This window comes from Pelophylax lessonae (genome assembly GCF_965119305.1).
Source record: "Pelophylax lessonae genome assembly, chromosome: 4".
Taxonomy (NCBI): Eukaryota; Metazoa; Chordata; class Amphibia; order Anura; family Ranidae; genus Pelophylax; species Pelophylax lessonae.
In genome coordinates this window covers 564299671-564443849 of record NC_138771.1, presented here as the reverse complement: position 1 = coordinate 564443849, position 144179 = coordinate 564299671, and the positions used below count along the sequence as shown (strand labels likewise).

Below are 144179 nucleotides of genomic sequence, written 5' to 3'. Positions count from 1 at the left end.
TCACGCACCTAGGCTTATACGAAGGTTTCACTCTAAATACCCGGAGAAACCAGTGCTATAGGCCTTCCGGAGCCGGCCTTAAGGGGGGGGTACTGTAAGATTCTGGTACCTTTGGTACCCTTATTGCCCATTTTCCTTTTCATATTGCGTCCCACCTTTTTAGTTAGATGGAACGCATATACCTTTAAGCCGTATGACATCATCACTGAGCGCCGCTCTGAGCGGCTATTTCAATCGCCGGCTTTCTCTCTCAGGTTGTTCGTTCAAACCGCATGCTTACAAGCCTTGTCTTATGCTGCCGGAGCCTCCAGCTACTCTCTTTACCTGGAACAGACCGGAACCTCGATACTGATCCCGTATCTCGCTACCGGATCACTCCCTCACTACCGGACCCCTCTACTTACTAACCTTAGTAGTGATAAGTACCCCACAGGGGATTCCTCCATAACAACCTTACACTATCTACTTCTGCACATTAAGGACTGTTACTATCTATGCATTACTAATTCTATCATCTGCACTGTTACATAGATTGCTAGCTCTTGAGTCTACTACCATCTATCCTTGCACTGGGTTAGTCTCTCCTGTATATCATCTGCTGTCCTTACCACCTATTACCATACATGATTACTAACCTATCTGCATCCTACCTATTACTGTCTATTACTCTCCTGAACATTTCTATCAAGTGCTTATCATTGCTATCACTGCTCACCCCGTCCCTTCAGCACATCACCTCTATACTGTCATATACATCCTATCACTCCAGGAACATCTTATTGAGTGTGTGTATATCTGTATGCTGAAGCAGGCGGGTCCACAGTGATGAGTCTGGAGAGTTGGATCTGGTAATTCAACACATCTCTACATGACTACTGAGTGGAGATTCTGCAGCTGCAAATCCAGCTTACTATAAAAAACGCAGGAGCGTTACAGATACTTGATTTCATCATAATACCCTGAGTGCGGTCTCGAACTTGGATTTCTTCTACTCTTGGATGACGGATCTGACCTGCACCGGGTTTGGAACATACACCTGAGCGGCTCCCCCCCCCCCCCATTGTCTCAGAGTGGGGTCACCCTGGCATGGCAGAGTCAGCTAAACTACACTATGGTCCCCCTGACATGGCAGAGTTCGGTCACCCTGGCATGGCAGAGTCAGCTAAACTACACTACGGTCACCCTGACATGACAGAGTTCGGTCACCCTGGTATGGCAGAGTCAGCTAAACTACAGTACGGTCACACTGACATGGAAGAGTTTGGTCACCCTGGTATGGCAGAGTCAGCTAAACTGCACTACGGTCACCCTGACATGGCAGAGTTCGGTCGCCCTGGTATGGCAGAGTCAGCTAAACTACACTACGGTCACCCTGACATGGCAGAGTTCGGTCACCCTGGTATGGCAGAGTCAGCTAAACTACACTACGGTCACCCTTGTATGGCAGAGTCAGCTAAACTACACTATGGTCACCCTGACATGGCAGAGTCAGGTCACCCAGGCATGGCAGAGTCAGGTCACCCTAAACTCCGGTCACCCTGACACTTAAAAGTATCCCTACAAAAACTAGATTATTGAATCTAACTATAGTGGTATAGAGTACCCCAACTACACTGCATATCCCTTTCCTCACACTAAAAGAACAGCTCCATACAGCAGAAGATAATTGCAAAATGACACTGGAGCTTTATAAGCAGCAGGAGAAACACAAATGCTTCCACTCTCTTCAAAAGCCTCTGTATTACAGTGCTAGAGGTTAGGCGGGGCTATATTATATACTGGGGGTCTTATTCACTCATGATTGGCCTCTGGTCCCCGTAGTCACTCCAATCATGTTCCTAGCAGACTTCTTCCCCTCTCATTGGCTTTTACTGACGTTTCTGGCCCAATCACGGGCTTTTAAAGCCCAATTCCTGTCCCATTGCATTTTGGGCGGTTCTGGTGACCGAATTCCGATCTTTTACCGCAAAAAGTTTGAAATTTGGCCGAATTTCGAACACCGAATGTTCAGGTCGAACCGATGGTCGACCTGAACCGTTCGATCATCCCTAATTAAGAAGAATGTGTGGCTGCACAAGGGTCCTCTGGAACTTGAAGGGAAGGCATGCTCATTGTCTGACACCAGGGTTGCATTTTATGTACTGTGGTATAGTGCAAGCTATCAAAAAGACTTACCTCTATCTACATGTATAAAGATCTATCTATCTATCTATCTATCTATCTATCTATCTATCTATCTATCTATCTATCTATCTATCTATCTATCTATCTATCTATCTATCTATCTATCGTAAACAAGTGGTTTTACATGGGGGGTAGTTGACCTTTGTCTACCACTATTAGTAGAGGCACTAGAATTGGATTGAACTACTAATCAGTAAGCTGTGTGTGTTGGATGCCCTCTTGGGAGTTGTTCTGCATTGTTCTATGTTTGGTAGCAAAAATCCTTCAGTAAAGTAACATCTGTCATATAGGATTCCTGGAAAAGTGGGCAACATTGATTCCAACCATGTTGGCAGGGGCACAGCTCTCTGGGTTCATTAGACTGGCACATCAATTTTCTGACTACCATTGGATCATGTATGACAGTTCCCATTCAGTTCTATGCTAAATAGAGGTAGGTGAAAACACACTGCAGGTCAAACAGACATGCAAGCAGATAAACTGAACCATTCCATTTTGGATTGCTGACTGTGGGTCCAGGTCTAGTGAAAACTGTCCAAGAAGGGATTTTCCTGCACTTTGTAGAGATTTCCTCTCACTTGTGCAAGGAAAACAAAAAGCCTCATTTTGGCTTTCATAACCAGGGGACAAAGTATATGTACTACTTGACATATACTGTCACATGCTCCTATGTACTATCTAAAGTTAGCCATAAATGCTAGCCAGTTGGCTTTAAAAAAACAAAACAGATTCAGCCATCCACACATTCATGGTGGATGGGGCAATTCCCACATTGTGCTATTGTATTCTGCTAGAATACACTGATCAACCATGCAGCCAAGTGACTGCATACGCTGATACAGTGAACATACATGGACAGTCCCATTCAGAGGGAGTTGATCACTAGATTAGATTAATTCTCTCTTTATGGGAACAAAAATTATCTTTATGGACCTTTAAGATCTTTATAGATCAAAATTTGTCAGGTTCCTGCTGAACCAACCGAGTTTCAATCCATGTATGGCTAGCTTAAGATAAGGTGATCAGATTTTTTAAATTAAATCCGGGGACATGTTTTTTTTTATTGGCAATGGCACAGGACTGCATAATACACAGAGCGCTAAGCACAGGACTGCATAATACATAGAGCACTGGGTACAGGACTACATAATACGCAGAGCTTTGGGCACAGGACAGAATAATACACAAAGCTTTGGGTACAGGACTGCATAATACACAGAGCACTGGGCAAAAGACTACATAATACACAGAGCATTGGGCACAGGACTACATAATGCACAGAGCGCTGGGCACAGGACTGCATAATACACAGTGCGCTGGGCACAGGACTGCATAATACACAGGGCATGGGCACAGGACTACATAATACATAGAGCGCTAAGTACAGGACTGCATAATACACAGAGTGCTGGGTACATGACTGCATAATACAAAGAGTGCTGGACACAGGACTGCATAATACACAGAGCACTGGGCACAGGACTGTATAATACGCAGAGCACTGGGCACAAGACTTAATAATACACAGAGCACTGGGCACAGGACTTAATAATACACAGAGCACTGGGCACAGGACTACATAATATACAAGAGGGTGTTAGGCATAGTGCAGGATTCAGAGGTCTGCTATGCACAGAGGTCACTTCTGCACCCACATCCATAGCTCACCTCTGCACCCTTCTCACAGATTATCTCTGCAGCCACCTCTTAGACCTTCCCCCACAACAGCTAAACTCTCCATCTCTCAATGCATCAGCTCCGACCCCCCCCCCCATCCCCCCCATTTGCTCAACTCCTGGTCTCAGCCCACACGGTCAGTTTTTGGCTCTGCCTCGCCTCCATTGAACAGCAGCTGGAGTGGCAGTGAAATCGTCCAGGATGGGGTGTCGGCACCTGAGCCACGAGGCTGTTTCTCAGCCAGCATGGGATGCCCAGTCTTCGTTATTCCAGCCCTGAATCTGGGGGCAAAACCGGGGACAGACTTGGTCCTCAGTCCAGGGACTGCCCCCTGAAACTGGGGACGTCTGGTCACCCTAGCTTAAGACCAGCTGCAAAGTCAGACAAGGCAACAACACAGACAGCAAGGAGCAGGGATGCTGTTAGAAATCACGGGGCCCCGTACAGACTACCTGGCAGGGCCCCCCCCCCCAAGAAAATATTAAAGATATATTTAGCTAAAATTACAACAAAATCACTATTAGCAGACACAAATATAACATAACTCGCATAATTCCTGCTAAATCTAAAAAATAAAAACTATGTTAAATAAAAATGAAGATGAGCTAAGGAAAATATACAGGCTGGGCAGTTGGAGCTCAGTGATCAGAGAGACAGAGAGAGAGAAACAAAGTTACAAATAAACTCCTGAGCAGAGATAACATTAGAGCCATTGCTGGGAGGGGGGCCCACACAGGGAGGGGGATTAGTGAGGGACCACTGTCTCTTTCTCAGCAGATAAAAGCTGATAGCAGAGAGAGGGACAGAGATCAGATTCAGGTGCTGGAGGAAGATTTCTGTATTTGTTGTCCATCATTAATCCCCCTCCCTGTGTGGGCCCCCCTGTGTGCTGGGGCCCCCTACAAGAGGGCTGGTGGTCCCCCCCTATCAGCGGCCCTGGCAAGGAGACTTCTGCTTTGACAGACTGCATTTTTCTTTGACTTTTTACCTGACAGGTCCCCCTCCCATTGCATTCCTCATCAGATGTTTTTCTCTGGCAAGTGTTTAGAAATGGAGAAAAGTGTGTTTTGTCAAAGCAGCCCTCTCCTTGCTAGCTGCGTTGTCAGACACTGTGGATGGAGGGGAGAGAGGGGGGGGGGGCTATGTCTAACCTCACAGCTATATGCGAAGAAATGAAGAAATTGGTCGCACACCACCAAAGGATACGATGAAGAAAAAGTTATTTTTTCACATATGTGGTGCAAGGTACAGCAGGGTAAGATATAGTACATCTTCTTGTATCTTCTAGTATCTTCTTTACATTTAACCCTCACAGCTAGCTTTAGACAACACATAGGAAGATGGGACTAAGTACTACATGATTTGCATGATTTGTTACCCCCTTGGGAAGAGAACATAATATTAAAGATTAAAGTGAAGCTTTTTTCTAAACTTTTTGCCACTAATCCAAAAAAAAAAAAATATATATTAGCTATACATACTTGTTAAGGCAGTCCTACTAAAAAAAAAATCATGCCACTACTGACAGATATCACGGCATACCCACATAATCGTTCACTGCTTCGAGAGAGCTACAGTACAGTATGTGTATAAAGCTTTAAAGAGTCATTTATTCAGCTTGTACAATATAAAACAACATGGATTTACATGTAAAAACTATATAACGCTCACACTTGGATATAGACCTCGGAAGGGCTGTATAGATCTGTACATACTGTAGCTGTATGCTGCATATACATAGTACAGTTCTGTGATCAGTGTACAGCCTGTGCTCTGTTTCTATCAGCCCACACATGACAGATGAAGATGCTAATGAACTATAATTGTTCTTCACAGAGAAATTCTCACTGAGCTGATTACTGGGAGAAGGGAGAGGGGTAAAGCTCAGGAATAGAACACTGATAAATAAGTACACCTAGACCCCGTCCCTTCTCAGGAACCTGTGTGTCAGGCATCCTCCATAGCAGGCCCCAGAGGTATGGCTTCTGTCTAACACTTCTCACAAGAGGCTCTCATTAAAGTTAAATGTGATCCAATTGTCATCTGTATTTATCTTTCTTGCAGATAGTCAACACAAAATAGTGCAATGCCCTTCGGCACTTAATGCTGAATAACAAGCTATTTCTGCACAGAGACCAAGACGCAGTAGCACTACTAACCTTATAATGAGGGGATGGCATCTTTACTGTCATAAGCCATGAGGCTGATGTTTATCGAGTTACCAACTGTCCTTAATTAATAGGAATGTTTATTTATTCTTAATACACTTAAGTCGGCCATAGTACCACGTATGGGCAGGCTCTATGTACCCAAGCTGATCTAGATTTGAGTAAGGGACATGCCCAAAAACATGGCACCCTGGTAACCCGACTGAGTGCACTGTTCCTTGGTGTCCCTTCAGTTTGTCTTGGGTCAGCAGCTGATGACTTCTTGGTAGTGGTGATATCACTTCCTGGTAAGAGTCCCTTGGCGCTTCCCTATCGTGACTGGCAGCCATCTATCTCCCTGTCCTTGCTGGATTATTGACTGGAGATCAGCATACTACATCTGCTCTCAGCCTGGTAACTTTCCATCATTGCCTGGGAGTACTGCTCGGCACCATGTAAGATTTATTTGATCATTTTAATAAACTTGGCATCTTTCTTGGACATTATTGTGTTATGTGGAACTTCCTTTAGCCCAAGACTGGGTGCACATGCTTTGAGTCCAGCTAATATATTCCCTATACATACAACATTTTTCTGGTTTTCTTTTTACACTGGAGCACCTGTTTAGTGTTCTTTCTTGGCATTCGTCTGTTCCACTACCCTAGTGGCCACATTCAAGGCTGCCCAAAGCTACCTATGCACTTGGCTTTGCACCTGGTTGTGATTACAATTTACATGCTTGTATTGGGGTTCAGCGCCCAGCCTTCTTATTGTCTGTAAACTATTGATGTTAGCCTAACTGGTCTGTAGTTTCCAGGTATGTATCTCAGCCCATTCTTGATTCATCAGGCCTTAATAATTAGCAAAGAATGTGAACTGCATAGAAGGTAAAACATATGGTACATTGACCATTGTGTGACTTAGCACAGTATTCATCAGCAATTGGTTCTGGTAGAAGCATGCAAGACGTATACAAACCAAGGTTCCTGACTTTACTGATCTGCATGCTTATCCCACTTCAATAAAACATTTAGACAACATTTCCCTTGCAAACTTCCTAGAGAATTCCAAGCAGTTTGAGCTACAAAGTCAGAAGAATGAGTTTGCTCATACAGAAAAGCTCTCCACACCTCTTTTCAAGTGATTTTAGGAGGAGGATAGGATTGTCAGTCCCAAGATTCCTCTCAGCACAGGTTTCCTTTAAAGCACCGTGTCCCTGACAGGAAATACATTCTGCCAAAAAGTAATTTTGCACCTCAGGGTTGCTCATTCCTTTATCCATAACATTAAATAAACCAAGTTTTAGTAAATCTGTGTAAACCTAGATAGGTTAGATGAGCAACTAGGTAACCCTTTACAGGATATATATAGGCCAAACATTTGACAACCATTGTGCTATATTATATTGAAACCATATTAATATGTGTAGCACTACTCCCTGGGGAGCTGCTTGAAGCGGGTTCCCCTGGGTTACCCATAGCATCAACTTAGCAATTCAAAGTACCTCGGCTCAGTCAGAGAACAGTCCAGGGGATGTTTTTTTTTGTTGGTTTTATTTTAGAATTTGGATAGGAGAGGGGATGAGTGGGATACTCCATCTGGATGAACTATGCACAATTTTAGGACTTCTAACTATGTTTATGCTTCACCTTGCCACTGTAGTGAAGTATTTGATAAGCAAACTGTATAGTGAATTACTCTTCAGGGCCCCCCCTTTACCCCTACTCTTCAGGTTTCTACTTGGCACCCCCTTTACTCTTGCATATTGTGTGAGCTGACCTTCTATCCTCTGACTTCTCTGGAGTGGTCCCCATTCCTGGGCGGACCCCTTGGCAAGCCCCCTGGTACTCATGGACACTGTTTTTCCCAGGTGGCTCTGCCAGCAGCTCCACCGTCAGCTTTCCAGGATCCTTCAGGCTCAGCTTCACACCTGGCTCACTAGGCCGACTGCCCGTGACCACCTTCCTCAGACAGCAGGAAGAGAGACAGCCGTCACCCTCCTCCTGGGACTCTGCTTCCGAACAAAGACGCCCTGTCACATGTGCCCTTGGCTTTTATGATCAGTCCCAGGATACAATGCGGTAGTGCCCTCCCACTGGAACTGCCACAAAAGCCTGTTTGCCACTGGCCAGGTTTCCTCCACTGTCCAACAGGCTCCCCTATTGGATACAGTGGGGACACTCCCTCAGACCAAGTGACTCACACCTGGACACATGCGACAGTCATGACTAACAGATCAGGCTCCCCTGATAAGCAGATGGAGCATAATAATGCTTTTTCCTAGCACCAATCTAGGAGGGTGCTACATATGTTTTTAAATACACCTATCAGTACCATGATACAAACCAGTTCTACAACTACAATGAGGGCAACAAGCAGTTCCTGCACACATCCTATCTGAAATCCCAAAGGTGTAACAATTAGCAAGCTTTGATTTTAAGCTTAAAAGAGCCAGCCTGCTCCTTCTTGTCTCCTTTATATTCCCATTGGCCCATTATATTGTTGGAGGCCTAACTGGCCAACAAGGATGTGAAGTAGGCAGAAGGTTGCAGGCCAACACTTGACACAACCAGGAGATGCTGGAGAGTGTTTGTTATAGACCCTTTGGATTTGCTGTGATTGATGTGCTGACGAACCCATGTAAAATAAAAGAAGGCATTGTTAAGTGCCTGCTTTGTAGTTCTGGGACAATTTAGTACCAATAGCCCTCCCAAAACGCCCATACCTTTACCCCCTCAGATGCATACTTCCCTCCATCTCAAGGCTAGAGGCTGGGCCTGCCACAATGTTGACAGCCTTTCCTTAAATTTTTCTTTGTACGCGATACCCATAAACCTTATAGGATAGTCTCCTGAGCTTCGCCTACATCTGGTTTGAGAGAATGGGGAACTTTAGGCCAGTGACCTGATAGTGCACTTAGTCCAAAGTAGATAAACACATTCGTGAAGTATAGTTATTCACCTAATAATCACTAAAAATACAGCAAAAGCAGTACACAATCCATATAGACAGGATAATGCATTTCAACTGCACAAGATGACATCTCTATTTTCATAACCACTGCATCTTAAAGAAATTTGGGTAAGTGAGCAGAAAAATTGATTTGACAAAGATGTGTGGTCAAAACACATTATCCTGTTTATATGGATTGCATACTGGCTTTGCAGTGCTTTTACTTCATGGGTGCGCTGATCAACTTGGAATTTGTGGTTTTCTTGTGGTAGAGCACACAGAACATGTGCCCCAACAAAAGTTTTGGATGAGCATAGAGAGAGTGAGTTGGTCATATTTCTACAAGTCTGAAAGTGCATTTACCCTTTACTAGAAGACTGAATGCAGCCTTTCAGCCCACCATGCTACTCTCCATCCCTTCCACACACACCGGTTCTTCTGGCTGATATCAAAGTTGCTAGAGTGCCAGACTAGCATGGGCATCCGCAGGTAGGGCGGGGGGGTGGGGGGCAAATGCCCCCCCTTAGAATCTCAACTTCCCCTTTTAAGTGGTTGTTAATCCACTTTATACCATCCTGTCTGTTCTGTTTAATAATCATGTGTGCCTGTGTGTCTGTGTTTTAAAAAATAAGCTGTTCTTTACCAATTTTCAGGCTCTCTCCTCTCTCCGGCTGACAGCTGACAGCTGCCTGCAGCGGGCGGGGCCAAGGATTCCCCACTGATGTCAGTTGGGAGGGGAGGAGGAGGGGAAGAGGAGAGGGGTGGCGGGTCACGTGAGCGGCGAGTGGCACTCTATACTTGTAAAGAATGGCTTTTTTTTTATAAAAAAACTGACACAGGGGCACACAGGATTATTAAAAAGACTGTAGACAGGATACGAAATTTTAAATTAAACTACAGCAGCAGGAGAGGAGGGGGGGGGGGGGGGTGGGCACTGACACAGGAGCAGACAGGCAGGGAGGGAGGGGGGAGAGAGGACAGAGGAGGACAGGAGGGCTGCGGATGATGGAGGCACGTAAACTGACCACGGTGTCAGGGCTCAGCAGCCATGGTATACCGTGGTCAGTTTACAGAGGGGAGGACATAGCCAGGTAGGATCAGCCAGGTATTTTAGGTGATAGAATGGGCCAAATTACACAGCAAAGCACTATGCTGTATAACATGCTTTAAGGGAATATACTCAAAATAAGTATAATGACTAAGCCCCTCCCCTTCATGACATTGTTGAAAAGGGGCGGAGCATGGGTGACCTTAAAATGATGCCCCCCCTGAAAAAAGTTCTGCGGACGCCCATGCAGACTAGGCCTCCTTTTGATATAGAATACTGAATTATGTTTGGTAAAATCAAGAAGATGTTTATATGATTAGCAGATTACTTGTAGCAGGTCAAATAAACAATTGAAAGTGTTTTCTATCTTTCTGTTACCAATACGTCTGGAATTGTACACCACAGCATACATAGCACTATATTATCCTTCCACACATTTATCAACACTTACGTATTCATGTTCTGACTGTTCTTATCTCACCAGAGGATAATTAGTCCAATTTCCACCTCTTTTCGTTAATCAGTTCCTTAAATGCTTCCAATGTTTTTTTAGGTGCAGGAATAACTGTAGCAATTAAACTGTCGCTTCCCCTAGGTGTGTAGATAGGTGACAAAGATTACTAGAGCTCCGCTTGTCTCCTTCTGGAATCCTATGAACGCCACTTTCTCCTGGGCACTTTGAGATGCAGAGGTTTTATTTTACATAAAGGTGTCATCTTTATTTAACAAACCTCCCAACTTTCTGTGATGGGAAAAAAGCATACAGTATGTTGAAAATATATCCCCAATCGCTAACAATCAAAAAATGAAAAATAAATAAATAAATAAAACAAGATTAGCCGCAGGCAGGGCTTTTTTCAGCTGGAACTTGGTGAAACTCAGTTCCACCACCTCTGGCTCAGACCCTCTGCTCCCTATTCATCACTTTCACTTGTAAACAGAGAAGTCCGGATTCAGTGTTTACAAGTGACAGCTTGTCTCCCAATGGCTCCCCCCAGATCTGATATCCTGAGTGGCTCCCACTGAGTGCAAGATGGGGACAGGGGCAGGGCCATCTTACCGAATAGGCACGCTGGGCAGTTGCCCGGGGGCCCCACCTGCCCAGCGACCCACCCCCAGCCAAGCGTTAGTCCCGATTCCTGTGTGCGTCCCGCCGCCAAACTTAGCAGGTGGCAAGCGCCTGTCGGCCCTGCGCTGCTGTCAGGCCACTTGGGCCGTGGAGGGGGAGCCCACAACTGCAGAAATGCCTGTCTGCCTCCACGGGAACAGGCACACCCAGGATAGTCGAGTCTGACTCCCGTCCGTGTATGTGTTCACCGGACCCAGCCGCCGAACTTGGAAGCTGTCATTACCCTGGCACTGCTGTACCAATAAATATAGACTTATCGATAATTTGCATTTTTATTGTCGTGGGTGATTGTGTAGGCGGGGCCCCAGTGCACTGCATTGCCCGGGGCCCTTTAATGCCCTTAAGATGGCACTGGACAGGGGAGATGCAGTGTAGATGCTTACACCCTCACTGGATGATCTCTCCGAGTGCGAGAGAAGTGGAGCCAAATACAGTGTGCAGGAGTACTAGAGCCAACTGAGTGCTTCAGCTTAATACAGCAACAAAAGTAAGACACGTGGAAGATAGTGGGGCTTTTAAAGAGGAGTAGATGGGGCAGTGGAGAGGGGGTTGCATGCAGAGGTCAGAGCTGAAGAGGGGTGAAAATGAGATGTGGATGGAAATGCAGAGGTAAGCAGCTGTGGAAGAAGGCTGAACTCTGTATTGTGTGTGCAGCGCACCCCTAAACTCTTTTGTTAAGGATAAAATACTTTTCCAGGTTGTTTGCTGAAATCTATACAAGTGCCAAAGCAGCATATTCTGCTTTTATTCCTGTCACTAGATACATGGCATGAGGGTATAATGTCCTGCAAGCACAGTTTGTGTATTTACTTCTATCAGGGTGTGATTGGTAAACTCAGTATATACAGAGAGGGATCAAATTGTGTGTCATTTCTGGCCATATGGACACAGCAGAGTAAATCTGTATTCCCATGATATTTATGTCAAGTGAAAATAAAACAGTATACCAAATTGAGAAATCATTACTGTAGAAAAGTGGCCAGGGTATAAGCATTTAAATATTTACTGTAAATATTCCTAACACGCAGGAACCCATTTACATTTGTGCAGTATATTATGTTGCACGATAATGTGTTGCGTTAAGGCAGCCCATTGAAATCAATGGGCTGACAATGCACCAAAATGTCCCACAAATTGGACATGCCCCAAATATTTAACACAACACATTTGTACTACAACACATGTGCACTGCCTTGTGGGTGGTATTTAAAATTAAGGGCACCATATGCATCAGTGTGTGTTTTGCTAACCTGCACATTCCCACAATGCACCAGTCCTCAATGATTTCTGTAGCTGACACTGGAGTAACTTTAGCGGACAATGTGTGGGTGTAGCACTACCCCTGTAGGAGTTGCTGAAGTCAAGGTTCCCCACTGCTCCCGAGCCAGTCGCTCAGCATTTCCTTGTTGCATCCAAACTCTGTGGCTTGTACGGGGTAAGGGATTATGGGATGCCCAACTTAACAGCAATGACAAAACCAGGGACAACTTCCTCCCTATTTACAGCTTCAACTTCTTCCTCCTGCACCAATCTTGGTCCTTTGCACATCTCTGCTGGGTTCACTCCTAAGAAGCTAACAGTCTTTTTGTTAACTTAGCAACAGCACCTTACAGGCTAGAAACTCCCAGTCCTTTTGGAAAGGTGGCACACATGCTCCTGCTGCCTCTCTGGATAGCTTTCCTCCAACTGCCTCTCGTGGTAGGATCCTTCCAGGCCAGCCACCCGAGCTCTGGCCAGAGGTAAAAGCCCTCCCCGGCAGGGGTCCCTCAAGGTCCACCCACAGACTCCCCCTGCACTGCTTCTCCATCTTCCACCGGACTCCCCTGCTGGCATGGCTCATCCAATATTTAAAGGCTCCTTGGTTCCCTGCCAGGCCCACTTTCTGGAGATTAGGCAAGGACTAATATGCAGCCCCTCCTAGCATCTGCCCACTAATTTCCAGAACATTCTCCAATATTCTAGAACCAGGGGGAGGCACCAGAGAGCTGCCTGGATGAGTCATCAAGCCTTAACCTCCAAAAACCCAGATTCACTGATTTAGGTTTATCTCTGGGCCAGACTATGGTTTGCCTGGGCTACCAATAGTAGCAAACTAGAGGGTGCTACAGGAGTAATTCATCTTCAAAGTTTGCAACTAAGGCTGACCATGGACTGAGCAAATTTCTTTCCTGCAACCACAGACAGTGTTGACAGGGAAATCGCTCCCACTGAGCCATTGTGTTCTCCCAGAAGGGGAGCAGGGGAAGCCGTCCCCACTGGGGGAACACAGTGATTATTGCTAGTGGCTAGAACAGCCGCTTGCAATAATCACACGTAAAATCCAGCAGGGTGGTTGTACCCAAGTTAATAGATCGATCAACATGGGTGCATTCAGACTGCCCATAGATGGTTAGAATCTTGGACAGTTCCTGCTTAACCTTGTGAATACCAGGGCTTTCCCTCATTTCCTGTTGTGGCTATGGGACATGAAGTGAAGGGAAATATCCCTAAAAGGGACACAGATAGCATTAAAAAAATCTGACAGGGGTAACCCTCCCTTACTTTATCCAAAATGAAAAAAAAAAGGTTTTGCCTATAGTTTCACTTTATTCTTTACTGCAACCACAGAGCAGGTGCTTAGGAGGAGGACGAGTCCAATTTTTCACTTTTCCTCCTTCTCTCTCTTCCACACTTCCCCTGAAAAAGCTTTCAGGCCAGTCCAGTGTCCTTGGGCAATAAAGGCTAAGTTCAGCTTAAAATAAAAAAATAAATAAATGCACATTTTTTTTGCAGGTAAAAAAATGTGCATTTATTTATGTATTTTTTTTTTTGGGGAGCCTGTAAAACATTGCACCAGTGATCTGCTGGTCTTCTGCAGATCTGTCAGTGTATCTGTATACCTGTACATCCCATACGGGAAAGCAGATACACTAACAGGAAGAACCAATGAGCTACCACAGCGCTCCACAGCACCATAGTAGTTCATTGAGAACTACAAGCTGACAGCCGCAAAGAATGTCGGGGCTTGTAGTTCATTTACACACAGAGCTGTGTGAATGAATGATGCCGCCGTGTGGGCGGAGCAAGGCATGACCATGCTGATTTAAAAAAGTGACAGCTAGTAAAGGGAACTTCTCCCGGAACTGCTGTTACAGGTAGGGAGGAATCGGACAGTGGCTGCAGCATTTGGAACATTTTACATGTTCCAGCCTAAAAACGGGTGGAACATGTAACATGTTTTCAAAGGTGAACGTATCCTTTAAAAACTCAACTTCAGGTTGGAAAAACAGAATTTAAATTTAAGTTTGAGAGTTAAGAAAATGTTCAAGAAAACATATTGTAAATCGTAAAAGTACACTGTCACCTTGACCATGCTGGGCCCCCCAGACCAACTTACATTTACCTTACCAGCATGTCCCTGCCACTCCTTCCTCAGCCAGCACTTAAATGCCCAGTGTGGCAAACAAGGGATTGGGGGGTTGGGAGCAGGGACATCAATTACTTTGTGACAGTGCTTGTGACATCTTAGTGATTGGCCACTAGACCCAAGCACCTGTTTCTCCATTTCCAATAGAGATAGGTACTGTCACCTCATTGGGTGGGGGTTGGGGACTTGACAAAAACACTTTAACTTTGGCCTGCAAGTTAACAGTATCTTTACACAGCTGAAACTGTCCCTGAAAATCAGACAGATAGGAGCTATTCTCTTATACAATGCTCAAAACAATTAAAAGAACACTGAAAACACATCAGATCTCAATGGGGAACATATCATGCTGGATATCTATACTGATATGGACTGGGTAATGTGTTAAAATTATCAACCTACAGAAGGCTGAATTCAAAGACACCCCAAAAATCAAAGTGAAAAAATGATGCGGCAGACTAGTCCATTTTGCTGAAATTGCATTGCAGCAACTCAAGTTGGTACTAATAATAAGTAGTTTGCAGTGTTGGTAGTAACTGCGTTTAAGTAAACGGCGTTACTTAACGCAGTTACTTTTGAGGGTAACGAGTAATCTATCAGATTACTCGTTCTCTCATTGTAACGCCGCTGCCGGTACTTTCGGCTGCGTTACCGCAATTACATCTACCGCCACTAGATGGCAGTAGATGTAATTGTAATTCCCCCTCTCCTCTATGACCGAGGACGAGAGAGGAGGAGGAGGAGGAGACTGTGAGTGAGCAGAGAGGACGAGCGCGGACTCCGGACTGAGTGAGTACAGCACGCCAAGCCCAGCAGCAGCCAGCCAGCCAGCCAGCCACCCAGCCACCACCATCATCCCCAGCCAGCCACCACCACCATCATCCCCAGCCAGCCACCACCATCATCCCCAGCCATCCACCACCACCATCATCCCCAGCAACCACCATCATCCCCAGCCACCACCATCATCCCCAGCCACCACCATCATCCCCTGCCACCACCATCATCCCCAGCCACCACCATCATCCCCAGCCACCACCCCCATCATCCCCAGCCACCGCCACCATCATCCCCAGCAACCACCACCATCATCCCCAGCAACCACCACCATCATCCCCAGCCACCACCACCATCATCCACAGCCACCACCACCATCATCCACAGCCACCACCACCATCATCCCTAGCCACCATCATCCCCAGCCAGCCACCACCACCATCATCCCCAGCCAGCCACCACCACCACCATCATCCCCAGCCAGCCACCACCACCATCATCCCCAGCCACCACCACCATCATCCCCAGCCAGCCACCACCACCATCATCCCCAGCCAGCCACCATCACCATCATCCCCAGCCAGCAACCACCATCATCATCCCCAGCCACCACCACCATCATCCCCAGCCAGCCACCACCACCATCATCCCCAGCCAGCCACCACCACCATCATCCCCAGCCAGCCACCACCACCATCATCCCCAGCCAGCCACCACCATCATCATCCCCAGCCAGCCACCACCATCATCATCCCCAGCCAGCCACCGCCATCATCCCCAGCCAGCCACCGCCATCATCCCCAGCCAGCCACCACCATCATCCCCAGCCAGCCACCACCATCACCAGCATCCCCAGCCAGCCACCACCATCACCAGCAGCCGCCAGCCACCACCATCACCAGCAGCAGCAGCCAGCCACCACCATCACCAGCAGCAGCAGCAGCCGCCAGCCACCACCATCACCAGCAGCAGCAGCCAGCCACCACCATCACCAGCAGCAGCAGCCAGCCACCACCATCACCAGCAGCAGCAGCCAGCCACCACCACCAGCAGCTGCAGCCACCAGCAGCAGCAGCCAGCCACCGCCACCTCCAGCAGCAGCCACCAGCAGCAGCCAGCCACCAGCAGCCAGCCAGGCAGCACTGCAGCAGCAGCACAGGTACAAAAAAAAAATGGATTTTTGTAAAATCTTACCGTAAAATCCTTTTCTCTTAGCTCATCGACAGACGTAGTCCTCGGTGATACACCACCTTCGGGTTATGTTACCTCCGCAGGAGCAGGACTAGACAGGAAATTAAAAAGCTCTGGCCACACCCTAGGGGCAGTCCCAGAGGGTATATCCTCTCTCTCTCTGCCTCAGCAAATCAGTTATGTGAAAAAGCAGTGCTTAGAGAATTTAACCCAACCCAACTCCAAAACAGAGGGGCGGGGACTACGTCTGTCGATGAGCTAAGAGAAAAGGATTTTACGGTAAGATTTTACAAAAATCCATTTTTCTCTAGCGCTCATCGACAGACGTAGTCCTCGGTGATACACCACCTTCGGGACGTCCCAGAGCAGTATCACAACTGAGGGGTGGGAAAATGGAAATCAAATCCCAATCTAGAAGGCCCAACCGGTGCCAACTAGAAGTTTACAATGCTCATCCTTAATGATGAGACTCAACAAAAAAATTTTCAAACAGAAAAAAACCCTCGAGGTAGACCACCGGTCTCCTCAAATTGCGGCCTGCAAAACCTTGCGGCCAAATGAGGCATCCGCCGATGCCGTCACATCAATTTTATAGAATTTAGTAAAGGTATGTACCGACGACCAAGTGGCCGCCTTACATACCTGGACCACTGACGCCTGATGGCGAAAGGCCCAGGAAGTACTGAGCGCTCGAGTGGAGTGCGCCCTAACAGGGAACGGAGGACTCTGACCCTTAATAGAATAAGCCTGTACCACCGTTTGTCTAATCCATTTGGCAATGGTCGCGGCAGATGCAGGCAAACCCTTTCTGGGGCCATCCGTGATCACAAAAAGTGAATCCGTCTTACGGAATGATTCCGTAGCTTTCAGGTATACCCTGATTGCCCGAACCACATCCAAGGAATGCAACGCATGTTCCCGATGATGCTTGGGCTGAGGACACAAGGAAGGTAGTACAATATCTTCATTCAGATGAAAATCTGAAACCACCTTAGGAAGAAAAGATGGCTTAGGATGAAGTACTACCTTATCCCTATGAATCACTAGGTATGGGGACTGGCATGATAATGCAGCCAGTTCTGACACCCTGCGAGCAGAAGTAATAGCCACCAAGAAGACCACCTTCTGGGATAAAGTAAGCAAGGGAATCTCCCTGATGTTTTCAAAGGGAGGTTTCTGTAGAACCGACAAAACCAAATTAAGATCCCAGGGCGGTAAGGGCGCGCGGACTGGAGGAGCCAGGTGCCGCACCCCCTGGATGAAATTCCGCACCAAGGATTTGGTAGCTAAAGGTTTCTGAAAGAAGATTGCTAATGCTGAAACTTGACCCTTGATGGTGCTCAAGGCTAGCTTCTGCTTAACCCCTTGTTGCAAAAAGGCCAATATTCGAGACACCGAATAGGTACGTGGAGGAAATCCTAAAGATTCGCACCACGCAATATAAGTCTTCCATGTGTGATAATAGACTTTGCTGGAAGTCGCTTTCCTTGCTTTAATAAGGGTAGGAATGACTGAAGTAGACAAACCTCTGTCCTTCAGTACTTGGGTCTCAATGGCCAGGCCATTAAAACCAGCGACTGTAAAGCACGAAGGTAAATAGGTCCTTGAGACTACAGACACTCCCTGAGACGAAGTTCCCACGGAACGTCTGCGACTAACATGTTCAAGTCGGCCAGGCCGGCTTGAAGAGGCCAGCCTAGAATTTCTAGGACCACTGGCGCTGATTGGATCTGAACCAGGCGTCCCTAGAGCTATCTGGCCCCGACCATCCGAGAAAGTCTGGTCGTTTTCTGTTCCCACACATTTATCAGATACCTGATAGTTATTAGGAAAGGTGATCTTTTCTGGTTGAACCTCAGGAACCGAAGTCACCCGACTAGAGGCTACTTGGCCTATCTGGTCAATCAGATCCGATTCCTGTGAGGTATCGGGACTAATCTTAGGAAAAGGTAAAGGAAAAGATCTATACAGGGAACGGTAACTACCGCTTCCTGTACTTAAATGTTGGAAGGGAAGAATCGCACCGGTAGTAGTGGTTGATGCTCGATCTAATGTCCTGAATACCGGTGAAAACGTCCCCCCACCCTGAAATCGGGTGGGGGCGCACCTTCAGGCTGTGTACTCCTTTACTTCGGGTTTGGCTGGGTTGGTCCTCTGCTTGTCCGACCAGCCCTTCTTGAACCCTCCTGGAGGAGTCTTGCCTTTCCCGGAAGTACCAGCCGGGCGCCCTTTATGGGCGGTAAAGAAAGGTCCTCGCTTGTTGCGAGGTTCCTTAGCTTTTGCAGCCTGTGGCAAAAAAGTACTCTTGCCCCCGGTGGCATCCTTAATGATTTCATCTAGGTTGGCTCCAAATAGACGATTCCCCTGGAAAGGGAGATTGGTCAAAGTCTTTTTGGAACCTAGGTCAGCTGACCAGCATTTTAACCACAGCACACGTCTGAGGATCACTGCTAACTTAGATGCATGCCCTAACAAGGGAGTAGTGTCCAAGGCTGCGTCACAGATAAACCGTAGCCCTTGTATGATCTGTTCCATCAAATCAGATGTCTCCTGGGGAATATCTTTTCCCCTAAGATCTTGGCGTACCATTTTCGCCCATTCCGTAAGTGTCTGGGAAACTAGACCAATAACAATTACTGGTCTAAATGCTGACCCTATCAGAGAAAAGATAGTGCGGGACTCCGCTTCTATCTTTCGATCCACCGGATCCTTAAAGGACGAAGTGTCCTCCACTGGAATAACCGTGGCTTTATTCAGCCTGGAAATAGGCGGATCCACGACTGGTGGTACCGTCCATTTCTTAATGATGGATTCCTCAAACGGATAGCGTCTAGCAATACGCTTGGAAATAGTAAAGGTACGTTTAGAATGTTCCCATTCTCCTTTAATCTGATTTCCAAAACATTTAGGTACAGGAAAAGCCTTCGCCGTCTTGATGGGCTTATTAGTCCCAAAAGGCCTCTCTGTTTCAGTTGCCTCTGCCGGTAAAGCCTCAAGTTTTAAGGTTTCTTGCACTGCCACAACTAGTGCGTCCACCAATGCTTCTTCCTGAATTATAGCAGGAGAAGAAGCGTCCTCCTCACTGTCTGAGGGGGCTTTACCTGGGATAGCAGCCCTTGCAGAGGAACCTGCAACTGCAGTGACCATCTCTGAATCAGAGTCAGAGGTGTCAGATAGTATAGGGGTAGGCGGGGGTCGCTTCCTTGACCCCCGTCCCTGACAGGCCGCCTCCACCCGAGCCACCATAGACTCCAAAATTGCTGTAAATGACTCTATACTCTGTACACCGGCGGGTCCCGAGGCCCCCTCGAGGGAAACAGGTGGGGGAATCTGTGTGGCAGGGTCCATAATAACTCCAGTTACTTCCTGGATGATATAATTCAAAGTAAAGAAAAAACTTTTTTTTTTTTTTTTTTTTTTGACCCTCAGCGCCACAAAAAAAAACCCCTTAGTGTTACCTGCTAGGGATCCCTATCGATCGAGAGAGAGAGAGATAGACCCCCAGGCTCACCACTTGATGTTCAGAGTTGAACTGCAACAGCTTACAGCGCTGTCTTAGACAAACAGGAAGTCTTTTGGCTGGCTGCCCAGGAAGAAAGGAGGCGGCTCCGCCCCTCTGCACGCCTTCCGGCGCCTCCCCCAAGCTCCACGAGGTGTAGAATCACCTAAAACATGGCCGCCCCCATGCTGGAGACACGAGGCTACGCCAAAATGGCGGCTCGTGCGATCCAGCAAAAAAAATGGCGGCGGCCTGTGCTGACTAGCGGTGTGCTGCAGGTACACAACACTCTCTCTGCATGGGGATATGGCGTGGTTGGCGGTACCGGCCCTGGCGGACCGCATGGCCATTCGGGAGGCCTGCTATTAGCTGGAGATCTGACTTGGAAGGCAGTCTACATGTCCATGGCTTCTGACTGGTAGGTAGCTTATACTTAACCCATAAGATTCCCAGAATGCCACAGATTACATCTTTAAAAACATGTATACAATAGATTGTTAGCTCCCAAACCAAGCCTCCTGGCTTTTTGCACACATAAAATCACACTCAAAGTAGGAGGATTTGTGACATGTTATAGGATAGAAAGAACTCTTTCTTACCATACAGAGAGGGGCCCGCGTTCACCACAAAACCCGTCAGGGAAAAAGGGGGAACATACTACTCACCATACCGGAACCAGGCGGGCACCAACTCCTGACAGTACCCCTCTCCACCGGGGCGGGAGGGCTGTCGACCGATACGGACGCCGTGACTCATGGTCTTTGGCGTTTCAGCGAGACGTTTAACTCGCGGGTTCAGTCCTTTTAATGGGACTTTGTCGCGGCCGACCCAGCGCGGAGCTATGGCCTGCACGCGCTCGTAGGCTGAACTGGGGTGACCACCGGATCTCAACATCCAGCCCGTCGCCCAGTTCAGCTTTCTTGCTTGAAGATCTCACAGGAACACTGGAGAAAAAAAGCTGTCCAAAAATCCTTTTAGAAAAAAATTCTTGCCAGGACCTAAGATCCCAGCAAGGTATCTAGGTCCTTACTCCTAACTAGACAGAAAATAACTGATTTGCTGAGGCAGAGAGAGAGAGGATATACCCTCTGGGACTGCCCCTAGGGTGTGGCCAGAGCTTTTTAATTTCCTGTCTAGTCCTGCTCCTGCGGAGGTAACATAACCCGAAGGTGGTGTATCACCGAGGACTACGTCTGTCGATGAGCGCTAGAGAAATACGGTTACTCACAGTCAGGACAGGAGGGCTCGGGACTCAGACCCCCACCACCAGTGTGCCACACCACCACCAGCCACTACCAGCAGCCATACACTCCAGGCAGCAGACGCAGGTACCACTCAGCAAATACCACTCAGGTACCAGTGTACCACGCAGCCAGCCAGTACCACTCAGCAAATACCACTCAGGTACCGTACCAGTGTACCACGCAGTTACCACTAAGAAAATACCACGCAGGTACCACTCAGCAAATACCATGCAGGTACCACTAAGCAAATACCACACATACAAGGGGCATACAAGTTATTTGACATATTTGATTATTTTTATAAAGTAACGCGATAGTTACTTTCCCTGGTAATTGAGTTACATCAGTAAAAAAGTAACTCAGTCACTAACTCAGTTACTTTTTGGGAGAAGTAACTAGTAACTATAACTAATTACTTTTTTTAAGTTACATGACCAACACTGGTAGTTTGTATGGCCCCCACATGCTTGTATGCCTGCCTGACAACATTGGGGCATGGATGGTGCCCTGGAGTATTTCCTCCCAGATTTGGACCAGGGCATCACTGAGCTCCTGAACAGAGGTGTACCTGGCAGTGTCGGATGGACCGAAATATAATGTCCCAGAGGTGTTCTGTTGGATTCAGGTCAGGCGAGCATGGGGGCCTTTCAATGGTATCAACTCCTTCATCCTCCAGGAACTGGCTATATTCTCTCACCACATGAGGCTGGGCATTGTCATGCACCAGGATGAACCCAGGACTCACTGCACCAGCGTAGGGTCTGACAATAGGTCCAAGGATTTCATCCTGATAACTAATGGCAGTCAAGGTGACATTGTTTAGCCTGTAGAGGTCTGTGCACCCCTCCATGGATATGTTTTTCCAGACCATCACTGATCCACCACCAAACTGGTTATGCAAACAGGCAACATAACATTTTCCATGGCTTCTCCAGATCCTTTCACAACTGTCACATGTACTCAGGTTAACCTGCTCTCACCTGTGAAAAGCACAGGGCGCCAGTGGCAGACCTGGCAATTCTGGTGTGCAATGGCAAATGCCAATCAAGCTCCACGGTGCCGTGCATTGAGCACAGGGCCCACTAGAAGACATCAGGCCCTCAGGCCACCCCCATGAAGTCTGTTTCTGATTGTTTGGTCAGAGATATTCACACCAGTGGCCTGCTAAAGGGAATTTTGTAGGGCTCTGACAATGGTCATCCAGTTCCTCCTTGCACAAAGGAGCAGATACTGGTCCTTCTGATGGTTTAAGGACCTTCTATGACCCTGTCCAGCTCTCCTAGAGTAATTGACTATCTTCTGGAATCTCCTCCATGCTCTTGAGACTGTGCTGGGATACACAGCAAACCTTCTGGCAATGACATGTATTGATGTGCCATCCTGGAGGAGTTAGACTGCCTTTGCAACCTCTATAGGATCCAGGTATCGCCTAATGCTACCAGCAGTGACTCAGACCCTAGACAAATGAACAATTAGTGAAAACCAGTCAGAAAAGATGAGTGGGGAAAAAAATGTCAGTGGCCTCCACCTGTAAAACCATTCCTGTTTTGGAGGTCGCCTCATTTTTGCCCATCTGGTGCACCTTTTTATTCATTTCATTACCACCAAAGCAACTGAAACTGATTAACAGCCCCTCTGCTACTTAACTGACCAGATATATATCCTAGGAGTTTGACTTGATGCTATACTCTGATTAAAAAGTGTTCCTTTAATTTATTTAAGCAGTGTATTTAATGATCTGTCTAAACCAAGGTTATTATTATACAGGATTAATATAGTGCCAACAGTTTGCGCAGTGCTTTACAATATAAAGGGAGACAATACAACAACAATTCAATACAAGAGGGTTAGGCGGGCCCTGCTCCTGTAAGCTTACAATCTAGACAACCAAGTTCAGAGGGCTTAAAATTAGCCCTTAAAGTGGAACTAAAGTCACCCCCTCTCTAACGGTCACAAGCCCTTAAGGGTTCCCAGACTGGTACTGGCAACTTCTCTCCCTCTCTATCCGAGTGCCAGTCTTCGCCTGTTTTGAATGGCCAGCTCAGGATAACAGGACTCCTGCACATGTAAAGGAGTCAGTCATCCTGAGACACAGGGTCCGCGCCAGCACATGCAGCCCATTGTACATGCCAGGGAAGACTCTGAGCAGGCAGGTACATTTTATTGCAGAAGAAACATTGGATGTCTCTCCTGAGATAAATAGCCTGCCTGCTTGTAAGTTTTTCGATATTATCTTTAGTTCTGCTTTATTACCTCTAAAGGCTGCATATTTAATAGAATTATAATGATAATTAAAGGAAATAAAGAGAGTACTGTTCTAGCCATAATATAGGCTATCAGCTAATATGAAGTTACCTTTAAGGCACCACAGCATTTTATACAATACGGATACTACCGGCACCAGCGCTATGTTTCTGACTTAGCAGACAGTTCCCGTTATACCAAATAACAAATTCCAGCCAGCTGCAATAACCAATGATATGTACAATATTTTAAAGTGTATGACATCCCCAAGGACCGTTCTTCTAAATCACTACTGCATAATTGCAATACTTGGCTGGCATCTAAGACGTTATAATAAAATCTATCATAAATTATTCATTTTGCAGTTAGTGTTAAGAACAATCAGGCAGACAAACGGGAGCCTGCAATTAATTGGCATTTTTAATTTATCTTTAATTATATGAGATCTTGTATACATTGCACTGAAGACTCCATATTTTATTATTGACAGGACAGATAAGTCAAAAATGAAAAACCTAGCACACGGGTGCAAATTAAACTGTATGCTTGCACTTGCAGACCTATGATCTTTTCACACCTGAACAATGTAATGCTTCTGCAGAATGCTTCAATGCTTGACACTAGGATTACATTCAGTGGTGCCCATTTACACCTGAGTGTAGTGTTGCTTGAAACTCCAAAAAAGTACACAAACTTTTTTTTGGCGCACGTTAAGCATTTTGGCCCTAGCAGGCTTCAATGGGAAGGACAGGTTTTAACCCGTCCATGCTCTATCCAAAACTAATTTAGCAAAAATTTGTTTGACTGCTAGAAAACTGGGACTATGCAACATGTACATACAATATTTCCTCGTGCTTGGGCTTCCTTTCTCGGTAACCCTAAATTCCTTCTGGGGATGGATAGTCCCAGTTTTTTTAAATGACAGGCCAAACTCTTCCCACCCCAGCGAGTGCCTCGGACACTTCTATACACACCTTTTTTGGGGACGCTTTCTAGGGACCAGACATCTCTGCATAAACAACCTGGACAGCTTGCATGTCATCTCTTCCCTTTATATTTTACTTACCAATGCCATCTCAAAACAGTATTATTACAACAGGGACTGAGAACAGGAACTGGGACATCCAATTTTGAATGCAGACAGAGAAAAATCCTTCCTTCTGAGTCTTAAACTTAGCATAGTCATCCATGCCCAGGATAGAAACTTTAAGATACTGGCTGGGCGGTCCTGCTGCCCTAGTACATTGCATACCAGAACTGGTGGTTAGGCTGCCTTATTCAACCTTTCTGGCCAACTATATTTGACCTCAATGCATAAATCTCATGGGTGTGAAATGCCTGGAGTCTGGAGACCCCAGGTCCCTTACTCCCTATCATCCCAGGAACCCTTAAAGCAGAGCTTCACCCCAGCATTATTCCTCAACCATGGTCAGCGCCACCATCTTTAAAGTTCAGTGTGAGCGCAGGGCTCTGCCATGTACTTGGGACCTGGTATAGAGACTGTGTGTATGTCTGCCCATGCACAGGGAATCCCACCACGTGCAAATATCCTGCTAGTTTTTGGATGTCGGGCACTCTAGAGACCTAAGGCATCTGTGCATGCGATGAGGTGCCCTGCAATTGCACAGACATGCTAAAAAAGGTGTTGTGCCTACGCATGCACCGGATCTTCCGGTGCACATGTCCCCTCACACATTTCACATGTGAAATACTGCCTCAGAGGGAGTGATGGCTTGCAGCATAAAAGGTACTGTACTATACAAAAAAAAAAAAAAGATTCAACTATTTACCAGTTCTGTAAGGGGGGGGGGGGCATGAGGAACACAGGGTATTGTGGTTAAAGTAAAAAAAAAACTATCAATAAATGGTGTATTACATGCTGTTCGTACTCAGTCACTATGAGATTCATTTTCTGTATTCTGAAAAAAACCTGGTTGATCCTGCTGCTCTCTATCTCCACCTTCCGTCCATGTCCCAAATTCAGCTAGGGATTTTGCAGCTGTGGTGGCAACTCTGCACATGCTCAGTTTTCAGTGAGTTTCTATGCTGAGCATTTCCTCCCCATCACATCTGAGCAGCCTATGTGAGACACGCATGTGGGCGTATACACAGTGGTAAATGACCGCCCTCTCCCTCCCTCCGCCTACATGCCCACTAACCAGCTAAACAAAATGGGGGTGGGATATTACATGTAGATTAATGGTGGCTTCTCCTCCCCCTTATTCTAGGACACAGGCTGGAGGGGCGTAACACAGAAATCTGACACCCCATGTTATTTCCACAACATAATAAAGATTTGATTTCAAATATATATTTGTATGGCCATTCAAAACCATTTATTGAAAATTATTAATTTTTACTCTGTATTTCAAAGGCTGTTTTTTTTATTTTGAACATATGATCAGCAGCAGAGGACTAGAAGCTCCTCCTGCTTGTGTTTCCCTGCAGACAGGATGGGAAAGAGCTGGGTCATGTGACAGCTGTATACTGATTAGAAAAAAGTACTTTTTTGGAAAAGTAAAATAATTACATTGCCATCATCCACATACAGAAATAAAAAGGACAATGTAAATTAAACAGTGTGAGTTTAGTATCACTTTAAGTTTCGCTTTAGCCCCCGGTCACACCGGTAGGACTTCAGGTATGACATGCATTTACAAATTGTACCTGAAGTAGCCTCTAATGTGTTTCTATGGCAGTGTCTTAATAGGTACAATTTCAAGTAGTGTGATTTGAGAAGTAGTTCATGTATTACTTTTTCAGGACTTCAGTACGATTTCACTGCCATAGACTACAATGTAAATTGTGCTGTATATGGTACCTGTGTCTATATAAGCACTACTTGAACATGAAAGAAGTTAAATATTAAGCCTTTGCTAGTCAAACTTTTGTTCATAACATCACTGTTCCTCCCTGTGACATGGACAGCAGCTCTCTAAAGTAACACTGAAGTCATATCAAATGGGTAACTTACAAATCTCGCTAAAGTAATGCTGAAGTAGTATTTACCGTGGTTGAAGTCGGGTTTAAAATCACACTATTTTAAATCATACCTGGTGTGGCTGCAGGCTTAAGGTGGCAAAGAAAGGCCTCCTAAGTTTTCTTTTTTCTACTGGTGAAATATTAATCCCCAAGCACTGGAGGTCCACATCTGCCCCCATATATGGAAATGGGCTGCCAAACTGAACCTTATTTATAAGCATAAGAAGAATTGACAGCTAATTTAAGTTTCATTGAAACATGGGGAACCTGGATCCCATTCTGTCTACCTCTGTCCATTTTTAAACCCACACATATCCTAACACCAATGTAATCTAACACATGGATATACATTCTTAGACCTGTCTAGGCTGCTCTTCTCTCCCGCTAATTGTACATCATCCCCTCTAAGAGTGGTGTGGGAGTACTAAGACCCCCATGGCCATTATAAATCACAATTGTTTGGTTCACATCATATTCACAGTCAATACTATTGTACTTTGTTTTTAAAATGGTGGAAACAATTTCCAGAAGTAAACCTATCCTTTAAGGTGATTACTCTCAAGCAATGTTCCCTCTAATTTTTTACTGTGCTGAGCAAATAAAAAAATTTCTGAGCGCAAACCTTTAGATTGAGCAATGGGGGGGGGGGGGGGACGTCAATGCAGAGTGACCAGCTTGCCCCAATCAACTGCAGAGTGCCACAGCAATGCCCCCAATAAACTGCAGAGTGCCACAGCAATGCCCCCAATAAATTGCAGAGTGTCACAGCAATGCCCCCAATAAATTGCAGAGTGTCACAGCAATGCCCCCAATAAATTGCAGAGTGTCACAGCAATGCCCCCAATAAATTGCAGAGTGTCACAGCAATGCCCCCAATAAACTGCAGAGTGCCACAGCAATGCCCCCAATACATTGCAGAGTGCCACAGCAATGCCCCCAATACATTGCAGAGTGCCACAGCAATGCCCCCAATAAACTGCAGAGTGCCACAGCAATGCCCCCAATAAATTGCAGAGTGTCACAGCAATGCCCCCAATAAACTGCAGAGTGCCACAGCAATGCCCCCAATAAACTGCAGAGTGCCACAGCAATGCCCCCAATAAATTGCAGAGTGTCACAGCAATGCCCCCAATAAAATGCAGAGTGCCACAGCAATGCCCCCAATAAACTGCAGAGTGCCACAGCAATGCCCCCAATAAATTGCAGAGTGCCACAGCAATGCCCCCAATAAAATGCAGAGTGCCACAGCAATGCCCCCAATAAATTGCAGAGTGCCACAGCAATGCCCCCAATAAATTGCAGAGTGCCACAGCATTGCCCCCAATAAATTGCAGAGTGCCACAGCAATGCCCCCAATAAAATGCAGAGTGCCACAGCATTGCCCCCAATAAAATGCAGAGTGCCACAGCATTGCCCCCAATAAACTGCAGAGTGCCACAGCAATGCCCCCAATAAATTGCAGAGTGCCACAGCAATGCCCCCAATAAACTGCAGAGTGCCACAGCATTGCCCCCAATAAACTGCAGAGTGCCACAGCAATGCCCCCAATAAATTGCAGAGTGCCACAGCATTGCCCCCAATACATTGCAGAGTGCCACAGCAATGCCCCCAATAAACTGCAGAGTGCCACAGCAATGCCCCCAATAAATTGCAGAGTGCCACAGCAATGCCCCCAATAAACTGCAGAGTGCCACAGCAATGCCCCCAATAAACTGCAGAGTGCCACAGCAATGCCCCCAATACATTGCAGAGTGCCACAGCAATGCCCCCAATAAAATGCAGAGTGCCACAGCATTGCCCCCAATACATTGCAGAGTGCCACAGCAATGCCCCCAATAAATTGCAGAGTGCCACAGCAATGCCCCCCCGCGACCCCGTGCACTTACCTCACGGACGGTCACGGCACTCTGTCTTCAGTCCCCGGCTTCCAGCTTCCCGCGTCTCCATCCTCCCGAGTCCCGGCGCCTCCTCCTCGGCCAATGGCATGAAGTTGGCCTTTCGGCCAATCAGGAAGCGGGAGGACCCGCTCCCTGATTGGCCAGGAGGAGGACCCGTATGACAATAGCGAATTTTCATTCGCTATTGTCACACGATGGGCGTGCTCTCGGGGTGCACGCTCTGCTCCCTGGCCGCTCCGTCTGCGGCTGCGCCGTCTAACTAGGTGCTTGCGCGGGACGTAATTTCCACTGCGCGTCCGCGCACGCGCGCACCTTAAAGGGAACACTGCTCTCAAGACCACCTTGCCCTTGTGCAAAACAAGAAAAGAGCTACCAAATCAGAATCAAACCTAATAGGCGTTAAGGTGACCAGGAAGGAGACCTTACAAGTGAGGTTTTCCAAATGTCTTTAATTGGCTCAAAGGGAGGGGTCTCTGAAGAACAAAGATCACAAGTTGCAATCCCAAGTTAACACAGGAGGTTAAAGTAGGGGAATTATACGAGCAAGTCCCTAAAGAAAGGTTTTGTTTAGGAATTGCAAGGCAAGAGGATTCTGTAAAGACAATGGATATGTCAACAACCTATCCTTAAAGAGGTTGTAAACCACCCTTCATGACTTTTGCCTATAGGTAAGCCTACAATAGGACTTGCCTATAGGTACTGTAAATATTTCCTAAACTTGCACCTTTTAGGAGATATTTACATTGGATGCAGCCGATGACGTCATTGGTGTATGCGCCCTGAAGGAATGGCCACCTGCAACGTGAACATTGGCTCCCGCGCGCATGCCAATCAGATGGCCAGAGGATGCGAACCAGGAAGAAGGACGGCCGAACATGTCGGCCATCTCAGCGGGGAGCGGGCGGCACTGCGGGGCTTCGTTATTAGGTATTTCATAATGAGCTAGTATGTGATGCATACTAGCTCAATATGCCTTTGTCTTTCAGGTTTTTCTTTTTTTAACTTCTTTTTTTTCTGAGGTTTACAACCTCTTTAAGGGTCAAGACCTGCCTGAAGAAAAGCGAAAGTACGAATGAGATTATTCCCTAGAGTTCAGCCATCTGTCTTTGCACCATGCGAAGTAAGCCTTCCATTTACGATAGTAAATATTGCAGGATTTGATATTTCTTTCTTGGAGTAAGGTGGGAATAACAAAATCAGAAATACCCTTGTCCTTCAAGACTTTGATTTCAACAGCAATTTCAATAAAGTCAGCAACTGGGAAGCAGGATAGAATAGGCCTTTGATTAGGAAGTCTGTTTGAAAAATGTTAATCTTACACCAGAAATATATATATATATATATTTATACTGTATCTCTGTGTACCACAATCCTCCAGGTTCGTTTAGCATGAGACGAAACCAACAGAACCCTTTTTTCCCCTATCTTTTCCAGCAGTCAATCTGATGGAAGGCATAAACCAGTTTGAATAGAGTCCAAGAGCATCTACTGCTAAGGATAGCGAATCCCTGGTCTTTGTTACAAATTTGCTCAGCTGTTGAACCTGGAAGCCAAGATGGTCACATCAGGTTTTTCCCACCTTTGACAGTTTTTGAAAGATCTCAGGGTGTAAAGACCACTGCCCTAGGTCAAAGTATTAATGGCCTAGAAAGTCTTCTTGCCAATTGTCCACTCCAGATTTGGATGGCTGGGAGAACTGAAATGTAAGTTACCACTAAGTTTAAGTAGCAGATTTGTTTCTCTTAGGACAGCTTGACTTCTGGTATCCCCCAATGGTTTATGTAGCCCAGTGCAGTGGTATTGTCCAACTGCACCCTGACTTGGTGACCTTGCAGTAGGAAGGTCCAGTGTTGTAGAGATAATCTGCCCTTAGTTCCAGAATGTTGATTGAGATGTTTCAAATCTTCTGGGGAATATGTACCATGAGTTTTAAATTGTCCCAGCCTGTAAGGTTGACATCTGTTGTTGCCACCACCTTCAAGGGCATGTGAAGGAGTGACTTTGTCCAATTCCAGGGCAGGATTGGAGATCCACCATCATGCAAGGGTGAGCATATTCTGGCTGGATAGAAGCATCGCGTGATCTAAGAATTGGATTTGCTTGTTCCACATTATGCTGCATTGAAGAGGTTTGGAGTAAAATTGGGCAAAGGAAACTGGAGCAAGCTACCATTAGGTCCAAAACCCTCATACAGAAACAAACTGAGGTGCTGACCTGAGGGTCCACATGTGGTATATTAGGAAAGCAACATTCCCCTGAGGAAGGAATATGCTACTGTGGGCTGTATCCAAGATTAGACCCAAGTACTTCAGACAGTGTGAGGGCTGGAGAGCAGAAACTGGAAAGCTGATTAGCCAGCAAATGGTTTGATCACACAAAGTTATGGCCGGGGAGTCCTTCAGTAAGAGGGCATTGTTCGTAACCTTTCTTTTTTTTTTTTATTCTTGCGGGGTAGGCGGACCACTACCTTAATGAATTCCTTGATTAATTTAACAAGGGATTCTCCACATAGGTATTCATCGTCAAAAGAACATCTAGGTTCAGCAGATGAAACTTAAGGCACAAAATAATGCACATTTGCAGAGATCAGGCACATTCTAGAGACTTGACAAATTACATTCTCTTGTCCAGAGCATCACCACAACACGATAAGGCTGAGTTCATCAGCTGAACTTGTTCTAGAAGGGCAGGGTAATTAAAGACAAGTTTTCGGTCTCTGTTTGACTTGCCCAGTTAGCAATAGTCTGACAAATAGACATGGCTGCAATTGCTAACAGCAAATGAGGGACTTTAAAAGTGCTTCAAAAACCTATTAAGGGGGCACATCCTTCAAAAAAATTGTAAGGTGTTTAGTGACAGCTGAAACCACAGGTTTCACTACCAAATAGCCCATTTCTTCCTAAAATCCATTTCCACAGGAGAAATCTCAGCAAATAGCTTATAAGGGGATATCCTCCCAGGGTTGAGCCAGTCCTCAAATGCCCAATGTGTGTGTAAGGTGGAAAAGTATTTGCCTTAGCTAGGCTCGTAGGGGGTTGTTTTTGTTTTAGTAGGCAAAAGCTAATGTGCACTGCGCCAATTGGTGTCCCTACAGTAGAAAGCATTTGGTGTGAAGCCATAGCTTGCACCTTGTAAAAAGCAAGAATAAGAAAATCCTGTTGTTATCTCTGCTACAAAATCATCATCCTCAATACTTTCCTTTATAAAAGCCTCAAGATTCTGGAACAGTGTCAGGGGAGTGGAGGATGTGTAGCATTCCTAGTTCTTAGAAACCAAAGGTTCTAAAAGTACTGAAAGTTTTCCAAACAATTTAGACATAGCAGCAAATAAATGGCCACTGCCCCCCACCTATAACTGGCCTTCTCAGCAAGGAGCACATGGAAGGGCAAAGCATGTAAAACAAAATCAAAAGAAAATTCCCAGTTCTACCTGCCAACGAGCCAGCAACCAATCAAATTACCCTAACAGTTTGCATTACAAACAAGGGTTTAGTTTGCACACATTTGCAAATAGATAGGCAGAGGGAAGCTTATACATATAATTGCAAATGTGTGCAAACTAAACCTCTAATTTTAACGCAAACTGTTTGACAGGTAATTCAGTTGGTTGCAGGCTGGCTGGAAAGTTGAACTGGAAATTTTCTTTGGTTTTGTTTTTTCAGAAGCTGCATATAAACATACGCTCCCTCTCTGGCTGCATGGCGTGTTCCTAAGAGGGAGTAGAGTCATAACAGGAGATTGCTCCACGAAAAGGGTGTAGCTATACCTCTGAACAGTGCTTTGAGTTTCCTGTAGGTTGTCTGCAGAATGCCTACGACATTCAGCCCTCATGTCCCAGCCCTCATGCTAAATGATTGGATCCCCAGTAGGGTACTCATGGAATGCAGTTCATAATGAAGGGGGTTTTGCAAGTCTGATTAAAGGAGACACTATAACCCAGAACCTGCCTGTTCTTGCAGCTGTCTCTCTATTGTAGAAGATAACAGGAGGGCAGCAAAGTGCTGTGTGTGTTTTTAACAGAAAAGGCAGGAATGCAGCAGCTGCGAGGTGTGATGCATCTACCTCATCCTCATGAGACCAAGTCCAAATATGAAGGTGAGAACCGCCAAATTTAAACTGCTCACATCGAAAAACCTTAGAGACAAAAATGGGTAGCGGGTACCATAATAAAAAAACACCCAAATCCCCTACCTAAAACTACATAGTATGTTAAGCATTGTGGTCTAATAAACATTAACCTGTATATAATAGAGGGCAACCTGGTCTTACCATATACATGATGCTGGGCCCACTAGAGGTCCTGTCTTTATATGTCACAGTAGGAAAAAGCCTGAAGGGATATTCAGGGTCTGGGAACCATAGAAATGAACTACAACACTGTACCTGTATAGCACCCAGCAGTTAACCACACACGTTACATTTTTGTGCCAAGGTAAGTGCCCAACTCAGGATCTCATTCTGAAAACAAAGGTTTACCCACATAAAGGGGGTTACAGGTGCGGTAAACCAAGGTACACACCATGGCTACAATCCCAAAAACAACTAGATAGTCCAAAGCAATAAGCAGTTAGACCTTAAAAGTCTCTAAAGAAAAAAAAGGGGTTTACAAACAAACACTTTTCCAGAGGAAAACCGTTCCATCACCCGAGGACACTAGCAAAAAACATGAGTCATAACTGTACACACTAGGTGGGCTGTATAACACATGGACTAGGAGGACAAATCCTGCATAATGTATTGTAGATTAAAATTTTAGTATTTTTGGTTTACCTGTAAAATCCTTCTACTTGGGAGTACATCACAAAACACTGGGATACCCTCCTTAGTCTGTTCCTTGCTACAAAAGTCTTAGCTGAGCTAGGAGGCATTACTCCTGGGGAGAGAATTATTGCCTTTTTTGGCCAATGTCCATTCAACTGCAACTGGCAGCATACCCCAAGTAGTCATGAATAGGAAGAGCCCCGTAATGTACTCCCAAGAAAATAATTTTCAGTTTCAAACAATTTTATTGGAGAATTCAAATGCAAAACAACGTTTGACATACAGAGTATAATGAAGAAAATGCAGCCAAAAATTAGCAACAGAGTGCAACAAACAACTGTAACTTCAGATAAACCGTGATAGTTGGTAGACAAAAGGGGCAATAAAATAGGCGGTCAAGAGAGAATGACAACGGGCGCAGCCAACCGACAGGCACCCCATAAAGGGAGCTCGCTGTGCCCGGGTGGGGAGGCGCAACCAATCAACTGTATTACAGGGAAGGAGCAGTACCAAAGTTCTCAGTACCGTGTGGGAAGGGATATGGGGGAAGAGAGGAACTTCACGGGCATAAACCAAAATAGGAGAGGCAAAGGTTACAGGCGGCTAGTATGAGGGGGTACATTTAACTCATTACCCTCAAGCTGTAGATAAAGCCTTAAGGGCAGATCTGGACTGAGACATTGCGGGTGCTACAGTATTTGTATGCAGAAGGAAAGAAGTGAGGTTAGGAGAAAGAGGATGAAGGAAGGGGGGTACGGAGAGGGGAGGAGTAGAAAGAGGGAGAGGGATAGATGAAGGGGGGGGGTGAGTCGCCGGGGGGGGGGAGCGGATAAACAAGGAGTGGAGGTATTCAAACCACAGTAATAATTTAGGGCAGTGGTCACTAAATGGCGGCCCGCACGATGCTTCCGCCAGGACCGCTTGCGGCTTCCGGCTCACTCGCAGCCGGTGTCCTGTCGGGCCGCGAGTAGGGGAGTGACGTCCCGCGCGCCCCGCCCCCTGCAACTGACGGACATCGCGGTGTCCTGTCGGGCCGCGAGTAGGGGCGTGACGTCACTCGCACGCCCCACCCCCTGCTCCTGACTGCGGCTCCCTCTCAGCCGGGCAGCGAGCTAGGGCGTGACACTATGTGCACGCCCCGCCCCCCTGTTCGCGGCTTTTGGCTCAGCTCCTGTCCTGGCTCCAGGTATGTGGAGCACATTTTTAGGGGAGAATAGCTCAATTTAAAAAAAAAAAAACCTCTCAAGCTTTACCAAATGTGCAGACTGGCATGTTTTGTTGTGCTCTTTAGAGTGCCCCATAAAAGAAACAAAATGTGCCCATCAGATTGCTCCCTAGACATAAAATGTGCCCATCAGCGTGCCTCTTATTTTATGCTAAGGGACACGCTGATGGGCATATTTTATGTTAAGGGGCACGCTGATGGGCACATTTTATGTTAGGGGGCACGCTGATGGGCACATTTTGTTAGGGGGCACGCTGATGGGCACATTTTGTTAGGGGGCACGCTGATGGGCACATTTTAGGTTAGGGGGCACTCTAATGGGCATATTTTATGTTAAGGGCAACGCTGATGGACACGTGTTTGTTTTGCCCATCTTTCTGAGTCATAGCACAGACTTAAGATTCGGACCTCGGGCCAAAGAAAATTTTGGCGACCCGGACCTCCTTGAATTTTAATTAATTACCCCTGATTTAGGGCATTAACAGTGAGCTATCAAAATTGGGGGGGGGGAGAAAGTTATCCACCCAAGGTTGCCAGAGTCAATTTCTCGATCGTATCTGTCCGGACAGCATCAATTTTGGCGTGAATCATAGCATTGGTGATTTGATGTTTTACTTCGGGTAAAGGCAAGTGCTGGGATTTCCACGCCTTCGCAATGGTTTGTTTAGCTGCTGTCGTGACCTGTACCAAGAAAATTATTTTACAGATAAATCCATACGGTGCATCCGGAAAGTATTCACAGTGCTTCACTTTTTCCACATTTTATGTTACAGCCTTATTCCAAAATAGATTATTTTCCTCAAAGTTCTACAATCAATACCCCATAATGACAACGTGAAAGAAATTGTTTGAAATCTTTGCAAATTTATTAAAAATAAAAACGAAATAAATCACATGTGCATAAGTATTCACAGCCTTTGTTCAATACTTTGTTGAAGCACCTTTGGCACCAATTACAGCTTCAAGTCTTTTTGAGTATGATGCTACAAGCTTAGCAACTATTTTCGGGCATTTTCTCCCATTCTTCTTTGCAGGACCTCTCAAGCTTCATCAGGTTTGATGGGGGAACGTCGGTGCAGAGATGTTCAATCGGGTTCAAGCCTGGGCTACTCAAGGACATTCACAGAGTTGTCCCGTACTCACTCCTTTGATATCTTGGCTGTGTGCTTAGGGTCATTGTCTTGTTGGAAGATGAACCTTCACCCCAATCTGAGGTCCAGGGCGCTCTGAAGCAGGTTTTCATCAAGAATGTCTCCGTACATTGCTGAATTCATCTTTCCCTTGACCTAAACTAGTCTCCCAGTTCCTGCCGCTGAAAAACATCCCCACAGCATGATGAACACCATACACTTCACAGTAGGATGGTATTGGCCAGGTGATGAACGATGTCTGGTTACCTCCAGATAGGACTTTTGCCATTCAGGCCAAAGAGTTCAATCATTGTTTCATCAGACCAGAGAATTTTGTTTCTCATGGTCTGAGAATCCTTCAGGTACCTTTTGGCAAACTCCAGGTGGGCTGTGATGTGCCTTTTTACTGAGGAGTGGCTTCCATCTGGTCACCTTACCATACAGGCCTGATTAGTGCAGTGCTGCATAGATGGTTGTTCTTCTGGAAGGTTCTCCTCTCTCCACAGAGAAACACTGGAGCCTTGTCAGAGTGACAATCAGATTCTAGGTCACCTCCCTAACTAGGACCCTCCTGCCCTGATCGCTCAGTTTGGCCCAGCGGCCCGCTCCAGGATCTGAAATCCACAGACAATTCTATGAACTTCATGGCTTGGTTTGTGCTCTGACATGCACTGTACATCACCACACCTTTAGCGCTCCCCATAAGAATGGACACTCACCAGAAAACACTTCTTTTTAAGCCTGTATGCAGTGGCTACATAAGCCCTTTTCCCCAGACATCAAGCAATCCTAGGCGCTTCAGATCAGGATATCCAGTGTGCTTCCTCCCAGTGATAGGATCAACAGAGCTTTTAAAAGAAGGGACCGAGAGTACCGCTGCTCGCCGCCCACGAGTGAGACGTAGATCAATCCTGACCGCGGCAAGTCCCGGAACTGCAGGAGTAGCGTCTGCGGTCTCATAGGAAACGACGTATGTGTGTTATGATGCCTTTCGTCACGTGGACTTCAACTGAGGTCCTCAGTTGAAGTTCACGTGATGAAACGCATTAAGACGCACATACGTGGTTTCCTAGGAGACCCCAGATGCTACTGCTGCAGTTCTGGGACTCGCCGCGGTCAGGATTGATCTAAGTCTCACTCGCGGGCGGCGAGCAGCGGTACTCTCGGTCCCTTCTTTTAAAAGCTCTGTTGTTTTACATGAATGTAAGCAGATTGGAATAGGGGTTTTGGGGATTGAGTGTACTTTATGAGAATAAAGGTAAAACAGTATTACACTATCCCTGTGCCTTTGTTTTGCTTGCATTTCATTGGTGGCTTATGGTCCTTGATCCTATCACTGGGAGGAAGCACACTGGATATCCTGATCTGAAGCGCCTAGGATTGCTGGATGTCTGGGGAAAAGGGCTCATGCAGCCACTGCATAGAAGGCTTAAAAAAAGAAGTGTTTTCTGGTGAGTGTACATTCTTATGGGGAGCACTGAAGGTGTGGTGATATAAAGATACGCCCAAGGAACACCAGTATGATCTACTGCAGTTTTGAAAAGTTTCTGTTTATAACAGTAATTTTATCACCGTTTATTTATATATGGACATTTATATTTATGGACTATTTATTCATGACACTTTAGATTTAAGCGCTGCTGAATGTAATTGAATTCTGCTACAATTTAGTGCAGGAAAGATTACATTTGTACAATTCTGTGTTACCTACTTACAGCGGCTGCTAGTGCAAAACTGAAGTGTTTTATTGATTGCTATTTTGCACAATTAAAGTATTTTAATTAATTTTAGGTTCACTTACCGTTTTAAATATTTTTTATAATTTCTGAGACCACTAGCGCTGGGCGGGTGCTTGAGGATTTTTCAATCTCCAGACACTTTGTTTACATACCTTTTATAGACAGGTGTGCACTGTAAACTGTGGGATCTTTTATAGACAGGTGTGTGCTTTTCCAAACCAAGTCCAATCAAATCAACTGAATTTACCACAGGTGAACTCCAATCAAGTTGTAGAAACATCTCAAGGTTGATCAGTGAAAACAGGATGCACCTAAGCTCAATTTGGAGTGTCATGGCAAAGGCTGTGAATACACGTGTACATGTGATTTTTTTATTTATTTTTAATAAGTTTGCAAAGATTTCAAAACAAACTTATTTTGCATGTTCAATATGGAGTATTGTTTGTAGGGATACACCAATCCGATATCGGCGCCGATACTGCCACAATAGCTGGATCGGGGGGAATCTGTAAAATTAACCAATTCACGGGTCGATCCGGTTTTGCTGAGTCCCGGCTCCGCCTTCCCTTACTTGGTGCAGTAGTAGTATGGGATGGGAGCCGCTACTTCCTCCATAGGTCCAGCTCACAGGCGGAGTGATGTCAGATGCACTCCGCCTGTGAATGGAGGAGCCATACACCTGAAGCAGCGGCTTTGCTCTGTACTGCAGCCGCATGCATATTGTGTGTGTAGTTCCAGATCGGTTTCGGTATCGGCAGATACACAATGCCAGATATCGGGACAAGAAAAGTCGGAGCGGTGCAACCCTAATTGTTTGTAGATTTTTGCGTAAATAATTTATTTAATCCATTTTGGAATAAGGCTGTAACATAACAAAATGTGGAAAAGTGAAGCGCTGTGAATACTTTCTGGATGCACTGTACATACATGCCTCATTTCAGGATAGTGGATGAAGCTATGACAATGAATCCTATTGCCCAGCTCACTATTCAGAAGGAAGAAACAAAACAATTATTTGGATGAGGTTTTACACACAGATCCCTTCTCATAAATTGTATTAAATTCAGCTTTGGATCTTTGCCTTTTTTAAAGTTTGCAAATGGAAACTTTGTATTTTGAAATCTGTAGTTTGGGACATTTTCAGGTCAGCTCCAGCTGATAACGTCACCCGTGCATGGGCACTTCATTCTGCATTGAGGACACTGCCTGTGCTGTGACTGCAGTGAGCTGCGTGCCTGCAATGGTGGCATCATTGTGATGAGAACCCAAAAGGTGCACCAGGAGAAGATGGAAGTGCCGAGAATAGGGACAGCTTAGCAATGGAGGGCTTTGCTTCACAGGTCGGTCATATTGTGCTGATATGCAGTGTATAGTAGCACGTTATTGCACCAACCACCAGGGCCCAGTTAAAAATAAAAAAACAGCTTTAAGAAGCTCTGTTGCTTTAGTGGCACTTTTTTTTGGTTCCTTTCATCACACCACACCATTACCTGCCTTATTACATTTACCATAGATGGAAACAGTGTTTTCATCTGTGGTTTCTCAACCTTTTTTCAGTCAAGGCAACCTTTAAAATTACTATGGACACTCTCAAAGGAACCCCATTCTAAAATATAAAAAACTATTCTAATAAATTTACATAATACAACATCAACAACGGCAGAACACCCAACATTTATTCTCCCAAATCAACCACACTTTTGCACACTGGTACTGACCAGTATTGCAATTCTCCATCACTCAGCTATTGTGACCCCCAGCGCTGACAGAGAAGGGCAGGGGCGGGACAAAGAAGGATGCTGTGCAGATGACCAATATCCTCATTAACTAATTATATCATGGTTGTTAGGACACCGGCGTCTAGCAGGTCATAAGGGTGCACAATGAAAACCTGTAACTTTAACTAAAAGGCAGGCTTAATCCATCTGCTGGCTTGTATACAATCTTGAGCAATTTTTAGGCATTTTGCCAAGGTGCCCCTAAAGAAACATCAAGGCACCCTGGTTGAAAAAGGCTGGGCTGGGGTATGTGCAAATGCTTCCTACAAAACCACAATGACATTATAAAAAGGAGTTGCTTCAATTTAAATCCCCACTTCCTCCACAATCAGAAATTAGTTTGTATGTGTTTTATAAAAATAAACAAAAATTCCTCAGGCCCCACCTCCATTGTGGCATAGAATGATGTATGCCTGGTCCAGCAGCCTCCTGGGATACTTGCATCACATCTCCCAGGAGGCTGAATGATAAGGAACAAAGAATGACCAGAGGGTGGACTCGAAGTACAATTGTTAGCGGGCTGCCTGAGTGCAGAAGAGTCAGCCAAGATGGCAGCGCGTGACCTAGGCTACGTACACTGAACACCGGATTGTGTAAAATTGTGTTTGTTAAAGAGAATGCAGTAATATATGTAAGAAGGGGAAACAAGAAAAACCTTGCAATGAACTCATGACACATTGTTCTATCATATTTATTTAGATATGCTGTTCTTCAATAAATGTATACATCGTTTACAGATGGAATGGACCAACTATTGCACCAAAATTCACAAACATCAAAATGTACCCCACAGCAGAAGACGAGCCGCCTGGGAATATGTGGGGCACGGGCTAAATAGAGCAAAGGAAGAGACGCTATCAGAAGGTGGGCAAAGGAGTTCGACAATCGCAGATCAAACCAATCACAAGAGCCAGAATGAATGGGCAGCAACCCCCCCCTACTGGAAAACCGAAACATGTTCAATGAAACTTAAAGCGGTAGTATACTTAAAAAAAAAAAAAAAAAAAAACCCCTGCAAGACAAAGGCATAATGAGCTAGTATGCATCGCATACTAGCTCACTGTGAAATACTTACCTTAGAACGAAGCCCCGACACGGACCCCCAGACACCGCTGTGGGAGCTGACATGATCCCTCGGCGTCTCTTCCAGGTTCGGCGGCACCGGCGCTGAGTGGCCGGAGCCACGATAACGTCACTCCCGTGCGTGCGCGCGGGAGTCATTTTCCGGCAAGGAACTCTGAAGGTCCGCCAGACCTTCAGAGCGCATGCGCCACTCACGTCAGTGCAAATATCTCCTAAACCGTGCAGGTTTAGGAGATATTAATTGTACCTACAGGTAAGCCTTATTATAGGCTTACCTGTAGTTAAGTCACAAAAAAGCAGTATACTACCGCTTTAAGAACCTGCATAGACAGACTGTGGCAGCCCATCAGCTGTGGGACTACAAGTCCCAGAATACTCTAGGAAAGCCAGGGCCATTTAATTCCACAACAGAAAGCCACAAGTGACTTACTGACTTATATGGACCGACAACTTTAAAACACGTGTTACCTTACATAAAACAGCTATCAGACCTCGAAAGCTTTCAATCAACAGCCGAATTCTGGGCATTTCCACTAACATTTCAGACAGCCTCTTCTCAGCTTAAAATGGATGAAAACATTGACAGCTGTTCAGTTACACCACATAAAAGCAATAAGAAGGGGCTGATTTGGTAAAGGAACAGAGGCTATTTACTTATATTAGGAAATAAGTTGAAGCCGTGTTCACTTAGCAATTAACAGGATGGGAAGCATTTTCTCTGTAACCATCTGTGCAAGGCAGCAGGTGTTTTAGTTCTGTTCACAGGGTCAGTTTATGGTTACTTCTGGTGAGAAGTAATGCATTAAGACATCTAAAGCGTTATGAAAAAATACAATAAAACTATGTGCACATCACTGCACAATAAATAACTTTAGTGCCTGAAAGCGCCAGTCGCTGCTTCACTGCATGAAACCGAGGCGATCAATACAAGTCATTCTGTAACCTCTCCTATGTATTTATACTTAAAGCATGCCGCTCCCAGTGCTGGAATATTACACAGAACAGTAAGCAGCTTGATGAAAGGTAAATGAATTGCTTTGAGGCCCAACTCCAGCATAGAATACCCCTCTGATTTATGCCCACACCCTTGGAGTACCAGCACCACCTTTATTCCTGCAGTCTTGAGTCTGGCCACATGACATCACAGGTACTCTGCCTCCTCGGGCATTGGGTGGGCCCTGAACACCGCAGACTGAAAATAATGGCTTGGCGCTCTCAGCAGAGTTCTCCTGTGAAACCAAGGCGGTTTGGGGACAAACTTCAGGGGGCGTGTCCTTGACACCCTGGGCTCACAGGAGATGGGTTTAATAATGCTGTAAATCATCCAACCTGGCAGATAACTGACACTATCACAGAGTGGACCGTATAAGGGGAGCAGCACTGAGGATAGGTTGAGTATTCCAGCAAGAGCAGATTTGTTTTTTTTTTTAATTGCAGTGCATTTTTTTTTTATGTAAGCTGGAGTTGGGCTCTAAGGTTATATTAAACTGAGTGTGCTGCATTTTCATAAAGAAAAAAAAAAAATGAAATACAGAATATAATGTTAAATAACATTTCCACTTTACAAACGCATGTTGTGTACCTGGCACCCATGTTGGCAGCCATTCTGGGGATTTTTCAAAGAACACAGCCATTCAGTATGCTAGAAACTAGCAGCATATTGGTTTATCCACAAATGACTGTTTCCACAATAAATGGGTGACAGGTGCACTTTGAGAGACCATTTCTGCCCTTCTCATTCAAGGGGGTCCACAAAAGACTGTAAACTGTGGGGTGTGGGGCGGCTGCAGAATGATGGAGGGGAGGGAAAGAGTGGATCTCAGTGCTTGGCGGAGGAGTCTCGGGGGTAGAATTCTGCCAAGGTGCTTGCAGGGATTCTCTTGAGCATTTCTTTGGGGAAGATTCGAAGGAGCTGCCAGCCGATGTCCAGCGTCTCGTACACCGTGCGGTTATCATATGGACCTGAGGAAGCAAGGAAGTGGTGTGAAAAGCATGCTGAAAAACTGTCAGAATGTCAAGATCATCACCGGAAGTCAGCGGCAGACAGGACAGAACCATTAGTCTATGAAGTCAACTGTACGTTAATTGCTTGGTTATTCTCCTGCATGAAATGTCACTTATTGAATCAGACTGTGGCTAAAGATTAAAGCGTACACGACTGTTGTGTAACATTCTTAAACTGCCATTTACTGCCACCATGTGGCAGCTGGTTAGGACATTGCTCTCCTACTCTATTAAAATACCTATCAATTGTGTGCCATAACTTAGGATGTATGGGGTTAATAGTGGTCCACGTCAGACCCCCCTGGTGCCCTTGCTGCTCCCATCCATGTGTACCAAAGCTGCTATTATCCCTTAACGAGCCACTCGTTGCCTTGGCAACTGACTGCCACCCACGCGCATACACATCCCCCATGTGACAGTCCTTTGCAAGCTATTTAAAGGAGGGCTGAACAGCAGGATCTGCAGTGATAACGGGTGACGGCTCAGGACCACCCGGAGCCACCCCGCTGCCAAACTCCATTTAACTCCTTCTGTGTTGCATAGAATGTCTTGCTATATTACCACACACATAAATAGCCTTGATAAATGTGGTTTCAGATACAGATTTACATCATTCACTGTCATCGGTGCTTACCGTATTACAATAGAGAATTCTTACACAATCTGGCATATAAGAATTTCTCCTCAAACATGCCCATTTGTTTGAAGATTGCAGATCCAATGGTTTAATACCTCATTGATGACTGACCAAACACAAAGTAAATTAGGACTTCTGACTTCCTTTGCTGCATGCTTGTTTTGAATCAGGAAATAAAAGTACTGAAGACAGCTAGGCAGACAGCATTTTTAGGTTTTGTGGCAGCTTACACAGACTTGTCACAAATCTGGACAATAAAAAAGATTTTAAACAGAGTCACACACAGAAGAGGTCAATTATAAAGTTGTGTTCAACCAGCACAGAGCTCTAGAGTAGGTGGGGAAGAACAAAGCTTTATAAATGATGATATCAGTGTGCAACCCTATGGTCAGATAGTGACAGCGAGATGAAATGGTCTGCACCGGAGATGCATGGAGACCAAAACTGAATCTGCAAACTGAAGAAATATGTTCCTTAACTGTATTGTGGTTATGTGATGGCAATTGTAATGCAAGTTGTACTCAACAGGCCTACTGCTGTAAGGTAAACCTTACACCTGGGCAATACAGATTAACCACTTGCCTACAGGGCACTTTTACCCCATTTCTGCCCAGACCAATTCTTTTAGTTTTCAGCTCGGTCACATTTTGAATGACAAATGCACGGTCATGCTACTCTGTACCCATATTACATTTTTATCTGTTTTCACACAAAGAGCTTTCTTTAGGTCAGGCTTGTCCAACCTGCGGCCCAGAACCACAGGCAATGCGGCCCACTGACCCCTGACAATTTTTGTTGCTGGGGAGGAAGGAAGTCAGGTCGGGAGCACAGCCACAGCAGCTTCCAACTAACGTGGAAGCAGGGGGCAGGGGGGGGGGGGGTCTGCGAGCATGTGCAGTGTTTCTGACTCCTACCACCATTAACACTTCAAATCACTGACATGGTCATGGTGGTTAGAGCGTTCCTTTATTATCTCTCAGAAGAAGTAAACCTCTGTATACCGATTCCATTTCATTTGATAATCCTCTAGTTGTGCTAAATTAGTACGGGGGGCGCGGCGACGCTGGAAGGGCGCGGCGGCGCGGGAAGGGCGCAGCGGCATTTTATTACTTATATACCTTAACTATAGTATATATTTTTATATGCGGCCCGAGAAAATTTCTTTACACTCAATGTGGCCCCAAGAAGCCAAAAGGTTGGACACCCATGCTTTAGGTGGTATTTAATCAACACTGGGTTTATTTTTTGCTAAATGAAAAAAAGATTGAAAATGTTTAAATAAACGTTATTCATAGTTTGTTGAAAAATTTTGTAAACCGGTAATTTTTCTCTCTCACTAATGGGCACTGTTGAGGCGGCAGCACAGATAATCAGTGCCCTGATTATCAGTGTACATTAGGGATCGACCAATATAGTTTTTTCATTGCCGATACCGATATTTTGGTCATTGCATATCGGTATTTGCCTACATTTAAAAAAACTATTTTTTTTTTACTTGACAGGTACTCTTGTGGAGGGATCTGGGGGGGGTCTAAAAACCCCCAACCCTGCACTTGAAGTTGTAAACCTCCGAATTCTTTTTTTGAAAAAAAAAAAAAACACTTGAAAGACAAACACATAATGAGCTAGTATGCATCGCATACTAGCTCATTATGAAATACTTACCTTAAAACGAAGCCCCGAAGTGCCGACCGCTCACCTCTCTCATAGGTGACATGTTATGTCGCCCTTCTTCCGGGTTTGCAGCATCCGGCCATCTGACTGGCTGGAGCCGCGATTACGCATGCGCGCGGGAGCAGACAGTCAGGGCACGGGGCTTTGAAGGAACGGCACCAGCGGCCGTTCCTTCAGAGCGCATGCGCCAGTTATGTCACTGGCTGCATTTAAGGTAAATATCTCCTAACCGGTACATGTTTAGGAGATATTTACAGTACCTATAGGTAAGCCTTATCGTAGGCTTACCTACAGGTACAACGTGCAGAGGGTTTACTTCCTCTTTAAAAGCATTCAAAATGCCAAGTTTGGCTGTCTTGAATGCTGTCATTTTTTAAATCTGGCGCCAGTACCCGGAAGTGATGTCATGACATCACTTTCGGGTTTTTGCATGGAGACCCAATCGGAGCAGAATGCGGCTTTGATCTGGTCTTTGGCGGCCATGCAGGCTGGTTGCCCGAGTCTTCTCAGCCGCATCAGTTGTCATTACAAGACAGCCGACCGTTGGCTATGGACGCCGGTACCTGGGTGATGCCTCTAGCTGCAGGCATCACTCTGGTACATGCACTTTCTGTAGTATGAGTAATATCAGCCACCTTGGTGGCCGATTCCGATATATTGGGGAACGTGCATATCGGCCCTCGATATATCGGCTTTGCCGATAATCAGTCGATACCTAGTATAGATGTCCTTTTCACACAAACGGCTGATAACTGGCTTGTGTTTAGATTGTGATCAGCTGTGACTGGACACAGCTGATCACATGGTAAAGGTTCGCTGTGACTGGCCCTTTACCGTGATCAGCTGTGTCCTAAGGACACCGCAATCGCAAAGCCCACTGCCCGTGTGCTGCAGCGAGCATAAGCAATGGAGGATGTCATAACACCCTCCTAGAACTGACCGGCCACGCTGTAGCCGCCATTCAGCTATAATGCGGTTGGCAAGTGGTTTTGCATATGAAAAAAGCACAGGCTGAAAATTACCTAAAGTGGAACTTAACCTAAAATGTAGAAAACTACAAGTAGGTGGCTCTTTTATTTCAGAAGAATCGTGCTATTTCAGAATAGTAATGCTAAGTCTCTTCAACAATGCATGCTGAAAAAAGCGTAGATGTGAACGTTTCCCATAGGAAACCATGTTAAATGGACTGTAGCGCGTTTCTGCAAAAAGCAGCACTAAAAAATGCATGGATGTGAACAAAGCCTTACAAGCTGTTTAAGTTCTATTGACTCCACCCGTTCATTTTTCAAGCCTTGCTACTGGTCATTTAATGCGACAAGGAATTGTCCAATAGGAGGGATTAGGGCCAAACTAGACTTTTACAGGGGAAAAAAAAAAATTAAGATCTGCATAGAAACTTTAGTTGTTTACAACACTGGATCTACTAATGTAGCTTTTACCATTGGTAACCTCTGCATATGCAACAGTCATCAGATTATTAATCATGTTGGCCGGGGTATGTTGGATTTACTTTGACACTACCATGTAACCCTTTTGCAGATAAAAGCAAAACTATAAAATCTCTATCAGCAGCATCTGTGAGTTCCCCTTCTATTGCCAGCTTCTTTGCACCGTTTTTAGGTTTGAGACCTTCTATCAGGCTGCACCAGAATGATGTAACTTAAGAGGTCATTCATCCCGGCATATGCTGGGATTGATTGCCGAGCTGCGCAACTCCGTGTACAATGCCACATTGTGAACGGGTAATGACCCTAAAAAGCAGGGTCAGCATAGAAAATTCTGGCTGTCTGCTTTAGGACACTCAGGTTAACCCAGTCATTCAAAACTATCTGATATTCTAAAATATCTGATCTTCTAAAAACGTAGTCAGCAATTCAAGGTTAAAAATGTAGACACCTTTATAGCCCTGCCATTAGAATCCACAGACAATTTGTTTACTCTGGTCCGATGTACAGTCCCCTCCCTGACATTCTAGAAAAGTTGTGCACACTTCATCTGTGATTGTGGAAAGTCACACCTAAACATTTTACATTAGTCAGTGCAGATACAAATGCCATCAGTCAACCAAAATGAGAATCACCAGCAAACTCACTGCGCTTTATTCATCATTTGCACTCAGTAAAGAGTGACGAAAAAAAAGGGTGAATCTGTACCCAACTGAAGAGATCAGGAAAATAAAAGGATAACTGGATAATTTTCTAGCTCGTGCCTGGAGGATGACAGCTTGCTATATATATGCACTACACACTTTTCCCCAGAAATAGTCCCCCCCCCCCCCTAAAAGTCTTACTACTTGTGTGTGGAATCTTGTGTCTACCTGACTACAGGAATGGCAATGTACGTATTATAAAACTACCACAAACCTCTGCATTTTTTTAGCTAGTAAATGTATTCTTCCACTGGCAGTGTAAAATGTGTTGTGTATGTAAGCCACGTTTAAAAAAGTACTCAGTTACACAGCAAATGATACAAAAAAAAGACTGGATAAGAAAGATTCATGTAACCCCGTATACAAGTATACAGTCTATATGCATTTTATAAAACAAAAAATGATTATATGCTTTGCAAATGAGTAAATACAAAATGCATAAATGCTGTCAGGTTCTTATAACAAGTTCGCTTGCTAGAATGGATTTGCAGAAAAATGTTTTTACAGATGGCTGTTCTTGTGGAACAGTGATGGTCTTCTTGTTCTACAATATTTGGGAATCTGGAGTTTGTTCAAACTGATAGGGTGTGCTCGAGATAACAAATGAATGGCTCTTGTAAAAAAAAAAAAAAAAATGTGAAGAGGAGCTCCAGTCTGGGAAAGAAAATTAACACTGTTAGCTGCTGACTTAATATAAGGACTCACCTGTCCAGGGATCCAGCCATGTCAGCACCCCGAGCCAATTCTTCAATCAGCTTTGGGTGTAGGTGTCAGCATCTTCACAAAGAGGAATCGGCAGTTAAGCCAGCTGGTTTCCTACTGCGCAGGTCGCGCTTCGCTTTCTGAATGGTCCTGCCATCTTCTGGGACCTGTGTGTCCCAGAAGGCAGAGGGAACACAATATTCCCCACGCATCCATTCAAGATAACCGGCTGTTCAATGATGCTGGGTGCTGTAATGACCATAGGTTGGAGACTGTGGATGCTCAAAGTGAAGAAATGTCATCAGCACACCAAGGATCCCTCAAAAGGGTCCAAAAACTTTTTCCCATGGTCACATAATACACAGCAACATATTGGAGCCAGACAGGGCCCCTTCGTCAGGCAAGTGACACTTGCCTGACGAAGGGGCCCTGCAACATTACTATATATTATGTGACCACGGCTTAAAGTTTTTGGACCCTTTTGAGGAATCCTTGGTGTGCTGATGACATTTCTTCACTTCCAGAAGGGGAAGGAGGGACAGGTACCTGCTTCCCCCCTAAAAAGTGCTAAATGCGGCATTTGGGGGAGGGGGGGGGGGCGTGAGAACAATTTGAGCTTTCACTTATGAGTGGAGCTCTGCTTTAATGTGCAGTTTGTGCATTTTTGCAAAATGTTTGTTTGGGATGGTTCTATATGGCAACTGTCCAGGACTGGGGTGTAAAATCCTCCTGTTTGATCAAGAGGTCAGATCCTCAGTACACTTGCCATGTATAAGGATTGGCTAATCGGTATACTTCCTAAACTTTTTTTTTTTCAAATAAAACTTTCACCATGGGCAGAGGTTGTCTATTTCCTTATCAGTGAACACCACAAATATAACTAGCAAGTTTGTCTACATAATAGTAACATCTCTTGAAGAGAACACTGTTGACTCTTCTTTCCCATGCCACCCGGTGGCCAAATCAGGAAAACCAGCTTAGCTAGCTGCAAAAGAAACTAATCTGTACTACAAGACCCAGCACAACTAATCTTGGACGTCCACACTTACCTTGGGCTATGAAGTTCCTCTCAAACTTCTGTAAGAACTCTAGGTACAGAAGATCATCAGAGGTCAAAGCTTCTTCACCTACTACTGCCTTCATGGCTTGGACATCTTTCCCGATCGCATAACAGGCATACTAAGGAGACAAAAAAAGTGACCACTCAGTTCTCTGTACAAAGTATAAACAAAGTGGGGATGCAGAAAAGTGACTGAATTTCTACCAATACTTCTACACATTGTACGATCTACAAGATCTCCCAGACTGCTATGTGCTGGGATAATGCTGTAAGATACAACTCCGTATGGTTTCAGCTTTTCTTAAGCTTTTGTTCTCAAGCAAATAGACAGTTTATCTGATCATCATATATGAGGAGGAAAATTGTGCATTTTACTTGCTTGCAGGGTACAAATGTGTATGGGTCATACCCGAAGCCAGATAAGATGAGCCCAATAAAGCCTTGGCACAAGAAACCTGGGATGTTTGTCTTACCGTAAAATCCATTTCTCTAATGTTCATGGACAGACAGCTCCTGATCTTCCTAACCATTGGGTTATATTGTCCCCTACAGGAGGGAGACACTAGGCAGAAAAAAAAAAAAAAAGACTGACAACCCCTTTGGGCAGTCCCAGGGGGTATACTCCCCTCCCCTCTCTGCTATAGGCACTCTGTTTTGTTACAAGCAGTGTCAGAAGAATTACATGAGGGAGCTAGAAGGCCCACAGGGACCAGCAGGCACAGAAGGGGGGGGGGGTGCCGAACAGGAAGGAGGGGAACCCAGGGGTCCGACCATTCCATGGAGGGGTCCACATCCACCCCAAAACCTTTCAGGAGGTGGGGGGGGGGCAGCTACATATCAGGAAACAGGCAGGCACTGCTCCAGACAGAAACTCCTCTCCATCTTTAATAAATGAAGAGGCTGTCAGGCCAGGAGGTACACTGCGACACAGGCCAAAAACCCAGTCGCATGTGACCTCGCAAGGCCTTTAACTCGCAGGCCAGCCCCTGTCAGGTGGGGCTATGTCACGGCTGACCTAGTGCGGAGCTGAGGTCTGCACGCGCTCGCTGGCCAGACTAGGGGTACCGCTGGATCTAGATGATCCAGCCCATTGCCCAGTCCGGCAGTTGATTGTAGATCTTGCAGGAAAAATTAGAAAAAAATCTATCTAAAAAGAAAAAAAAAAAAAAATGCCAGGACCAAAGATCCCAGCAAGGAACTGGGTCCTTACTCCTGGGACTAGACAGAAAAAAAGAAAAAGAAAAGGAAACTTGTCGGCACAGTCTGCAGCAAACTAGCAGCTCAAAATTTTGAAAATAAAGCCATTCTACTGTAAACAGATCTGCATGGCAGCTTAGCTCCCACGTATATGGGGTGGCAGCAGGGTCTCCAACATACCATATAGCCAGTGGGAAGTAGGTCAGGCATTGCTTCAGCAATTGTAAACACAAAGCTTAAGTGAACCTAAAGTTAAAAACCTCTTTAGTCTTGAGTAAGAAATAGGTAAAACCACCTCAAGTATTTTTTGTTGTGTGTCCTAATTTCGGAGATTTTCCCTCAACGTTAAAAGGTCAGACAGAAGTGGAGAAATCTCTCTAAAGAGAAATTCTCAGACAGTTGTCACTTGATTACCTAAAATTCCTGTTCCTGAGAGGACTAAAAATTTAGAGAATTCCACACTTACAGTTCCAATGATAATAGTTATCAGGACATAGACTGAACTTTCCCAGTGGGAATACAGACAGCATTAAAAAAGGTGATGGGGGTTCTAACCGTCCCTTATTTTATCCACAACTAGAACTTAAAACGGAACGAAACTCATTGATTTAAAAGTGGAGATAAACCCTTACATATACCCATAAAGGGAATAGCCTCAGGTGATACACTTAAATTAAACCGATCCTCCTACACAAGTTGTACCCGTTCTGCAGTTCAAAGTTCAGAATTTGCACGCCTTGTCTGCTCAGTGAGGAGAGATCCATGTAGCCTCAGATGATTGGAGGGAAGGGACACCCTTGTGGCTGTAAGGCCCCTTTCACACTTATGCGACGCAATTTTACCACGATTTTGACACGATTTTGAAAGCAATGGCAAGGCTATATGCCTCAAAACGTATTAAAATCGTGGCAAAGTAGTGCAGGAACTACTTTGAAGTCGGTGCCACTTCAAAACGCATTGATATGAATGGAGCTCATTGAAAATAATGGAAAAACGACTTGTCATGTGATTTTGCGGTCCAAAATGGCAGGACAAGTCGCACTAGTGTGAATGGGGCCTTAACCACATGCGGTGTGCAGGAGTGCTCCACCCTCGTCCCCCTGTATCCTCCTGAAGTCGGGAAAACCAGCCTTTAAAATTTAAGCAGGGAGTCTTTCAGAGAGAAGAGGAACTAGACTGCAGAATTACACTCAGTGCTCTGGATAGAGGAAAGTAAAAATACTAAAGAAATATGTGCTTTATTAATTGTTCATGTCAGAGGAGGACAACACTAACGATTTTCAAAACCGTTACATTTAGGCCTCATTCACACCATGTTTTAGGCTCGGTTTCCACTGCTGCAGCTACAGAGTCGCGCTACTTCTAGCGCGACTCTGTAGTGTTCACTTGTTCGCGGCTTTCAGTGAGACTTGTCCCTCATTATAGAAGGAAGTCGCACTGAAGTCGGCCCAAAAGTAGTGCACGAACTACTTTTCAAGTCGCCGCAACTCAAGTCGCGGCAGTGAGAACGGGCCAAATAGAAATGAATGACTTGCTGTGCGACTTGACATGTGTCAAGTCGCACAGCAAGTCGCAACAGTGGAAACCGAGCCTCAGAGAGGTCAGTTTCTCTGCACGCGTTTTGCAAGGGCACAAAACCACAACACTGGTATCACATGCAGATTTTTTTCTGCACGGAAAAAAACTGACGACATCAACATTGGTGTGAATAGGGCACATAACTGATGCGCATGAAAACTGATTTGAAATAGATGATGATTTTACCATCAGTTTTCATGCATGTATGGTGTGAACGAGCCTTTAAAGTGGAACTAAACCCATGAATTTAACGGTTTCAAAAAACAGTTACATTCCCAGCATGCCAGAAATGCTAATAGACACATTCTTTTACTCCCAACAAAACTGTCAAACGGCTGATGTCATAACTGAGCGCACGTGTGCAGCACTATGGTAGTTGCTGATCAAACCGAGGCCAGGTTTCAGCTTCCTTGGCTGAAAAGGAGAAGAGGTTTTAGTTCTGCTAAAGCACCCCTTGGATAATGGTCACAGTTCTTTGAGCTCTCAACCAAACTGTCAAGCTATCAAATGGCTGGTGAAATGCATAGCACCATGACAACTGTAATTCAAAAATTCAAACAGAAGCCAAGATGGTAGCTTTCTCAGCTGTAATGGATAGGAGGATTTAGAGCCGCTTTAAAGCAGAACTAAAATAATCAATAAAATCCATTTCCCAAAGAGTAATATTTGGGGCATGCCTCTGGTGATATTTTGTCAAGTTGACCATGTACTTATGTCAGCTCTCAAGCAACTTTCAAATAGCTGGTGTCATAGCTGATCACATGTACAGCACTATGGCAAGCTGCAGATCTAAACGGAGGGCAAGATGGCATCATCTACAGTTGTAAAAGGATAGGAGGGTTTAGTGACACTTTAAATACATTCTTTTGATTCAGCAACAAAGCACCACTTGCAGGTCAAAAACTACACAAAGGGATACCCGGTTCAAAATTGTGGTTAGATTTTTTTCAGCATGACAGCTCTGTAACCATATTGCTTTCAATTAAGCTTTGAATTCAGCATTCCAGAAAACGTCTAACCTTTGAAATACCTTAGGACAAAATGGCTTGCGTTGCATTTTTGGGGCGTGTGTATGCCTTCCGGTTCATTTACATGCATTTTGCTGCATTCCATAAAAAATGGAGCAGGTTCTGCATTTGTTGACTGCACTGGAACACACTGCCCCTGGAATACATGGAAAATGCTGTACATACATTTTTGATGCAGAATAAAAACAGTGGACTGCATCTGTGTAAACCAGCCCTGAGTGTATCTTCAGATTTGCTTTCTTCCAAACAACACGTTTGCAAGAGAGGTGAACCTTGCTGCTTATCATAGGTCTCAAATACATAAAGAGGAAAATCCCTTAGAATCTATTACTGACCATTACACAGGTTAAATCATTTTAGGTGTTCAGCTTGAAATATTTTATACAGATTCTCCCCATAAATGGCACGTGCCACATGCTGCACAGTGAGGACAAACTAGTACATTAAGAGGCATGAGGATCACTCACCAGCTGGTTGGACACATCTGAATGGTCCTTTCTGGTCATCCCTTCACCAATGGCGGACTTCATCAGACGGGAGAGTGAGGGCAGTACATTGATCGGTGGATAAATCTAACAATGAGAGTTTGTTAACAACTACTCTGTAGGAATAGACACAGATCAAGAGACATTACCACTTCCCCGCTTACCTGTCTGTTGTGTAGTTGCCGGTCTACATAGATCTGTCCTTCTGTGATGTATCCTGTCAAATCAGGGATGGGATGGGTGATGTCTGCAAAAATCAAAACATTCAATGTCAGATATTCAGTAGCTCCAATATTCTTTCGTGTATTCTGTCTCCAATATTCTGAAAACTAGTCCAAGCTCTAATATGCATAGCACACACTGACCATCATTAGGCATAGTAAGGATGGGGATTTGTGTAATAGAGCCATTCCTGCCCTCCACACGTCCAGCTCTTTCATAGATTGTGGCCAAGTCAGTGTACATGTAACCTGGAAAACCTCTTCTACCAGGGACCTCTTCTCGTGCTGCTGACACCTGGTGGATAGAGCGAAAACAGCAGATTTTCAATACAAACTTCCAATCTCAGAGTGGCTAATATTAGTTAAGATGCAATACCCTTCTGTTGTTGCCAGAAACGGCTCCTGCTGAATTGCCATTTAGTAAAATTAAGTCAATAAGTGAATGGTGCTTAAATTTCTAATTATACCTGTCTGGAGAAACTCATGGACCCCATGCTGCATCCTTCTGACAGAGTAAATGTGACTTGGGGATTTTTGCCAACACCGTATTAAAAGCATGCTATACTGGCATGATTTAATTACAATACGGTGGATGTCGGATATATAATGTCAGAACTCCACAGCATTTGAGAACGCAAATTGTTTTTGGTTGCTCTAGTGACATCCGGGATCCCATGTTAGGACTAGGATGAGACAAATCACTTCACACTGGTAATCTTAAAGGATATTAATTACAATCAAATAATTCTCTCAATAGAAAAACGTGTACATTTCAGTTTACAACTGACCCCCCGGCACCAGGCTACAACTGAAAGGGAACAGTGAGGGAGATATGCTTGCTTCACTTAATTTTACTAGTCAGATGTCTAGTCAAAAAGCTGCAATGTGTTAAACCCTCCCTTGCAACTAATGGCCCGTACACACGTACCGATTGTGGGCCGTAAATATTCGGCCAACGTCCAATCAGCCGATTGTCAGCTTGTTAGTATGATGCTTCCGACAACCGACTGCGACTTTTCGGCCGACAAAATCTGGTGTGCATGCTATAAAATTTTTGTAGGCCAACAAAGAACGGCCGATTGTTCGTCAGTCAGTACAGATTTCAGCTGACAAACAGCAGATGAGCAAGACTGGGCATGCTCAGAGAAGAAAAAACACACGGAAAGTTAACCATCACATGACATCACTTCTGAAGTTGGTTGTTGTTGGCCGACAAAATTCATGTGCAGCCTTGAGCACTTTTCAACCAACACAATAACACTGGACAAAAGACGGCCAATCGTTCGGCCGACAATCGGTACGTGTGTACAGGGCTTAAGTCATCATTTTATGCTGCTGTATTGTGGGAGGATAAACCTCGCCCTGAATATACTGACTTCAGATCCAAAAATAAAACCTTCATATATTGGCTAGCTTTATTTACCATCCCAACCAAACACCACTGGACCAATAACAGGAGCCATGCAAAGAATGCATTAAGGTAAAAAACCTGCTCCCTTTACAACTTTACACTTGTGGGATACAAGTACAATTCTTTTGAAAAGCTTACCTCTCTCAGGGCTTCAGCATAAGAGCTCATGTCAGTCAGAATGACCAGCACATGCTTCTCGCATTGATATGCCAGGAACTCCGCAGTGGTGAGAGCAAGACGAGGGGTGATGATACGTTCAATGCTGTGGGCAACACACAATATGAACTGCATGACCTTTTCCTATTAACCTCAGTACATCAGCAAACACTACGGCCAACAATGAGGCCTACTTTCTCACCCATTCCCTGCCAGCAGCACTGGGTAGCACACTTACGTAGGATCATTGGCCAAGTTCAAGAAGAGACACACGTTGTCCATTGATCCGTTCTCCTCGAAATCTGACTTAAAGAAGCGAGCTGTCTCCATGTTTACCTTAGATAAAAAATACATAAATGTGACTATAGAAGACGTACATAAATAAAATAAATCATTAAGAAATGGGAAATTGGCAAAAAGCATGCTGGAACATCAAGGATATGGGAGTGCCACAAACCAGCAGATTTAGAAGCTTTATTCATCTGCTGGTAGGAAAGACTATCAGTTTTAAGACCAATTTTAAATTCACTACGAATTTACTTATGATCCTATCACTTCAACAATCTTAATGTTGCTGGTTGTATACAGATGCAGCATAGGATAGAATAAACTACTGTGAAAGGGGCTTCAGATTACTGTCGGGATAATACATAAACCTTAAAAACTACACCCGAACCTACTCAAGTCTTCCACCTATGCTTCAGATGTAAGGAAAAGGCTACCATTCTAAACAATCCTTTGGGAATGTCCATCCCTTAAAAACAACCAGGACAATTATTTTTTAACTCAGGAGCTGTCCCAATAAATATGACAAGGTGTGGGATGTCAGGTTAACCTCCACCTTCACCACTACTTACATGTAAGGAAAGTACTATTTGTTGTTCTTTGTTTGCATAGGGGAATATATCCATGTATTGGTTGTAGCCGTCATCTTATTGGATTATGGACTATGGACTTTCATATGGACTATTCCTGACACTGGAGCAATCGAGCCTGTTATGATCATTTTTACATCGGTGTTTGTGAGTAGCCATTTTTTACATGTTGCATAAATAAAGCCTATTATTGAGGATAATGCGCTAGGTCGATGCGCCCTTTCTTTGTTTCTTTTTGTCTTGCTATATATTCAGATGGGTTTTACTGAATTCAAAGTGGGATTTGTCACTGATCTTTGTTACGATTGGTAGCTTAAATTCATACAAATATAACTAACCATTATGTCTGTGTACCAAACTCTGTACCTTTTCGCTATTTTTTTTTTTTTTTTATGCTAATGTTGAGCATGTTGGATGCTTTACTGATTTTTCTCTTGCTTCTTTGTCAAAAAGTCTTAAAAAAAAAAAAATACTGGAACTTAGAAAAGGTAACAAAAGAATTAAAAATGCGGACCAATGCATCTGTTATCCGACGCCTAGACAGCAACAGTAAACTGAGCAATCAAAGACCGCTGATCGCTCAGTTCTCAGTGAGCCAATGACTGTTAGTCACCGACCCTCTGCTCTGCCCCTCACTGGAGTGCTGGGCTGTGACTGACTCAGGCTCTCATTGGCATGCCAGCTGCTGGTCGGGAATCTGGGTGGATCCCATCATTAAAGTCGGGATCAATACAGAGCCTGGACGGGCACAGTGATGTCAGCCGACAGTGGAATTTAGCTGAAACCGGGTACAGGTGTGCTGAACAGAGAGCACTCCTGTGACCCACAGGAGAAATAAGGTCAAAATAGCTCTGGCCATACTTCTCCTTTAACCAAACTAACTAACTTGAAGACACTCAAATTATAAAAACCCCATAACTACCACCTACCTATGACCACTTCAGCGGTTTGGATGTAGTATATCCAGAGGGTGAAGAGTTAAGCACAAACTTATGGCTGCAGTAGCAGATACACGAACATGCCTGTGCTTGTTTCCTTCAGCTGGGAGTAAAGTGCAGGCAGTGAGGGGCAGTCACTATTCAGACAGTTGTAGGATGTTAGAACACAATAGCTGGAAAGATCTGCTCCTGTGTGACCAATTCCTGGCTACTGCATGCTGCTCGAAAACTGCAGGGAGGTGGTGGGGCAAGGCATCATACACTAGAGATGTACCGAAATTTCGGCAGCCAAAACATATTGTTCGAAAATGGTGTTCTCTGCATTTTACCAAGAGAAAAAAAAAGGTGCAGATAATGGTGCCGAAAACACACATTTTTCTGTGCTTATGGTGTGTTTTTAATAGGTCAAGTGACTCAAAAACCAATTGAAGCATGTAACATGGGTGCTGCATTTTTTAATGCATTTCAATGGGGAGGTGCGGTTTTTTTTAACTGACCAAAAATGCAGCAAGTAGGAATTTTAACACAATGGAAGCGTGAAGACATAGAATTTAAAGGGATACATTTTTCTTGAGCTTTGCTTGCACTAAAGGTGCCAATACATTCATATTCATTTAAATTCAGGATACTAAAAAGGTCAAATAGATTTATATAAAAATATATATATATATATATATACACACACACACACACACACACACACACATATAAAAATATATATACACATACACAGACACACACACACACACACATTATCTCACAAAAGTGAGTACACTGCTCACATTTTTGTAACTATCTTTTCATGTGACAACACTGAAAAAATGACACTTTGCTACAATGTAAAGTAGTGAGTGTACAGCTTGTATAAATGCAAATTTGCTGCCCCCTCAAAATAACTCAACACAGCCATTAATGTCTACACTACTGGCAACAAAAGTGAGTACACCACTAAGTGAAATTGTCCAAATTGGGCCCAATATGTCATTTTCCCTCCCCGGTGTCATGTGACTCGTTAGTGTTACAAGGTCTCAGGTGTGAATGGGGAGCAGGTGTGTTCAATTTATTATCTCTCTCATTCTCTCATACTGGTCACTGGAAGTTCAACATGGCACCTCATGGAAAAGAACTGAGGATCTGAAAAAAAAAAAAAAGAAATGTTGCGCTACATAAAGATGGCCTAGGCTTTAAGATTGCCAAGACCCTGAAACAGCTGCAGCATGGTGGCCAAGACCATACAGCGGATTAACAGGACAGGTTCCACTCAGAACAGGCCTCGCCATGGTCGACAAAAGTTGAGTGCACGTGCTCAGCATCATATCCAGAGGTTGTCTTTGGGAAATAGATGTATGAGTGCTGCCAGCATTGCTGCAGAGGTTGAAGGCATGGGGGGGGGGGGGGGGGGTCAGCCTGTCAGTGCTCAGACCATATGCAGCACACTGAATCAAATTGGTCAGCATGGCTGTCGGCCCAGAAGGAAGATTCTAAAGATGATGCACAAGAAAGCCTGCAACCAGTTTGCTGAATACAAGCAAACCAGGCGAGTACAAAGACAAGTATCTTGCCTAAAGTCAAGCATGGTGGTGGGAGTGTCATTGTCTGGGGCGCTATAGTTCATTGAGGTTACCATGAATGCCAACATGTACTGTACTGTGACATACTGAAGCAGACCATGATCCCTTCACTTCGGAGACAGGGCCGCAGGCCAGTATTCAAACATTATAATGACCCCAAACACACCTCCAAGACGACCACTGCCTTGCTAAAGAAGCTGAGGGTACAGGTGGATTGGCCAAGCAGGTCTCCAGACCTAAACCCTATTGAGCATCTGTGGGGCATCCTCAAACGGAGGGTGGAGGAGCGCAAGGTCTTCAACATCCGTCATGATGTCATTGAGTGGAAGAGGACTCCAGTGGCAACCTGTGAAGCTCTGGTGAACTCCATTGCCCAAGAGGGTTAAGGCAGTGCTGGAAAATAATGCTGACCACACAAGATTTTGACACTTGGGGCCCAGTTTTGACATTTTCACTTAGGGGTGTACTCACATTTGTTGCCAGCGTTTAAGACATTAATGGCTGTTTGTTGGGTTATTTTGAGGGGACAGCAAATTTACACTGTTATACAAGCTGTACACTCACTACTATACATTGTAGCAAAGTGTCATTTCTTCAGTGTTGTCACATGAAAAGATAATAAAAACATTTACCAAAATGTGTGGGGTGTACTCACTTTTGTGAGATACTGCATAATATATATATATTTTTTAAACTGTCATTTTCGGTTTTTGGCCAAGTGCATCCTGCATTTTCGGTTTCTGTATCAAAAAATGCACCTCTAATAGATACGCCCAAATTAGATTAATTTCTTTTTAACATTTGAAGCATGCCCATGTCCTCAAGTTGTTAATGCTAAAATTCAGGCAAACCACTTAATATATACTTGGGAGCGGTCTCAACCACCAAGTGTTTGTAGTGTTCTTCAGCCAATCCTAATATCTTAAGGATAAGTTCACTTTCGGACAAAAAAATGCACTTTTTTGCAGTTAAAAAATGTGCATTAATAATTGTATTTTTAGGAGCCTGTAAAGCATTGCATCAGTAGATCATGGGTGCAAAGTCAGGCTCTTGTATTCTGTCGGTACACTGTCTGCCCGTACCTCAAGATACAGGCAGGCAGTTACTGAAGTCCAGGAAGCTCAACTGAGAGCGCTCACCCAGCATCCTCGCAGTTCATAGAGAACTACAAGCCATCAGGCTGCAATGACTGAAAGTACTTATAGGCATTTTTTTTTCACAGTAGCCCCACATGCTCACGATTTTTTCAAATTGTGACAGTGACTCAGGGAAGGGGGGAGAGGCTGCACCTGCTGGAAACGTATCCTTTAAATCAGACAGCACAACTAAGCTGACAGTCCCCCTTTTATTCTACCGCAGCTATAGCTTAGGTCATCAATTTGCCTTCAGCATGTGACCGCACAATGAGTAAGCACAGCAGCAGACTGAGGAAGCTCTCTGTCCTCCTGTAAGTATTCTGTTGGCAAATGCTCACAACAGATCCCGGCTGGCTACTATTTCTGCCTTCTCCCAGTCTAAGTGCTGCTGTACAGAGGATTACAGAAGGCTGATAGATTCAGGGCACCTGAACTTGCAACATTTAAAATACACTTGATTTTTTATTTAATACATAACTGCCTTAAATGTTTTTTTTTTTTTTGCATCTGCCTCGAATAATCACTAACATCTCTTTTTTAATGGATAGTGTAGGACCCACTGATAATGGGGTACTTTGACGCAGTAGTGGGCTTGAGCACGATATGGCCATATGGTGGGACCAAACCCCCATTTTTATTTATGGACTCTCTTCAGATTTGGTAGTAATTTCTTTTGCATTTGCGCGCTATTCTTTTTTAATAATCACTAACAATTAACACTATAATCTAGAAAGACGCTTATTCTCTTTCCTAAAGTTGTAAAAGAGGAAGTAAAAAACAAAAAACAAAACCTGTAAAGACAAAAGGCATAATAGGCTAGTATGCGTCGCATACTAGCTCATTATGAAGTACTTCCCTAAAAATGAAGGCCCCGCAGTGCCGACAGGACGGCAGAAATGTACGGCAGTCCTGCTTCCTGGATTGCGTCCTCCGGTCATCCGATTGGCCGGAGGCGCGATTACATCACTCCCCTGCATGCGCGAGGAAGCCGCCGTTCACGGCACTGGGCTCTGAAGAAACGGCACGGGTGGCCGTTCCTTCAGAGTGCATGCGCCAATGACGTCATCGGCTGCATGCACTGTAAATATCTCCTAAACCGTGCATGTTTAGGAGATATTTATAGCACCTATAGGTAAGCCTTAATATAGGCTTACCTATAGGTAAAAGTCTTTAAAGTGTGTTTACAACCATTGAAAGCAAAAATTTGTGTGAGGTTAAAAAAAAAACAAAAAACAAACACAATCTGGTGAAACGTTTTAACTCATGTGAATATGTTCACTTGTTTTAAACTGGTTCTCTACAATTTATTGCACCAAGTTTAGTGTAAATAGTCTGCGCAGCATTCATTTCATCTAAAAATTAACTTAACAGTGGTCGACAACAATGAAGTTTTACACAAGTGTTCTCTGCACTAACAGACTACACTATTAAACACTACAGACCCTTTACTACATTTTGTCAAATGCTTACCCCCATAGCAGCAAAAACAATGGCAAAGTTATCTTCACTGTAATCCATAACATCCTTGGATTTCTTCACCAGGCCTGCCTGGCGACAGATTTGTGCTGCAATCTGGTAGGATACAAGAAAAATGAAAGATGAGTACATACGTATGGTTGCTATATAGCTTCCTCCAAATGCTCAGAACTCCCTAGGCAAAAGTTTAAACAGTGGCATTTGCTATTGTCTGAAAGGAATGTATAGGTGGTTCAATTTTTACATACATCGAAAACAGATCAGTCTAAATCTTCGCAATGGGAGTTACGGCTACAAAGCATGTTTCTATTTATGGTTTTCAAATATATATGTACAGTATATGTGGGCAGACACCTGTTATAATGAAGGCTGTGCTCCCTGTTTCAGTGACACACCATATTTATACTTTACTGCTCCTAATATTGCACATTTATGAGTCAGCTGACTTACTCTAAGGCCCCTTTCACACCTGTGGGACTTGTCATGCAACTTGGGACTGCAAAGTCGCATGACAAATCCTACTCCATGATTTCCAAATGAGTACTGTTCATATCTGTACGACTTCAAGTCTCAACGACTTCAAAGTAGTCCATGCACTACTTTGGTCTGACTTTGATGCGTTTTGAGGTGCATGGACCTCAAGATTACGCAGGGATTGCTTAAAGTCCAGTAAAATTCGCACAACTTTCAGGTCGCACAAGTGTGAAAGGGGCTTTACACTCACTGTGTGGCCATTTTAGCTCGACAGGCATAAAAAGTTTTCAGTGAGCACATATTTGCAGTTTTTACTGTAATATTCACCTTAAAACAGATTTAAACCCCAAAGTACATCTTTGAGTTAATTTCAAAACACATTTGTAAACCCAAACAATGTACTTAACAAATGTGCTCTGTGTTCCATTCTGAAGCCCACAGAGGACAGTATTAGAAAAAAAGTCAGAGCCTGGTCATGTGACCTGTCAGTTTATGACTGGAAGTTTAATGTATAAGTGAAAGGGTTTTAATTGTCTTATCCTGGGCTATGCAAAAGTCAAAGCACACCTGTTCCAGATGTATTAAGAGACAATGTATGACTAATCTAATCATCCTGGCATTTATTTTTTAGATCTACGTTAATCATATCGGGCGATAGCTCGGGCATCTGGGTTGCATCATTCTGGCCCTTAGGAATCAGGGACATGATAAATTCCTGGGACTTTGCCAGAACACTGCACTGAACATGCTTTCCAAGTTGGGGGAAAGCATCTCTTTAAATTGTGTCAACTATTTCTAGTGAATCCATCATGCACAAGGCTTTCCACTGAGGGCAGCAACGATATTGTGGAATGAATACCCAGAGTAGCGACTGGAGAGATGTATTGTCCTCAGTTAAAGAAGTTTTGCAACGCCTATAGTCTATGTTCTGTTGGAAATGGGCCTGATAATCTGGGAAGAAACAAGTCTGGGTGGGAGGGAATGTCACAAAGGCTTTTATAATCTGGGAAGAAACAAGTCTGGGTGGGGGGGGGATGTCACAGAGGCTTTTAGAATTGTGAAATACACAGTGGTGACATCTGTGGTTTCATGCACCATGCCCCTGTTAGGGGTCAATATTTTGGAAATCTACGTGTGTGCTTAATACGAATTGAGTGGGCAAGGAACCTGCCGCATTTGTTGCCATATTCATGAAGCAAATGTGACGGAGTGTAATTTGTTCAGGACCAGGCTTGGACACATTGTGAGGTTTTATTTTTTTCTGACTTTTGGATGTCAAAGTGGATATGGCAGATGACATCTCTTTTCAGATGTGTGGTTTGAGCCATTAATGTACCTCTAATCATACACTTGATCATCTAGCGGTATGTAGGGAGCGGAATGTTAACAGAGCTGTGGTCTATCAAAAAAATAATTAGAGTTTGTTGTCAATGTCTGTTCCTGTGCAAAGACATCGGCAAGTAAAGATTCTTTAAAATGGAAGTCCAAGTTAAACCTATCTAAACCTAAATCTAATTCATTTTTAATCTAACTCTCACGCATTGGATTTTCTACATACTTGCCTGTAAAATCCATTTCTTGGAGTACATTACAGAACACAGAGCAGATTATATTCATAACTCTTTGGGTTATGCGCCACCTATAGGTGAATGTACACTGGTAGATCAATCAAACAGGAAGTCCTCCCTCATATAACCCCTCCTACACAGAAGTACCCCCATTTTGTAGCAAGCAATAAATTCCCAAAAAGGAAAGGGACCTCTATGTCCTGTGATGTACTCAAAGAAAATTGGATTTTCCTACATACCTGTAAAATCCATTTCTTGATTGTAAATCACAGGACACAGCACAACTATTTGGGATGTCCCAAAGCAATGCCCTTGTGGGGAGGGAGACACCATCACAGAAAATGCCAGAGAAGAACCTGCTCTGCCGTTTGTAATGCGCTGAGGCAAAAGGCAGTATCCTCTGAGGTTTTGACATGCACCTGGTAAAAACACTGCGAATGTATGAACCAAAGACCAAGTAGTGACCTTGCAAACCTGAGTCACTGACGCCTAATGGTGGATAGCCCAAGATGCATGATTAACTGGCGGATCCTATGAGAAATAGTTGCCCTGGATGTCGCCGGCCTTTCCAGAGCTCTTCTGGCAGCACACACCAGGATTCCAGACCTGTGCTGACAATTCAAGTAAACCTTAAAGCGGTAGTATACTAATTTTTGTAACTTTTATCTACAGGTAAGCCTATATAGTAAGGCTTACCTGTAGGTACAATATCTCCGAAACCTGCACGGTTTAGGAGATATGTGCCCTGCATGCAGTTGCTGACGATAGCGGCGCATGCGCACTGAAGGACCTTCAAAGTTCCTTGCCGGGAACTTGCCGAAAAGTGAAACTCCCGCGCACATTCGCGGGAGTGACGTCATCGCGGCTTCGGCCACTCACAGCGCCAGAGCCGCCGAACCCGGAAGAGACGCCGAGGGAGCATGTCAGCTCCCACAGCAGTGTCCGGAGGTCCGCGTCAGGGCTTCGTTTTAAGGTAAGTATTTCATAATGAGCTAGTATGCGATGCATACTAGCTCATTATGCCTTTGTCTTGCAGGGTTTGTTTTTTTTCAGTATACAACCGCTTTAACCGCCCGAATTACAGGGTCATCTCATAAAATGTAAAGATCAAAAAGGTAATTTTTTTCAGTAATTCAATTCAAAAAGTGAAACTCCTATTTTCTATAGATACGTTACACACAGAGTGAAACATTTCAAATAATTTATTTTTAATTTTGAGGATTATGGCTTACAGGTAGTGAAAACACAAAATTCAGTATCTCAAAAAAATAGAATACCAACCAATAAAAAAAAAATACGATTTTTAATAAAGAAATGTTGGCTTACTGAAAAGTACATCCATGTACAGTATAGTTTGCACTCTATACTTAGTCAGGGCTCCTTTTGCATGAATTACTGCATTAATGCTGCATGGCATGGAGGTGATTAGCTTCTAGAACACCTCAGCAGTGCCACAGGCTGATCGCCTCCATGCCGTGCCACATTGATGCAGTAATTCATGCAAAAGGAGCCCCGACCAAGTATCTTATGTAACATTCTATTTTCTGAGATAGTGAATTTTGAGTTTTCACTAGCTGTAAGCCATAATTATCAAAATTAAAATGCTTGAAATACATCACTCTGTGTGTAACATTTATATAACATATAGGAGTTTCACTTTGAATTGAATTACTGAAATTACCTTTTGGATGATATTCTAATTTTAGGAGATTCACCTGTATATCCAGAGCATGCAGTAATCTTTTCTTGAAAAATTGTGGACTAGGAAAAAGAAAGGCAAGACACTGTCCTATTTCCAGTGGAAACTAGAAAACCACTTTAGGCAAGAAAGATGGAGGACACAATCTTAAAGTGATTGTAAAGTCTTTTTTTTTTCCTATAAAAACAAACATGTTCTACTTACCTGCTCTGTGCAGTGGGGTAGCACAGAGCAGCCCAGATCCTCCTCTTCGCGGGTCCCTATTCTGCTCTCCTGGCCCCTCCCTCCTGTTCAGTGCTCCGACAGCTCCCCATGTCCATTCATACATGGAGCCCAGACCTGGCCCCGCCTCCACTCAGATTGGCTGAGACAGTCAGCTAGCCAACCAGGAGAGAGAATCTTGGATGGCTGAGACACTCCTGGACATCGCTGAACAGGGAGGGACCTCAGGTAAGTGTTAGAGGGGCCGAGGGGGGGGCTGCTGCACACAAGTTTTTTATCCTAATGCAAAGAATGCATTAAGATATATAAACCTTCTGACTTTAAAACTTGTTGAAAATGATGAAAGACCAAGAACAGCTCCTTGCATGAAAGAACCGCCAGCCAAGACATTCTTCTTGGCAAAGATATAGTAACCAAAGAAGCCACCCTCCAAATCAAAGGACTAACAGTTTCTGGAATTGGTTTAAAAGGTGGCTTCTTCAAGCGGTTGTAAACCCTATTAAAAAAAAAATAAAAAAAAACCTGCAAGACAAAGGCATAATGAGCTAGTATGCATCGCATACTAGCCCATTATGTGTAACTTACCTTAAAACGAAGCCCCGACACGGACCCCCGGACAGCGCTGCCATGATCCCTCGTCGTCTCTTCCGGGTTCGGCGGCTCCGGCGCGCTGATTGGCCGGGAGAGACGGCTCCGGCGCGATGATTGGCCGGAGCCGCGATGACGTCACTCCCGCGCATGCGCGCGGGAGTGATTTTTCCGGCAAGCTCCCGGCAACTTAATTGAAGGTCCCCCCGGACCTTCAGAGCGCATGCGCCGCTCGCGCGAGCGGCTGCATGCACTGTAAATATCTCCTAAACCGTGCCGGTTTAGGAGATATTTGTACCTACAGGTAAGCCTTATTATAGGCTTACCTGTAGGTAAAAGTGTCAAAAAGCGGGATACTACCGCTTTCAAGGACAGCCAAGACTAAATTCAAGTCCCAAGGACACAAGTGTGGCCAGGCAGGAGGAACAATGGTCTCTGGAAAATATGGATAGGGACAAAATCTGACCCTAATGGTACTTAAGGTCAATCTCATTTCCCCTACCGATTGGAGAAAGGAAAAAATCTCCCACTCACATTTTTCCACGGGTGCCATTTCCTGGCTACACCCCAGAAATAAAATATTACCAAGTCTTGTTATGTAAACTCCCTGAAGCCAGCTTCCTGGCATTGCACAGCGCAGAGATAACAGGACCCAGGACCATTAGGTCTGGCTGGACCTGAAGTGACCAAGGAGCGTCCCTCGCAAGATTCACTGTGTCAGTGTACCAAGCCCTCCTAGGCTAATTCCGCTAACACTATTATAGTGTTACCATCTCCAGGATTCTTCGCAAAAGATGTGGCAGTAGTTAAAACAGAGGGAAGGCATCAATTAGGGAGAACTGGTTACCAGTGGGACTCTCATCCCAGACACAACCTGTCCAACTTGTTGTAGAACTTGGAATCCAGTAGATCCACCTGCAGAGTTACTCAACGTTGGCAGATTGCCAAAAAAACACCTCAGGATGCAGAGACCATGCGGTCATGACATTAGCTGCTGAAGACTGGAAAACCCCCCTGCCATTTTTCTATACCCGGAATATGTACTGGCAAAAGACGGCACCTGTTCTGCCCCAGACAAAATGTGGGTCACCTTCCTGAGCTGCACGACTCCTGGTGCCACACCCTGGTGGTTGATATATGCCACTGTAGGGGCATTGTCGGAATGAACCTACGACTGGTTCGTCCAATCTAGAGCACTGTTTAGTGGCCAACAGTTTCACGATACCGATGGGCGCTATTTTCTCCTATGGAGACTAGGTCCATTAAATTGAAGCGAATTTCAAAAACAACTAGAGAAACTGGCATCAGTGATTATCTTCCAAACCCCTGAAATGAAGAATTTCCCCTTCTCCAGATTCCAAACAATCAACCACCAATTTGAGCTCTGCAATACCTCATGGTTTTGGGACTGCTACCGGTTAAGTGTTCTAAAATAATGAGCCCAAAATTTCTGCTCCAAGAGCCAATGCAAGGCAGAAGACTGATGACTGTGGCAGACCCAGAAGGTCCCAAGAGGCGTACATAACCTACCAGGTTTCTGTTGGCTAAAAAAACAAAGCGGACAACCTCAGAGATCGCTCTAAAATCCTCGGGCCCAAGATATTCTCAACACAGCAGCCTCAGATGCCTCCCTCACTCAGAAGGGCAAAAGCTTACAGCACCTAGTATTCCCGGGCAGTCTCCCATCCAAGTACTAACCAGGCTTAATTCTGCTTAGGCTCTCATCAACAGCGATCCTCAGATGCACCCGACACCACTGGCCCCATCAGGAGATGTAAACACTGCCAGATCACTGTACCCAAGAGCGGGTGGCACCTGCCTACCCCGGCTGCCTCTCCCTTCTGGAGCCATTTAGCTAGAACAGTTAAATAATGTAGCAAATATATTAGCCAAAACCTAATACACAGTCTCCAAATGATGCAGGCCTAACAACGTAGGTCTACAGCTATGCACCCATGTAGTGGTGTAAGTACGCAGGTACACAGTTATGTAGGTACTCAGGTATGCAAACATGCAGGTATACAAGTATTCTTCCCATTCATGCATTTATGTATGCAGTTTAATGGAAATAAGGACATATGTATGCAGTTCTATGCAACATGCATTTGAGCCAGCTTGCAAGCATGCATTTATGCAGGCATGTATACTATGCTGCATCTGACCAACTGCACCTGGCCCCATACTAGTTTTTAGGATTAGCGAAGCACATATGCATCCTCTATGCTACTTCAGAGCAGCATAAAAATAAGCTCCTGCAGAACAAATGCTCGCTATTCTGGAGTACACCGATACCCGTACAGGGGTGTATCGACAGACAGTTGTACAAGCCTCTCGGATTAAGCAGTAAGTATACCTTTATGCAGTAAATTATGAGTTATCGGGTCACGCAGCTCTCCTCTAGGAAGTACTCATCTCATTATGTAGCCATGGGCTGCAGTTATGTCGCAGAGGCCTTATTGATACATCAGCCCATATGGTCCACAAAAAATGGCTGCCCTTCCACTTCTTGTCTATACTGACCGCACACTGCCCCAGTGCCCCCCGGGAGAAAGACCAGTCAGATCTCTCAAGAGATACTGCAAATGCAGACTTACCATTCCTGATGCAGGAGTTGATCATAACAGGAGTTCAATCTTTACCCATCACAGCAGGTTTTGTAATTTAAAGGACCCTTCAAGGACTGGGTACCCTTCCCTGTAGCTGTATAGCACCCTGTTGGAATGTCCCTTGGTCAGAACACAAGGCACAGGATTCCATTATGCAGGTTCCCGCGCTATAAGGCTGCATTACAGGCAAACCTCGCATTCTTCTCTTTATCCATCAAGACTCAGGGTACCATCCATTTTAGCTAACAGCTTTACTCAAATGGAACCAATTGACGTTCACGATTCTCAATAGAACCGTTCCAGACCTTCAAGTATGCTCCAAGAGCACACGTAGCACATTAGTGACCACCACCCTACAGACAAAACTGAGGTATTTACTGTGTAGGAGGGATTCTATAGGGAAGGACTTCCTGTCTGATTGATGTAATAGTGTCCATTCACCTATAGGTGGCGCATAACCCAGATAGTTATAAATAAAACCGGCTCTGTGTCCTGTGACGTACGATAAACAAATGATATGATTGCTCCATTTTATTTGCTACTGTATCATTTGTAGAGATTGGTAGCTTGGCAACTACAGATAAGGTAGTGCCACAAACTTACCTCATTGTGGGGAAGACCAGCAGCAGAGAAGATGGGGATCTTCTGTCCACGAGCGATACTGTTCATACCATCGATCGCAGATATGCCAGTCTGAATCATTTCCTCTGGGTAGATTCTGCACTGTGGATTAATGGGCTGTCCTGTAGGGAGGGCACACCAGGGGCAATGAGACATCTAGCATGTTTATTGCTACAATGGCAAAGTCAGGCCTAGCAGATTCATAAAAAACGTATGGAAAATGTTAAACTTTTAAATACACCTGAATATGTGAAGTGTGTACCTGGTTTTTACAGGTACCTGCTCCTAGTTCCAATTCACCCCCCCCAACGCAACCTTTTAGGACACATTACAGCTGCCCACAGTACATGTTGGCACTGAGTACCCAAAGACTCAGTTTAGGTGACCATGGCGTCTGACCCCCGGACACACGAATGTTCTTTTATTAAAAAGTCAGCAGCATTTGTGGCTGCGGACTTAATTTTTTTTAATACATAGGTTGAAGAACCTCTAAAAAAAAAAAATACCTGAGCTAATCTTTTTCCTAGGGTACAGTACTTTGCCTTCTAAAAGAATGCAACAAAACTAGAGATCATACATATATCAAATAAAGATCATTACATACCCATTTAATAAAAATCTATGCAAAAGTTCTAAACAATAAAAATTGACCTATGGGCCAATTCATACCAGAATGCAGTGTGATGAAACATGCAGGCTTTTACATGTTAAAGCATATTATGGCTAAATTACCCTTTAAATATGAATGGGATGTAATGCACCCCACTAAATGGAAAAACGAATGCTGCATTTGTTACAGCCTGACGCACTACACATTGTGTGTTGTGGTGCGCTGCAATGTATTGTAATATAATTAAATAGAGGAAAGTGTTGATGGGAAGGAGTTTGTGAAACTTAATAGTGACAAAAGGTGTCCTCCTGGAATAGTTAATATAGGAAAAGAAAGGGGTATGTTTGGGACTTCGAATACACCTCTACGTACATTTTGAGATATATTGAACCAAACCATTATCTAAAAAAAAAAAAAAAAAAATGGGATTTTTGATTTACCGTAAACTCCATTTCTTAGATGTTAATTGACAGACACAGCTTCAGATCTTCATAACCGTTGGTTTATACTGCCCCCTACAGGAATAGGACACTAGGCAGAAAAAAAAGTCTGGCTATGCCCATGGGCAGTCCCAGGGGGTATACTCCCTCTCTCTGCTATAGGCCCTCTGTTTAGTCACAAGCAGTGTCAGAAGAATTACAACTCGACAGAGGGGTGGGGGTGCTGTGTCCTTCAATGAACATCAAACTTCAGACAAGATTTACGGTAAGTCAAAAATCCCATTTTCTCTTTCGTTCATCGACAGACATAGCTTCATATCTTCATAGCCATTGGGACATCCTAAAGCAGAGGGGTGGGAACAGCAAAAAAATTCAAGACTAAACATTAGCCAACCAGGCAACAGGAGCTCAACCAAAACAAATGGAGCCCACCTGAAAAAACCTAGCAGGCCAAAAGAAGCATCCGCAGATGCCAACACATCCACTTTATATAACTTTGTAAAAGTGTGCACAGACGACCAAGTGGCCGCCTTGCAAACCTGCGTCACTGACGCCTGACACTGACTTAGAGCCCAAGAGGCACTAAGCGCCCGAGTAGAGTGTACCTTAATAGGGAAAAAAGAGGGACCTGGCCCTTGATGGAATAGGCCTGAATCACGGTCTCTGATCCATCTGGAAGTAGTCGCAGACAACCCTTTCCGAGGCCCATCCGTGAGCAAAGTCTGAGTTTCTTAAAGACTCCGTAGCTGCTAGACACCCTAATTGCCCGGACCACATCCCAGGCATGCAAAGCAATTTCCTTAGGCTGTTTAGGCCTGGGACACAGGGAAGGCAACACAATATCTTCATTCAAATTAAATTCAGAAACAACCTTTGGTAGGGACGGACAGGGGCGAAGCACAACCTTAACCTTAATAGCGTAAGCAGGGGAATCTCCAGAAGATCAAAAGGAGGCTTCTGGAGGACCAAAAGCACCAAATTGAGGTCCCAAGGCGGCAACGGAGCCCGCACTGGAGGAACCACAATAGACACCCTGAAGAAAAAGACGCATCAGGGAGGGTGTGGCCAAAGATCGTTGAAGACATGGCCCTTGATGGTACTCAAAGCCAATTTCTGTTCAACCCCTCCTTGAAGAAAGGTCAAGATCCAAGCCACCAAGAAGGAGCGAGGATGATCCCCAGGAGACTCACACCACGCAATGTAAGTAGGAATCAATGACTCAGATAAACCTCTTTCCTTCAGCACCTGGCATTCATCAGCCAAGCCATCAAAGCCAGCAACTGCAAAGCAGGATGGAAGATTGGTCCTTGGGACAGCAGATCCTCCCTGAGAGGAAGCTTCCAAGGAACGTCGATGACCAGCCGCACTAGATCGGCGTACCAAGCCCGGGGAGGCCAGTCCGGAGTCACTAAGATGACCGGAATCCCTTCTGGCTCGATCCTGCGTAGACGTCTTGGCAGAAGCTTGAGAGGAGGAAAGGCATAAATCAGACGATACTGACCCCACGCGGCCACCAGCGTTCTTTGTGGCATCCGCCAGAAAATACCTTAAACAAGCCACAAAACCTGTACCTTTTCAATGGCAAACCACTGAAAATTGTCTGGCTCGCTACACAAACCTGGCCACCGTGTATAGAAAACAGGCAACAATAAAATGGCAGCCCCGTGCAGCACCACGAGGCTTACAGGGACCCAGGAGGGAACCCGGGCTTCAAGGGGACAGAACCAGGCAGGAGCCCCAACCAGGTACAACCCCCCCCCCCCCCTACAGTAGATTGGTCGCTGGCCCCTTTTGCCAGCATAGCGCCCTGCCCCCACCCCAGGAGGTGGACCAGTCAACCCAAACAACCGCAACATACGTGGAGGGGGTGGGTGGGGACAGGTAGGTAGGACAGGGGACAGATAAGGGGGGGGGGGGGTGCCTGACAGGGACCCAGGAGTCTGACAGTCCCAAGGAGGGGGGGGGGGGGGTACAGATACTCACCATACCAGGAACCAGGCAGGCACCGCTCCAGACAGAACCCCTCCCCATCGAAATGGGGGGCCGTCGGCCAGGAGGAATGCAGCTTCTCAGGCCGAGACCCGGTTGTATGCGTCCTCACGAGGCATTTTAACTCAGAGGCCAGCCCCTGTCCAGTGGGGCTATGTCATGGCTGACCTAGCACGGAGCTGAGGTCTGCGCGCGCTCGCTGGCCAGACTGGGGTGACCACTAGATCTAGATTATCCAGCCCTTCGCCCAGTCCGGCAGTTGATTGTAGATCTCACAGGAAAAATCCAGGGAAAAAAAAAATTTCTATCTAGAAAGAAAATATTGCCAGGACCAAAGATCCCAGCAAGGAACTAGGTCGTTACTCCTGACTTGTCAGAAAGAAACTGAGTGCCTATAGCAGAGAGAGGGAGTATCCCCCCTTGGACTGCCCACAGTCATAGCCAGACTTTTTCTGCCTAGTGTCCTACTCCTGTAGGGTGCAGTAAAACACAACAGTTATGAAAAGCTGAAGCTGTGCCTGGCGATGAAACACAATTTTATTTATACAGTTTAAAAGATGCAGCACCAACATAGCTGCATATAGTACAATAGGTGCACTAATACTTTGGATGTATTGTGAAGGTCTGCTGGGGTGCCATTCACAATGACAATGGTGTAAAGGAGCTTCAAGAGTCTACTTAGAGAAATGTCAGGGTTCCTTACTTACCCATGATGTCTAAATAATCCTCTGCCAGCACAGTGGGTCCCCGATCGATGGGTTTCCCTGAGCCGTTAAACACACGACCTGGAAGAAATGGAAACAAAGCAAATCTTGAACTTTGAGACAGAAAGCCTCAAAATGAGGATGTGATGCATTGAGAGTTTATAGTCAGTATGTCATAGTTCCCAATGTTAAACTGATTCCAAGAAACTCTTTGCTGCTCAGAGAAACGAAATACCCCATTATGACAAATTTCCTGAACTTAGGGATAGCTTTCTTGCATACAACTATTCAGTAAACCAGTGTAAAAAAATATATTGTCAGAATTTAATTTAACACATCAAAAAGTTAGATACAGATAGATTAACAGATGAAAAAGCCAAAACTTTTCCGGGAGATCATCTCTAAAAACAGCGCTGATCCTGCAGCTCAGAACAGTTGGTAGCAGTAGCTTATACTGTATGGTGAGACTTTACATACCCAGCATGTCCTCAGATACTGGGGTTCTCAGGATATCACCAGAAAATTCACAGGAGGTCTTTTTAGCATCAATACCCGATGTTCCCTCAAATACCTAAACAAGATGAGACAGATAAAAAGAACTTGGAGTAATGTAGGCAAGCTACTCACAACCTTAATAGCCATCTAATCTTTACCAAAGGTGCACAAGCTTTACTATGGGTGCTCAAATGTTTTTTTTTTTTATCATCCTGATAACCACATTTTCTTTACGCCCACTAGAAAAACTCTAGGAAGCATTCCAGGACCAAAGAGTGTGGCTACCTGAAGAATATCAAGAAAGGGCATAGTGGATGTAAGTAACTTTGAAATGCAAATCTAACCATGCAGACTGAAAATGATGGGCTGTGGACAAATGTTACACATACAGAATGGTATGTAAACCTAATTCCTCCATTGTAGAGGTGAAGGTAGGTTTTCATTATACATTTATATTTCTTGGTCCCCCACATTAGACCTGTATACATGCTATAAATTCTGGCACTATAGTTTCCAATATTTACCTGTACCACAGCCTTAGATCCACTGACTTCCAGCACCTGTCCACTTCTTTTTGTGCCATCAGGGAGAGTCAAGTGGACAATTTCAGAATACCTGGGGAACTGAGACACAAACATGAGTGAGGAACGTGACAAGCATAATAGAGCGATCAGTTACAGTTTATTGTAAAGTGATTCAGTTTGTAACAGCAGCAAAGACGTGTCTAAATTATTATCCAGGTTTATGGATAATTGTCAGTTATTTATCAGATAATTGACAGATAATTGCCAGACAACTTACCAGTTCCCGACTGCCCGTTGCAGATTTACTGCGGCAAGGTAGCTCGGCCACATGAACCAACGTAACTGTACGACGGTTGCGCACAGGGCTAGGGGGCGCGCGCTCCTTCGTCCCCGCAATGTTCTGATTCGGTTCAGAACCGCTCAGTCATCAGGTCCAGGCCAATGATTTTTGGTCTGGACCTGGTGATCTGTTCTGACCAATTGCTGAACGTACAGGCACAGGAAATGATGCAATCTCTTCTGGACCCCTTTTCGGTTCCAGCATGAGAGAAGAGAACATCAAAGTACACAAACACTACACTGACGCCAGTACACATAGGCACACCATTAATCCCCTAATCACCCCCTGTCACAGTGTCAATATATACAGTATAAAGAGAATTTACTGATCACTGTATTCGTGTCACTTGTGACTTCAGCTAGGGTGAGCGGCAGTTGGTGGTAGTTAGAGGGAGTCTCAGATAGCGGAATATATCGCGGGTACCCTAAACCTATCTGGGACTCCCTCTTATTACATGGGACTTAACATGCGCCTCAGCAAATAGCTAAGGGTGTCTACTTTGCGAAAAGGGGTCATTGGGGGGGTTTGTGCTATCTTGGCATTTCAAGCCTCGCACATGGGGTATGCCCATACTCAGGAGAAGCAGCAGAATGTATTTGGGGGTGTAATTCTGCATATAACAATGGCATGTGTGAGCATTATATAATTTCAATGACAACTTTGTGTAAATAAAAAAGTCTATTTTTTTTTGTCATTTTTCAACACCTGTGACAAAAAAACTTTATTCAATGGACTCAACATGCCTCTCAGGAAATTCCTTGGGGTGTCTACTTTCCAAAAAGGTGTAATTTGGGGGGGGGGGGGGTTTGTATTGCCCTGCCATTTTAGCACTTCAAGAAATGAGGCAGTCAAAGTAAAAGCTGTGAAAATTCCAGTATATTCACCAAAGTTTGTAAGATTGTAAAAATAAATATTATGCTTGGGATTTTTGTTATCAAAGACACATATCTAAATACATTTTAGCCTAAATGTATGAGAAAATTTGAATTTATTGGATATTTTTTTTATAAGAAAGTAGAAAACGTCATTTTCGGTCTTTCGTTTATATCGCAAAAAAAACCCACTAAAGAAAGCTCTTCTTGTGGGGGGGGGGGGAGAAGGAGATCAATTTTGTTTGGGTACAGCATTGCATGACTGCGCAATTACCAGTTAAAATCACGCAGCGACAAATTGTAAAAAATTGCCTGGTAAAACCTTCCGGTCAAGAAGTGGTTAAAAAGCCATGTACAGTGCACCAAATAAAAAAACCAAAGGGTGACATATTGGCATTTTATTTGAAATGCAACTGACAGAAAAGTAGATGCACAAGCATCTAAGCTAACTAGGAAGAAATTTGCACCTAATGTGGCCATCATAAAACTGCTGATCAATACCAGTTGGCCCATCATCTCATTTAGTAAGGACAGAAAGCCAAACACTGGTGTCTACTTCTAAGAATTCTAGTTAAAGGCAGTGCTAAAAATACAGTAAGCGGGTATTCAGATTAAAGCCTGGCAAGAAGAATTTAGATTTACCCAGAAACTGTATCCCTTTAAAAGGGGTTAATTATTGGTATAGGTCAAACACTAAGTAGTTAAGTAAAAGCTAACCTATAATGGAGCTCTGGAACCCTAGAATAAAAAGCTGACTGCACATTTTGGGCTCATTCACATACGCACACAGCCCCATACAGTGCAAAGAGCTGTTAATCTTTCTGGGCTAGCAGGGAGCTGGGTGCAAGCTACTTATATTGGTAAAGAAAGCGGCTGTACAAAATCAGCCACGCATGAAAGTTTGACAGGCACGTAGGGGCGGGTGGATGGCCCGGGTCACACTTGTTCATGCATATCTGTCAAACTCGGTTGTGTGAGTGAACCGATAAACCTGCGGCATTCCCTTTAGCAATAGAGGCTGCCTGCATATGGTGCAACTTTAGGCCAGAATGACAAATGGCTCTTCATGCTGTGCAGCAGGGCTCTGTGCCTACGTGAAAATACACAGTATATGCGTGCCTACCAAAGATTTGGAATTCTGTTCAAGCAGTTCTGATTTATAAACTTTCACCATGCTGCATAGTCAGGACGCTGACAACCATTTTCTGCTAGAATACCACTTTTCTATGTCACTGCTTTACCTCCTGTCTGCTAACTGGAAAACGAACCTGTTGTTGAATAGGTAGTAGCTGACCCTTTCTGAAGGTAACAGACTGGTCACTGTTGCTCTCACTTCTTACGCTGGGGTCTGGTCTCCTCCCCCTTCTCTAGTTTTCTCCAGGCAGTCTGTAGGGGTGAAGCTGCTGGGCCCCTCCCACAGCTCTGTTTCTGCACAGGCTATGTACAGCACGCACATTGATGTGGTAACCTACTTACTCAGGTGATGTCCGGGTTTGCGAAGACATTTGGGGCACAGAGTGGATTTATATCCTTTGTGGCTATTGAGGAACAGATTTAAAAGAAAGTTTTCTTGCCTGGAGTTAAGCTTTAACCACAACTTCTTACCTTGACATTGTCCAGGATAACAAGAGGGCCATTGACTCCTGACACTGTTCGATAAGCTGAAAAAAAAAAAAGAAATTAAAAGGATTAGTAGAAATCAATTTCATATTTTCAATTAAGAGCACTAATCAATACAGAATTTAAAAAAAGCAAGTCCAATATAGAAGCCAGCACACTCAGGAGGGATGCAGAGGAAGCTGGTCCTTCAAAGAAGAAACATTGTGTTCATTTTACGAACACTATTTGCAGAGTACACAAATAATGCAATATGGCCGTTCACTTGTGATCAGCTCTCTAGCGCTCCCTGGCTGGAAGAAAAGGATATCTCCCTGCACAGCTCCTGAGTTTTGAGGTGTAACAGGTCTGGTGCCCTCTTCTGCCCGGGAAGCTGCAGTGGCATGTAGACTCAAAAATACAAGTGATCATATGCAGAGGACTGCTCAACATGAAAGGCTTCTGCAGGAACCCATGCATGCACGTACAGGGGCATTTCCCTAAACGTGAAAGTGGCACGTCCAGGGAAACACGCATCCCCCTGGATGTGCCACTTTCACGTTCAGAGAAATATGCCGTATGTGCACGTGTGGGTTTACAAGCTGCACGTGGAACTGTGTCTCCCCAGACACAGGAAAATGCCATCCATTTCCCATTCAAGAATTTGTGAAAAACATCTGTCTGCCTGAGCCCTATAGATGTCATTACAACACTGGGCAGAGATAACCTGGAGCACGTCCTGGGAGGCAGAATTTTCCCAAGGCAAGGGGGCTTTGTGGTCTCATGAGGCCCAGGCACATGAGTCCTCCTGAACTATACATGACACCCAGTCTTCTGGAGGCCTACTATATTGGCACTTTTCCACTGCAAGTACCGGCTCGGCTCCACTCGGCCGTGCTTGGTTTTTCACTGCATGGTACGGTGTTGAATGGTTCGTACGGTTTGCTTTTCCACTAAAGTGGGTGGGATAACAATTCTCTGACCAATCAGTGGCTAGTAGTGACAAACAGTCAAGGCTGCATGCAAAGGATTGTGGGATATGGTATCGGTACGGCCCTCTTGGAACCACAACCGAGGTGGTACTGTTTAAGCGAGCCGTACCGTTCGGTTCCATGTAGTGGAAAAGCGCCGCCGTACCGAACCGTTCCAAAACCGTACCATTCGGTACCATGCAGTGGAAGAGCGCCATATATTATTCCTTTTCCGTACAGTACAATACCTCCAGAATACAGAGAAGCATTCCAAAAAAAAAAAAAAAAAAAAAAGACTACAGAATTTCCTTGGTGCTTCTAGAAGAGAAAATGGAGACATCACCTCAACAGGGACAAATAAAAACCATATAGAAGTTTTAGCTTTTCTCCACTATATACAAAAAAAAAAAAAAAAAAAGTGTTCCTCTCCAAGGCTGAACCTTTAAAAACCTTCCAACATTTGTAAAATGTTCACATTTTTGGCAAGTGAGATCAGTGGAATGTATTCCATAAATTCACATTGAACTCGTGCTAGTCACATTGCACATTTCATACAGAATGTGGCATTGTCTCCCATCAACCAGAACCCACAATATTGAAAGCCATTGAGCACTAATGAGTGATTCAGAGCAGTAATTACCTAGAATAAGGGACAGATCTGGATAGAAATGATTACTGTTCTTAGGAAACCCACATGGTCCAGATTGTCATTATCTATAGATCACTTGCTGGCTCCAACACAATCCACTCATTGAGAAATATTTGCTTTGCATTCACTCATTTTCAGCGAATAAAGGAACATTTTCCTGGCAATGCTAGCAGGCCAGTTACAATTTAAAAAAATCCCACGACTGCCGAAGCTTGGGACACAAAATTACAAAGCTTACTGAACAGCACCACACAGTGGTCAAATAAGTGCACTACCCAAACTTCACAATACAAGTAATTTCATTTCTCTATAAAGTAGACAAAGTATAACCAAAGGCAGTTTTTGAGACTGGGATTAGATAAGCTATTAGGCTTTTATCGCTGCCTGTGCCCCCATTAAGGAGATTCACCCTCTCTATCCTGTTTACCATTATCATTGAAAACTAAAGTAAAAAAATAAAAAAATGTGGGTTCTCCCCACCCCAGAAAAGTGTTGGGAGGGGAAATCGTCACGTTGGGACACTAGTTATGGTGACCTGTTTGGCTATAGGACAGGAAGTGACAGGAAATCTCCACAGTTGGAAACAGATGGTGAAAAAAAAAAAAATCTTGCAGGGATTATAACCATCCTTTGCCTATAGTTCTACTTTAGATCCAATCACAAATCTTAAACCCTCGGGGGGGGGGGGGGGGGGGTGCTATTTTTTGCCCCAGAACATGTCCTGCTTCAGCAGCTCCTTAGGAGACCCTGTCTTAGGAGGCTGCAGGAAACTTCTCAGTAAAAGATTTTAGAGCATTAAAAGATCTTATCCAACTTCTGGATGAAAATGATCCCCCTACAGACTCTGACATAGAGGAAGGAACAGCTGAGGGAGAGGGTGACTCTGTGGATATAGAAGGGATACACGTACTAACACAGCAACAAATGACCACTACACAAATCCCTATGGCAAAGAAAAAATCTAGTAGGTTTCCCCCCTTACAGACTAACCCTAACGTGTTGGCCTTTGTGAACAAGACCACGGCAGATATTAATCGGTTAAAAATTCGCAATTCCATGAATGAGAATTTGAGTGATCATCTCAAACAAGCACTTGAATCATTGAGAAAAAATCCCCAGATTATAGTAAAGCCCTCCGATAAGGGGGGCAATATTGTAATCATGGATCATTTACAATACCGTAACATGTGCTGGGACATTTTAAAAAATAGAGAGTGGTACAAGCCTATCAATGAAGAGAGAATTCTGTCTGCCCAAAACAAATATAAGGCACTAATCTACCAGGCATACAGTAACGGCATAATCAATAAGGATACATATGAAGCTATAAAAATCGATCTACCCCGTGTTCCCACATTTTATACATTGCCAAAAACGCACAAAAATTTAAAAAACCCCCCGGGACGCCCAATCATATCAGGAATCGGGTCTTATACGGAACCACTAAGCAAACTGATCGATCAGTACCTGAGACCTCATGTAACTAGCTTACCTTCTTTTATCCAGGATACTCCAGACCTGCTTAGGGTACTGTATGATCAGGTTATGCCCCCTGGATGTATCATGATTGCGCTGGACATCGAGGCGTTGTACTCCTCGATTCCACACGCACTGGGTTTACAGACAATCAAAAGATTCCTAGACGAACGGGGTCCCCAAGCGAAACCCCATAACCAATTTATTTTGGATGGGTTGGCACATATTTTGAAAAATAATGTGTTCACATTTGACGGTTCCCACTTCATCCAGGTGCAGGGCGTGGCCATGGGCACATGTTGTGCTCCGGCCTACGCCAACCTGCCCCTGGGTGGGTGGGAACGAAATATTTTCAATGATGAGGCCCTCTCTATGTACCTGGGCCATGTGGTCACATGGCTCAGGTACATTGATGATGTCCTCATCATTTGGGACGGGGACATTGAGTTATTTGAGACCTTTTTTCAACGATTACAAATTAACTCTTTTAATTTGAAATTCACCATGTGTTGGAGTAAACAACAGATTGATTTCCTTGATACCACTCTCTATTTTGAGGAAGATGGAAGTGTTGGATCAACCTTGTTCCGTAAACCAACAGCAGGAAATATAATACTACACTCTGAAAGCTCCCACCCCAAAGCCCTAATCAGGAGTATTCCATACTCCCAATATCTAAGATTGAGACGAAATTGCTCCAAGGACATAAATTTTAAAAGGGAAGCAGATAAATTAAGAGCACGTCTGCTACAGAGAGGGTATAGTAGGAAAATCCTGAGAAAAGCATACAATAAAGCGAAAGCAAATACGAGACATGACCTGCTCTTTAAAGAAAAAACTAAAAAAACAGACGATAAGGTTAGATTCATCTCCACTTATTCCATGCAGCATAATGAAGTGCGTAACATCCTACAAAAAAACTGGGAAATTTTGATAAGTGACCCAATACTTAAAAAGTACCTAGATGATCACCCAAATATCACATACAAAAGAGCCAAATCTATAAGGGATGGGTTAGTTACAAGCCACTATCGAAGACCCAATGAAACATTACACGCCAAAGGCCTCTACAAATGTGGGAGGTGTGATTTTTGCCCTTATATTCTCGAGGGCGAGTCCTTTGTAATGCCTAACGGTCATAGAAGGTACATTAACCAGTTTATTACATGCCAAACAAAGGCGGTAGTATACATAATGCTGTGCCCATGTGGGGCTTTCTATGTGGGTAAAACCATAAGACCCCTTTGGAAGAGAATTTCAGATCATATCTCGTATATTAATAATGGCCAAATTAATACTCCTATAGGTGGCCATGTTGGGCTAAAACATAAATTTGATCGACGCATTGTTAAGTTTACTGTGTTAGATGTTATCCCGGAGGACACAAGAGGTGGAGACATTGATAAGAAAGTTCTAGCACGAGAGGCCAGGTGGATATACGATTTGAGAGCTACCGTATATCCAGGCTTAAATGATGTAATTAGTTATAAACCATTCCTATAGTAGCCCTATTGACCACTCTACCTTAAAATTCTATGGGTCTTCTTTCCCCTCCTCTTTTTCTCCCTCCCCCCCCATGAGGATTCCCCTTTTTCACACTGGGATGAAGGACAGATGAAGATATTCTGTATTATAGGGACTACTAGTCTCAAATACAATGTAGAAATACAATGAGATATGCAAATTTATGTGAAATTAATGTGTATATACTATGACTCTGCCTAAGTGCAGTAGATTAACATATATATGTATTCTCTTTTCTGTATTTAACAGATGACCAGTGAGACGACAGGGTTTTGATAGATGCTGCTTGGAACAATTGCTGATACCATAATATCCCTTATATATGCTCTATAATTTTAAGTGTACATGTACAGCTTGATTGTCGCACGTTTGGATTGGATTGTTGGTCCCTTATGTGATCCCGATGGATCGGGCTGTATCTCAAAGCAATCCTGCATAGGTGCCTTTAGAGGTAGCACAACAAAAGAGCGCCCAGCCGACAGTGTGGATCGCACCCATTGGGATGCGGTATTCCAAGAGCTGGAGGGTGGGTCTAGATGCGGCTAAGGAGGCTGTCTATATTGGTGTCCTCACTTCCGGCGCGACCGGAAGTGACGCGGAAAGGCGGAAACGCCGCAGATCGATGCCTGAGCGGTGAGAGGACTGTCCTCACTTCCGGAGCGACCGGAAGTGATGCGGTCAGGCGGCGCCGACCGCAATTATGTATACACACAGCCAACCGCAATTAGGCATACACATGGCCCCAGCTGAGTGCAATGAATTGGGGCGCCAATTTGGAACTACGAGGGCGGTCTTCACCTTACTATCCCCTATATATAATTCATCCTGGACAGGAGCAGGTAGGCAGGTTGTTGCTGTATATTGACCACGGAGGTAAGTGAAGCCATTTCTATACTAAGTGAAAGGACAAGGCTATCAGGACTGCACTTTTTATAACACAGAATGGGGTGCTGTATATAACATAATTAACCCTTGAATTATTCTTTTTTAGGGCTTAGGTAGCCCAGGACCGATTGTTCCCTATAATTGAATATATATATGCATATATGCCCCCCTTCCCTGCCTGAAGTACTTTACATACTAAGGAGAGGTAGGTTTACCTTTTGCTAAGCCTTACTATTTCCCTAATACCACAGGCCCTCCCCCCTATCTGTTTCCTTTCTTTTTTCCCCCCCCTTTTTCTCCTCCCCTTCATTTCTTTCTCCCTCTCCTCCCTCCTCTCCCTCTCTCTCCCCTCCTTTCTTCCCCTCTCCTCCCCCTTTCCCCCCCCCCCTTTTTTGTTCCCCCTTTCTTTCCCCTTCCCCCCCCCCTTTCCCTGAACAAGTTTGGTTCTGGGTTATAGCTATATAGCACCTCTTATGTGTGTTTTTTCAAAACACTGGTCCTTTCCCCAGGTTATTCCCTGCTACCAACCAGAGTACAGAGGTTGGAAATCCAATATTCCAAGGAACGCACAGGAAAGGCTGCTTCTCGTCCTACTCTAAGCCACTTTTATATAACATTAGGTGGGTGCCAACATTCAGCTCCGGGTCTAGATATGCCTGAAGGCACCACTGCATTCTTAGCAGCTGTCCTTAGTTAGGTCTGTCCTAGCTCCATTGAATCAATATTAACCCTCCTCAGCCCTATTTTCCTCTTCTATACATGGTATCTTACTATCTTTCTCTCTGATAGTTGTACTTTACCATCTGTATCAGCCGGCAGAATATCTATCTGCATGTGCTTCTATTACTCATGGTTCACTACCTATACATATACATATCATATATTTTTATGAGAGGTGAGTAACCTATGTGTTCATATTTATAGATCCATCATAATTATGGTGTAATATATACACATATATATTTTGAAAAGATACCTAAGAGTGGACCCCTACCTTTTCTGGCTGCGATCCCTATTGAGGAGGCTACATTAAGGGTAAACCCTTAAGGTGGGTCATCATGCCAAAAATGTGCTCAGAATCTTTATGGGCTATAGAATGGACATGGAGATATATATATCCCTGTTGATGCTTTGATTCACAGCCTTCCTTCTGGGGACACATTTGGGACTTAAAGTATCGGATCCAGTGCAATAAATTTGTTCATGACGTCTGTAAAGAATTTATATTTTCGGAAGAAACATCTTCCAAGCAGCATCTAGTATCGCTACAACCTTGTCGTCTAGCATGAGTCACTACCAAGAAGGGTCAGTACAAAACCAAAACCAAATATGACTGAAACATAATAAGACCATGTATGATGTATTATGAAATGTATGACTGATTGATACTCATTTGGCTATGTCTTTATATTATTATAGAAATACCGGTCTGTTATGGTCTCTCAGGCCCTGAGGAAGCCTTGAGCGAAACGCGTCGGCTTGCTGGGGACCTACTCTGACCGAATCCAGCTTGAGACCCACTCTCCATCCTACACAGGCTTTTTTCTGGTCATATCCCCCTAAGGGATTGGTTTCTATATTGCTAGTGACTCTCTATGTTTGATTTTAGTATTGTATGTCAGTCTGTGGTTTTTTGAGTATACATGGTTGTCCATGTGTAGTTTTATCCTGTAATCATCAATAAAATGTATTTTGGTTTTATATAAATTGGTTTTTGGTCTGATCCTTCTACTCCCACTGGCCCGCAAAGCCCCATCTTTTTCTATCCTATTTTTTGTTGGTCTCTCATAGGGGTAAGGGCCTTAACTACACGGAAAAAAATTTTGTACAGGCTGCAGGAAACCATTCACAGAATGGATGGGCAATGGAGCCTCATGGTGAGGACCAAGATGGCGGTGCAGGACACAGGTACAAAGTGCTTTACAGCAGCTCCCGCTAATTTAATCAAAGGTCCGTATTACAATACATGTTTTTTCAAATAAAAATTAAAAGACCAAACATTTTGAAAATACAACACAAAAACATACTTCCTTTATTTTTTATAAATAATGCAGGACAAAAAAAATTCCCAAAATGAACCTTTTGGAAAGTAGACACCTCAAGGTAATCTCATTTTTTTATTTTTGTTTGCAAAGAAACATGCTGTTGAGGGGTTAGAAACAAGTTTGACTGCGGATGCACCACTTGTGAGATTGGACCGAGGATGTGCTTTCCTTGCGGCTCCACTTCCAGGTTACATAATTGGTAAGGATGAAGACACCACAGACCACCAGTCCAGGAGAACTGTCACAGCAACTTTTGAATTTGTGTTCCCAGCAGCTGGATTGTCCAGATCCTGTCGATTCCCCATGCTGGTGCCCAAGGCTGGAGTCCTGCTGATTGATGGTTCCCAGGTTTTGGCTTTTTCCATGCCTACCCCCCTACAGTCACCTTTGTGAGGGCATTTTAATTTCTCAATTCGCATATTTAAACATGCTGTACTATGAAGGGCTCGCACCTTATGTTTGATTTTCTAGTAGGTCTATAATGGACCCCCCTCGCATAGTTTCTTGGCAAAAACATCATTTTAGGCAGACCAGTTTTAGAATTCATTTTAGGGCTACTCACATTTACTTAGGCCAATTGTTTTTATGTATGTACATTTTTGCATTTACCTCTAGTACTGTGTCTGTTTTGATATTTCCTACTTGTCAGATGGGCTATTTGGGGTTCAGCCCTGGAGATGCCATCATTCTTTGGTATCTTGCTACAGTATTAAGCTGCGTAACCGCCAAAGTAGTCAGGCCAAGCGGGGAATTCAAGGTGCGGTTATCTTATCAGTAGAGACTTACAAGCGCAACCAAAACTTAAATAAGGGTGGTTTTAGGTGAAGACCGTCTCTAAACATGCTGATCATGCTTTTTGTGGGATGAAAAGATTCAGGAATGAAAAAAAGATAAGAGCTGGGTCCTCTATGATCAGTACCAGCTGCTGCCTCTATTACGTCACACTTTCAAGAACATTCTAAGCATCTGTACTGTTAAACGCTATTTTACAATATTTAGTGCTAATGTTACTCGACCTCTGTAGAAGAGTACTATGTGGTCCATCATCTCTCCTGTTCAGCCTATATTGTAAGAGGACATGTATGTGAGGAATGTCACACTCTTCATAGTGTGCAGTGTGGCCACAAATGCCTTCCTATAGCAATACTTCTCACATCTGCTGCTCTACAAAGACTAATCTATAATTGTTCTACTTCACTTTTTCAGTAAGGCCCTGCAATGTACTGTGAAGCTTAAACTGCTGTATCCCTGTTCATTTTAGCTAGATATGTAAAAAATCCAGCCAAAGCATGATAGACTATAGCTGGCCATACACTCAGAAGTAGAATTATAGGCAAAACTTTATTTAAATTTGGTATAATGGAGGAATACAACCCTTCAGATTTTTTTTTTTTTTTGCCATCTGTCATTGGAGATTTCCCTTCACTTCCTGTCCCATAAACAAACAGGAAATCCCTGCAAATTAGGGGAACCCCTTGGGGCCCCCAGGTCACCAGAGTTAGTGTCCCCCCATTGGAAGATTTCCCCTCTTACTTTTCTGGGGACAACTAATGATTTTCTTTTACTTTTAATTATGGTAAACAATCCATGCAATAAAAGCCTGACGGGGGGTTCCATTCCCTCTCCACTCTGTCCAACAAAAAAAAGTTTTGCCTTTAGCTTTAGTCACACTTCTCATTTAGTCTGAACTTAATGACAATTTTGTCTAAAAAAAATATATATATTTCTTACTTTTCCCAAGAATTGGGGAAATTACAACTGCAAAAAAACTCACCATGCCTCTTCTAAATACCTTAGATTGTCTACTTTCCAAAAAAGGGTCATTTAGGGGGTTTTTGTCTTGTACTTGCTTGTTAGTGTCACAAGAAATGAGATAGGCCGTCAGTACATCAGATGTGATCAATTTTCAATGATTGGCACCATAGCTTGTAGACTAACTTTCACAAAGACTAAATAATATCCACTAATTTGGGCTATTTTTACCACAGATATGTAGCAGTAAAAATTTTGGCCCAAATGTATTAAGAAAAATTACTTATTGGCAAAATTTTATAATATAAACTAAATTTTTTTTTTCTCGCCTAGATCGCAACAAATAAAAAAACCCAGCCATGATTAAATACCACCAAAAGAAAGCTCTGTTTGGACAAAATGATAAAGATTTTGATTGGGTACAGTATAGCTTAACTGAATAATTGTCATTCAAAGTGAGAGCACTGAAAGTTGGTCTGGACAGGAAGGGGGTATAAGCGCCCTGTATTGAAGTGGTTAACTGATAAAAACAGGGAGCAGTCAGGTATTTTACTGTAGAGGCGACAGAGCATAAAACAAACTTCCCTGCCTGTTGGCATTCTTTAGAATGTACACTGAGCTGTGAATGCAGAGTTCAGTGTACTTGCCAGCACACTTTGGTGCGGGAATGATGAGCACATGATAGGAGTTACCTCATTCTAGCTCAGGATAATCAATATGACCAAGATCCCAAACCTGCAAGAATGTGTGATATCAACATCTACAAGCAAGTATCACAAGCTTCAGACCAGTACTAAGATTTTCAGATCAGTGTGTCAGGGAAAGCAGGAAAAAGCTGTTTGAGGTGGCAATAAATTGATTATGAGAAAATACTGAACAGTCGTTCATCTAAATTAAAATGCAAAACACTACATCTAAAGTTCTGTTAGATTTATACAGTGGAAGAAATTGACTTAAAAGTATGTGGGTTCTTCCCCCCCCCCCCCCATTTACACTTACTTAGGTGGATGCAGCATCGAGCCAATGCTGCATCTGTCCCCCAATGCCTCTACACAGAGAACCGAGCAATCAATAACCGCCGATCGCTTGGTTTCAACAGCTCCCCGAGCAGAGAGTTGCTGACAGCAGCTCACTGCTATACCCCCTCCTCGCTCATTGGAGTGCTGAGCTGTGGAGGGGTGGGTAGCGGACAGCCTTCCTGCAGATATCCTCACCCTCTCTCCCTGCTCTGTGTTCGGCCGATGCCGGCACCTGTCTTCTGGTTCCCTTCCCTGCGAGCATTGCGATGCAGGGGGGTGGAACCGGCGGTAAATTCAAAAAGTTGCTTTTGTAACGGATTACACTATATCAAGTCATTTACCTCAGAATTTCACCTGCTGATTTTTCCAGTGCCCTGCCTGTGCTTTTCCAGTTGTTTGTGCCTGGAAAATTGAGAACGACCATGGTGTCCAAAAAGCGCTTTTTGCGCAAAAGTGCTTTTAGACTAACTGAAAAACAGCGACTGCGAAATGGAATTACTTGAAGAGCTGAGCGATAGCGATTCATGGGAAAATTTGTCATCAGGTACGGAAAGGGACGACAGCTCGATTCTGCGACTGAGCTAAGCGATGTGCGGACTTGGTGCTCTATTGACTGCGGTACAGATCAGGCAGCGCCCCCAAGATTCCCATTTATAAGAGCACCTGGTATAAAAGTTGATGTTGACCATGACGACCCCTTGGCATACCTCCAATTATTTTTGACCTATGAGGTTATTGAAAATTTTTTTTTTACAGAGACCAACCGGTACAAAGATCAACAATGCGCTACACATCGGAGGTTTGCAAGATGCAGAAAGTGGGAACCACTGACCAAAGATGACCTTCGGAAATTTCTGGGCCTAATAATTCTTAAGGAAGTGGTGGGGAAACCCCTGCAGAAGAGGTATTGGACAACCAATTAATTATTCACCACAGCATTCTTTGGCACGGTCATGTCAGAATACTGATTTTCCCTCATAATGAAATATCTGCACTTTGAAAATAATGAAGAATTTGATGAAACTACCCATCCTGCACCAAAACTAAAAAAAATTTGGGAATTATATCAAATGATTCTTCAGAATTTCCAACTGAGCTATGTGCCAGAAAGAGACATCAGCATAGATGAAAATCTAATGGCCTACAAGGGAAGGCTCAGCTGAGTGCAATACATTGTATCAAAGAGGGTGCGATTTGGCGAAAAAAAACGACATGCTATGCGAATCATCAACTGGCTACATTTGGAATTCAGTGATATAAACTGGAAAGGGAACAAAATTTGATGAAAAATACAGCAATTATGGAATGGCAACATATTCTGTTCTTTCACTGATTGAGCCATTGCTAAATCAGGGCTATTGTGCAACAACGGACAACTTTTATACGTCTCCTGAACTTTATGAGGTTCTACTGCACAACAAAACTGATGCCTATTGAACCGTAAGGGCTAACCGGCGTGACATGCCGCCAATGTTTGGCAAAAAGAAGCTCAAGACAGGAGATATGGTTGCCTGGCAGAAAGGCAAAATGATGGCATTGCAATGGAAGGATGAGAAAGATGTTTGTCTAATAAGTACAGTGCATATTACCTTCACTGTTATGGTACGCATGAAAGGTGGGAAAAGTCATGAAGCCAAAAGTAGTGATAGACTACAACACCATGGGAGGTGTCGACAGCTGACCAAGCAATGACATTCTACCCAGCAATGAGGAAGAATCAAAAAAAAAAAAAAATAATAATAATAATAAATAAATACTATAAGAAGATCTTCAGACATCTTCTTGAGCAATGCTTGTGGAATGCATACGTTCTGCTAAAAAAAAAAAAAAAAGTGACAAGCGTTTGATGCATGCGGACTTTATTTGGAAAGTTGCAGAACAAATCTTTCGGAGTCACCAAACACCATCAATGGCTGTGAAGAGATCTGGATGTCGTGCTGTTGGCGTTGTCAACCTGGAAAGCCTGGCTGGTCATCACTTCATGGACTACATCCCACCGAGAAAAAGTCAGCACCTACAAGGCTGTGTGTGGTTTGCTGCTCGTAGAGAGATGACAGTGGAAGAAAAATAAGAAAAGAAACCAGATTCTTTTGTCCCGATTGTGACGTCTGACTTTGTGCAGTCCCATGTTTCAAAATATTTCATACCCGAGATGTTTACTGAACCTTTATTACAGTGACTAGCAATATCACACCCCTTGTCTGTACATATTGCAGGGTTTTTGGATTATATTATTGAATAAAATGTATTATATTTTATGATTTCGTGTTTCAAAATTTATCATACCCGGGATGTCTACAAGACTTGTTTGGACAGATTTAAGTGAGTTATTCCTAAGAATTACAGGCCTAAAATATAAAACATATTTCCATGCAAAACAATGTACCACTTTTAGCACAAAAATTCTGACATAATCAGACCGCCAGGGAGTTTAAGCAACATCCAGTCAAAATAAACACAGTATTCTAAGCCCTAAACTACACTGGAGATTTTGAGCAGTGCAAGCCAGGCCACTAATCAGAGTAGGACTGATATGTCGATTGCTGCAATTGGACAATACAGACAGAACCTGAAAAAATATACTTTTTTTTTCCCTTGAAATCGCAAATAATTGGACCCATTTATTTATATTTGAATTAAATCACAAACTAAATCACTAGTAAAAAAAAAAGACTTTATTTAAATCAACTCAAATTAAATCATAATTTTTAAAGCGGCACTGTCATTTCGGTCCCGCAGCGGCTGCTCCTTCTGACCCGCAGTTAACTCACCGACAGTCCCATTCACTTTAATACAGTGGTCCTCAACCCTGGCCTACAGGGCCCACTAACAGGCCAGGTTTGCAAGATAACTGAAATACATCCCAGGTGATATAATTTGCTGCTCAGTGATTGCAGTACTCTAGTCTGCACCTCCCCAAGGTAATACCTAAAATCTGGCCTGTTAGTGGGCCCTGAGGACCGGAGTTGAGGACCACTGCTTTAATAGACTGGCAGGTGATGTGGCAATAACACAAGGGGAGGGACATGGCGGCAGCAGGTGAGTGGATGCCAGCTAACAGGCGCTGCCATGGTGGATCTCAAATGACAGGTGCTCTTTAAATGTAAGGACTCATTCTTGCTGGTAGTTAGTGTGATAATCTGTGAATGCATCAATGCAGTGCATGTTATCTCAGCTTGCAGAGCTTGGATTCATCCAATGAGTTTACCAAAAATGTAAATATTGCAGAATATACAGCCTCATGCTACATAACTAAGCTCCATTTCACGCTGAATAAACAAAATTATTAATGTATCCTAAATAGAAAACTATCTTTAGATAGATTTTTACTCCAAAAGCATTAAAATAAATTTGATTAAAAAAAATCTGATTTAAATCAAATAATTCCATTTTTTTTTTTAAATCTTTGAATTTTATCCACCCTAATTACTGGACAATTGTGGGCAGCCAACGTCTCAACTGTTTGCGCAATACTGCAGTTTACCACTGTTAATCTCAATCCTGAAATAGGGCTCAACTCCAGGAAAGCAGTAGATGGGAATAGTTTAACCATAAAAGTATGCTCAGTCAGTTGAGATCAGGGAACTCTGCCAGGCTATATAGCCAGGTCCTTGCTTTCCAATGCAGCAGCACTGATTGATCAAGAACACACCTTAAAGTGGTGTTCCAGCCTTTCCTGTGTTTATTATAAGTCAGCAGCTACAAAAAGTGTAGCTGCTGACTTAACATAAAACTCACCTGCCCCACGATCGCGGCCGCCCGAAGCTTCGATCTTCTCCCTCTGCTTTCGGCAGCGCCGGCATCACTAGTGTGGGCACCCAGCTGTGACAGCTTGCAGCTTCACAGCCGGGTGCACACTGCGCGAGTAGCGCTGTGTGTCATGATTGGCCAGACAATCTTCTGGGACCTCTGACATGTCCCAGAAGATTGCAGGGAGGGAGGGGGGGAGAGGAGAACTTGCTCTCGGGGTACCACGGCACTCTGAACGGAAGTGGGAGCGGGTACCTGTCAAAACTAGGTACCCTCCCCCCCCCCCCCAAAAAAATGACATGCCAAATATGGGGTAGGGTGGGACCAGACGTGACGTCGCCACGCTCCCAAGCCGGCTTTTACTACTGATTTTTACTGTTTTCTGGAGATACTGACATGCTTAAAAGCCTTCTATTTCATGTGAGTGCACTTTATTTTATCAAATGGATTACATTTTAAATGGTATTATGCTATATGCCTTTGTTATCTCTTTCCCATCCATGTGGTTCCTATGTGCCCTTTAGTGAGTACACATGAATAGCCGTTTGAGGATCCATACCTGGTGGCTTCTATTCCCCTATAAGCGCAATTGGCTTCTCCATTGATTTGGGTGGCCATCATCATCTGGCAGCCATTTGTTCTGTTTGTTGCACTGGTGGCCTTTTCCTGTGTGCCGTGAGAGGAGTATTGGTTTCATCTGCATGCTGGGACTTGTGGTTCTCCTAAGCACCAGTTTTTTTTTACTATTGGATTTATTCCTCTATTTGTGGACTTTTATATGGACTTTTCATAATCTTTTCATTTGGACTCATGCATTTATATGATGAGAATTTTTCTTCAACATACACTATTATTGGTGCTACACATTTGTTTTATGTATGGTTTGGACTTTTTCTATAGGTCTGTATGAGCTGCTTATTTATCACCGTTTTTTATTTTTATATATTATTGAATTCAACACATGTAGTGCAGAAATTCCCTGACTGTTTATGACAGGGGGATAGGAGTACTTAAAGCGGAAGTTCCACTTTTGGGTGGAACTCCCCATAAAAATACAATTCTTGCCAAAACCTATATACTCTTAAAAATGCTCTCTAACCCTTCCTAACACCCATTCTAAGGCTGGCCATACATTATACAATTTTCTTGTTTAATTTTCATTAGATTTACCTTTAACTCTGTAGTGCAAGCCTGCCTGATTGCATACAAATTGAATGTGTTTAGATTTGACCTCATATGGTTTTGGTGAATCTAAAGGAAAATTGTACAAGAAAATTGTATAATGTATGGCCAGCTTAACCTGAATAAGAAAAGATCAGTATACTTAGCTGTTCTCAGGCTGCTCCAGTTCGGTCACATGATCTCCTGTGTCATCCAGGGGCAGCTGCAGGGGAAAGTAGCGCACTCAACAATGGCTGACAATGCCTGGGAGCAGTGATGTCTTGTCAGTGCTCCCTCCTCTTCCCTGCAGCCAGCGCTGTCTGGCAGAAGGGAGCCAATCACGTGACTGGATGGAAGTGGCCGGAAAAAAAAGTATACAGATCTTTTCCTACACAGGTTACAATACATGTTAGGAGAGAGAAGGAGAATTTTATGATTAGTTATCAATTAAGTTTTGAAAGGAACTCATTCGAAGCTCAAAACAGTGACAAAATAGCAGACAAATAAGTGAGCACTCTGCTCTCTCCTACTGACAACACATTTGGACTGTAGAAAAGCCCGTGTACTGACTCCTATTGCTGGTCTATGGTGGACTATAAGTTTCCCCATATTCTCACCCATTTTAATAAATATGCACAAAATTTATGTCTAATGCAACATAAAATTGCCTGGGTGGTCTAGGCCTAAACAGGGCTGTGTATGGGAATCCATTGACCATCATTCACAGGACATAGGAGGGATGAAACCATTGCTCTCCTTTTCAGAGACTTTTTTTATACCTCCTGCCAAGTACAGACTATCCTCCCCTCCTAAGCAGAGATTTCATTTCCTCTTCTGTAAATGTTGTGTCATCCAGAACAGAAATCCTAATTTTTCCAGGAAGTAAGCTGTCACGGGACAATGACACAACTAACCATTTTCATGAACCATATAATCTGCCTCAAAATGAACCTACTTATTCCACTGCATTGTAAAATAGTGATACAGAGTAGAGCTGCACAATTCCTTGTAAAAAAAAAAAAAAAAAAATTGCGATCTGAATTCCCCCCCCCCCCCCTCACGATCTTAAAGCAGAGTTCCACCCTAAAAAAAAAAAAAAAAAAATGTACCTAAAAATACCCCCGGCACAGTCAGGGCTAGTGCACTTAGGCAACGATAGCCTCTGAACTGTCCTGTTTCACTTACCTTTCAGAAGAAATACTTACCTTGAAAATGTCTTGTCCAGCGCTGCCATCTCAGGTGTGGGCAGCTGAAGCCGGAGCGTCCTTTTCGGTGACGTTTGAGTCCCAGAATGCCCTGCACCGGCCCTGCTCATCACTTCCGGTGCAGTGGCGTCATCCCTGCACAGCTTCTGGGCATGCCCAGAAGCTGTTCAGCAGGGAATGATGCGCCTGCACCGGAAGTGATGAGCAGGGCCGATGCAGGGCATTGACTCCTGGGATTGATGACACTCATCTCCCAGGAGTCAATGCAAGGAGAAAGTGACGTTGTGCGCCATTGTCCCCAGAGGGAGGAAGAGGAAGGAAGGTAAGTAGATTTTCATTAAAAACAAGGTAAGTGAAACAAAAAAGAAAAAAAAAAATTCAATTATCCAATTCTTTTTCAGGTAAAAGCAAGTGGACAGTGCAAAAAAAATTTTTAGAGTGGAACTCCGCTTTTTGTCCTCAATTCTTACAGTGCTGTTCTCTGCTCAAACGCTGTAAAAAAATAAATATATTTTTTTTTTTTAGCAGAGACCCTAGAGAATAAAATGGCGATCGTTGCAAACTTTTAGGTCACACTATTTGCGCAGAAGTCTTTCAAACGCAGTTTTTTGGGAAAAAATACATTGAATTTAAAAAAAATAAATAAACTAAACTGTAAAGTTAGCCCAATTTTTTTGTACAATGTAAAAAACTGATGTTACGCCGAGAATCTAGTGAATCGTGATCTTTATTCTAAGCAACAAAAAATTGTGATTCTTATTTTATCCAGAATCCTGCAGTTCTAAGACAGTGATTAGTGAGTTGCAGTTAAACTGTATGTATATATGTGTGTGTGTGTATATATATATATATATATATATATATATATATATATATATATATATATATATATATATATATATATATATATATATATATATATATATATATATATATATATATATATATATATATATATATATATACTGTATATATAACATAGCATGCACATAACACCACATGATCTGAACTAGAATTGTAAGGGCATCTGACCCCTATACACAATATGCTGCCGCAAAGTTCCTTGCTCCTTTGCAGCCGGTGCTGAGATCAGCTGTGTTGGCAACCCAAGGAGCAGTGATGTCACTCCCAGTGTCATATGGCAAGGCTTGGGCCTAGTGGCTGACTGCCAAACCCAGGCACTGTCACAAGGTAAGTGACCATACGCTTCACACCTGAAAGGGCTGTGAAATTCCTCCTGCTCCCAAGGAGTTTTAGGTAAGGCAGGCCCATACACAGTTCAAATCTTGGCCAGGTTCAGCAGGACCCAGCTGAGATTCAAACAGTGTATGGGCAAGCTGAATGTACCATGTTGATCAGTCGATCAACTTGGGTATAACCAGCTTGCTGGATTTTACCTGAGATTATCACTAGCGGCTGCTATAGCCGCACGCAATAATCACTGTCTTTTTCCAGCAGGGACTGCCTCCACATTATGTGTTGGAGGAATTGAGCAAATTTATTTCCTGCAACCCGTGTATGGCCAGCATGAGGCACGTATATATGGGGATCGCCTAGAAACGCTGACACTTTGTCCTGCATTGGCAGGGTGACAGTATCTTTAGGCCTCATGCACACTGGACGTTTTTACAGCTGCTGTTAGCAGCGTCAGACGTTTTTTTTTGCAGCTGCAGAACGCCCATCCATGTTATTCTATGGCCTCATGCACACATAGAGCTTTTAGGAGCTCCAAGTGGCATAGGCGTTTTACAGCTCCAAAAAAAACCCAGGAACTGTGGGTTCAGGAGCTCCAGCGTCAAGCTGCAAAAAACGTCTGACGCTGCTAAAGGCTCCATAAGGCTTCATAACGTTGCTTAACGTGCGTTAAGCCACGTTATACGTTTTTTTTCTTCCATTCAAAATCAATGGTTCCCTATGGGAGCCTATTGATTTGAATGGAAGTCACACCGCAGGTCGGATCAGGGTGATCCGACTTGCGGTGCGACCTGCACTGTGAGAATCTTGAGGGGGAACTCCACGCCAAAATGGGGAAAAAAACGGCGTGGGGTTCCCCCCCAGGTTCCAAGCCAGGCCCTTCGGGTCTGGTATGGAATTTGAGGGTAGCCCCGCGCTGAAAAAACGGCGTGGGGTCCCCCCCAAAATCCATACCAGACTCTTATCCGAGCATGCAGTCCGGCATGCCAGGAAAGGGGAGGGGACGAGCGAGCGGCCCCACCCCCCCTGGATCATACCAGGCCACACACCCTCAACATGGGGGGGGTGTGGGTGCTTTGGGGCAGGGGGGGCTCTGCACCCCGCACCTCAAAGCACCTTGCCCCCATGTTGATGAGGACAAGGGCCTCATCCCCACAACCCTGGCCGGTGGTTGTGGGGGTCTGCGGGCAGGGGGCTCATCGGAATCTGGAAGCCCCCTTTAACAAGGGGGCCCCCCCAGATCCCGGACCCCCTCCCTATGTGAATGGGTATGGGGTACACTGTACCCCTACTCATTCACCCCATAAAATGCAGTGTATGGAAATAACGACAGGAGACGTTTTGGAAAATTTATTAAAAAACTTCATCCGGCTCTTGTCCTCTCCGGGGGTCTTCTGCTGTCTTCTCCTCTCCGAGGGTCTTCTGCTCTTTTGCTGTCCGCCCTTCTTGTCTTCTCCTCTCCGGGGGTCTTCTGCTGTCCGCCCTTCTTGTCTTCTCTCCGGGGGTCTTCTGCTGTCTTCTCCTCTCCGAGGGTCTTCTGCTGTCCGCCCTTCTGCTGTCCAATCTTCTTGTCTTCTCCTCTCCGGTCTTCTGCTCTTTTGCTGTCGGCTGTCGGCTGTCCTTCTTCCTCCGGTCCTCCTCCGACGACGTCTTCAGCGATTATGCCGGCCTCTGGTCTCCGCAGCTTATTATATAGCCATTAGGGGCGTGGCCGCCAGATGACGTCATCTGTGACACAAGGGGGCGTGGTCTCCCGATGACGTCATCTGGCGGCCACGCCCCTAATGGCTATATAATAAGCTGCGGAGACCAGAGGCCGGCATAATCGCTGAAGACGTCGGAGGAGGAGGACCGGAGGAAGAAGGACAGCCGACAGCCGACAGCAAAAGAGCAGAAGACCGGAGAGGAGAAGACAAGAAGATTGGACAGCAGAAGGGCGGACAGCAGAAGACCCTCGGAGAGGAGAAGACAGCAGAAGACCCCCGGAGAGGAGAAGACAAGAAGGGCGGACAGCAGAAGACCCCCGGAGAGGAGAAGACAGCAGAAGACCCCCAGAGAGGAGAAGACAAGAAGGGCGGACAGCAAAAGAGCAGAAGACCCTCGGAGAGGAGAAGACAGCAGAAGACCCCCGGAGAGGACAAGAGCCGGATGAAGTTTTTTAATAAATTTTCCAAAACGTCTCCTGTCGTTATTTCCATACACTGCATTTTATGGGGTGAATGAGTAGGGGTACAGTGTACCCCATACCCATTCACATAGGGAGGGGGTCCGGGATCTGGGGGGGGCCCCCTTGTTAAAGGGGGCTTCCAGATTCCGATGAGCCCCCTGCCCGCAGACCCCCACAACCACCGGCCAGGGTTGTGGGGATGAGGCCCTTGTCCTCATCAACATGGGGGCAAGGTGCTTTGAGGTGCGGGGTGCAGAGCCCCCCCTGCCCCAAAGCACCCACACCCCCCCCCCCATGTTGAGGGCGTGTGGCCTGGTATGATCCAGGGGGGGTGGGGCCGCTCGCTCGTCCCCTCCCCTTTCCTGGCATGCCGGACTGCATGCTCGGATAAGAGTCTGGTATGGATTTTGGGGGGGACCCCACGCCGTTTTTTCGGCGCGGGGCTACCCTCAAATTCCATACCAGACCCGAAGGGCCTGGTTTGGAACCTGGGGGGGAACCCCACACCGGTTTTTTCCCCATTTTGGCGTGGAGTTCCCACTCAAGATTCTCACAGTGCAGGTCGCACCGCAAGTCGGATCACCCTGATCCGACCTGCGGTGTGACTTCCATTCAAATCAATAGGCTCCCATAGGGAACCATTGATTTTGAATGGAGGCAGAAAAAACGCTGCTAACAGCTACTGTGGCCAAACGTGCAATAACGCTAGTAGAAAAAGCTACTGAAAGCACGTTTTTACAGCTGCTGTTTCCCGGCGTTATGTAAACAGCTTTGGAGCACGTTTTTATGACGCCCTGTGTGCATGGAGCCTAAAAGCTGAACTCAGGGCAAAAAAAATAGAGGCATTAGCTAGGTACCAATAACACCTCTAATAATGTGTGTCCTATTTGTGGCTGCTGATTCCCTACTGAAATCTGCTGCTCACCATGTAGCTCCCCCATTCAGAAAATGTCTTGTATTCCAAGTACTATGAAGCACTATGATAGGACAAGGAGAGATGATGATGTTAATGTGCCTGAAGTTCAACCACAGAATGACTACTATTCTGTAAAAAGAATGAAGGACGTATTCTGCCCGAAGGAGCTGCAGAGCAAAATCCCCAACTGGGGTATACATTTGCTTGCTGGTATCTGTAGCACCAGCCATTTCTCTCAGGGGAACAAAACCAACTGAAAAAAACTCCAACATGATGATCAGCTTTTCTGAAAACCAGTCGAAGGGCATCACATGAAATCAGTGGTGAAGCCAAGCAACAGTTTGATGTACTAGAATTCTGCCAATTTAGTATTAAAATGGTTCCAAAGTCATAAGGCTTTTTACCCTAATGCATTAAGCTAAAAAAAAAAAAAAAAAAAAAAAAATCAGTGTCCATTTCTCCCTCTCCCCCCTAAATACTTACCCAATACCTGTAACAATCCAGTGCTGTGCTTGTCTGCAGGTCGTCTTTTTCAGGCTTGGCTGAGAGCAATGGGAGCCATTTTCACCTGCACCTGTCAGTCAACTCCAGTGGGGAGGGAAGGGGGGGGCCAATCCACAACGTTGCCTTACTAAAAATGTTAGTGCGGCGATCTCTCCCACTGAGCTATTGTGTTCTGACAGGAGAAATGCCCAGTGACTGATCAGTGCTCACAGCCATTGGCTGCCAGTGCTGATCGGATGCTGGTTTTCCAGTATGTCCGTTCTACAGAAGCCAGTCGTGAGACCGGCTTCTGTCAGATAGGGAGCTGTACACACAGGCCGAAGGTTGGCTAGTTCCAGCCGAACCGACGTTTACAGCCCATGTACCTAGCCTAGAGGCTGGTCAAACATAGCGAAAGTTTCTTTCCTGCAACCACGGGCTGCAGGAAATAAATGACTTGATTCCCCCATTAACTGTGTTGATGTGGGAATCCCTCCTGCTGGGCCACTGTCTTCTCCCAGTGAGGGAAGCCATCCTCACTGGGAGAAGACCGTGATTATCAGATAATAGCAAGAGAATCCAGCAGGCAAGTTGTTTGATCAACTTGGTACATTCAGCCTACACATTAATGGTTCAAATCTCTGCCGGTTCCAGCTGAACCAGCCCAGATTTGAACTGTGTATGGCCAGCCTTAAGCAATTGTTTCAGGTCAACAATGTTGACATCCATAATCTTGCAACTCAGACACTTTTCAATGTGTACACAACATAATGCAGATAAAAGCAGTAATGACCGCACACAAAACGTAGCCCGATAGTCCAGAATGTGAACGCTGTGAACACGAAAATTCCAAAGAATTTATAGTAAATACATACTACATATAGCGACTTTCATCTGGTTTCTGGTTCTGGAGAAACATTGTGCAGACTGGTCAAACACTAAAATAATTGCTAATGCTGAATAGATTGGTGGTGTCTGAGGATGGAGGTGTTCAGACTGGAATCACACTGAGATGGTAATAGTGTTAGCTCTGATGAGCTGGTGTCTGAGGATGGGGGGGGGGGGGGGGGATGTTCAGACTGGAATCACACTCAGATGGTAATAGTGTTAGCTCTGCTAAGCTGGGGGGGGGGGGGTCTGAGGATGGGGGTGTTCGGACTGGAATCACACTCAGATGGTAATAGTGTTCCCTCTGCTGAGCTGGGGTCTGAGGATGGGGGGGGATGTTCAGACTGGAATCACACTCAGATGGTAATAGTGTTAGCTCTGCTGAGCTGGGGGGGGTCTGAGGATGGGGGTGTTCGGACTGGAATCACACTCAGATGGTAATAGTGTTAGCTCTGCTAAGCTGGGGTCAGAGGATTGGGGGTGTTCAGACTGCAATCACACTCAGATGGTAATAGTGTTAGCTCTGATGAGCTGGGGGGGGTCTGAGGATGGGAGGTGATCACACTGGAATCACACTCAGATGGTAATAGTGTTTGCTCTACTGAGCTGGTGTCTGAGGATGGGGGGTGTTCAGACTGCAATCACACTCAGATGGTAATAGTGTTAGCTATGCTGAGCTGGGGGGGGTCTGAGGATGGGGGGTGTTCAGACTGGAATCACACTCAGATGGTAATAGTGTTAGCTATGCTGAGCTGGGGGGGGGGGGGGTCTGAGGATGGGAGGTGATCAGACTGCAATCACACTCAGATGGTAATAGTGTTAGCTCTGCTGAGCTGGGGTGGGGGGGGGGGGGGGGTTCTGAGGATGGGGGTGTTCGGACTGGAATCACACTCAGATGGTAATAGTGTTCCCTCTGCTGAGCTGGGGTCTGAGGATGGGGGTGTTCGGACTGGAATCACACTCAGATGGTAATAGTGTTAGCTCTGCTGAGCTGGGGTCAGCATTGGAAAAGATGGCCTCTGTAACCCTATCTGGCCCTGCAAATACACATACCTGTACAGGGGTGAACCAGTCACAAACTGCACCCATCTAGCTGCTGAGGAACTAGAAGTCCCAGCATGCTGAGCACAAAGCTTACACAGAAATTGGGTGTACATATGGATCCGTGTTACTCATCACTTTGTATGAAGAAAGCAATAATGACACTCACTAGTAGCAAATCAGGATCGCTGAAGTATGGAAAGGACAAATGGGAAAACGTGTTATTTTCAATATGATTAGCACCGTATATAAAGATGTTTACTGATCACCTCCTAAAGGTTGTGTGCAACCAATGAATAATACAATCTGTCACTTTCAACTGATTGGTTACATGGATCAAAACAGTCATGCAACCCACTAAATGGCATAGAATAACCCCCCTACCTGTCCCCCTTTACCTAATCATACCTGAGCCAAACATGGTTTTCTTCTAAGAATTATAATTATACAGGCGTTCTATAGCGCCAACAGCTTGCGCCGCGCTTAATATGAGGGAAGACAATACAATTATATACAAAAATACATATATTTTTAAAACGGTCATTATCAGTTTCACTTTTTGGCCAAATACATCCTGCCATTTCAGATTCGGCACCAACATTTCTATTCGGTGCACCTCTAGCTCTAAGGACTCTTATAGACTTTCTTCACTTATGCAACTGGAAGCAGTAAAAGCAGGCGGTTAAGTTGCGCTTATATGGCCCCCCTGACTGTGAGCCTGAACACTGATCATGGCTGTACACATACCGCTGAAAAAAATTAAAGAGGTTGTATCCTCAAAAAAAAAAAAACCTGCAGGACAAAGGCATAATGTGCTAGTATGCATCGCAAACTAGCTCATTATGAAATACTTACCTTCAGAGCGCCTCTTGGAGTTGCTGCCCTAGTGCTTGGCTGACACCTGCCACTGGTGTCAGCGGCTGCATGCAGGGCGACTATCTCCTAAACCGTGCAGGTTTATTCTATTCTAGGCTTACCTGTAGGTAAAAGTTATAAAGCGGAGTATACTACCACTTTAAACAGCAAGTTACTTTCGGTGGGGGGGTTGAGGCCTCTGAACGCAACTAAACCAGGTCTACAGGGGCCGCAGCACAATTGTGCATTTCTCACAATTACAGCAAAGCAGTGAGACATCTATTGGGTAAAATCAGGTGGTGAGGAAGTGACATTGCATCATCACGGTCTGTCAAATGCCTTCTGAAAAACAAGTCAATGCAGATCACTATTCAGAGTGCAAGCCCTTTCATGACAATCCCCTTATTTAGTGTGCTAGTTCTCCTAAACATTTGCAATGTTTGCAGGGCGATTTTTAGGCTTTTATACGTTATTTGGGGTTTTTTTTTCTCACCGAGTTGTAATTCCGTTGCCTTCATGCATATTTACATGTAAACAAGTAGCATGCTGTACTTTTTTGAAACGCACCCCAATGGTGTAAACTAGGCTCACTGAAATACGTTTTTCTTGGTGTTAACAAGCCATAAAAAGGTTTAATTCTATAAAACGCTTACATGAAGAATATTCCACCATTGTGCCTTTAAATGATAATTGCAAAATGCTACATGTATATTCCACAATGTAATATTCCCTTCCTATATCAGAACACAGCAAGCATTGCACAATCTGCTCTGTGCAGAACGGAGACATCTGGGGAGGAGGACAGGAATGAAGGAGGGGGGGGGGGGGGGTGATCACATGATGGGAAGACATGTGATGTGTTCTATCACATGACACAGCAGCTTTCAATGAACCATCTCACTTCCCTATTCTTCATACATTCCATAGACTATAGAAGGAGCTGAGTGGGTGAGGTGCTGGACTCGGCAAACGCTGGAAAGAAAACTTGGCTTGATATCATGTAAACAGTGGAGTGTGTAAACCTACAACAGAGAGCTGATACTTTTTATGACTCCAAACCAGCCCCAGGCAGCACAAACACCATCAGATTAATAGAGCCAATGTTACATTTTATAAAAAGACAATCAGTTATTAAATGAAGAAAACAACGAGCCACTCCAAGCCTACAGGAGAGGATAATCACCTTTTACCAAATACACTACCCATAAACATGTAGGTTTGATTTACTATACCTGGGGAATGCCAAATCTGGTGCTGCTGAGCATGGTAGCCAATCAGTAGCTAACTTCAGCTTGTTTCTGGAAGCTGATTGGTTTCTCTGCAGAGCTGCACCAGATTTTGCACTCTCCAGTTTTAGAAAATGAGCCCCATAATGATGTTGTAGGTTTAATGCAACCTCCCCCATCAGAGCACACCATAATCATTAACACTGGGCTAATCATTTGTGTTTTATTAAAAGGGAAGCAGCAGAGCAATGCAGGGAGACAATACCAGCACCCTTCAGAATGAGGCAATGTCACCAGAAATGCAGCTATTTATTGCCCCCCAGACACAGCTGTCTACCCCCCCCCCCCCCAGACATGAAACTGTCACCTACTCCAACAGATATAAGTTCAGGTCTGTCACCTATGAGCAGCTTTGAGCAGGAAAATCAGGTTCTAAAATCTAAGCATGAGCCACTCTAACATGATTATATCCTAGAAAATAAAGAATCCCCCCCCCCCACTTTGCAATTGTCCAGCCTCTATTTCCCTGCTTCTGATCAGGACTGACAGATCTTGGGGTCACCAACCAGACCTACTCACTGGAAGCTGGGCATACACTTGTTCTTGACATCTTTTGTTGCAGGAACATTCATTTGTTTTTCTGATCACTAGTGGGGTCAAATAAACATTCATTGTTCTGTGTCCTATACAGGGCCGGGTTTACAGTCACATCCCTGCCAGGCTGTGTTTACCAGCATGGGATGCACAATTGTTCTGTGCATCCCAGTGTGGGCACTCCCATTATGGCCCATTGAGATGCAGCAGCTGTACAGACACAGCCGCTACTCCCATTATGACATCCGTGTGGGAGCGTGTCCCTAAACTCACCCAGGGTGCATTTGGGGCCTGGCAATCGCATCCAAACAGATGTCATATTGGGAGCAGAGGCTGTATCTGTGCAGCTGCTGCATCCCAATAGACAATGAGACTGCTGGCATGGAGATACACAGAACACCTGCTGGTAAACACTGTCCCGCATGAGGTACGCATTGCCTCCGTCTCATTTGGTGGAGGGGGGGGATTATGGTGTAGGGTTGGGCTTGGCCCCTTAAATCCAATGAAGGGAACTCTTAAGGCGTCAGCATACCAAAACATTTTGGATAATTTCATGTTCCCAACTTTGTGGGAACAGTTTGGGGATGGCCCCTTCCTGTTCCAACATGCCTGCGCACTAGGGTACAAAGCAAGGTCCATAAAGACATGAATGAGTAAGTTTTGGGTGGAGGAACTTGACTGGCCTGCACAGAGTCCTGACCTCAACCTGATAGAACACCTTTGGGATGAATTAGAACAGAGACTGTGAGCCAGGCCTTCTCTCCAACATCAGTGCCTGACCTCACAAATGGGCTACTGGAAGAATGGTCAAACATTCCCATAGACACACTCCTAAACCTTGTGCACAGCCTTCCCAGAAGAGTTGAAGCCGTTATAACAGCAAAGGGTGGGCCAACTTTTGGTAAAGAAAGCTAGCGCTGGAAGTGTGCCGATTCCGCTCCCCCAGCACACAGCTCCTGATCACCGTTTACAATGAAGAGGTGGTGGGTACCGACCGCCTCCTGGTCACATGATCACTAAAAAATCAATCAATGATCACATGACTTGACAGCCCATGTAACATCTCTGGTGAGAGGAGGAGGGCTGATACCAGCTCCTGCCAACTATGAGGCCCCATGCACATTGGGTGCCAAAAACACCACTTAAGGTTTTACTTTTTTTTTTCCGCCTTTAAACGCCCCTCCACGTTAGCCTGCGCGTCCTTACACATACAGGCAGAAAATTACATATTTTCCATTCAGGAGAAGCATTTCAGCCAAAAGAAAAAAATCAATTTAAAAGGTCAAACTAATTGAATATTCTGGACAATGAAATGAAGGAACGGCTAAACGTCTGACGCACCTAAACGCATTTGCAAAGCGTAACTTTAGGCGTTTTTAATGCTGCTTTTCTCCTGCCAGGAGTGCAGGCGATCAGAGGAGCTGACAAATGTCCCCGATGCATGAGGCCTAAAGGGTTAATGAGGAATCCCCAGCAATAATAATAATAAAGACTTCCTTATTACTTGGAAACCCATGGAATACACTAAATATACAAACACATATATATATATACACACACACACACACACACACAGCTCTCTCTATACATGTTTTCTGTGTATAGTAATCAGGTGTGAGCCCCTTCTACCATCCACTGACAAGCAGCACACACTCCTCCGCACTCACTGAGCCTGGGCTGGGACAGGTAGTCTCGGCTGACGGCCTGGACGTGCTCCCGAGCAGCTGGCACGGCGGGGTTACCGGGGCCGCCCCTGAGCCCGGTGTCTGCTCCTCTCATCACTCTCACCGCCATCTTCCCTGCAGCTGTGACTGTATGTGTGTGTGTCGCCTGCAACTGCGCTGCCCCGCCTTCTTATAAACTCTGTGATGTCAGCACGCACGGCTCGGCCTATGTCGGGACTCGGCTTACAGGGGGGAGGAGTCTGGAGTCTCCCCGGTTGGGCCCTGTTTATCCAGTGTGGCAGGGTCAGGAGATAGACACTACCGGCATAGCTTGTGGAAATTACCGGCGTTGCCACTGTGTAAAGAATCAATGACACGGGACGGGTGGTGTATAGAGCAGCCCCCTGTACCCATAGACACCCATTTCCGGTGGCTTCACAGTAGTAGTAAGATGGCCGACTTCCGGTTTGCAGCTAAGCCTGCTGTCCTTGGTGCTGAAAGTGAAATGTGATGACTGTGGAGACCCCAATACAGAAATGAATGACATTCACACTGCGCATGCCTCTGTCCTCTGGGAGAAACTGATTGCTCCTATAGTTACCAATGACACCACAGTTACCAATGTCTAATATAAGTTTGCCTGATGTCACCAGTGTTATAGACAGACACTTGGAAATGCTTATATATACACTGTGTATACACTCACCCACCACTTTATACATATGTTCAATTGCTTGGTGACACAAATTGCTAATCAGCCAATCACATAGTTACATAGTTAGTGAGGTTGAAAAAAGACATCAGTCCATCCAGTTCAACCTATGATGTGTGTGTGTGTTTGCTGTTAACCCTACATTGTATGCCCCTGTATGTTGTGGTCTTTAAGGTGCCCATCTAATAGTTTTTTGAAACTATCAATGCTCCCTGCTGATACCACTGCTTGTGGAAGAAAATTCCACATCCTTACTGCTCTGACAGTAAAGAACCCCTTACATATTTTAGGTCCAGTTTACACTTATGCGATGCGGGAAGGCTGCGAATCCGCAGCCTGTTCCTGCATCGGACACGCACCTCGGCAGTTCACACTGCCATATGCGATACGCTGGGGATGTCAATGTAATCTTAATGACACCCCCAGTTTGATCGAATATCGCAGTGCGATCGTGCAGTTCGCACAGGATCGGATCGCACAAGTGTGAACCGCTGTGCGATCCGATCCTGATGCGGCTTCCAAAAAGGGTCCCTGTGCGTGTTTGCTGCGGCTGCGGTGCGAATTTAGCCATACAAAGTGTATGGCTGAACTCGCACCGCACAGCCGATCGCATGTAATGAAGGATCAGTGCGCTCCGACATTACATGCGAACGCCGCACTCGCATTAGTGTGAACCGGGGCTTAAGGTTAAACCCTTTTTCCTCTAGTTTTAGTGAGTGGCTATGTGTCTTATTATATTCCCTTTCTCTGAATAGTTTGTTCCTTATGCTAGGGTCACCAGTACAGTATTTGTACATTGATATCATATCCCCTCTCAATCGTCTCTTCTCCAGAGAGAATAGGTTCAGTGCTTGTAGTCTTTCCTCATAGCCGATGCCCTCCATTCCCCTAATTATTTTTGTTGCCCTTCTCTGGACTCTCTCCAGTTCCAGCACATCCTTCCTGAGGACCGGTGCCCAGAACTGGACAGCATACTCCAGATGTGGCCGGACCGGAGTCTTGTAGAGTGGAAGAATAATCTCTTTATTTCTGGAGTGAATCCCCTTTTTTATACATCCCAGTATTCTGTTGGCTTTGCTTGAAGCGGCTTGGCATTGCATGCCACTGTCAAGCCCGTTGTCCACTAGGACCCCCAGATCCTTTTCCATCTTAGATTCACCCAGAGGTTCCACCCCTAGTGAGTAGCTTGCATTTGTGTTTCTGACGCCCAAGTGTATTATTCAACATTAAACCTCATCTGCCATGTAGATCCCCCCCCCCCCCCCCATTATTTTGTTCAGGTCCGCTTGTAAGGTTTCCACATCCTGCATAGAAGATATTGGCATGCTTAGTTTAGTATCATCCACAAATACTGAGATTGTACTAGATATCCCCTCCTCTAGATTGTTTATGAATAAATTAAACAGGATTGGTCCTGTGGCAGCAACTTAATGCAGTTAAGCATGTAGACATGGTGAAGACAACTTGCTGAAGTTTAAAATGAGCATCAGAATAGGGAAGAAAGTGGTTGTAAAGGCAGAAGGCTTTTTTTATGTTAAAGTGGATGTAAACTCCATTCATAAAATCTGACCTGGGCACATATCTGTGGTGTTTTTCTTATCTCTCTCCAAAGCCCTAAGTCCAGTGTCTTTCTGCTGCTCCATTCCTCTGTTATCAGCATGATAGCTTCTGACAAGTTCTCCAACACAGGAGATAAAAGCAGCTGGAAATTTGTGTCAGGGTAGGTGCATAGAGATAGATAAGCAGAGAGCTGGTCTATTCACAGCACAGCTCTGCATGTTTCTTCCTTCCTCTGTCTATGTGGGGGAGGGGGGGACATTCCTTCAATCAGCTGTCACACAGTGTATGCCAAGACCCCACACCCAGTGCTGCCACATTCAGATGGTAGGGTCAGAATTTGGTGTAAACAACATGAAAGCATGGATCCTTCCTGCCTTGTACCAAGGGTTCAGGCTGGTGGTGTAATAGTGTGGGGGATATTTTCTTGTCACACTTTGGGCCCTTAGTACCAGTTTAGCAGTGTTTAAATGCCACGGCGTACCTGAGTATTGTTGCTGACAATGTCCATCCCTTTATGACTACTACAGTGTACCCATCATCTGATGGCTCCTTCCAGCAGGATAATGCACCATGTCACAAAGCTCGAATCATCTCACCACTGGTTTCCTGAACATGACAAAGAGGTCTCTGTACTCCAATGGCCTCCACAGTCACCACATCTCAATCCAGTAGAGCACCTTTGGGATGTGGTGGAATGGGAAATTCGCATCATGGATGAGCAGCCAAAAAATCTGCAGCAACTGTGTGATGCTATCACACTATGGACCAAAATCTCTGAGGAATGTTTCCAACACTTTGCTGAATCTATGCCATGAAGAATTAAGGCAGTTCTGAAGGCAAAAGAATGTCCAACCTGATACTAGCAGGGTGTACCTAATAAAGTGGCAGTGAGTGTATATACTGTAGATATATTTTAGTGTATAAAGCTGAACTCTGGCCAAAAACATGTTTTGACATGTACAGGGTAAAGCCTCATGCAAATTAGGAATTTGCTCAGCTTTTCTGAACGCCTTTTCTCCTTTGCAAACACATACAGGTGCGTCAGACGTTCAGGCATTCAATCATTGGCAAGAATATTAATTTATGGATGGAGCGTGGATTATGGATGGAGTGTGGATTATGGATTTATGGAGTGTGGATTATTGACAGAGTGTGGATTATGGATTTATGGAGTGTGGATTATGGATAGATTGTGGATTATGGATGAAGTGTGGATTATGGATGGAGTGTGGATTTATGGAGTGTGGATTATGGATAGAGTGTGGATTATGGATTTATGGAGTGTGGATTATTGATAGAGTGTGGATTATGGATTTATGGAGTGTGGATTATTGATAGAGTGTGGATTATGGATAGAGTGTGGATTATGGATGGAGTGTGGATTATGGATTTATGGAGTGTGGATTATGGATAGAGTGTGGATTATGGATGAAGTGTGGATTATGGATGGAGTGTGGATTTATGGAGTGTGGATTATGGATGGAGTGTGGATTATGGATTTATGGAGTGTGGATTATGGATAGAGTGTGGATTATGGATGAAGTGTGGATTATGGATGGAGTGTGGATTATGGATTTATGGAGTGTGGATTATGGATGGAGTGTGGATTATGGATTTATGGAGTGTGGATTATGGATGGAGTGTGGATTATGGGTTTATGGAGTGTGGATTATGGATAGAGTGTGGATTATGGATTTATGGAGTGTGGATTATGGATGGAGTGTGGATTATGGATGGAGTGTGGATTGTGGATAGAGTGTGGATTATGGATTTATGGAGTGTGGATTGTGGATTATGGATTTATGGAGTGTGGATTATGGATGAAGTTTGGATTATGGATGAAGTGTGGATTATGGATGGATGGAGTGTGGATTATGGATTTATGGAGTGTGGATTATGGATGGAGTGTGGATTATGGATGGAGTGTTGATTATGGATCGAGTGTGTATTATGGATTTATGGAGTGTGGGTTATGGATGGAGTGTGAATTATGGATTTATGGAGAGTGGATTATGGATGGAGCGTGGATTATGGATGGAGTGTGGATTATAGATTTATGGAGTGTGGATTATGGATGGAGCGTGGATTATGGATGGAGCGTGGATTATGGATGGAGTGTGGATTGTGGATAGAGTGTGGATTATGGATAGAGTGTGGATTATGGATGGAGTGTGCATTATGGATTTATGGAGTGTGGATTATGGATGGAGTGTGGATTATGGATAGAGTGTGGATTATGGATGGAGAGTGGATTATGGATTTATGGAGTGTGGATTATGGATGGAGTGTGGATTATGGATTTATGGAGTGTGGATTATGGATGGAGTGTGGATTATGGATGGAGTGTGGATTATGGATTTATGGAGTGTGGATTATGGATAGAGTGTGGATTATGGATTTATGGAGTGTGGATTATGGATGGAGTGTGGATTATGGATAGAGTGGGGATTATGGATAGAGTGTGTATTATGGATAGAGTGTGGATTATGCATAGAGTGTGGATTATGGATGGAGTGTGGATTATGGATAGAGTGTGGATTATGGATTTATAGAGTGTGGATTATGGATAGAGTGTGGATTATGGATTTATGGAGTGTGGATTATGGATGGAGTGTGGATTATGGATAGAGTGTGGATTATGGATGGAGTGTGGATTATGGATTTATGGAGTGTGGATTATGGATGGAGTGTGGATTATGGATAGAGTGTGGATTATGGATTTATGGAGTGTGGATTATGGATGGAGTGTGGATTATGGATTTATGGAGTGTGGATTATGGATGGAGTGTGGATTATGGATAGAGTGTGGATTATGGATGGAGTGTGGATTATGGATTTATGGAGTGTGGATTATGGATGGAGTGTGGATTATGGATTTATGGAGAGTGGATTATGGATTTATGGAGAGTGGATTATGGATGGAGTGTGGATTATGGATAGAGTGGGGATTATGGATAGAGTGTGGATTATGGATAGAGTGTGGATTATGGATAGAGTGTGGATTATGGATGGAGTGTGGATTATGGATTTATAGAGTGTGGATTATGGATAGAGTGTGGATTATGGATTTATGGAGTGTGGATTATGGATGGAGTGTGGATTATGGATAGAGTGTGGATTATGGATGGAGTGTGGATTATGGATTTGTGGAGTGTGGATTATGGATAGAGTGTGGATTATGGATTTATAGAGTGTGGATTATGGATAGAGTGTGGATTATGGATTTATGGAGTGTGGATTATGGATGGAGTGTGGATTATGGATAGAGTGTGGATTATGGATGGAGTGTGGATTATGGATTTATGGAGTGTGGATTATGGATAGAGTGTGGATTATGGATGGAGTGTGGATTATGGATAGAGTGTGGATTATGGATTTATGGAGTGTGGATTATGGATGGAGTGTGGATTATGGATTTATGGAGTGTGGATTATGGATGGAGTGTGGATTATGGATAGAGTGTGGATTATGGATGGAGTGTGGATTATGGATTTATGGAGTGTGGATTATGGATGGAGTGTGGATTATGGATTTATGGAGAGTGGATTATGGATTTATGGAGAGTGGATTATGGATGGAGTGTGGATTATGGATAGAGTGGGGATTATGGATAGAGTGGGGATTATGGATAGAGTGTGGATTATGGATAGAGTGTGGATTATGGATGGAGTGTGGATTATGGATAGAGTGTGGATTATGGATTTATAGAGTGTGGATTATGGATAGAGTGTGGATTATGGATTTATGGAGTGTGGATTATGGATGGAGTGTGGATTATGGATTTATGGAGTGTGGATTATGGATGGAGTGTGGATTATGGATTTATGGAGAGTGGATTATGGATTTATGGAGAGTGGATTATGGATGGAGTGTGGATTATGGATAGAGTGGGGATTATGGATAGAGTGTGTATTATGGATAGAGTGTGGATTATGCATAGAGTGTGGATTATGGATGGAGTGTGGATTATGGATAGAGTGTGGATTATGGATTTATAGAGTGTGGATTATGGATAGAGTGTGGATTATGGATTTATGGAGTGTGGATTATGGATGGAGTGTGGATTATGGATAGAGTGTGGATTATGGATGGAGTGTGGATTATGGATTTATGGAGTGTGGATTATGGATAGAGTGTGGATTATGGATGGAGTGTGGATTATGGATAGAGTGTGGATTATGGATTTATGGAGTGTGGATTATGGATGGAGTGTGGATTATGGATTTATGGAGTGTGGATTATGGATGGAGTGTGGATTATGGATTTATGGAGAGTGGATTATGGATTTATGGAGAGTGGATTATGGATGGAGTGTGGATTATGGATAGAGTGGGGATTATGGATAGAGTGTGGATTATGGATAGAGTGTGGATTATGGATGGAGTGTGGATTATGGATAGAGTGTGGATTATGGATAGAGTGTGGATTATGGATAGAGTGTGGATTATGGATTTATGGAGTGTGGATTATGGAGTGTGGATGTCTTCATGAGAGGAAGCAACTGGGAGCATGGCTGCTTATCCCTGAAATTTGGATACAAATGTTTGCTGTGTAAAGGACACTTACCTTAGAACAAGGACTTTATTGGACTACCGACACAGAGCGAATTACTAATGGGATGTGTATTTCTAATACGTCTGGCTATCTGTCTATAACATTCCTGTTAGCTGAGCCACCATCATCATTGGAGTTTCACAGAGGAATATTATATCTATGACCAGGGCTGTAGTTAGAAATCGTGGGGCCCCGTACAGATTACCTGGCAGGGCCCCCCCAAGAAAATATTGAAGATATATTTAACTAAAAGTACAACAAAATCACTATTAGCAGACACAAATATAACATAACTCACATATTTCCTGCTAAATCTAACAAAAAAAGCTATGTTAAATAAAAAAGAAGATGAGATGAGAACAATGTACAGGTTGGGCAGTTGGAGTTCAGTGATCAGAGAGAGAGAGAGAAAAACAAAGTTACAAATAAACTCCTGAGCAGAGATAAGTGCTGGGAGGGGGGGCCCACACAGGGGTGGGGTGAGGGGGATTAGTGAGGGACAACTGTCTCTTTCTCAACAGATAAAAGCTGATAGCAGGGAGAGGGACAGATCAGATTCAGGTGCTGGAGAAAGATTTATGTATTTGTTGTCCATCACTAATCCCCCCTCTCTGTGTGGGCCCCCCCATGTGCTCGGGCCCCCTACAAGAGGGCTGGTGGTCCCCCCTATCAGCGGCCCTGTCTATGACAAAACGCTTTATTTTATCTATACTGAGGTGAGCAGCCTTTGCATTCAATGTTGGATTTTATGTTAGGATTGTTCACATCGGTGACACTGTGTGATTGACTTGCATCACGTTTTGGATTACCACCGGCTGCTTATTACTATTTTCTGCACTTTCACATGGACTTCTTACATTGAACTTTATCTATTGTATATGATCATTTTATTTAGTTTAATGAATTCACTTGGATATTTTATTCATTATCACTGTATGATTACTGCTTTATATCTAGAGATGGCCTTGCGGTTCGCCCGGCGGTCAGTTTGCGGCAAATTTTTCTAGTTCGCTGTCCGCCGATCATGCGAACATATGGCGATGTTCGCGGTGGCCATATTTTTTTACATTGTGAAGAACTTTGACACATGACACATCCATCAGGTGGTACAGGACAGCCAATTGAGACATTTCAGCACATGGACATACCCCCTACCTTATAAATAGACATGATCTGACTGCTATTTTACATTCTGCTTTTTGTCAGTGTAGGGAGAGGTTTGCTGTGTGGAGCAGGGACAGACTGTCAGTGCCGGTTCACTGATGCGATCACAGAGATCGCATGTAATTCGGAGCGCACTGCTCCTAAAATTACATACAATGTCTGTGCAGTGCAAATTCAGCCATACAGTTTGTATGGCTGAATTCGCACCGCAATCGCAGTGAACACGCACAGGACCCTTTTTTTGGTCCGCAGCAGAATCGGATCGCATGGTGGTTCACACCAGTGCGATACGATTCTGTGCGAACTGTCAGATCGCACTGCGATATGCGATCTGAGCTGGGGGTGTCGTTAACTTTGAATTGACACCCCCAGCGCATCGCATATGGCAGTGTGAACTGCCTGTGCTGTGGATGCGATGCGGGAACACGCAGATATATTCGCAGTGTTCCCGCATCACATCAGTGTGAACCGGCACTGAAAGGACTGGTATAGGTGTACTATTGTTTGGTGTGCAGTATATAGGGGTGTAATACACTTATAATATACTTTCTAATATAGTGTATTTGGGTACTGCAGAAATTTTGCCTCTTTTACTGCGTTAACCCTGCTACACACAGTGACAAAAGGTTCTAGAAAATATTTTCATAACTGGTGTGATAAACTAGTGGCCCCCCAAAATGACAGATTGAAGCGGGGTGTTATATACTGTGACAGGAAGTCAGGTAAATCTGTGGGTGTTGTCACAGACGGGAGATACATTTCTGCCTTGTTTAGACAATTCACCAATTACTATCAGGTGTCGGCTGCGGAGGTAGTCAGAAAGGTTTAAGGACGTTGGAAAGCTTCAGCTATTCAGAATAAGGCAATTAAGGCCTCTATAAGTTATCCAGAGGATGACTACTGATTGCTGCCTCCTGAGGCTTTGTGCGTTAAGGAGAGCAGTGAGCTGAGAGCGACTTCTGAAGGTGAGGTGGTGTTGACTTTTTCTGTGTGAAAGGAAAACAAATGGACTATTGGTTTTCTGCTGTATGACCAACAGTGTCTGCCCAGCAGTAGGTTGTGACAGACACCATAGGTAGGTTCCTGTGTTGTGAAGGTAGACGCCCCAAGTGGCCAGGGTTTATTTTATGTTTTGTTTGATTTATGCTGTTTGGATGCTTGCACTTGTTTCCAGCAAACTGGAAGAATAAACCATAGACCGTTGTTTTCAACCACACCTCGTCTGTCTCTCTGTGTAGCGAACCCACCCAAGGGGTCACCCACACCCGCTACCGAGCCAACCCCTTACAATACCTTCTTCCACATATACTGCGCTTCTCTAGAGACTTTTGTTACAGGGTCATTTAAAAAATGCCAAGCAGAGGAAGAGGCAGGCCCTTTCGCAGGGGTGGTAGGGGTAGGGCAGGAGCACCAGGCCAGAGCCAAAGTGGGAAGGTGCGTTTGATTACATCAAAGGACACACCAGACTTGGTTGAGTGGCTCACTCAGCCTTCCTCTTCTGCACCCTCCTCATCCTCTCTATCTGCACCCTCTTCACTCTCTGCTGTGTGCATCCCCAAAGACACCACCACCACCATATACCCTCCGCTTGAGTCACAGGAATTATTTTCCGATCCATCACAAGACATTTACGATGCGCAGACATTCTTGGCATCGGATCAGGAATAGGAGGTAGCAACAGCCGCCACTCAGCAGTCTGACAACAGTACCCAGATCACACCAAGGAGGTTGGTCCCCGCTGTTGCTGCCTACTCCGAGATGTCTAATGTTAGTGGTGGGGAAGGTGATGTCGCTGATGCACAGGCAAAACTTTCTGCAGTACCCAAATACACTATTATGAAAGTATATTGTTATATAACACCCCCGCTTCAATCTGTTGTTTTGGGGGGCCACTGGTCTATTACACCAGTTATAATACTTTTTTCTAATTGCGTTTGTCACTCTTTGTAGTTGTAATATCGCTGCAGAACCGCTCACCAGTCACAATGCTGCACAATACAAATCCACTATAATATGCTTTCTATATTCATTCAGCATTGTGACTTCCTCATCTTCCTGCTCCTCGCCGGATTGATCAATGACACGATGCAATGCATGCTCCAGAAAGAAGGAGTAAGGTACAATGTCACTCATGGGGCCTTGACTGCGACTGACCAGTTTGGCGCGGTGAAAAAAACCCAAGCTCCCCAGAACCTGTCCTGCCACAGAGTTCGTACAGGTAGTCATTAACTGCACGTTTCTGCTGGAGCAGCCTATCAAGCATATACAAGGTTGAGTTCCATCGCGTCAATGCGGTCACAAATAAGACGTATGATGGGCAGGTTGTGTCGCCGCTGAATGTCAGCAAGGTGAGCTATGGCTGTGTAAGGTCTTCTGAAATGGGTCGAGATTTTTCTGGCCTGCCGCAAGACGTCCTGGACCCCAGGGTATTTGACAACGAATCGCTGCACGGCCAAGTTCAGGACGTGTGCCATGCATGGCACGTGTGTAATTTTGCCCTGTTTCAGTGCTCAGCAGATTGGCACCGTTGTCGCACACCACTTTACCAACAATCAAATTAAGCGGTGTTAGCCACTGATCTGCCTGTGAACGCAAAGCTGAAAGGAGTGCAGGACCAGTGTGGCTCTTGGCTTCCAGGCACAACTGACGCAGCACAGCATGGCAACGTCTCACCTGGCATGTCAAATAGGTTCTGGGGATCTTGGGTGGCGCAGCTAAAGAGACGGTAGCAGCGGAAAAGGAGGAGTCAGCCGAGGAGGAGAGGGAAGATGGAGAAGGAGGAGGAGAAGAAGAGGCAGGCCTGCATGCAATCCGTGGCGGTAAAACCAAATCTACATGGGTGCCACGGGTTACATGCTTGACAGCCGTCAGAAGGTTCACCCAGTGGGCAGTTAAAGTTATATACCTTCCCTGTCCATGTTTGCTAGACCACGTCTCTGTGGTCAGATGTATCTTGGCACCGACACTGTGTGCCAGAGATACATTCACATGCCGCTGAACATGGCCATATAGCTCTGGGATGCTCTTCTGCGAGAAATATTTCCTTCCTGGGACCTTCCATAGTGGTGTTCCAATGGCCACAAATCTTTCAAAAGGCCTCCGAGTCCACCAGTTTATATGGCAGTAGTTGGCGGGCTATCAGTTCCTACAAGCCAGCGGTCAACCGGTGGGCAACAGGGTTATCCGGCGTCATCATTTTTTTACCCTCAAACATTTGGGCCACGGAAGCCTGCCTTTTTCTAGAAAAACGTAAGGACAGCATGATGGAAGGTTGAGTGGAGGACAACTGTGAGGAGAAGGAGAAGAGGCTGGGCGGTGAGAGCCTGGAGTGTGGCTTTGTGTGTTCTGATGGCGTTGCTCCCACTGGGCTTGGTGATGGGAGTCCAGGTGCCTTCTTAGGCCCCTTTCACACAGGCAGACCGTTCAGATTCGCCTGTTTGTTTTTTTGGCGGATCTGAACGGTCCCCCCATGCATGTATATGGGTCATCGGATGTCAGCGGAGATATGTCCGCTGACATCCCATCCGTCAAATCTGGACAGATGGCAACCCTATTTTCCATTTGTCCAGTGGATCGTCCCTAGGTGAGTGTTGGGCTTTCCGCGACTTATGCGTTGACTGCAAAGGTTCCAGCATCAGAGAACGCATAGACCAACAGGTGTCCAACTACATCGGGTCAACGGCTGATGTGGACGCTCTGAGAAGTACTATTGGGTGGGCAGGCTTGACCTCTGGGCAGAGCTTGCACAATTTGCAATGGAACAGTTGGCTTGCCCCTCGTCCAGTGTCCTGTCCGAAAGGACGTTCAGCGCAGCAGGGGGGATCGTGACCGATAAGCTCACTCGCCTAGCTCACGACAGTGTTGACTACCTCACATTTCTAAAAATGAATGAGGCATGGATCTCGGAGGAATTCAACACATGTGACCAGTAGACCATGTTTGATTCAAATTCCTCATGACAGGCCACAATTATCTGCCGCCACTCATAATTCATGGTCCCTGTCTTAGGTCCGTTGAATGCCTAATTACTACAGTCTGTCCCAGACACACAGCAACCTCTCCCTACACTGATAAAAGACTTTTGTGGACCTATTAGCTAGGGACTTGTGTCACTATACAGTCTGTCCCTGCTCCACACAGCAACCTCCAGCCACAGAATACAAAGTTCTTTGCTGTCAGGTGAACACCTGTGGGCTCATTTTTGGGGCCTGTACTGGCCGACACTTACTTCTGTATCCTGCGAATGCCTAATGTACCTCCTGCCACCGAATACAAAGTTCTTTGCTGTCAGGTGAACGCCTGTGGGCTAATTTTTGGGGCCTGTACTGGCCGAGACTTATTTCTATATCCTGTCAATGCCTAATGTACCTCCAGCCACAGAATACAAAGTTCTTTGCTGTCAGGTGAACGCCTGTGGGCTAATTTTTGGGGCCTGTACTGGCCGAGACTTACTTCTGTATCCTGTCAATGCCTAATGTACCTCCAGCCACAGAACACAAAGTTCTTTGCTGTCAGGTGAACGCCTGTGAGCCAATTTTTGGGGCCTGTACTGGCCGACACTTATTTCTATATCCTGTCAATGCCTAATGTACCTCCAGCCACCAAATACAAAGTTCTTTGCTGTCAGGTGAACACCTGTGGGCTCATTTTTGGGGCCTGTACTGGCCGACACTTACTTCTGTATCCTGTCAATGCCTAATGTACCTCCAGCCACAGCATACCAAGTTCTTTGCTGTCAGGTGAACGCCTGTGGGCTAATTTTTGGGGCCTGTACTGGCCGACACTTACTTCTGTATCCTGTCAATGCCTAATGTACCTCCAGCCACAGAATACCAAGTTCTTTGCTGTCAGGTGAACGCCTGTGGACTAATTTTTGGTGCCTGTACTGGCCGACACTTATTTCTATATCCTGTGAATGCCTAATGTACCTCCAGCCACCAAATACAAAGTTCTTTGCTGTCAGGTGAACACCTGTGGGCTCATTTTTGGGGCCTGTACTGGCCGACACTTACTTCTGTATCCTGTCAATGCCTAATGTACCTCCAGCCACAGAATACCAAGTTCTTTGCTGTCAGGTGAACACCTGTGGGCTAATTTTTGGTGCCTGTACTGGCCGACACTTACTTCTGTATACTGTCAATGCCTAATGTACCTCCAGCCACCGATTACAAAGTTCTTTGCTGTCAGGTGAACACCTGTGGGCTAATTTTTGGGGCCTGTACTGGCCGACACTTACTTCTATATCCTGTATGTACCTCCAGACACAGAATACCAAGTTCTTTGCTGTCAGATGAACGCCTGTGGGCTAATCTTTGGGGCCTGTACTGGCCGACACTTACTTCTTTATCCTGTGAATGCCTAATTTTTCAGACTGGAGTTTAAAAGCAATGGGTCTGTAAACGTTCCGCTAAATTGTGTAAAGGATGCAGACCCATTTTACAGACGTGTGAATATGTATATGTATTTGACATGTGTTTACCGGCTGCTGTCAGTACTGGCTGAAAAAAAAATAAAAGTTTTATGGCAACTTTTCCAATAGCAATACTTCTGGTATGTCAGTGTCCATGTCGTGGGACTATGTGTGGACAGCTAGTAAGTATTTTGTGGCTGCAAATATGACCTGGAGGTTTTTAATGTTCGCCTGCCATTGAAGTGAATGGGGTCCGCTGCGAACTCGCGTTCGCGAACATTTGAGAAAGTTCGCAAACCGCCCCGTCCGATGTTCGTCCATCACTATTTATATCCATATGTTATTAATTTGTGAGTGGATTCTCACAGTATTGTTTGAATTAGCGCCAATTTTTTTCACAGTTTTTCATTTATTCTGGCCATTGAAATGAATGAATGCTCAACTTCTAAACGCGTCTAGCACTTAGGCGCAATTAGATGTGTTTATCTGCGTTCAGCTTTTTTCTGTCAGTACGTTCCTTTCTTGAATGCATACGTGATTTTTTCTGCCATTAAATGCTCCTGCCCCTAAATGCCTGTAAACTTCTATGCATGCACACATAGGCTAACATGGAGAGGTATTTCGAGGCAGAAAAAAAACAACCAAACACTGTTAAAAGTGTTGTTTTTTGATGTGCATGAGGCCTCAAAAAAAATTCACACTAATAAACTGTGTCCCATGTGTGTAGCCTAGCCTGCAGCAGTGGGCACATTTTTTACCCCTAAAGCTGCAAAGACAGCAGACGGGTGTTCAAAAATGATCCCCTCGTCATGTTTGGCAGGTTGTACTGCCATCAAATGCAACCTATTCAAGTGAACAGGGTCGGGTGCTGTGCAGTGGTGAAGCATTTACAGAGTTAAAACAGGCAGTGAGGAAATGTCATATTGCTTCCTAACCGCCTATTAAACACCCAGAAAAGCAATCTGCGCTAGGCAATTGTAGCACTGCCCCCTAGAGGACTGCTGGATTGCTCACCTTGGGATCCCCCTGGGTTACCGTTAGCAACTGCAGCATGCACAATTTAACTCTTTACTCTCTGGCTAAGTCAATGAACAGTCCAGGGGATGTAGTTGTTTTTGTTGTTTTATTTAAATTAGGGATGGGAGAAGAGAAGAGTTGGATACTCCAGAATTGAACTATTCACAAAAGTTAAGGTCTCCTATCTGTAGATGCATCCAGGCTGCTGGTTCATCTTGCCACTAGATGAACTTTAGGATTACGTCTCTGAGTAGATGACTTGATTGAATAACTATCTTCAGGGTATTCGCCTAGCACCCCCTTTCACTCCACCAGCTGACACCCGTCCTCTGACTATACTACTCCTGGGTGGCCCCCTCTCAGGTCAGGCCCCTAGACACGATCCCTTGTACTCACGATACTGTTTTTCTAGGGTCTCCAGTGTCTCAACCCCTCCAGTCAGTTCTCCTAGACCTTTGGGTTCAGCTCCTTCCCTCTGGTCCACCAGGCCGACTGCCTGCGACCACACAACACCTTCCTTCCGGGACTCTGCTCAACAGCCATAGACCCCGAGCAAAAACTGGCCATGGCTGTAACACCGGCCCTGCATGTACCATGTAATCTAAAAATCAGGAATTCATTGAATATTCTTTGATATGATATATACTGTGGACTCCAAACCAAGGTAAGAAGTTAAGTCATGATCTAGGCAGTATGTGTACTTTTGAAATTGCATTACCAAGGTAAAAGCGTATAGGGGATTTTAATGATTGGGTTTTTCATCTACAGTACTTAAAGTGGTTATAAAACATTTTACCTCTCCTGCTTACAGCAGCGAAGAGCTGCGTCTCGATTTTTTTCTGTAGTTCTACTGGACAGAGGTTCACCGCATAACCCAAAAATGTACTGATCAGGAGCTACCAAAAGATCCTGCGTTTCTGCATTATCAAAGGATTCCTACTAAGGTATACAGACAATCCATTTTACCTTTCCTGCTTACAGCGGCAAAGAGCTGCGTCCCGCTTTTTGAAGACAGGTAGAGCCACCGTCCCTGGCTGTCTGGTTGAGAAAAGTAGCTGAAATTAATGCAATTGAGGATTTGGTGGCCACGGAGAAAGGCCTTTGTCAGAAATTTCTCAAAAAATGGTTTTATTGGCACAAATTTGTCTATTCTCAGGAGTACACAGAGTTGGTGACTTAAACCCCATGTACTAGAGACTATAATGCTGGGTCCCCGCCCCGGAAGGAGTGCTTGGGTCTTTCTCCTTGGGTGATTTTTGATCTTTCTCCTTGTAATACGGTGTCTACCATATAAAATGCTACACGGGGTACAGAGACTTCCTAGACCCTGGAGTCTTATTTTCACTTACATGCTTGCCTCTTTCATACTCAATGGATTTTGCTGTGAAGACTTATTTTTGGAAATGTATCAGTTTAGCCTTATTACTGTTGAGGTTTCTGTACTTATCGTGTGTTTTCTTTACCATAACATAATTTACCTTAATGCATTCCTTACATTAAAGAAAAAAATGTTTAGGTAAAAGTATTCTTACTTTATCCAGTGCTGTGCTTCTCTGCAGGGGCTCTCTCCACTCACCTCCCAGTCGACAGGCTTTGCTGAGGCAGCAGGAGCCATTTCCTATGGTGACACATTTCCTCTGGCTTAGATCAAGAGTAGTAGCTGTTCTTATCAGTTTTCGGGGATAGAACCCTGACTCCCTTCGCCAATTGGGGAGGCAGTTAATATTTCCCTGATGTAATTAGGTGGGAACTGGGGGTCGGTGGGAGGGCTTTTTACTCCCAGGTTGATTCTAGCCTAATGTATCAGGCTTGTCCCAGTTGTAGGCAAGGCTCTCCCTACGCTTTCTAAGTTCTAATGCCTTCCTGGTAGGGATGGGGCTGCACTGGTCTGGCCAAGGGCCGGGCTTTGAAAGAAGCCTGTAGTGCATGTGCCTCTGGGGTGGCAATCCAGGGGGGCTGTAATTCTCACGGTTGGGGAGTTCACCCTGCGTTTTTGTCACTTTGGCCTCTGCACCATATACACACTTTTTTCACACCTGCCTCTAGGGCCAAGCCTCTTGGCTAGGACCAGAGGAATTTTTTATTCCTAGCCAAAGGGCCTTACATGGTATTTCACTATGACACAAGCACCTATCTACTTCCCCTTACCCTCTTTATTTTATGTTTGTTTGTCACTACACTTTTTGTACAGCACATATGCACTTTCTCACCTCCCAATTAGTAGGGTTTAGGTCCTCGAGCCTGCCCTGAAAGTCTTGGGGGGGGGGGGGGCATGGCTTTCTGGTCAAGTTCTCCCCTTCCATGAAGTCTCCCTTCAGGGTAGCCCCACCTAGTACTTAGTTGGTCTAATTCGGCAGACCTCCCAGAAAATGGGGTCTGTTCGTTGTTTTTGAATTGAGTTTACAATCACTTTCATTGCATTCATGAAAAAAACATGCGAGTAATCCATGCAATATGAATACCTGAATCAGTCTTGATGTTAGACTCCTGTTTTCCTCCATACCTCAGCTCTTGCACTGGAAGAGGGACACTCCTATACTCTTGCTAAGTCACTTTATCACAAAGCAAAACTTCCTGGGCTTCTTTGGCCACAACTTTTATATGGCTACTGCTTATATGGCTACTGCCTCCTTAAAAAAAATCCTATATTTTGGGCTAGGAGAATTCTATAACATTTAGCTATCTCCTCCTTGTCTATAGGCTCTTGACTGCACATTCCAGTGATAGTTCTGCATATTAACTAAACGTGTTATCTGGCACTGGTCAGACCCCCCTACTCATAAGGAATGGGTGCAATGCATGGGTGACAGTCTTAGGTGACACCACTTCCACACTATTATTTTTTAATTTTTTCAAGTTTATGAGTACTTGATTTGGTGGTAGCAGCAATTCACATATTTACTTATGCACAATACCTTATCCTTTGTGGCTTTATTACTCAATTACCCAGCTATAGAACACCATCCTAAGAACACCCTCACTACAGTCAAGCACAGAGGTGGAAACATTATGCTTTGGGTCTGTTTCTCTGCTAAAGGTACATGCCAACTTTGCTACATTGAGGGCCAATAGATGGGGTCATGTATTGTAAAATCTTGGATGAGAACCTTCTTCCCTCAGCCAGAACACTGAAGATGGGTTGTGGATGGGTCTTCCAGCATAACAATGTCCCAAAACATGCCACCAAGGCAACAAAGGGGTGGCTCAATAAGAAGCACATTACGGTCATGGAGTGGCCTAGCCAGTCTCCAGACCTTAATCCTATAGAAAATTTATGGAGGGAGCTGAAACACTGAGTTGCCAAGCGACAGCCAAGAAACCTTAAGGATTTAGAGAAGATCTGTAAAGAAGAGTGGACCTAAATTCCTCCTGAGATGTGTGCAAACCTGGTCACTAACTACAAGAAACATCTTACCTCTGTGCTTGCCAACAAGGGTTTTTCTGGATTTTTGGTTGATATTCTGTCTCTACCATTTAAAATACACCTATGATAACAATTATTGACCCTTAATTTTTTTGTAAGTGGGCAAACTTACAAAATCTACAGGGGATAAAATTATTATTTTTCCCAATGTACATATATATGTTTCGGCCGCCAGGGCTTATGTTATGTGCTGCCTATTCTCTTGATGTCCTAAGAGGGGCGTTCAGTGCTAATTTTACCTAACTTTTCTATTCCTGTAATAGAGTATCTCACAAAAGTGAGTACACCCCTCACATTTTTGTAAATATTTCATTATATCTTTTCATGTGACAACACTGAAGAAATGACACTTTGCTACAATGTAAAGCAGTGAGTGTACAGCTTGTATAACAGTGTAAATTTGCTGTTCCCTCAAAATAACTCAACACACAGCCATTAATGTCTAAACCGCTGGCAACAAAATTGAGTACACCCCTAAGTTAAAATGTCCAATTTGAGCCCACAGTGTCAATATTTTATTTGACCACCCTTATTTTCCAGCACTGCCCTAACCCTCTTGGGCATGGAGTTCACCAGAGCTTCACAGGTAGTCCTCTTCCACTCCTGCATGATGACATCACAGAGCTGGTGGATGTTAGAGACCACCTTCCATTTGAGGATTCCCCACAGATGCTTAATAGGGTTTAGGTCTGGAGACATGCTTGGCCAGTCCATCACCTTTACCTTCAGCTTCTTTAGCAAGGCAGTGGCCATCTTGGAGTTGTGTTTGGGATCGTTATCATGTTGGAATACTGCCCTGCAGCCCAGTTTCCTGAAGGGAGGGTGCTCTGCTTCAGTATGTCACAGTACATGTTGGCATTCATGGTTCCCTCAATGAACTGTAGCTCCCCAGTGCCAGCAGCACTCATGCAGCCCTAGACCATGACACTCCCACCACTATGCTTGACTGTAGGCAAGACACACTTGTCTTTGTATTCCTCACCTGTTTGCCGCCACACGCTTGACACCATCTGAACCAAATAAGCTTATCTTGGTCTCCTCAGATCACAGGACATGGTTCCAGTAATCCATGTCCTTAGTCTTCTTGTCTTCAGCAAACTGTTTGTTGGCTTTCTTGTGCAGCATCTTTAGAAGAGGCTTCCTTCTGGGATGACAGCCATGCAGACCAATTTGATGCTGTGTGCGGCGTATGGTCTGAGCACTGACAGGCTGACCCCCTACCCCTTCAACCTCTGCAGCAATGCTGGCAGCACTCATATGTCTATTTCCCAAAGACATCCTCTGGATATGACGCTGAATACGTGCCCTCAACTTATTTGGTCGACCATGGCGAGGCCTGTTAAGAGTGGATCCTGTCCTGTAAAACCACTGTATGGTCTTTGCCACCGTGCTGCAGCTCAGTTTATGGGTCTTGGCAATCTTCTCATAGCATAGGCCATCTTTATGTAGAGCAAACATTATTTTTTTCAGATCTTCAGAGAGTTCTTTGCCATGAAGTGCATGCTGAACTTCAAGTGACCAGTATGAGAGTGAGGGCGATAACACAACATTTAACACACCTGCTCCCCATTCACACTCAGACCGTTTAACACTAATGAGTCACATGACACCGGGGAGGGAAAAAAAGGCTAATTGGGTCCACTTTGAACATTTTCACTTATGGGTGTACTCACTTTTGTTGCCAGTGGTTTAGACATTAATGGCTGTTTGTGGAGTTATTTTGAGGGGACAGCAAATTTACACTGTTATACAAGCTGTACACTCACTACTTTACATTGTAGCAAAGTGTAATTTCTTCAGTGGTGTCACATGAAAAGATATAATGAAATACTGTATTTACAAAAATGTGAGGGGTGTACTCACTTTTGTGAGACACTGTACATATTATTATTATGGAGAATAATATGTAATGCAGAAATATAAAACATGTCCCCATTGGAGGAATTTCCCTTTATTCTTGTTTTGGTGGCAAATCAAATAGTGGATTTCTCCTCGCTTTTATTCCCAGTGACACAGGTGACTATTAGAGGTTAAATCTTTCTAGTTCAAACCCCTCACAAGTAAAAGTACAGCCAAAGCTCTTTTGTGGATCACAGGAGTGCAGTTCCTTCTGCACTTTAGTGACCCGTGTTCAGCAGACAGCAGGCTAAAGCCAGTCTTGGCTTGGGAAAGATCTTGACCATTTGGTCGGAATACACCCACATGACTGGACCAGCACCCGGCTCAGCCTTTCAGCGAGCCGCTGAGAGCCTGAACCAGCCTCCCCCCCCCCCCCCCTCATCAGCCCAGCTCCAGTGACTGACAGTCACCAGCTCTCTGCTCAGAGAGCTCTGAGAATCGAGCGATCAGCAGTGTTTGATCACTCGGTTCTCAGTCTTAGAGCTGGCGGGGGAAAGATGCAGCATTGATCCGATGCTGCATCCACCTAGGTAAGTATGATTGTGGGAAAATTAAACATACTTCTCTTTTAATTTTACGTTAAATGGTAATTATTGAAGTGATGTACATCTTCCAAGCAGGAAAAGAGGCAAGCACTGCCAGACTTGCTGCAGATTCAAATGCATACTGTGAGACGCTTACAGGGTTCATTCAATTTAGAGAAAGCAGTTTCGGTATAGAAGAGGACCCTGGATAACTGTGCAAGAGTAAAGTGAAGGCTGGAGTTCATTTAGACAGATTTTTTGAAAACTGTAACTGAGGAAAATGGGGCAAAAGTCGAGCAGTTACCCACAGCAAACAGTCAGGGTAATACCTTATATTCTGGAATGATAAGAGAAGGAATTAGTTTGGTTTGCATGTATACCAACCTTAAAGTGATACTAAAGTCTCATTTTTTTTTGTTACGCATAACAAACATGTTATACTTACCTGCTCTGTGCAGTTGGTTTTGCACAGAGCAGCCTGGATCCTCCTCTTCTCGGGACCCTCGTTGGCTCTCCTGGCCCCTGCCTCCTGTTAAGTGCCCCCACAGCAAGCAGCTTGCTATTGAGGCACCCGGCCGAGCTACAGCTACCTGTGTCTATTTGGTCCCGTCCCCTTCCTCTCCTCATTGGCACACTGACTTTGATTGACAGCAGCGGGAGCCATTGGCGCTGCCTTCCAATTCAACCAATGAGGAGGGGAGTCCTGGGCAGCCAAGACACTCCTGCAACAACGCTGGACAGAGATGGGCTCAGGTAAGTATTAGGGGAGCTGAGGGAGGCTGCTGCACACAGAAGGCCTTTTATCCTAATGCATACAATGCCTTAACCTCCTCTCAGGCGGCCACTGCACATATACCGCCGGGTGGGCGCTTCCTCCTTCTGAGTGGACGTTTCTGAACGTTCTTCAGAAGGAGCGAGATTGCATAGTCATGTGCCCGCACAATCCCGGTGTGCCTGTTGTGACGGTACTCACCGTCACTGGGAGTGAAAGACAGATACTTAATGGCTTGGATTGCTTCGAATGGGTTCTGTGTTTACAATTATGATAATGTATATTGAAATTCAATGTCAGAGACAGGCTCTCCCTATTGTATCTCCCTATCCCTATCATATTGAAATGTGATGTGGATTCTGTTAAGCCTGTCTGTCCCATTGTTAAATGTTAAAGCAGAGTTCCACCCACATTTTTTTTTAACCTAAAATACCCCCAGAACAGTCAGGGCTAGTGCATTTAAACAACGATAGCCTCCGAACTGTCCCCTGTTTAGTGTACTTGTGAGAAAAATTACTTACCTTGTAAAGTTCTTGTCCAGCGCTGCCATCTGTGGTGTGGGCAGCTGAAGCCGTAGTGTCCCTCTTAGTGTACATCTTCATGGATTTCGGAGTCCCAGAATGCCATGCCTCACCACTTCCGGTGCAGGCGCGTCAACCCACAGCCGGATTCCTTGTCATTGTGCATGCCCAGAAGCTGTTCTCGTGCCTGCACTGGAAGTGACAAGGGACACTGGTGATGCGCATTGACTCCTGGGATTGATGACACTCATCTCCCAGGAGTCAACGCAAAGCAGGAAATGACATCGGTGGCCGCATAAGAAGGAAGTGGCAGGAAGGTAAGTTAATTTTCATTAAAAATAAGGTAAGTGAAACAAAAAAAACCCAAAAAATTATCCAATTCATTTTTAGAATGTTTTAATGTTATTGATGGTGTAAAGTTCAAAATTAGGGTGGAACTCCGCTTTAATGAACGCACATATTGTTTCTGTCCAGATGGCTAGATAATTATTTCCGGTTAATTCTATTTCTGTATACGATTTCATCTGCTTATGATAATGTAATCAGGCAACCCCTGACCTGTGTGTGGTAATCTGATCAGGAGGGGGAGGTCCATGCTGTATATAAATTCTGTGTGACTGTTCAATAAACAGGAGATTCCAGTAGAAGATGTCAGCTAGCTTTGTATGGAGGTGGCTGGAAAATCTGATATCTATGTTCATGACTGGGAGGAACCCGTATACTGACGGAAGTCCACAAGTACAGTGTAGGTTACGGTTACGTTACACCTGTGTTTCCCAGACACAGCGCAACACCACTTGGCACGAGGGCTCTGTGATTGGCCCTCCTGATTACATGACGGCTGTGTCCAATCACAGCCGTCATGTAATGTCAACACAGCCTTTGTAACAGTGATCGGCTCTGATTCTCCTCACACAGAGCCTGTCAGTGAGGAGAAGGAAGGCAGATCTGTGCTGCCAGCCAGGGATCAGTGAGTTTTGAGCTGTTTTACTGCTTTTTACACACTGATCACCCAGCTATTGTCCCCAAAACAGTGTCCTGTTACAGTGTCCCTAACACAGTGAAAAACACCTGTCACCCATCTGTCCCAGTAAAATTATCTGTCCCAGTGAACATCTGGCACATCTGTCCAAGATCATCTGGCACATCTGTCCATGATCATCTGCCACATCTGTCCATGATCATCTGCCACATCTGTCCGTGATCCTCTGGCGCACATCATCTGCCACATCTGTCAGTGATCATCTGCCACATATGTTTGTAATCATCTGCCACATCTGTCAGTGATCATCTGCCACATCTGTCTGTAATCATCTGCCACATCTGTCTGTGATCATTTGCCACATCTGTCCATGATCACCTGACACATCTGTCTGTTATCATCTGGCACATCTGTCTATGATCATCTGCCACATCTGTCTGTAATTATCTGCCAAATCTGTCTTTGATCATCTGCCACACCTGTCTGTGATCTGCCACATCTGTCTGTGATCTGCCACATCTGTCCCAGTGAACATCTTCCACATCTGTCCGTGATCTGCCACATCTGTTCCATATACTCCAGAGTATGTCCGATCAAACTAGCGAGGAACTCAGACTCGGATAGCGAGTATGAGCCGGTAGAAAGCTGTGGCTCTGAAATGGAAACTGAGAAGGACAGAAGCCTAACAAAGAGGCTCAAGAGATTTGAGCAAGCGCAGGCATCCACCAGCAGTGCAACAAATCCTGAGGCATCTAACAGCAGCGCAATTAATCCTGTGGCATCCACCAGCAGTTCTCCAAGTCCTTGTGCAGTGGCAAGCACAAGCAGGGCAACATTCCTAGATGACAGGCCAGATGCTAGTAACGGGACATCCCATCCACAATGAGGCAAGGCCCATAATAGCCTCCCAGATGTATTATTATACCCTACATGGCTGGAACTTGTTCCTGCACTGGGCTCCGCTCCGGGATTCAGGCTTGATTCGCTGGGACTCTGGGATCTACATCAAATCCCATTACGGTCCTTGTGAATGCAGGATGGTTGGGAGGTAGGTAGTAACACACAAACCCGCGGACGTGCCTAAATGTGCCTATAATTATTTTTTCTGTCCAAACCCTCTTCTCCTGAAAGCAATTTTTTTTTTCAGCCTGTAAAGGCTGCTCTTCTAAAATGCCTTTAAACACATATGTGTGCATGGACACATAGGCAAACATAGAGGTGTGTTTCAAAGATAAATCAAATTATTGCCAAACGTTTGTCAAAGCAGCATTTTTTCTACCCAGGGTGCATGAGGCCTGATGGGGAAATATAGTGTTTTCCAGAACTTGAACTTTTGCCCCGCTACCTCCTACCTCCTATGCCTCAACAATGGCTTTTTATGCAAAGGCTTCACAGGTCAATATGGAAGCTTTGTAGGTGGCAGAATGAAGGAAAAAAAATAGTTTTAGGGCACTTTCACATTGATCCTTACCAGAAACGCAGTAAAATTGCAGATGCGTTTTTGCAGCGTTTTTACCGCATTTGCCGTGCATTTTTCACAGGACATGTGAACTGTGGATGCGTTTTTTTATGGGTTTTTTGCCACTTTTTCTATGCATTTCAAACGGGAGGTGCGGCAAGCAGGATTTTACTAAAAGCAGCTGACCCACAGCGGATCAGTGTGAAAAGTTTCATAGGATTACATGGTCACGTGTTTTTCTTCTGCTTTTTCTAATGCAAAAGTGGAAGAAAAACAGATCAGTATGAAAGTAGCCTAACATACACTTTAACCACTTTAAGACCGGAAGGATTTGCCCCCATAATGACCAGGCCACTTTTTTCAACTTGGCACTGCGTGACTTTAACTGACAATTGCGCGGTCATGCGATGCTATTCTCAAACCAAATTTACATCCTTTCTTTCCCACAAATAGAGCTTTCTTTTGGTGGTATTTGATCACCTGTGTGATTTTTATTTTTTGCGCTATACACAAGAAAAAAAGCGACAATTCTAAAAAAAAAATCTATATTTTTCACATTCTGCCATATAACATGCCCAAAAAAAAATGTAAAAATCAAAATTTTTTAACATTTTAGGTCAATTTGTTTTCTGCCATATATTTTTGGTAAAAACAAATCACAATAAGCGTATTTTGATTGGTTTGCGCAAAAGTTATTGCGTCTACTAACTACGGGAAAGATTTATGTCATTTTTATTGTTTTTCTTTTTTTTCTTACTAGTAATGGCGGTGATCTGCCATTTTTGGCGGGACTGCAACATTGCGGCAGACAGATCGGACCCCTGACTGCCATTTTTGACACTTGGGGTGGGGGGGGGGGGGACCAGTGACATTACTACAGTAATCAGTGCTAAAAATATGCACTGTTACTGTAATAATGACAATGGCAGGGAAGGGGTTAACATTGTGGGTGATCAAGGGGTTAAATGTGAGCCTAGGGGAGTGATTCTAATTGTGGGGGACATGGCTTTTGCAATGACCATAGCAGTGGCGGCTGGTGCTCAAAAATTTTTTTTTTGGGGGGGGGGGGGGGGCGCAAACAGAAAAATGTAATAGGCATTGCTGTAAAAAATTGCGTGACTTAGAGGTGGCAAAAGTGTGAAAGGGGCCTTCAGTAATTAAGGTATAGTGTGCCCCCTTTCAATGCAGAGAGACCAGTGTGCCCCCTTTCAATGCAGAGAGACCAGCGTGCCCCCTTTCAATGCAGAGTGACCAGCGTGCCCCCTTTCAATGCAGAGTGACCAGCATGCCCCCTTTCAATGCAGAGTGACCAGCATGCCCCCTTTCAATGCAGAGAGACCCGCGTGCCCCCTTTCAATGCAGAGAGACCAGCGTGCCCCCTTTCAATGCAGAGAGACCAGCGTGCCCCCTTTCAATGCACAGAGATGCCATCGTGCCCCCTTTCAATACAGAGATGGCATCGTGCCCCCTTTCAATGCAGAGATGCCAGCGTGCCCCCTTTCAATGCAGAGATGCCAGCGTGCCCCCTTTCAAAGCTGAGATACCAGCGTGCCCCCTTTCAATGCACAGTGACCAGCGTGCCCCCTTTCAATGCAGAGTGACCAGCGTGCCCCCTTTCAATGCAGAGTGACCAGCGTGCCCCCTTTCAATGCACAGCGACCAGCGTGCCCCCTTTCAATGCAGTGAACAGTGTACATGCCCCCTTCAATGCAGTGTCCAGCGTACATGCCCCCTTCAATGCCGAGATCAGCGTGCGTGCCCCCTTCAATGCAGTGACCAGCATACATGTTCCCTTCAATGCAGAGATCAGCGTGCGTGCCCCCTTCAATGCAGAGATCAGCGTGTGTGCCCCCTTCAATGCAGTGACCAGCATACATGCCCCCTTCAATGCAGAGATGAGCGTGCGTGCCCCCTTCAATTCAGAGATCAGCGTGCGTGCCCCCTTCAATGCAGTGACCAGCATACATGCCCCCTTCAATGCAGAGATTAGAGTGCGTGCCCCCTTCAATGCAGTGACCAGCATACATGCCCCCTTCATTACAGAGATCAGTGTGCCTGCCCCCTTCAATTCAGAGATCAGCGTGTGTGCCCCCTTCAATGCAGAGATCAGCGTGCGTGCCCCCTTCAATGCAGTGACCAGCATACATGCCCCCTTCAATGCAGAGATGAGCGTGCATGCCCCCTTCAATTCAGAGATCAGCGTGCGTGCCCCCTTCAATGCAGTGACCAGCATACATGCCCCCTTCAATGCAGAGATGAGCGTGCATGCCCCCTTCAATTCAGAGATCAGCGTGCGTGCCCCCTTCAATGCAGTGACCAGCATACATGCCCCCTTCAATGCAGAGATTAGAGTGCGTGCCCCCTTCAATGCAGTGACCAGCATACATGCCCCCTTCAATACAGAGATCAGCGTGCCTGCCCCCTTCAATTCAGAGATCAGCGTGTGTGCCCCCTTCAATGCAGAGTTCAGCGTGCGTGCCCCCTTCAATGCAGTGACCAGCATACATGCCCCCTTCAATGCAGAGATGAGCGTGCATGCCCCCTTCAATTCAGAGATCAGCGTGCGTGCCCCCTTCAATGCAGTGACCAGCATACATGCCCCCTTCAATGCAGAGATCAGCGTGCGTGCCCCCTTACTTACCTGGAGCAGCAGGAGCGGCAGGCAGCTTCTCCTCAGTCCCGGGGACGGCTTCTCCTCAGTCCCGGGGGCGCGTCTCCTCTAGTCCTCCTGCTCCCGCCTCCTCCTCGGCCAATGGCATGGGGTTTGCCTTGCGGCCAATCAGGAATCAGGTATTAGACCCGGAGGCCAGGAGGAGGATCCATGTGACAATAGAGAATTTTCATTCGCTATTGTCACACAATGGGTGGGCTCGGGGTGCACTGTTCTGCTCCCCGGGTCCACCCTTTGCTGCAGCCTATTAGAGCCTCTGGCTCTAATCAGGTGATGCAAAAAAAAAAAAAAGCCCCATTGAACTCCATGCGTCCGGCGCCCCTTAATGCAGATTAGGGGGCCAGATGCATGGATAGGGGGGGGCGGCGCCCCTGCGCCCCCAACACTCCGGCCGCCATTGGACCTTAGAGACCTGTAATCCTATATAGAAGGATCACAGGGGCTCTATGATCATTCCAGGAAGAAGAACGGTCAGCTGTGTTTACAACAGCTAACTGTTCTTCTCTATCAGCGGGGAACATTCACGGGTGTCAGGCGGCAATCGGAGCCGCCTGCCCACTGCATCGGCTTCCCCGCTAACGAGCGGGGGGCGGGAGCGCTTGCCCCCTAGCCTCCTGCTCGCGACCGCCGTACAGTTAAGGCAATTTGCACAGGAGCGGCTGCCTACATCTGCGGTGGGCGGTCGTAAAGAGGTTAAGGGGTATATTCAGTGCAGGTAAACCTTCCTGGTGCATTTAAAATGATCCACCACCTGTGTTTTAAAAATATGCCCCTAGGTGTAAATATCTAACATTTTTTAGAGGAAAGATTTCTTTTGGTATGCATTGAATGAAGACCATGACTGTTTACAATAAACTTCAGTCTACCCATACAAACAGGATGAACAAGTACTGTTCACTAATGACCAGATGAGTGCTGAGTATAGAAACAAGATTTCAGACATGGCTGGTCTGAACCTACACCGCTTGGCAAAAAACACATATTTTATCATATGGCACCTTCACAAGTTTTCATATTGTGTGACAGATGCAATTTTTGGAATTTTCAGAACTGAAAATGTCTGTGATTGCAAAGACCTGGTTCACACCTATGCAGGTTACAGTTAGCATAATCCGGGTGCATTTTGCATTTTTCAATATACGTTTTTGATCCATTGAAGTCTATGGAAGCAAAAACCAGAACAAAGTTCTTGGTCCTTTCCATAAAATGCACAGATGTGAATGTGATCCATAGGAAACTATGCTAAATGAACTGTAGTGTGTTTCTGCAAAACTGAAAATGCTCTAGGTATGAACTAGACCTGAGAGGTTTTTACAACAATCTTCATACATGAAACGATTGTTGCACAACAGTCAGTGGTGTATTTTGGTTTTGAGCTGCCCTAGGCAAGGCTAAAATTTGGCGCCCTTTACTCCTCCTCCAATGTAAATTTGCGCCACCCCTTCCTGTTTAACAGATCTGACTCCCTCCAAAATTGAAGCACTACAAGTCCCAGCAAGAACCCCTGAGATTTCATGAGAGGGGGGGGTGAGAGGGGGGGGGGTGAGAGGGGGTGCGAGAGAGAGAGAGAGAGGGGGCGGGTAAGGGAGGGTGAGGGAGGATAAGAGAGGGAGAAGGTGGTGGGAGAGAGAGAGGGTGGCTGGAGATAGAGAGGGCATTGGGAAGAGAGAGAGGGTGTTGGGAGAGAGAGAGGGGCTGATGGGGGAGAGAGAGGGTGTTGGGAGATAGAGGGAGAGAGAGAGCGGATGTTGGGAGAGAGAGTGGGGGAGAGAGTGGGTGAGAGAGAGAGGGGGGGGAGAGAGAGGGGAGAGAGAGGGGGCGTGAGAGAGAGAGAGAGAGGGGATGAGAGAGAGAGAGGGGTGTGAGAGAGAGGGGGTGAGAGAGAAAGAGGGGGATGAGAGAGAGGGGGGGGTGAGACAGAGAAGGGGGATGAGAGAGGGGGGGAGAGAAAGAGAGGAGGGGGATGAGTTCGAGCAAGGGATGAGAGAGAGGGGATGAGAGAGAGGGAGAGGGGGGTGAGAGAGAGAGAGAGGGGGGAGATGAGAGAGAGAGAGAGAGAGTGAGAGGGGGGATAAGAGAGAGAGGGGGGGTGAGAGGGAGAGAGAGAGAGGGGTGGAAGAGAGAGAGGAGGGGATGAGAGAAGGAGAGAGGGTGGGATGCAAGAGAGAGAGGAGGGGAAGAGAGCGAGAGAGAGGAGGGGATGAGAGAGAGGAGGGGATGAGAGAGAGGGAGGAAGGTGAGAGAGAGAGGGAGATGGGGTGAGAGAGAGGGAGGGGGTGAGAGAGAGGGAGCGGGGGTGAGAGAGAGGGGGTGGGAGAGAGAGAGAGGGGGTGGGGGAGAGAGAGGGGGAATAGAGAGAGAGAGCGAGAGGGGGGATAAGAGAGAAATAGAGAGGGGGTGAGAGAGAGAGGGGGGGGGGTGAGAGGGAGAGAGGGGGGAATGAGAGAAAGAGAGAGAGAGAGGGGGTGGAAAAGAGAGAGAGAGGAGGGGATGAGAGAAGGAGAGAGGAGGGGATGAGAGAAGGAGAGAGGATGGGATGCAAGAGAGAGAGGAGGGGATGAGAGAGAGGGGATGAGAGAGAGGAGGGGATGAGAGAGAGGGAGAAAGGTGAGAGGGAGAGGGGGTGAGAGAGAGGGAGGGGTGAGAGAGAGGGGGTGGGAGAGAGAGAGGGGGAATAGAGAGAGAGAGAGCGCGAGATGTGAGAGAAAGAGAGGGAGAGGGGGTGGTCGGAGAGAGAGGGGAGGTGGTTGGAGAATGAGAGGGGGGATGGGAGGGAGAGGAAGAGGGGTTGGGAGAGAGAGGGAGCTGGGAGAGAGAGGGAGAGGGGGTGGGAGAGAGAGGGGGAGATGAGAGAAGGTGTGACGTCACTGGTTCCTAGATGCCAGGCGGCTCTAGCAACCAGTGGCTAATAGAGTCTCAGATGGTGGGGGGAGAGGCTATTTTGCTGCCCCCCTGCAAAGTGCCGCCCTAGGCCGGGCCTTGTCGGCCTAGGCCAAAATACAGCACTGACAACAGTAGAGATGAGGTTTGTGTACACCGCTACTATGGATTTAAAAGAGGATTCCCTGCAGCTTCAAGATTCATGGACCAAGTAAATTTGTGTGCAGATTTGTCAAAAATATGTATTTTTTAATGCAAATGCAAATATGGCCAGCAGGTTTGAAAGGGCTAATAAGGGGGCTAAAGGATAAACCAGCCCTACGCTATACACTAAAAAAGGGATGAACCACATAAATCACTAAATTCCCCTTTTCACACTGAACAGCATAGATAGACAAATCTTCAGTGAACCTGCTGCTGACAGAATACCCGAAAAATGCCTGAAACCAGGCCCGGACTGGGACAAAAAATAGGCCCGGGCATTTTAGACTGAGCAGCCTTTTTTTTTTTTTTTTTTTGTTATTAAAACCAAATTACTAATGACAGCTACCAGTTTCTCAATGTATTTTAGTTCTATTTAGCCTGCTACAGTCACTGCTCATTGATTGCTAAGTACTGGGGGGGGTAAATTGAGTGGCAGTGCTGGGGGGGGAGGAATGAGTGGCAGTTCTGAGGGAGGGGAAGGGGGTATGAATTAAGTGGGAGGTCTGGGGAGGGGGTGTGAATTGAGTGGCAGTGCTGGGGGGTATTGAGTCAGTGGCAGTGCTGGGGGGTATGGAGTCAGTGGCAGTGATGGGGGGTATGGAGTCAGTGGCAGTGATGGGGAGTATGGAGTCAGTGGCAGTGATGGGGGGGGTGTAATGAATGTTGGGGGGGATTAGATGTGGGGGGGATGAGTGACAGTACGAGAGGAGGGTGAAATGACTGGTAGTGCTGGTGGGTTGTTGAGATGAGTGGCAGTGCTGAGGGGGATGAGATCAGTAGCAGTACTGGGGGGGATGGAATTAGTGGCAGTGTTGGGGGGGGGGGGTGGAATTAATGGCAGTGCTGGGGGGGATTGGATGGAATCAGTGGCAGTGTGGAGGGATGGTGGGATCAGTGGCAGTGCAAGGGGGATAGGATGAGTGACAATATGTGGAAGGTGGAATCAGTGGCTGTGCGGGGGGACGAGATGAGTGGCAGTGCTTGGGGGGAATTGAATGGGATCAGTGGCAGTGCTTGGTGAGTGGGATGAGTGGCAGCATTGAGGGAGGGAATGGGATGAGTGGCAGCGTGGAGGGAGGGGATGGGAGGAGTGGCAGTGTGGAGCGAGAGGATGGGAGGAGTGGCAGCGTGGACAGTGACAGTGTTGGGGGGGGATCAGTGACAGTGCTGGGGATCGGATCAGTGACAGTGCTGGGGATCGGATCAGTGACAGGGCTGGGGGGAATCGGATCAGTGACAGGGCTGGGGGGGGGGTCGGAAAAGTGACAGGGCTGGGGGGGGGGTCGGATTAGTGACAGGGCTGGGAGGGAGGGGATCAGATCAATGACAGGGCTGGAAGGGGATCGGATCAGTGACAGGGCTGGGAGGGGATCGGATCAGTGACAGGGCTGGGAGGGGATCGGATCAGTGACAGGGCTGGGAGGGGATCGGATCAGTGACAGGGCTGGGAGGGGATCGGATCAGTGACAGGGCTGGGAGGGATCGGATCAGTGACAGGGCTGGGAGGGGATCGAATCAGTGACAGGGCTGGGAGGGGATCGGATCAGTGACAGGGCTGGGAGGGATCGGATCAGTGACAGGGCTGGGAGGGATCGGATCAGTGACAGGGCTGGGGTAGGGGGATTGGATCAGTGACAGGGCTGGGTTAGGGGGATTGGATCAGTGACAGGGCTGGGGGGGGGGGGGAAATCAAATCAGTGACAGGTCTGGGAGGGAGGGATCAGATCAGTGACAGGGCTGGGAAGGGATCGGATCAGTGACAGGGCTGGGAGGGGATCGGATCAGTGACAGGGCTGGGAGGGGATCGGATCAGTGACAGGGATGGGGTAGGGGGATTGGATCAGTGACAGGGCTGGGGGGGGGGGGGGAATCAAATCAGTGACAGGTCTGGGAGGGAGGGATCGGATCAGTGACAGGGCTGGGGGGGATCGGATCAGTGACAGGGCTGGGGGGGGGATCGGATCAGTGACAGGGCTGGGAGGGGATCGGATCAGTGACAGGGCTGGGGTAGGGGGATCGGATCAGGGACAGGTCTGGGAGGGAGGGATCGGATCAGTGACAGGGCTGGGGGGGGATCGGATCAGTGACAGGGCTGGGGGGGGGATCGGATCAGTGACAGGGCTGGGAGGGAGGGATTGGATCAGTGAAAGGGCTGGGAGGGGATCGGATCAGTGACAGGGCTGGGAGGGATCGGATCAGTGACAAGGCTGGGAGGGATCGGATCAGTGACAGGGCTGGGAGGGATCGGATCAGTGACAGGGCTGGGAGGGGATCGGATCAGTGACAGGGCTGGGGTAGGGGGATTGGATCAGTGACAGGGCTGGGGTAGGGGGATTGGATCAGTGACAGGGCTAGGGGAAGGGGGATTGGATCAGTGACAGGGCTGGGGTAGGGGGATTGGATCAGTGACAGGGCTGGGGGGGGGGGGAAATCAAATCAGTGACAGGTCTGAGAGGGAGGGATCAGTGACAGGGCTGGGAGGGGATCGGATCAGTGAAAGGGCTGGGAGGGGATCGGATTAGTGATAGGGCTGGGGGGGATCAGATCAGTGAAAGGGCTGGGAGGGGATCGGATCAGTGACAGGGCTGGGAGGGGATCGGATCAGTGACAGGGCTGGGGGGGATCGGATCAGTGACAGGGCTGGGGGGGGATCGGATCAGTGACAGGGCTGGGGGGGGGGGGGATCGGATCAGTGACAGGGCTGGGGGGGGATCGGATCAGTGACAGGGCTGGGAGGGGATCGGATCAGTGACAGGGCTGGGGTAGGGGGATCGGATCAGGGACAGGTCTGGGAGGGAGGGATCGGATCAGTGACAGGGCTGGGGGGGGATCGGATCAGTGACAGGGCTGGGGGGGGGGGATCGGATCAGTGACAGGGCTGGGAGGGAGGGCTTGGATCAGTGACAGGGCTGGGAGGGGATCGGATCAGTGACAGGGCTGGGAGGGATCGGATCAGTGACAAGGCTGGGAGGGATCGGATCAGTGACAGGGCTGGGAGGGATCGGATCAGTGACAGGGCTGGGAGGGGATCGGATCAGTGACAGGGCTGGGGTAGGGGGATTGGATCAGTGACAGGGCTGGGGTAGGGGGATTGGATCAGTGACAGGGCTGGGGTAGGGGGATTGGATCAGTGACAGGGCTGGGGTAGGGGGATTGGATCAGTGACAGGGCTGGGGGGGGGGGGAAATCAAATCAGTGACAGGTCTGAGAGGGAGGGATCAGTGACAGGGCTGGGAGGGGATCGGATCAGTGAAAGGGCTGGGAGGGGATCGGATTAGTGATAGGGCTGGGGGGGATCGGATCAGTGACAGGGCTGGGGGGGATCGGATCAGTGAAAGGGCTGGGAGGGGATCGGATCAGTGACAGGGCTGGGAGGGGATCGGATCAGTGACAGGGCTGGGAGGGGATCGGATCAGTGACAGGGATGGGGTAGGGGGATTGGATCAGTGACAGGGCTGGGGGGGGGAATCAAATCAGTGACAGGTCTGGGAGGGAGGGATCGGATCAGTGATAGGACTGGGGGGATCGGATCAGTGACAGGGCTGGGGGGGATCGGATCAGTGACAGGGCTGGGGGGATCGGATTAGTGATAGGGCTGGGGGGGATCGGATCAGTGACAGGGCTGGGGGGGATCGGATCAGTGACAGGGCTGGGGGGGATCGGATTAGTGATAGGGCTGGGGGGGATCGGATCAGTGACAGGGCTGGGGGGGGGTTGGATTAGTGATAGGGCTGGGGGGGGGTTCGGATCAGTGACAGGGCTGGGGGGGATCGGATTAGTGTTAGGGCTGGGGGGGATCGGATCAGTGACAGGGCTGGGGGGGTTCGGATCAGTGACAGGGCTGGGGGGGATCGGATTAGTGATAGGGCTGGGGGGATCGGATCAGTGACAGGGCTGGGGGGGGATCGGATCAGTGATAGGGCTGGGGGGGATCGGATCAGTGACAGGGCTGGGGGGGTTCGAATCAGTGACAGGGCTGGGGGGGGTTCGGATCAGTGACAGGGCTGGGGGGGGGATCGGATTAGTGATAGGGCTGGGGGGGATTTGATCAGTGACAGGGCTGGGGGGGTTTCGGATCAGTGACAGGGCTGGGGGGGATCGGATCAGTGACAGGGCTGGGCGGATCGGATCAGTGACAGGGCTGGGGGGGATCGGATCAGTGACAGGGCTGGGGGGATCGGATCAGTGACAGGGCTGGGGGGGATCGGATCAGTGACAGGGCTGGGAGGGGGATTGGATCAGTGACAGGGCTGGGAGGGGGATCGGATAAGTGACAGAACTGGGGTAGGGGGATCGCATCAGTGACAAGGCCCAGGGGGGAATCAGATCAGTGTCAGTTCTGATGGGGGAGGGGTCAGTGACAGTGCTGTGGGGTGGGGGTTAGTGGCAGTGCTCAGGGGGGGTCAGTGGCAGTGCTGAGGGGAGGGTCAGTGGCAGTGCTGAGGGGGGGTCAGTGGCAGTACTGTGGGGTGGGGGTTAGTGGCAGTGCTGAGGGGGGAGGGGTCAGTGGCAGTGCTGAGGGGGGGGGGTCAGTGGCAGTGCTGTGGGGTGGGGATCAGTGGCAGTGCTGAGGGGGGGGGTTAGTGGCAGTGCTGAGGGGGGGGGGGTTAGTGGCAGTGCTGAGGGGGGGGGGTTAGTGGCAGTGCTGAGGGGGGGAGGGGTCAGTGGCAGTGCTGAGGGGGGGTCAGTGGCAGTGCTGTGGGGTGGGGGTTAGTGGCAGTGCTGAGGGGGGGGGTTAGTGGCAGTGCAGAGGGGGCGGGGGGTTAGTGGCAGGGGTGGTCACTTCACTTACCTTGCAGGGCAGGCCTTGGGTGGTGCGGCGCAGGTGCTGCAGGCAATCACTGTTCCTTCCCGCTTCCCGACAAAGCAGAACTCAGAAGGGGTCCTCTCTAGCTCCACCCCTTCAGTCACGAGTCACCTGACCCCTGGTTTCCAATTGCACGGACGGTCCACCCCTCCTGAGCTAGCTGGATGGCCATTGGCTGTGGACTCGGAGCCGGCCGCAGTGAGGCTGAGCGGCGCTGGTCTCAGCATCAGCCCGGCTGCTCAGTGGGGACAGGCCTGGGACATACATACCCAGCCGACCGGCCAGCCAGAAGAGGAATATGCGGCCGCGGCCCTCTCCGCGGAATCGGCCGCGGAGAGGCCAGCGGCAAGCGAGCAGATGCCTCAGGACTCGGAGGGAGTCGGGAAGGTCACGGAAGTGACATGCGCTGTTCGGCCCACCGGGCAAATGCCCGATCTGCCCTATGGCCAGTCCGGCCCTGCCTGAAACTAATTGAATGCAGGCACTGTTCAGCCAAAGAAATTCTGACCAGCTCCTGGTGGTGCTGACAGGGCCACGTATGAAACAAATTTCATAAAATTCAGCAGTTGAAATTTAATCAATGTATGGCTAGCTTAACTGTCTTCAAAGCTTTTGTAGGGAAAACTGAAAAACTGCATAGGGAGGGATTAGAGTTAGTTAAGAAGTGTAGCACTGTCCTCTAGAGGACTGCTGAGAATTACACTTTCTGGATTCCCCTGGGTTACCCTTAGCAACTGACAGCAGATAAATGGCAATAAAATTTCTTGGCTCAGTCAATAACCAATCCAGGGGATGTTGTTTTTGTGTTTTTTATTGATAACTTGGATAGGAGAAGGGATGAGTGGGATACTCCAACTATTAACTATTCACAGTCTTGAGGACAGCTAACTGTACAATGCGGCAAGGCCGCTGCTTCACTCTGTCACTTAAGTGAAGATGCTTTAAATGTTCCTGCTTGAATATTCTCTTCAGGGTTCTAAACTTGGCACCCCCTTTACTCTCACTGCCTGTGTGCTGACACCCGTCCGCTGACTCTAGCCTCTGAAGTGGTCCCCTTCCTGGCAGACCCCTGGGCAAGTTCCTCTGTCCTCACGGACACTGTTTTTCCAGAGTCACCATTGCCTCCAAACTCCACCAGTCAGACTCCACTGGATCTCTGGGTTCAGCCACACTTTCTGGTTCACCAGGCCGACTGCCTGTGACCACCATCCACAGCTTCAGAAGAGGAGACAGCCATCACCCTCCTTCCTGCCAAAAGACCCTGAGCACGTGTCCCTGGCTTTATATACCCTACCCCATAATGCACCGAGACAGCATTCTGTGCCAATCCCTGGGGCAGTAACAAAGCCTGTGTGTCACTGGATGGGTTTTCTCCACTGTCCAATCTGCCTTACTATTGGATACAGTGGGGACACACCCTCAGCCCAGATGAATCACACAGTGGACACATGCAACAGGCCTAACTAGAAATCCTGCTCCCTGATAAGCAGAAAGAGCAACTAGGTTTTGCCTGCTACTCTCCTGATAAGCAGGCAGAGCAAAACTATTCTTCCTACCTATCACCTATCTAGGAGGGTGCTACAGAAGTCAAATGGATTCGCCCAAGGAACTTTTGATGAAGGTGTAAACAGATACAAATAGCATATACAGTATAAAATATTATATATAAAAACATACACTTAATTATATAGAAAAAAGTGTTAAAACAAAAAGAGATGCACCAAACATCATACATATACTTATTGCATATACATTGACAATTAAGCACTAAATATCAACGAATTTCATGAAACAATGTTCACTTCATCAGGAGTTTGATGTTTCTGACAGGATGTATCTGAGTAGGAATAACCAAACAATTACCCAATTGATATTAAGGAGGAGCTCCAGGCTCACCCCAAGAAATGAGTGTGCCTGTTGACTTTTAGTATAAGGACACTTGCATGTCCAGGGATCCAGCGATGTCCTCACCTGAGCCGATTCTTCAATTGGCTTATGGAGCAGGTGCTGGCATCTTATGTAAAGGAAACTGGCAGTGATACCCTGCAGCTTCATGGCCGGTTTCCTACTGTGCATGTGTGAGCAGAGCAGCACATTCTGAATGGTCTCGCATTCTTCTGGGAATGGTGATGTGTCCCAGAGGGCTTCGGGCAAAGGAGAGGGCCGAACTTACAGCTCAGTATGCCGCAATGCATCTGACTGGAAGTGAGAGCGGGTACCTGTCAAAACCAGGTACCCACTCCCCCCCTAAAAAGTGCCAAATGTGGAAGTAGAGAGGGAAGGATGAAAACAAGCCTTTTGAGTGAAGTTCCACTTTAAACATAGTTGAGGGATCAGACACCAGATGGAGAGTCTATCTTGAGGGTTGAGGAGACAAGGGATGAGCTGACAGAAGCCCCAAGGGACAAAGTTCTATGGATAAGTGTAGCTCACATACCAAATGAAGCCCATCTCAGACAACCAATCAAACCAGAAGAACTAAGTGCTGTGAACCATAGAGAAGTTGGTGCAAAAAAAAAAGAAAATAATTATTGTTTTTTTTTTTGGGGGGGGGGGGTATTAATCTTTTTTTTTTGCTGCAAGTGGGCTTTGGTTTCAGGGGCGATTTTTTTTTTTTGTTTTAACTTGATTGTAAAGTCTCTTTTTTAATGTTATACATGCCTCCAATGTGCAGTTGGTTTTGCACAGGGCAGCCTGGATCCTCCTCTTCTCTGGTCCCTCGTTGCTGCTCCTAACCCCACCCTCCTGTCAGGTGCCCCAACAGCAAGCAGCTTGCTATGAGGCACCCAAGCTGAGCTGCAGCTTCGTGTGTCCATTCAGATATGCTGTGGTTCGGCCCCACCCCCTCTCTCTCCTAATTGGATAACTGACTTTGACAGCCATGGAAGTCCCGAAAGGCCAAAGGACTCCTGTACATCGCTGGACAGAGATGGGGCTCGGGTAAGTATTAGGGGGTGATGGGGAGGCTCCTGCACACAGAAGATTTTTTTATCTTAATGCAAAAAACCTTCTGACTTTACAACTTCTTTAATTTCTTTTGTGTTTCTTTATGTTGATAGGGCCTTAATCTAGGTTTGGGGGTCCGCAAAGCAGAGCATTCATTTGTTACCAACTATCTGTTCTCTAATCTCCCTTCTGTTCTCAGCACACCTCACATTATAACACTCACGTTCCACGAACCCCCTTATGCCCAGAAATAAAATAAAAGTTAGGCATACACAAGTTAAGCATATTATGCCTGGTTCAAATTGTCCTGCTGATAGCCAGTTTTGCACTGCTTTATCCTTTGCAGTATCTTAATTCTTGTAGTACAACCCCTGTCTGTGTTCTTTGTCTCAAGTAAATTTGGGAAAATCCTTGCTCTACAAAGTCATCCCACCACTGGTCAAGCTGTGTGCCTGAAACCAAAGACTGAATTGAGACCAAATCCGTTATCTACTACACCACTCAAGCTTGTAAAGACAATAAAAATTTTAATCCCCATCAAAAAATGTACTTACTGAAACATCTTTCTGTAGACATAGGGATTTTTTTTTTTTTTTTTTTACTAAAGGCAAATCCTCTGTGCACTACAAGTGCACTTGGAAGTGCAGTCGCTGTAGATCTGCATGGGACATGCAAGAAAAAGAAAACAGCATTTTTGCTTGCACATAATTGGATGATAGAAATCAGTTGCGCTTCCCCTCATTTCGAATCTTCCCCTCAGATCTACAGCAACTGCTGGTCGGTCACGTGATCGCCGGGAGCTGCTCTGAAATACGGTGTAGCAGGTTTTCCAGACATTGGGCCTGGGTCTGCCATTGTTACCGGTTACCTATCCAGCCCATGTGAGCTGTGACCCTGGGTTGTGAGAACTGATCCTTTGGCAAATCCGGCATCTTTGTTTGGTTGTTTTATTGTATTTTTAGGGGATGGGAGAAGGGAATGAGTGGGATACTCCTTTGGCTCGACTATGTACAATTCTGGGACTTTATAGCAAAAATGCCCGTTAGCGCTGTCTTGACGCCAGCCGACACTAGCCAAAGCTTACAGGCGCTTTGAACACACTGTATCTCTGAAAGCTGTGCTGGAACTCTGACTTAAGTCCACAAGATCCAGGACTGTAGAATACTGAACTTCTAACAATACTTGCACTCAAAAGTCACTGACTACTCCCTCCTTCCTTGCACTGACTTGAGGTAGCTTGTTGTGAATTCCTGTATGGCTGCAACTCTTAAGTGATGCTCTACACACTGTGCACTGACTCTTCAGGGCCCAAATGCAGGCGCCCCCTTTCACACTTCAGGGTCCTCAACCTAGGTACCCCCTCTAACACTTCAGGGTCCTCTGACCAGGTACCCCCTTTACAGCTAGCTGATACTTGGATCCTAGAACCTTCTCCGGAGTGGTCCCCACTGACGCTAGGCAGACCCCAGAGGCAATCCCCAATATTCACGACCTGTGTAGGCTTTCCTGGGACTGGACCCCTCTCGCTCTCCACTGGTTCTCGGTACACCGGATCCCCCTCAGCTCAACTCAACACTCTCTGGATTCTCAGGCAGCACCTGAGACATCCACTTCCTCTGACAGGAGGAGAGACAGCCGTCCTCTACCTCCTTGGACTCTGTTCCCACCAAAGATGCTCAGTCACGCACTCCCCTCAGACTTATACCCACTCCCAGAATCCTTTGTAGCAAAATCTGCCTTCTGTGGTAGTTGCAAGCCTGAATGTGTCCCTGATTGGGTTTCCTCCAATGCCCTATGAGAAGCCTCTCACAGAGCCAGTTGGGAGACTCCCCTATCAGCAGACACACCTGGAAGCCCTGACACCCTAACCAAAAAGCAATCATGGCCCTGCTGTTAGGCAGACAAGGCCTACTATGCATTTACCTAGCACCTACCTGTAGGGTGCTACAATGGTAAAGGTGCCATTTTTTTAAAAACACAGAGACAGCAGCACTTGTAATCAGGGTACATAGAGGAGAATAAAAGTTTTAAAAGCAGCAGGAGGGGAGGGGGAGAGGAGCAGAGAGAAGGACAGAGGGCTGCGGATGAGGATGGCACGTAAACTGACCACGTTGTCAGGGCTCAGCAGCCATAATAAACCGTGGTCAGTTAACAGGGGGGATGGTAGAAACTGGCAGGATCAGCCAGATTTTTTAGGTGATACCGTGGGCCAAATGACACAGCACAAGCACTGTGCTGTAAAACATTCTTTAACCACTTTACCACCGGAGGATTTTGCTGTCTTACGTCCAGGCCACTTTTTGCGATTCGGCACTGTGCGACTTTAACTGACAATTGAACAGTCATGCAACGCCATACCCAAACAAAATTTACGACCTTTTTTTCCCACAAACAGAGCTTTCTTTTGGTAGTATTTGATCACCTGTGCGATATTTACTTTTTGCGCTATAAACAAAAAAAGAGCGACAATTTTGAAAAAATAACAATATTTTTCACATTTTTTTATATGAAATTCCCCCCCAAAAAAATGTAAAAATCTAAATTTTTTATAATTTTAGAGAAGCCTGCGGTGCATCACGCTGAGTTCACGAGGGAGACGCGGCGGCCATTTTGTTGGCAGGAAACTAACTACAGAGAAGCTCCGGTCCGCTCCAACTTTACATGCCTGTGTTTTAACTGCAAAACGTGAGTTGCCACTTGTCCTTATTATTTGAATAAAGCGGTTTATACAATATTACACTATGGGAGTTGTCCCTCTTCTTTGCATGTAATTCTGTACCGTTGGGAGTGAAGTGGTCGATGAAGGCTTTTATACCGGTCCATCATTGGATAATATACAGGCTACTATTGATCTCTGTAATGGGGGTCAATTCATTATGGTAAGAGGCCAGCTTTACTTGTGGTGGCGGTTCTCCTTGCACATGGTGATTGCAGTTTGAAGTACTTTGGAGCACCCTGTCGTCCTTTCCTGCTTGGAATATTTATTACAGATTTGGACTGTCTGTGGATGAGAACTTTTTAGTTCACATATCTTTATTTAGCGCTACACCTGCAAGTTTTCATTTATAATTTTAGGCCAATTTGTTTTCTGCTACATATTTTTGGTAAAAAAAATCGCAATAAGCGTATTTTGATTGGTTTGCGCAAAAGTTATTGCGTTTACTAACCAAGGGAAAGATTTCTGTCATTTTTGGTGTTTTTTTTTTTAACGAGTAATGGCTGCGATTTGCGATTTTTTTTTGCGGGACTGCGACATTGCGAGACAGATCGGACCCTTGACTGACATTTTTGACACTTTTGGGGGTACCAGTGACATTACTGCAGTAATCAGTGCTATAAATATGCACTGTTACTGTAAAAATTACACTGGCAGGGAAGGGGTTAATTTTTATTGGAGAGGGAGGGGTTAATGTATGCCTCGTGCTTTCTGACGTGTGTGGGGGGAGGTGACTGAGTGACACAGGGACAG

General features: G+C 45.5%; 1 protein-coding gene across 1 annotated transcript; it reads right to left on the bottom strand.

Moving 5' to 3' along the window:
- Positions 1–41726: 41726 nt before the first annotated feature.
- Positions 41727–103401, bottom strand: ATP6V1B2 (ATPase H+ transporting V1 subunit B2). Its single transcript, XM_082254277.1, has 14 exons — positions 103208–103401; positions 75749–75804; positions 72932–73030; positions 72390–72483; positions 71916–71993; positions 68152–68291; positions 60386–60487; positions 54634–54731; positions 54378–54501; positions 52973–53123; positions 52772–52854; positions 52590–52694; positions 48309–48438; positions 41727–42055 (listed from the first exon to the last, which is right to left on the bottom strand). The coding sequence occupies exons 1-14, from the start codon at positions 103332–103334 to the stop codon at positions 41913–41915; spliced, it is 1530 nt and encodes a 509-aa protein (XP_082110403.1). The 5' UTR covers positions 103335–103401; the 3' UTR covers positions 41727–41912.
- Positions 103402–144179: the final 40778 nt, after the last annotated feature.

Bases quoted from the DNA above. Each gene is read 5' to 3' on its own strand.
- ATP6V1B2 (XM_082254277.1), bottom strand. From the start codon at position 103,334: ATGGCGGTGAGAGTGATGAGAGGAGCAGACACCGGGCTCAGGGGCGGC. The intron at 75,805-103,207 runs GTGAGTGCGGAG...TTTTTTTTTCAG, and splicing joins CCTGTCCCAGCCCAGGCTCA to CTTATCGAACAGTGTCAGGA. The intron at 52,695-52,771 runs GTAAGCGGGGAA...TCTCATTGTTAG, and splicing joins GGCAACTACACAACAGACAG to ATTTATCCACCGATCAATGT.